At 45.4% G+C, this 125,477-nt stretch overlaps 2 protein-coding genes across 9 annotated transcripts; both read left to right on the top strand.

Moving 5' to 3' along the window:
- The first annotated feature begins 7,389 nt into the window (after positions 1–7,389).
- Positions 7,390–80,972, top strand: ABCC5 (ATP binding cassette subfamily C member 5). 8 transcript variants are annotated; one of them, XM_054983854.1, is made up of 30 exons: positions 7,390–7,476; positions 10,774–10,956; positions 27,243–27,400; positions 27,614–27,769; positions 28,692–28,839; positions 33,170–33,403; positions 37,486–37,659; positions 44,862–45,009; positions 45,615–45,763; positions 48,016–48,123; positions 49,904–50,254; positions 50,947–51,018; positions 51,375–51,499; positions 53,187–53,259; positions 54,834–55,037; positions 57,038–57,181; positions 58,921–59,023; positions 59,395–59,579; positions 62,372–62,518; positions 62,910–63,039; positions 64,397–64,550; positions 64,666–64,794; positions 64,936–65,122; positions 66,129–66,218; positions 70,270–70,459; positions 72,619–72,778; positions 73,392–73,470; positions 75,207–75,320; positions 77,839–78,003; positions 79,447–80,972. In XM_054983854.1, exons 2-30 carry the CDS (start codon positions 10,828–10,830, stop codon positions 79,546–79,548), a joined length of 4,308 nt encoding a protein of 1,435 aa, XP_054839829.1. In that variant the 5' UTR covers positions 7,390–7,476; positions 10,774–10,827; the 3' UTR covers positions 79,549–80,972. The 8 variants fall into 8 exon arrangements, with proteins under 8 accessions (XP_054839829.1, XP_054839827.1, XP_054839830.1 ...); XM_054983852.1 differs by having other exon boundaries at positions 27,240–27,400; XM_054983853.1 differs by lacking the exon at positions 7,390–7,476 and adding an exon at positions 8,704–8,736 and having other exon boundaries at positions 27,240–27,400.
- Positions 80,973–87,285: 6,313 nt separating this feature from the next.
- Positions 87,286–118,809, top strand: RNPEPL1 (arginyl aminopeptidase like 1). Its single transcript, XM_054982770.1, has 12 exons — positions 87,286–87,772; positions 88,308–88,487; positions 98,426–98,566; positions 100,536–100,687; positions 101,533–101,649; positions 102,815–103,050; positions 103,243–103,356; positions 106,967–107,079; positions 107,823–107,931; positions 112,149–112,376; positions 113,331–113,473; positions 116,000–118,809. Exons 1-12 carry the CDS (start codon positions 87,455–87,457, stop codon positions 116,270–116,272), a joined length of 2,124 nt encoding a protein of 707 aa, XP_054838745.1. The 5' UTR covers positions 87,286–87,454; the 3' UTR covers positions 116,273–118,809.
- The last annotated feature ends 6,668 nt before the right edge of the window (positions 118,810–125,477 follow it).

Below are 125,477 nucleotides of genomic sequence, written 5' to 3'. Positions count from 1 at the left end.
TGAAGGCAGGATTTCATTTTGCCCTGACCTGGATAGCCCAGGTGAGCCTGATTTTGTCAGATCTCAGAAGCTAAGCAGGGTCGGCCTGGGTTAGTAATTGGATGGGAGACCTCCAACGAAGACTAGTGTGGCAAAGGCAAGCAAGGGCAAACCACCTCTGTTAGTCTCTTGCCATGAAAACCCCATGGGGGGGAGTGTCACTATAAATCAGCTATGACTTGAAGGCAGGATTTCATTTTGCCCTGACCTGGATAGCCCAGGTGAGCCTGATTTTGTCAGATCTCAGAAGCTAAGCAGGGTCGGCCTTGCTTAGTAATTGGATGGGAGACCTCCAACGAAGACCAGGGTTGCAGAGGCCGGCAATGGCAAACCGCCTGGCAGTCCCTGGCAGTTAGGTCCCTCAAGCCCTCCACAGTCAACATGCAGGTGTTCCAGCTGAAGTAGCTTTATTGAGATCCATACACTACAGGTGTTCACCCGAAGGTGCAGAAATTGGCAGAAGTGACAATTCAAACAAAGGTCTGGCTATTATAGGAAAACTCCCCGCCCTCCCAGGTCCGTTGACATTCTGGCGCGAAACGCCAAAGAGGTTGCCTGGGATCAAAGCAGTTTAGACTACATGAAGTACAAAGGAAGTCTGTCTCTGGGAAAGTGACAATGTTTGCTGCTAGCAGCTCTCTCCAAGGACGCTTGCTAGAAAAGTGAAAGTACATATTTTCAGCAGATAATGGAGGGGCCCACCGGCTCTCCTGCAATTAATACCAGAAGTTAAGACACTCTCAGACGATCGCCCAGAGTAATAGCATATAATTCTGGCAAACAGCACAAAACAGCATTGACTATTATAAAATGCAAAATACGATCATGGCATACATGGACACCACCTCTGTTAGTTTCTTGCCATGATAACTGATCTCCAGGTGAGAGATCAGTTCCCCTGGAGAAAATGGCTGCCTTGGAAGGTGGACTCTATGGCATTACGGCCAGCTGACGTCCCACCCCTCCCCAAACACCACCCTCTCCAGGCACACACACCCCAAATCTCCAGGAATTTCCCAACCAGGAGCTGGCAACCCTAGTTGCAATTCTGGGAGGTCTCCAGGCCCCATTTGGAGGTTGGCAAAAATAGACTATAAGGAACTGGGATGGGTCCTGCCAGCTACGCTTTCTACGCTTTCACTAGAATTGCAGCATTTTATGTATGTATGTGTGTTGTTTATAGTCCGCCTTTCTCACTGAGACTCAAGGCAGATTACACACTGTGAGGCTAGTACAGTCAATATTAAAAACATTTCCATAAACAATGCCATAGGGTAAATAGATACAAGTTCACAAAGACATAGCATTAGCAGGAATCCAGTACAACATAGTGGTGAAGTCTACGGTTCTTAACTCATCAGCAGAGCATCTGAGACCCCCTCCTTACAATAAAGCCCTCCTATCTGAGTAAAAAGCCTTTTTGAATAATTCTGTTTTGCATCATTTGCAGAAAGCTAGGAGGGTGGGGGCTCTCCTGACCTCCTCAGGCAGGCCGTTCCACAGGGTAGGGGCCACCACAGAGAAAGCCCATGTACGGGCTGCTGTTGATTTTTCCCATGTGCAGTCTGGCACCTGGAAGAGACCCTGTTTAGATGAGCGAAGCTGCCGTGGAGGGACATAGGGAGAGAGGCGGTCCTGTAGGTATACCGGATCAAGGCCATAGAGAGCTTTGTAAGTGATAACCAATGCCTTTAATTGAGCATAACTAATAGGTAGACAATGGAGTGACTGCAGGATGGGAGTGATGTTCATGCTCCTGATAACAGACGAGCCGCAGTATTTTGCACCAATTGGAGCTTCCTAGTTAACTTAGGTGGGAGACCCATGTATCTCACAGTAGTCAAGCCTTGATGTTACCATAGCATGGATCCAGGTGGCCAGGTTGGCCATGTTGAGGTAAGAAGCCATTTTCCAGGCTAGAGAAAGGTTGTGGAAAGCATTTTTTTTGCAGCTGCCTAATTTTTTTTTAAGTGAAAAGAATACTGTAAGTGAAAGAACGGGTGAGGGTACGGATCAGGGCCTAATGAGTGTACGACGAACGTGTGTCTATCTAGGCCTAGGGCTGGGCACGCTGGGTTAGGGAGATAGGAATATAGCTGCCTGTCTGAGCATACTGTTTGGCGTACTGGGGATGGGGGGAAAGCATTTTTATTGCTGCATCCGTGACTGTGTGCACTTAGTTAAAAATGGCTGAATATTTCATTTCTTCTGTCGCATTTGCAAATGGAAAAGCCTTGGTTTCTTGAGTTGCCCACCTTTGCCCTCTTGAGTTCTTTCCAGGTTTCCTCCCTTGCTTACAAAAAGACAAAGAACATTTGGTTCAGAATAAAATCATTCTAAACCACAATAAAATCCCTGCCAAACTGGTTTATATTTATACATTCAAAACTCTGAGTGGAATGTCCAATAACCATTGCCTGACTGTAGAGTGAGTCATAGGAGATAGCATTGTTTCCCCCAACAATTTAGTGTTTGGCATACTTATTCTTAATTTTTGCAAGGAAAAAATCCCAGGGCCCTTGCCTGTGATTCAAGCATAGGGTTGCCAACCACTAGATGAGACCTGGAAATCTTCAGGAATTATACCTCATCTAGCGTTGCCGGGTCTCTGTACCCTCCCGGTGGGCGCGCAGGGGGAGCTGGCACTTACCTTAGGTCAAAATCCGTGCACACGCTCCCAGTGCCGAAGTGATGACATCACTTCCTCAAATGACATCATCGCACTGGCAGTGACTTTGCTCCTGCACTTTGCGTGAGGCCAATTCAAAAATTGCCCCCTGTGAAGTGCAAGAGCATGCCCGCCTCTGGGTGCGATAACATCACTTGAAGAAGTGGCATCGTCGCACCTGCTGAGCAGCGTGCCCGCTGTGCACTTGCCTGATAGGTTCCTAGTCTCCCTGGCCCATTTCCTGCGCCTTTCCCCCATGCAGGCCAGGTAAGCGGTAGTGGGGGGCAGAGGCTGGGAGCAGGGGATCCTCTGCCCCCACCTGGGGACTGGCAGCCCTAACCTCATCTCCGGACAACAGATCCGGAGGAGTTAGCCACGTTCGTCTGTGGTTGCAAAATAGGAAAGAGTCCAGTAGCACCTTTAAGACTAACCAACTTTATTGTAGCATAAGCTTTCGAGAACCACAGCTCTCTTCATCAGATGCATCTCGATAGCTTATGCCACAATAAAGTTGGTTAGTCCTAAAGGTGCTACGAGAGTCTTTACTATTTTCCAGACAACAGCTATCTGTTCTTCTGGAGAAAATGGCAAGCTTTGGAGGGTGGGCTCTGTGGCAATATACCTTGTTGAGGTCCCTTCCCTCCCCAAACCCTGCCCTCCCCAGGTTCTACCGCCAAATCTCCAGGAATTTGCCAGCCTGGAGTTGGCAACCCTATCAAGAGCAGTAGGTTGTGGACAAGGGTCAGGTTCAGTACCTAGGCCAAGCTACCTAACAACTGCTTGTCAAGGCACAATCAGAAGGGTGCTGATGGCGTTCAGGGGCACTGCTCCCTTCCAACCCTCAGCCACGCAGGAAGGCACTAACGTCCACTTTTGGCACGGCCCAGTGACGCAGAGGCTTGACTTAGATCCAGCCACACAGAACAAGAAGGTGAAGGGTGTTCCATGCTTCACGCAACAAATTACCGCGGACTGGCCCTGGCAAGGATAGCTCCTGCTTTGTATCAAGAAACCCCAGACTGAATAAGTCCAGATTCTGCACAATATTTTGCTTGTGTTGTTGCTTCGGCATCTTGTTTTTGCAAAGATCAGCACAGTGACAGGAAGAGAAGCATAGAGGAACAGGGGAAAAAAAGTTGCTAGAGATTGTGAAGAAAGGTAGTAAAAGCATCTCTGTTTCTTGAATAGGGGTATGAGCATTTTCAGAAACATCTCTGTCCCATGAGGACCAGAAATATGGTCAAACCGCACGCTCAAACCACAAGGCAGGCCTCTGCTTAAAGCTCTCACTGGCATCTTGTTCGAGGACGGATTCTTTGTGGTTTTGATCCAAGGCTATGTTTTGCAACCCTTTCTCCTAACCTGTTTTTAGACCCTTGCAGAGGATTAGGTAAAGCATCTCTAAGGCGTGGGAATCTGGAATTGAAGCGTGGGAATGGTACCTGATAAATCAGTTATTTGGGAGGCAGCGCAGCCGAAATCAATGGGACTCTTAAAAACAAGCTTAGTATCCAATTCCTCAAGCACAGCAATTAAAAAAGAAAAGGGGTGAACCAGTTATGTTTCGTCTCCTGCTACGTCTGTTTGTTATACGTGCCTGTCGACCGAGGATATATTTCGTGCAACTGATGAAGTGGGCTCTGGTCTGGGAAAGCTGGTACTCTTAATACATGCTAGTTATGAAGGCACTTTGGGACTCCTTTTTGTTTATGCTTGGCTTCAGCAGGCCACACACATCTTAAAATGAGTCTTGCAGTAGCTCCTCCTTGGGCTGTCTGTGGTGCACCCGAAGCAATATATAACACGGAGATAAGGCGAGGGATGGATTTGCATACATTTGTATTGGAATGCCTCACCAGAAGACCTCTGGATTGTATGCACTGATGTGGACGTGGTTATCCTAGGACAGGCACCCTTGGGCTTGCATCCAATGTTGTAGAAGGTTTGGAAAGCGGAGCTGAAAGATAATCGGCTGCCCACGATAAAATCGAAGGCTCTGCTTGTTTTTCCCTGATGGGAGAATAACAGTTTCCACAATGGCAAGGCTGTTCCTTAGGAAAATATACGTGCCCTGTGAGCAACCACAGGACATACATGGAGCAGAGCTAATGGCAGAAATGTCCTGGCACTGCTCGTTTGAGTAGAGACTGTTCTAGAAAACTGCCTCCTGAGACGTGATTGTGCCCATTCCTGGCAGATGTAATGGAAACAAGCAAATCTACTTCCTCTTAGGGACGTCCTCGATAGCTTTCTTGGGGGATTTTTCTTAATTGTTTCCAGTGTACCCACAATACTTAATGTATTAACATGTCACATGGTAATACTCCTGTGATTTAGAATCATAGAATCATAGGGTTGGAAGGGACCTCTAGGGTCATCTAGTCCAACCCCCTGCACAATGCAGAAAATTCACAACTCCCCCGCCCTGACTGCCCCTGTGACCCCCGCTCCATGCCCAGAAGATGGCAAAACACCTCCAGGATTGCTACCTAACACCCAAGGTGGCGATCGGCATTCTATAGATCCAGAGGAGTTAGCTATGTTAGTCTGTAGTCGCAAAATAGTAAAGAGTCCAGTAGCACCTTTAAGACTAACCAACTTTATTGTAGCATAAGCTTTCGAGAACCGCAGCACTCTTTGTCAGATGCATGGAGGGTATGAAGAAAGTGGCCAGAGATGTATAGGTGGTGAGGGGGGAGTAAATCAGTTGCAAAAGTCATGAAAGAGGTGGAGTGCACAATTTTGTCAGCTACACAATCTCTGGCTCTTACAGCTGCTCATCCTCCAACGTGATATATGCCCTCATGTGCCTCCCAGCACCCTGGAGGCTGTCCCCTGCTTGTCCAACCACTAGCTCCAGCGCAAAGAGCTTTTATTTGGGTTGGCTCCAAGAACCTTTCATTTGGAAGGAGATTTGAATGGCTGTGCGCTCCCTACACTGGAAAATAACATTTTGACCACCACATGCCATACCCTCCAAGGGATCTGTAAGAGGCCCCTTCACTCACAATTGAAATAAACAAAGTAGAGCTCTACACATGAAGGACAATCAGGGAATGTACATCACCACCAAAACTATGTGGAAATACACTTTGCCACAACTATGCAATCACAATTTCCCCTTCATCAAACACATTCCAAAAATGAGTCACAGCTCAAGAAAATCATCAAAATATACCATCTATTGCAGATAATTTAACATAACTAGACAAATACCCTCCATAGTGGTCATAAATATATACAATACATATGTCTTATTGAAATAAGCTGTGCCCTCCAAGGGGACTGATGCTAGTTCTTGTGCTAGCCAACTCCAAAGTGCAGTCCCCCCCTCCCCCTAGGAAAAAAGCACATGCAGGAACTTGGGGGGAGCTGCACCCCAAAACAATCTTAGGACCACTCCAAATCATACATCTCCACTTTTGGAAGACTGTCCCCTACAAAAAGACATGCACTGGGATCCGAGGAACCCAGCTACATATCCTCACTTTGCAGTGATGCTTTCCGAGTAACCTTGGTCCATCACTCTCTCCCCCTCTTTGCCTGAGAGAGGGCTGTTAGCTCCCTGAGGACTCTAACATCCTTTAGGCACCAGGCCCAAACGTTTATTTTTCTCGCCTTAGGATTGTGTTCTTCAGTATTACTTGAGGCTGTTCGGTGTATGTTTTATGATATTTTTATGGCTTGTTTTGATAGTGATTTGATTGTTGCCATTTTTATGACTGTACCGTATCTTTAAAAAAAAAAAAACTTTCTGAGCCTCCAGGTCGCTGGATGGAAGAAGATAATCTGTTTTCCAAATGATTTTTTTTTAAAAAAAAACATGTTTCTGTTGTGTCAATATTAATTAGTCAGTCCTCAGCTGAACTGTTTTGAACTCTGGAAAAGCTGCTGCAAAAATTCAAATAGATAAATAAAATATATTTGTTTCAAGTTTTCTATTTATAAAACATATTTATGTCCCAGTTTTCTACTTCTGGCCTGCTTTCTGGAAAGCAGCAGAGCGGTTAGAAATTAGGAAAATGAAGTGTATAAATAAATTTATTGTTTAATAAACAATTTATTAAATGAGGGTGCTTATTAGTAAATAATGTTTTACGAATTATTTTATATTATATTATAGATTATATGTGTTATAAATTATATTTATATTATAATACAAAATAAACATTTGTTAAATTGTTATCAATAAATGATTTATTAATAACTATTTAGTTAATAAATCATTTATTAATGAATGAATAATTTATTAATCAATACATGATTTATTAAATAAACCAATTTACCTGAGGATAAATAATACTTTATGCCCCTTCCAAAGGGCTTTGATACCCCGAGCTCGCTTGCTTTCTCCTGCCACAGACTTTTTGGGGGGCTTTGTGGCGCTTCGGCGAAAGCACGTGCCCAGGAATGGGGATTCACGTGTACGCCCTTCCCACGTGCGCCTCCCCGTGCAGCGCCCCTCAAGAACGTTCCAGACCCGGCGGGCGCTGCGGCACAGAGAAGGGAGGGAGGGGCGTGCGGAACGGAGCCGGCTGGCTCGCGGTGCCTTGTGGGATGCGTAGTCCGGCCCCTAAGTAGGGCCGCCGCACCTGAGAGGGCGAGAGGACTACGTTTCCCGTCGCACCCCGCGAGGGGCGGTGCTGAGGGAAGCCGCGCAGGCGCGTTGGCGTTGGGGCGACTGAGGAGCCGACTTAAGGTCCTCGGGCGCTTTTCGTTTTTCTTTGGCTCCGGGGCCGCTGAGGGCTGGAGGGGCGTCGCTGCGCCAGGTAGGCGCGGGGGGCGCCTTGGGGGCCTGTGGAGGGCCAGGAGGGCAAGCCCACCTCCCTTTGGGTGACAATGACAGTCCGGGGGGGGGGGCTGGGGGGCTTCTTATGCCCCCCCGAATGGAGGGGCCATGGGGGGGGACCTCTTTGGGGGGTTTGGTACTGAGGGGTCAGGAGGACTGATACTAATGATACTAATGTTAATAATAATGTTAATGTATTCTTAACATTAACATAATGATGTTAATAATAATAGATTAATATTATTAACAACAACAATAATAAGGTAGTCTGGGGAGAAGGACAGTCTGTGTGTGCGGGGGGGTCAGAGCTGTTAATATGGGGGGTGAATATCTTGTATATTCATTGTTGATCTTTTATTCTTTATCCATTTAATGTTTATTGTGTATTTATTCATGTATTTATTGTTTGTTTATAGTCGTGGAGACTCAAGGTGGATTATGCAGCACAAGTGAATGGTTGCCTGCATTTTACTTACTTGCGGTTGACTGTATTTTATACCTACACGGTCACCTTAGAGACCAGCTGGATTTTCAGGGCATGAGCTTAAAGCTCCCTTCTGCAGATACTGGCCTCAAATCTTGCTGTTCTGCTGCAGATCAACACGGCTATCGACCTGAAATTACTTTCTGTGTAATCCACCTTGAGTCTTAGTGAGAAAGGGGGACTATAGATAATTAAGCCCCCTCCCCAGAAAAAAAATTAGGGAGGGGAAATAGGTAGGATCTTGGATAGGCTTTCCTGGACAGTAAATGGCTTTCTTTCAAACTATTTGTTTTATTTTTGTATTGATTTCATTTAAAGCATCAACATCAATACACATTTTGAGTCATTTGTTATTAGTTTTCGGTAGGTAGCCGTGTTGGTCTGCAGCAGAACAGATTTGAGTTCAGTGGCACCTCAGAGATTTTTTTCAAGGGTTTTAAGCTTTCAGGAGTCAAAAGTCCCTTCTTCCGATAAAGGGAGAAGAAGGGATCTGGCTCTCGAAAGCGTCTGCCCTAAAAATCTTGTTCCTCTCTGACTGAAATGGTGGCTTAAAAGGAAGCTTCTCACTGTTAAAACATTTCTGTGCTGTTTACAAATTGGCCCTGCAGAGGGTGCTGCAAAAGAAGGAATAGCTAGGATTGCAACATGATCTGGCAGTAGAGGGAGGATGCAGAACCCTCCTTTGGCCAACACAAAACGTTCCCGGGTCCGGTAAGGGAAGAGGTGTTGGTGTGAATAGGGCAGAAAATACCCTGGGTGAGTTGCAGTGAAAAGAGCCGATAAGCGAGGAGTTGGCATTTTAAGAAAATGGGTCTGCCGACTCCCTTTTTCAACAGTTAATTTGAAGGGTTGTGTTTTGCCCAAGGTTTGTGGCTCTTTGCAGTGGACGCAGGTTGCTGGCTTGTGCAGGCTGAGATAATTCCATTCGATCGTTATCTCGTGGTGTAATAATGTCACCATGCCCTAAAAACTGTTCAGTTGCCTTAGAGGTGTTAAATGTAATGACTTTGGGCCAAGGTGACATTGTGACCTTTTGAAAAGAGAGGGAGAATACAAACAACCAAAAGAGCTTGAGAACATGGTAATACAAAAGAGTGGTTACGGCAGGTGTGTATGCGTCTTAGCAGAGTCACTGTATTAGTTACACCATGTTCTTGACACGGCATGAGGTGTGTTTAATGCAGTGAACCTGCTGTTACTAGTGAACAGTGCAAGTTAAAATCTCAGGTGAACTGTTAGGGCAAAGTGGTCACAGACAAAATCAATGTGTGCTGCTCATTTTTCCTGTATGTGCCTTGATTTGTTGGTCCTTGTGACTGAAACCATTATTAGTTGATTTACTTCATTTATGTCCTTCCCTTCTGCCCTGTGGGGAACCAAAGCAGCTTACATCATTCTCGTTTCCTACATTTTTATCTTCACAACAACCCTGTGTGGTAGGTTAGACTGTGAGTGTGTGACAGGCCTAAGGTCACCCAGCAAGTTTTCATGGCAGAGTGGGGATTTGAACTCAGGTTTCCTAGATCCTAGTCTGACACGCTAACCACTATACCACGCTGACGTTCTGTGGCTTGTCCATTTCCATTTAGTTCTTTCTACAACATTGTAAAGTAGTAACTTCACAGGGACAGCCGTGTTAGTATGTTGCAGCAAAAATAAACATGGCTTGTGGCACCTGAAAGACAGGGAAAGCTTTATTCTAGCATAAGTTTGTGTGGATTGTAGTCCACTTTTTAAAATACTATGGTTGAACTGTTTTTCATATTCCATCTCAAGTTTAGATAAGAAAGGCAGGCTACAAATGAAGGTAATAAATGAAGATAATAAAAAGGAAGATGCGGTAAAGCTCCTTTGAGAGGTCTGCCTGGGAAGTAGGTTCATCTTCTAGGAAAGGGTAAGAAGTTGGTAGGTCATTGTCGTACTGTGGTTGGGGCATGTTGGACAAGAGCAACAGTAGAGATAGATCAGCAAGTACTCAAAAAAGGTACTTCCTAATGTAGCGGCTCTATGTGGAGGGAGCCCAGTGCACCCTGAAGCACCCTTAATTTTTCCAGATCGTTATGTCTCTAATATGAGGCTGAAGGATTCTGAAGGGACTGAAAACAGAGGCATTGGTGACCCATCTTTGTTCACTGTGATTGCTGAGAACAGTTAGCTTGTGCCTCTTGCTTAATGAAGAGTTTTGAATAAATTCGTTGATGGGTGACCTTGAGCCGTCACATACTCTCAGCCTAACCTACCTCATTGGGCTGTTAAGGTAAAATGGAAGAGAGGGGAATGTTGTAAGCTGTTTTAGATTCCCACTGGGGTGAAATAGGGGGTCTAAACGAAATCGACTCAATATAGATTTTGATGGACAAATTCCTAAGATTTGCAGTGTTCTTGCTGCCTATGATGGATTTCGAAATTGTTTGGGGATGTTGGTATGATGAAAACCAAGTACATGGATTCCAGACACTGCTTGAAGAATGTATGCAAGACTTTATTACAGGTGTTTCTGTATTCATCTTTCTTTCTTTTTTTTACTGTGGTGAAAATGAGAAGTCAGAATACTGTTCTGAGCGCTTGAGTCCTGTTTTGGTCGCTTTATCTATATCAGAATCATTTGGGGCCACCTCCATGGGAGCTCCTATGAAATAGCATCTTTTTTTGTAGTAAGAATACAGTAAACCAGCCAGCCGTATGACGCAATTGGATTTTGAAACAGTAGCCCAAGCCTGTTGAAGGCTTTCCTCTAAGAAGACCCATAGGATTGTTGGCCTCATAAAATCTTGCCTTGTCTCTCTTTTCCAGAGTTTTCCAAGTGGCAAATACATTCATCAACCCTGGCGTTTACAGAAGGAGAAGATGAAAGATATCGATCTAGGAAAAGAGTATGTCATACCCAGTCCTGGGTATAGAAACGTGAGGGACAGAAGCAGCCTGGAACAACCCCAAGAACAAGATGGGCTGAAGTGCTGGCAAGTTAAACACAAGGTAGAGCGTTGCGCTCCCCGACCCGGTCTCGCTTCAGGCCGCTGTGACAGCTTATTAAATTACATAATATAGTCGCTTTCATTTTGCTGCATCAACTTCATGATCAAGCTTTGCTGTAATAATGCTGTGTAATCTGCTTAATGCTTGCAAGTGGCTTGGGTGAAGGAGAGCTTTCTGGGCGAGGGCATGTTCCCATAAACGTTGTAGTTTTTCCGTGCTGCCTGCCAGAAGTAAATTAATGGCCACGCCGTATATTTCTGTACTCCGTGTTGTGGGGATTTAGTGCGTAGCTTCTGGGGAAGGACTTAACAAACTGTCTTATACAGTGGTCCATTTTTGCTCAGGAATGACAGCTCCTACCCTGGTACCCCTGTACCCCTGTGTTTGAGAGCCTTTAGTGAAGATACTGTGTATTGCACGGGGGGCTGTTGATGCATGGGCTGTGTCACTGCGTGATTGGTGGGTCTGACCAAAACTACGCTTGACCCTTGCATGCGTTTCTGGTATGAGTTAACCTGATGGAACTCTGGCCCTCAAAAGCTTATGCTACAATACATTTATTAATCTCTTAAAGTGTAATATGATAGGACAGGAACACACACATGAAGACCTTTGGGCGATCAAAGTCAGTATTGTCTACTCAGACCGGTAGTGGCTCTCCATGGTCTCATGTATGGGTGTTGAATATGAATCAGGGATTCCAGAAAAAAGGCCAAATTTTTGCTGAACTGACTAAAGCTGGCTTTCCTGAATCAAATCAGAGAATCTGGGATTTGATTTGGGAACCCAGCTCCAGACCGCTGGATAAATCTGGGTAAATCTGGGAAATGTGGTTTCAGCCTCTGGCTGGCTCCTTCCTGGGTTTCTCCTGCTTTGTTCCCCAAAAAAAGGAGGGAGGGGAGTGAGGCAAAGGTGAGGTGAGGGGGTGAGATTGGGGAGGGAGTGAGGTAGGGAGAGGGGAGTGAGCTCTTCTTGTCCGCCTGGCTTCTGTGAGTAACACTGGTTCTGTTGGGCCAAGGTGCGACAGTGTCCCTTGCTTCAGTTTGGTTTAGGTGGAATTCTCTGTTTTGACATGGTTCTGTGGTTTGATGTTGGTCCCCTTGATTCACTTTGGTTCTTCTTGTCTCACTTTGTTTTGGGTGGAATTCTCTGTTTTGACATATTTCTCTGGTTTGATGTTGGTCCCCTTGCTTCACTTCAGTTCTACTGGGTTTCCTCTTGCATTTGGGAATGCCCTTGGCCCCTGGCAGCCTGGTCCCTTTGTGTTTCTGCCCGAGAACCTGTTTGGAAATGTTAGCCCCAGAGGAAACAATGGAGTATGGCTGGAGGCACCTTTTCAGAGAATTGGATCTTGGGGCCCAATTTTCCTGAAACTGGGGTGGAGGGGGAGACATTCAAGAATAGGTTCCCTGAAAATGTGGTGGAGTTTGCTTGAAAAATGACCTCCCCTGAATAGCCCCTGGATAGTTTTCCTCATAGGGAATAATGGCTGAATAAATCTGAGATTCTCTGATCTGTCTTAAGCAGATCAGAGAATCTTTTCCAGATTTCAGGAATCCCAGATTTGCTTTTCTTTCCCTGAAACCCAGATTTCCAGGAATGTCTTTCTTTGGTGCACACCCCTCATCTCAGGTAGCGGCCTTTCACATCACCTACCACCTGATCCTTTTAATGGAGATACCAGGGATTGAACCTGAGGCCTCCTCCTCTTCCTCCTCAACTGTACATGGTGGAGCAGCCTTGCTGAAGATAAGCTGGCTTGGATCTGGTGTGTGCCTAGATGGCAGATCTCTTAGGAATTCTCCCGCTTTCAAAAAAGAATGTGCTGCTTTGAAGGTTTTGATAGAAGGTGGAGTTGGGGATAAAGGTGCTGCAAGACTTGGGCTTGTGTGTTTTTTTCCTGAACAAAGCAGCAAGTTAAAACGAATCAACAGGAAGTTTCTTGGGGTTTTTTCCCCCCAGTTGGTTTTTAGCTGGTGTCCCATTACAGCAAGTGGCCTACAAAAGAGAAGCCTGCACAGCAGGGCGTCCTTCCAAGTGCCTGGTCTGCTTGCAGTGCTTGCCGCTGTTTGTCTTGCGTTTCCTGCAGCAGTCAGTGACTCAGCAGAATGTGACTGTCATTGTTCCGGGAAGTCGAGATGCCTGCCTTCTGCATTCACACGCAGGTAGTGATACTGAGCTGCTTGGTAGCTTTTAGAGAAGGCTGCTGCCATTGGCCCACAGGGCAAAATCCATGACCCAATAGCAGCACTCCATTGTCACATTACTGGAAACAGCAGCCGTGTTGCTGGCAGGCAGCTCTATTTTTGCAAGTTCCAAGGATTTGAGCCGCCACTGTAGCCCTGGTCTGCCGTCGTTTCTGATTGCCTTATGCCCTAGTTTGTGTTTACACAATGATGTGTTAACTTGCTCAGTAAAACTGGCTGAAGCTGCTGGAAGAGATTGTTTGTTATCAGTGCAAGTGTGCTGAATGTCATCTGCTGTTCTGAGGGCTGTGTTACACGCCCAGCCCCTGGTTCCTGTTGGATATCAGTGGGCCATGGGGGGGTGCAGTTGTAAGTACAAAAGAGGAGTATTAAAAGTTTTGGAGGTAGTAGGACTGAGGCTGGATGGTGGAAAATAACAGAATAGGCGTACATTTCTTTTAAGAGCGTTCTTGCTTGCTTTTTTCTCTTAACAGTTGTCCCCAGCCTTGTGCTACGGCGACCCAGAAATCCAAAGCTATTTAATAAGGTGACCCACTTAAAAAAAAAAAGCCAGACCATGCAAAAATCACTAAAAGTTCAAAAGCCTGGGATTTCTGATCACAGGCCTCCCAACCCACAGGTTGGGAAATGCTGCGCCCATGGACAGTTGAGGAGGCTCAATTAATGGTTAAAAAGTATCACAGCACTTTAAAGTAAAATGGATGAGGGTGAACAATGAAATCCTGCCCTCAAGTTATAGTTGACTTAGGGTGACCCCTGGTGGGGGTTGTCATGGCAAGAGACTGAGAGAGGTGGTTTGCCATTGCCTGCCTCTGCAACTCTGGTCTTCGTTGGAGGTCTCCCATCCAATTACTAACCAAGGCCAATCCTGCTTAGCTTCTGAGATCTTATGAGATCAGGCTCACCTGGACGTGGATAAGGGTAAACATAACATAAAAAGAAACCAGCGAAGCTATAGCAGAGCTAAGAGACCCAAAGAGAGAAATTCAGCCCCCAGACATTAACAACCAGGACAGACTTTGGCCTGCCACATCGCAGAAAGCATCTAGCTATTCAGTTGTAGGGTGAATCTAATGAAGAGGCCTTTCTGCAGTCGACGCCGCCTTTCCTTCTAAAGGGAACCTGGAGATGGGTCTGTTGGGACATTCCACTCCTCAGCAGGCTCACGTGAAAGAAGGCGGTCCTTCTGGAATTGTGGTCCCAGACCGTTAAGGATCTTAATGGTCAACGCCAGACATTTCATTGTGCCTGGGAGCGGCAAATTGGAAAACGATACAGATTCTGAAGCACTGGAGAAGAGTACCTACTATATCGTGTTGTGGTTGGCATCTTGCCCGCTGTATTCTGGAGCACTTTCTGAAGACTACTTAGTAAGTCAGCCTCACATGCTGCACAGCACGGTAATCTTATCTGGACATTGAGGCATGTCGTGAGTGGCAGGCGACATTTTCATTTCCGTTATTAAAAAAAAAAGGTAACTTTAAAGCATGCTTTTGGAAAATAGGTTGGAAAGTTGTACTTTCTTCTGTATAGTGATAATAAATAATAGATAGTGTCGTGGTGACTTCACAACTTTACACATGAAATTGCCTCATACCAAGTTTGACCAGTCGTTTACTGTGATAGTGGCGCCACAGGGTCTCTGGTAAGAGGGCTTTCACTCACTTACTTAATTGGAGGTGTTAATGATTGAAGCTGGAACCTTCTGCTGGTGCAGAGGAAATACAAAGCAGGTGCTCTCTTGCTTAGCCACTGCTCTAACCCAAAGGCCAAGGCTGATGCGAAACACAAAACATCCAACAACCCGTGTGGACCGAGTGGTTTTTCCAGCAGTTAACAATGATTGCTCCTCGATAAATGCAGTTGCCTTAAAGGTGTGTGGAGGAGTGTCTGGGTGGGCAGAAATGCTTGTTACTTATCACCTATGAGTGCGCTTTTCTCCCAAAATTACAGTGTCCTTTGTTTTTCAGTATTATGAAATGTGAAGAATAGCTCTTTGAAGTATAGGCCTGGGGATTACTTCTTAGTACAAATTTCTAACCGATTTTTGCAGCTCTTGAAACCAGATCTCCTTGTTGATTTCTGTAATAATGTACGTGTTTGAAATGCTCCGTTATTCCACTGGTTCTCTCTTCTACCTGAAGTCATTACAATATTTACCGGGGCTTTTTTTCAGGGGGAACGCGGGGGAACGGAGTTCCGGAACCTCTTGAAAATGATCACATGGCTGGTGGCCCCGCCCCCTGATCGCCAGACAGAGGGGAGTTGAGATTGCCCTCCGCGCCACTGAGGGGAGGGTTATCTAAACTCCCCTCTGTCTGGAGATCAGGGGGCGGGGCCACCAGCCATGTGACCATTTTCTCTGAGGGCAACCCACTGAGTTCCACCACCTCTTTTTCCAGAAAAAAAGCCCTGATAATTTACATTGGTGTGCAAAACGAGAACATGGTTCCTTTCAGTCCCACCTGTGGGTCTTAAAAGTGCATTTCCCCCCCATCAACTGGAGTCAGTTCAGGAAAAGATTGTACGCCTTCTGCCATATATACATAGAGCTATTTAAAGATGGACAGTTTGATGTAGCGGCAAGAATGTGATCCCAGCTCAGCTGTGGATTCCTTAAACAACTTCGTGCAAGGCAGTTCTCTTCCATCTCTGTATAATTGGAACTGTAGTTAGGGCTTGGGAGTTGATGGATGGGGGCAGTCGGATCGTCGTTACCTGTGATAAGTTAGGCATGTCTTTGTTGTCTCAGTTTCTGTGACGTCGTATTCTGAAACCTGGATTAAAATGGGCAGTAGTGGACTGAGCTAGAATGTTAGCCCAAACTTGTGACTTGAGGAGCTTATGGGGAAAAAATGGTTGAGAAATCCTCACAGTTCATCTGTTCACTCGCTCTGTATTTTTGCTGTCGCCCACTTTCACTGTTGGTGTGGCCAGTTCGTGCATGGCATCCCTGTAAGAAGAACTGAATGGCAGAAGTCCTGCAAGACTAAGCATTGTGCCATCTTTATATTCTGCCTGGCATGACAGAAGGTGTCATGGCTAATGTGGAAATGTTGGCAGGGAAAGCCGTGCCTTTCAATAATCATGAGAGCAAGCTCCTTGCAGTACAACTAAACCCCAGTTATCTGGATAAATGTACACACAGTAAGTGTGAAGGGCTGGCTTGGATGTTGTTTTCCTCTGTGGAATTAATAAGCCTGGGAATGATTGCGTTAGAATTAAAATTCCTCTATGTGGGTTTTACAGGAAGCATAAATGAGCAAGAACTAGCAGGGTTCTGGCAGCTTGTTGGCAGATGTTTCCTGCAAAATCCACATGGATTTTTCATCGGCCATGTGTTTTTTGTATGCATGCTTCAGTGGTGAAAAGAAATTGACTCCCACACTTCAGAATCTTAAAGTGTGAAGAGTATTGCTTAGTATGCTTGTGTTTTTCTCTCAACAAGACAGGTAAACCTGACTTCTTAGCCCTCAGCAACAATACTGGTATCTTGCTTTGTGTCACCTGGGAATTATATGTAAAACTAAGGCTCAGTTCTTCTTTGTGCTTCCAATTCAGTGTTTCTAAGGGCAACGCTTGAGCTGTCTTGAAAACAAATGTCAGATATTTTTAGGAACTTGAATTCAAAAGATCATAATTTCTATTGTGTTTAAGGTGGATAAACGTACACCACAATTAACTAGACAGGTGTTCTTGTTGGTTGTAGGAGCTTATTCTGCAATGATCCTTCAAACATTTTTTATAGTCTTTCATAAGTGTGGAAAGATATAATGGCTTTTTCATGTACTGACATTGAGCAGATACTGGACGGTGACTGTCTCCCTGTGTCCATGGAATCAGTTATGAAAGGGGGGAAATAGTACAAGGTGGGAAAATAGGTCATTTTCAGAAAAAAACTGTGAGATGCCCTGTTTTTAAAATGATAGATTAGAGGTGCAAAATTTCCAGAAGTTTTGAAACTGGAGGAAAAACTGAGGGTTTTTTGGGTGGAAGGGAAAGGAAATTTGGGGGGAAATTTAAATGTAGGCACACAATAGGTAGGACTGCTGGCATGTTTGGGTATTAACTTTATGAAAACACTGAACTGTTTAACAGTGTATTATGGACAGTGTATTATTATTAAACATGTTACAGCTTATTAATTGTTGACAAAATTATTTTTAAACAAAAATCTTAAATATTGTATGTCTACAATATGAGAGTTTTTTTCAATGCTTCTCTCATTTCCCAATTTTTCTATTGGAAAAATGGAAAAAGTCCTCAAACTTATCCGTGTTTCACATTTGGAACGAGTGAAATGCTTTGTTAGGTGAAGTTTTTCTTACTCGACAAGAGAAAATATTTCATAAGTGATTTTTAGTACTCCTCAATTTTCCCTATTTTTCTATTAGAAAAATGGAAAAAGCTCTTAAACTTTTTCATATTATACATCTTGTGTGAAAAATCTTAAGAAGCGTTCGACTCATTCTAAAACAGTATTATAGGATAGTTTCAGGTGAGTAGTTGTGTTGGTCTGTAGTAGAAGAGAAAAATTTGGGTCCAGTCGCACTTTTAAAGACCAACTAGATTTCCAAAGTATGAGCTTCTGAAGCTCAGTACCTTCCATCAGATACAAGAAGTAGAAAAAGGAAGGACTCCTTATAATCCAGGCAGAGGGTGGGAGGGGTACAGTACCACAGAAAACCACTGGTAGTCACATACAGTTCCCAGCTCAAACCAGTTCAGTGCATCATTAATGACCTGCAATAATGATACTGTTGTCTCACAGGCATTGCCTTTTCCTGCCCACAGACAACTCCCTGTCCCCTCACCGCAAGCAACTCCTTACTCACAACAATGCACTTCCCAATATGGATACAGACTCTGGAACCAGGGCCTGCAATAAACCAAAATGCCAACTCCATCCCTGTATTCATTCCAACAACACAATCACTGGACCTAACAGCACCGGGGGTACCATCTTAGTTTCAATCACTTGTTCGTCACCCAGTGTTATATATTCCATCAAATGCTATCAAGCAATGCCCTTCAACTCTCTGTATTAGACAAAAAGGTCAGCTGCTTTGCAAAAGAATAAATGGACATAAATCTGATATCAAAATTCGCAACATTCAAAAAACAGTGGGAGAACTTTTTAATCTGCCGGGCCATTTCATCACTGACCTAAGCGTAGCAGTTCTCAAGCAGAGACACTTCAAAGGAAAATTACAACATGAAATGGCTAAAATTGAGTTTATTTGGAACAATGGATCCCCCAGGGTTGTATCAGGACATAGGATTTTTCTTGTATTACAGATGCTAATTTTCTGCACGTTGCACCCATGTTCTGTCAAGCTAATGGCATTGGCAACATGTAGTCTAGCAAGCTTCCTGACACTCTTAATTAACAGTATCCCTCCAAGTCTCTGGGAAAAGGCCCTTAATGGCAACAGAGATGAAGTTGTGGAGCTGGGGGCGGGAGGGAAGAATTCATTTTCCAAAGAGCAACTAGCTGAAACCCCCTCCTGAAGAATCTGCGCACTCTCCACCAGCAGCCAGGATTCCCTCCACACACAATGAGTAATGGTCCTGTTAATCTCAAGCACCTTGAGCTGTCTGGTCAGACTCTGATGTAACTTTACCGTCCCGACCTGACCCCCACCAGTGTCAGCGTCCCAAAATAGCTCCTCGCTGTCTGGCCCCAGAAGAACACGGGATTCAGCAAAGTCACAGGGGGTAATCAGAGCAGGAGGCCACAGGCCTGATGCACAAAGGGAAGGGGCCGTTCCTCGCTGCTTTCTTGCCTGTGTCTTAACTAAGCTTCCACTACTCCAAATGAAAGATTTATCTTTTCTTTTGGATAGTGTTCAGCAATTAGTTCAAGACCTATCAAGCAAAATTGTTCTTCGAACCGTTTACATTTATTTGTAAAAGGTTCTTTATTGCTTTGCCGCTTCTAATCAGAGTAGACACCTGTTAGAGTTTATTTCTTTTATTGAAAATACACTCTGTTTTTTTAATGAAGCAAGTAGTTAAAAATATGATTATTAATATAAGTCCTACAAAAATAGCACACAGAAAGGCAATCAGAATTAAATTTGCTAACATTTCCTAACTAACTCTTAAGTTTAAAAATAATCAAGAGTTTTTATAAAATGCATTAAGGATTTCATAGCCTACATTGCCAAGATAAGAATCTCACCTAATCTTCATGAGATCTCTTCCAGTCAGAACTCTAACTCATTATCTAGATTAGCATGTTTTATAGGTTATCATATGCAAATACCTAAGATCTTTTCACGTTATAGCATAAGCAAACTATGATTGGTTTAATGCTTCATTGAATATTCATAATTTCTATTGTATAACCTTCTAATTAGCCAAAAAATGACGTTATATCGTACTTGCAAAACAAAGCCATAAATCTAAGAAATGACAGGAAGAGTTAAGATACTAGATCGCTATTGATCCAGTCGCTGATAAAAAAAAAACATTAATCTAGATGGAGTCCACTATTTTTAATTAGGAGTCAAAAGATTAAAACGCACCTGTTTTAGTTACCCAACACTCTAAAAAAATGTATAGACAGTTCATGACAATTTTAAAAGTTCACCCACAATGCCAGCCATTACTATGTATTAGCTTAGTATTGATTAGTATCATGCGCTTTAATCTATATTATTGCAACACAGGAATCCAGCTGTCCTGCTAGGAAGCAGAAGGTCTTAGGCAGGGCCTTCAAGGTTTCTGTACTTAACAAAACAAAAAACCTCGGTGTTCTCCATCTGGAAGAAACTAGGTCAGTTAAGAATTCTGAATATATCTGAAACCTTCATTCTGGCTGGAAAATGTGTGGATGGGAGGGGCTTGCACAGTAAGGAATCTTTAAGGGTGGAACGAAGAGATGGGTGGGAAGGGAAAGCTGGAAGGGACACAGGACCAAGCTGGCAAAAGCACCAGGAGCCAGAAAGATTTTCTGACCCAAGCGGAGAGCAGTGCAGCTATATTTTTAAGCGGGTTGGATCCCGCGGATCCGCTCCAGTCATGCTAGGCTCAAGGAGCCTTCTGTCAGAGGTAACTGCTGTCATTAGATCAATGGATTGCGCTACAGAATCCATCACGTTCTGTTTTGTTTTTTAATTTGCACCGCAAGGGCTGGGTAGATAGCAAGCTCTCAGAGTTCCTTATGCTACCTATGTGTTATAATTAGCTTCCTGATGGTGTAATTTGCAATACCCCTCCCACACTCTGCCTGGATTATAAGGACCATTTTCCCACTCCTCATATCTGACTGTAATCTGAAAAGCTGCTACCCTGGAAATCTAGTTGGTTTGGGGTTTTTTGGTGCTATTGGACCCGAATCAGTCTCATACAAACTTCTTTTCAGTGTTCCCCCAAATGTTCTAATTTTCCATTGGGAAAACTGGTGGAAGAAAAGACCTTGGGGCAGGCATAGTTTTTCCAAAAATTTCCATTCCCCTCCCCCAGGCTCTCGCATTTCTATGAGAAATCATGTAGGCTTTTATATGAACGTGAAATGGCAGCTTGATTCTTGTGACCGTAAAGGGAGCAGTTAATGGGGGTGGAGATAAGGAGTCCTGAGGGAAGCCATTTATTTGCTGACTTAACAGTCTAATCATTTCTTGTATTCTGAACTACTTCGAGCCTATATTCAGAGGGGCACAAGAATGACTGTCATGTTACAAACTGATGCTGAGCCATACCAGTTGATTCTCCTATTCTTGATATTTTCTTGCTCTCTGAGTGATTCAGTGTCAACATTTATGTGCCTCAAGTGACAGAAAAACGGTTTGGGATGAGTTGGGGTCATGATGAATAGCTCAGTGGAAACATCAGTACAATGTACAATTGCAGTGAAGAAAGCAAATTCCATGTCTGGGGATTACCAGGGAAGAGATTATGGCACTGGCCATTTTTTAAAAATGCATTTGTATGATTCAGTGGAGTAGCTGTATTTGGAAATTATCTAAAGTTTGGTTTTCCCAAAAAGATAGATTGTTGGAAAAGGTGCTGGGGTGGGGGGGACTTACCAGTGGGCTGGAGTTGGTTTCCTATGAAGAAAGTCAAAAACGTTTAGGGCTTTTTAGTTCAGAAATTCAACTAAGGTGGACAATAAAGGGTATAGATAAAGTGGCTAGGGAAATTACTTCCTCCTGTCTCATAATATTGGCGTTTGAGGTCACATGGTGCAGTCAGTTGCCGGTAGATTCAAGATGCAAAAAACTTACGTACTACTACTTATGTACAATTAACTTACCAAAATTTGCTTTCAGAAGGCAAGGTGGCGGTCACTGCTTTGCATGTCTTAAAGAGGAATTGAACAAATTAATGGAGCACCTTGCCTATGGAGAAAACCTAAATACCTAGGCACCTAAATTCCGCAGTGTGAAGAAAGCTTCTGCAAAAAGAAATATATGCAAAGGTGTTTAACTCTCTATATAAAAGTAGAAGTCGTGTTCTTTCACACAGCTACAAAGGGGTACACTATTAATGAGTACAGAGTGAGGACAGAAACACAGAGAAAGACATAAGCTAGAAGTTGCCTGTCAATTTGGAATGCTTGATATTGTGGTAATAATACTTGTTGGGCTATTTGAACTGTGCATTCCTCCATAATCCTATGAGCTTCAGTTATTACTCCAGCAAAAGTTTTAAGCAGGTTGATATAATGATACTTTGCTTTGGGATACAGCTGCCTCTTTAAAGCATCCATTGCTTTCCCATTTTTTAAATAATTAAAAAGCAATCGGATGGATCTTCTTGGTGCCCTGGCATTTTGCCTCCTACAAAGCCCCACCTCTGGTCCATCAAGAGATGCCCTGTACAATGCTTATGATTCTTCAATTCTCCAGTGTTTCTGGCTCACTTGCTGTTGTTAGTTGCATTCCTTTTAAGTGCAGCCATGGTCAATAAGGACTGCAGGCAACTTGCCACCAAATCCTGTCTGTTGAAACCTCCTCATAGCAAATAAGAGAAAAATCAGACCAGATTCCAAACTTTGGCTAATAGACCCTAAATATCCAAGTTAAGCTGTCCTAGATAGAGGTGGAGAAGGAATCAGACACTAAATTAAGGAGTTTGCTTATTAGATGTGAAGTTTGCAACTGAGCAAGGAGAGGCATATTCACGTTTATGGAAATTTCACCCTAAAACACTTACAATTCCTTACGTTTTTAATAAAAGCTAGTTATACTATTTCACAATGCTAGTTTGTTTTTCAACTTTAGAAGCATCAATCCTGTTGTTTACAGTATCTTTTTCTTGTTTTTCCAGGAAAATAAATACCATAAAAATACTTGTCAAATGTTGATGAGTGCTTGACAATGACCAGCTTTAGTGCTGTGCTCATAGAGAGGCTGGCTGGATAGAAACAGAGAGCTGGAAGTAACTCCAAAGGTCATCTAGTCCAGCCCCCTGCACAGTACAGGAAGTTCACAGCTATCTCCCCCTCTCTCCTCCGTTAGTGACCCCTGCTCTGTGCCCAGAGGAAGGCAAATAACCTCCAGGATCCCTGGTAAAACTGGCCTGGGAGGAAATTCCTTCCTGACCTCAGTGCGGATCTTGCATGTTTTTCTTTCCAGATTCAGGCATTTTTTCTTTGTATGCATGTAACTCCTTTGTACCTTTTTTTTTTTTTTGAAGCTTCATAAGAAACATCCTAAATTTTCTACTGGAAACCATTGAGACACGTGGCAGGCTTCTTTCTCTCCCTTGAGGTGTTTTTGTAGTCTTTAGAGAATCCTTTTTTTATTCTGAAGAAGTACTGATGAGAGTCAGGGTTCACCTTCTGCACTTCTGCTTTGTTCAAATGCTGAGGTGTCTGTGTGTGTCTCTCTGTCACCTCGTCTAAAGCTGAAAATGAACTGCTGCCTTGTGATTTCCAAATCACATGCAACAGCAGTGTGTGTGGGATTACAGAGGATAAGATTTTCAATTACTGTGCCTTAAAGGAAGTTTGAGGTAAACTGGAGCGTGCTTTTGAAAAGTTAATCAGGCCTTGGGTCATTCACTTGAGGTTCTGATGCGGAAAGTCACACTGATGTATACATTGGGACAGAAGAAAATAATGCAGGGAAGCATCTTCCTTCTGAAGCAGAGATCTGTCATACTATGAGGATGAGGACGCGGAAGTTTTAAATGCCTTTTATTTTACTGAGTGAAGAAGTAACAATGACTCCTGAGATGGAAGGAGCTGCATGTTCTGACAACTCCAGCAAAAGTGGTGCCTTTTATCATGTAGACTCTTACAGCTATGGCTTGGGCTAAAAACTACCAGTGGGTTTTAAGGGCTGTATTGTGTATTGAATTCCCCAAGCCCTATAATGGCAATAAGTCAACTGCATTGTGATTAAATGGCCAGCATGATTGAAATAAAAAAAACCCTGCAGTACATGTTCCAAGTACTAGGTAAAAAAGGTTCTGTCGTGTGTAGCTAATTGGGGAATGACACTAAGGTACAGGCAAGGACATCAGTAATTTATCTCTGAACAGCATGATTTGAGCCCAGTTGTACATTAGAGACCATCAAGATTTTCAGGGTGTAAGCTTTCGTGAGTCAGTTATCTTCAGGGTTTTTTTTATCTGAAGAAGGGAGCTCTGACTCTGGTTTCTCTTCAGATCGCATAAATCTTTTGCCTTTTACTCAGGATAAACTTTGACTCTTGAAAGCTTAAACCCTGAAAATTTTGTTGTTCTGTAAGGGTCTACTGGAATCAAATTATGCTGTTCTACTGCGGACCAACATGGCTACTCATCTAAAATGATCTCTGAATATGCATATGTTCCCCGGAGGTCACTTTGATCAGCTAATAAGCAGTTGCTGATGGTCCCTGGCCCCAGGGAGGTCCGTCTGGCCTCTACCAGAGCCAGCAGGCCCACAACACAGATATTTGTTGTTCTTATTATCCAAAGTGTGTGGTTTGTTCTTAAATATGCACACCCACAGTTTGACTACAGTTTTTTCCTGGGGCATAAGCCCCCCCAAATGTTTGTACAAGTGAGCAACTTGCCTTCCTTTTTGCTTTACCTCTGTTTTGAGCAACACCCCCCCCCCCTTCATGGAAGGCAGAAAGGGATAGATAACCGAGTCGGTCATATCTATTAATGCTTTTCAGAACAATTGGAGCAAATAACGGAAACTTTGGTTGTTCATTTTTCAGCAAACATCCCTCCATAAAGTCACATTGTTAAGACAGAAATCTTCTGACAGCTGCCTCAGACGGAAGAGTTTGTGTTGCATGTATTTGGGGAAGGAAGCAAAAGATAACTGCTTCTGTGTTTCTCTCTTCATGGGAGGGGATTGCATCGCACCAATTAACAGAGTAGCTTGCATGTCCAACAATATCTTCTGTGAATTAGCCTAAGCACCCAAATGGTATGCAGGCTAGAAACTAATTTCAAAAGGCACCTTGGGGGTGCAGAAAGCATTAATTTGAAAGTTTATCTAACTAATTGATGTCCCATCTGTCTCGTCCAAGTTGTTAATCTTAGATTCGGCTTTGGTGGTTAACAGCATTTGACTGCCAAGGGCAATATGCTGGTTTCCATTTCTGGTAGGAAACTGCATTCAAAGTGGGTTACAATCTGGCTTCCCCTTGTGCTGCCTGTACTGTACTGATCCACAAGCATATTACCAGTGGGACGTGGCTGTCCTGTTACCGTTGTCCAAAATGCCTCTCTCAAGCCCAGCCTTAGTTGGCAAACTGACTCCCCTCAGGAATTGTTAACCCGTGTTCTGTCTATAAATATCGGCGTCTTCCCTGACACATACGCAATTTTGGGAAGGCATGAGAGCTTTTGATGACCCCGGCTGACTTCAGTTTAGGAAAAGCATGACTGAGGGGGACGTGATAAGAGGTTTCTAAAACCATGCACGGAACATCGAGAGTAGATGGAGAACCTTTTCTTCCTCTTCCAAAATACTAGGGCACTCGGTTAAGTTGATGGGCAGTGGACTCAGGATGGGCAAAAGCAAGTGCTGCTTTACTCATTGAGTGATGAACCTGTGAGATTCTCTGCCAGAGGATGTAGTGATGGCCGCAGGCATAGATTGCTTTAAGGGAGTTTTAGATACATCCAGGGAGGATAGATCCATCAGTAGCTGCCAGCCATGGTGAGTAAAGGGAACTTCTGTGTTCTGAGACCGCTGAATACCAGGGCTAGGGAGCAACATTGATGGAAGGCCCCACTCTCCATGCCCTGTTGGGCCATCCAGAATAATTAGTTGGCCACTACGTAAGACACGCTGCTGGACTAGATGGACTGCTGCTCTGATCCAGTGGGGCTTTTTTATGTTCTTATGATGGGCTTTAGTCGAGGCTCTTGTTAGGATAACTATTCCTGGACAGTTGGCAGCTATGGTATATATAAGTCAAGAGGTTTTTTGATTAGCGGAGAGTAATTAGCCTCTGCAGTGGCAGAGACAAATAAATCTGTTGTACCAAGGTATTCAGTACAGTTGGTATGTATTCTGCAGTCTAGTTCTGCTAAACCTGAAAGCCGTTGTCTTAGCAGAAGTATTTTTTTGAAAGCTGCGGTAAGCTTTTGCAAGGAAACACACCAGCAATTTGTTCGCGCAAGGCATAATGCTTAGCAATAACCTGGGCAACAGGAAAGTGTAAAGTATGATGGGGTATGTGTAAGAATTGTACAATATCTAGTGCTGTTGCTTGCACAGTTATGGTGGCATGAATAGAACGTTGCTTAGTTAAAAAGGAAGTCTACTGACATTTCATTGGATTCATGCCTTTTTCAGCCATGGGGACATGCTTTAAATACCACATACTAACACATCTTAATGTCTTTGGGGGCTCTTACAGAAACGTCCCTTTTTGTAGTCAGAATACTTTTGAACATCTTATGACTGCAGTACTCCAAGGTATGGTGGTGGTAGAGTCCCATCTCGCTTCATGGTGGACTGTCTAACCATTGGCCACGATAGCTGAGTTGAACCCGCTAATCCCAAATGTTGTACAGCAGCATGATTGCTAATGTGAAGGTATTTTGGAAAGGGATACAGTTAAGGAGGTATAAATGATGGTTAGGAAAGATATGAGTGTCTCTGAGATCTAGATCCAGAGGAGTTAGCCATGTTAGTCTGTAGTAGCAAAACAGAAAATAATCCAGTAGCACCTTTAAGACTAACCAACTTCACTGTAGCATAAGCTTTCGAGAATCACAGCTCTCTTCTTCAGATGCAAGCTCTGAGATCTAGCTGCTTGTGTTTCTGCCCCCAAAGCTCCTTTCTCCTGTCATGTGTTTTTCTTGGTAGTCCCATGTTACTTTAGGTTTTGTAGCGGAATCAGACTTGTGATTTTTGAATAGCTTTCAGGAAAGGCTGATTGTGCCGTAAATTAGCACGTGTGCAAAACGTCGGAGCGCGCGTCGACGGAAAATGAGGATGTGGGCTAGGGTGCCTAATATGTGGCTGGATAAAGTGAGCAGGGCGGGGGAAGAATTGGAGACAAAGCAGCAGTGGTGCGGTGTACAGAAGCCTCAAGAAAATATTTCATCCACTCCGTTGCTTTGTGTTCGGGCTTGCTGAATTCTCAGAAGGCGGCTTGAGTTTGATTGATTGGCTTTAGAAAGCCTGGTCTTCTGCACGTGCCCCCGGGTCAGGAGGTGTGCATCATAGCGTTGCAGATGCCCAATCACCCAGCTATGTAGTAGTGATGATGTTCACACACAATGGCCTGAGCCCCTGGAAGAATTTCAGTGAAACTAAGCTGGCAAAGTAGAATGAATGGAAACCAATTGTCAGCTTTTGCTGGCTTTTAGAGCGCTTGTCCGAGAGGAAATCCTGCTTCAGGGAATTGTCTGCAGGTTATAAGATATCTTGTGGTGGGGGGGGTGGGAGGTGGATTAGAGGTCTTCTGCTACTGTTCCCTTCATTGAAGAGTGAGCTTGCAGTTTTCTGGGGGAGGTGGGGGAGGGAATTAGTCTTTTTTAACTTCATAAAGAGCAGTTTCCAGGGACCTGTAAGGGATGGCATGGTCTGAGACAGAAATAACAGTTTTAAAGCTTGACAGTGTGACAAAGTCAATGTTTTTTTCCCTTTCCACTTTGTCTCTAAAGCAGATGGAATGCCAGAATGCATTGGAAGCAGCTGCTCGAGCAGAAGGCCTTCCGTTAGACTTCTCAATGGATTCTCACTTGGGAATGCTGGACGAGGGCCGTCACAAAGGGAAATACCACTTTGGCTTGAACTTGCTGAAACCCATCCGGACTACTTCCAAGTAAGTCTTTGCTGTTAATGAACTTACAGGAATAGCTGGCTAGAAAACAGGGAGAGATGCCTGGTTATTAGAAAAAGTTAGATGTTAACCTTGGAAATTGTTTTGCGCTTGAGCAGTTCTGCTCGCCGAGGGAAACTGACACTCAGTAGTATCTAAATGTACCCTTTCCTTCGATGTTCTTTGGTTATTCTGTCTTCCTTCCTCTGCTTATAGACATCCACACCCAATAGACAATGCTGGGCTTTTCTCCTATATGACTTTCTCATGGCTCACGCCTATGGCACGTGTAGCCTACAAGAAGGGGGAGCTGCTGACTGATGACGTGTGGCCTTTGTCAACGCACGAGTCTTCCGATGTCACCTGCCGAAGGTATATGAGTTGGCTTGTTTGTTGCCCGTGTACACAGTGTCTCTGTGCTCTTCACGGAGGGCCTTCTTCCTAAATGCTGCCCAGTTGTTTTTATGTCCTTAATTCTGGTGGGTGATTGGAAGTCATTCTGATACGAAGACCCCGCACACACACACACACACACTCCATGCAAAAGTTTCTTGCATCATTTGTTGGATTCGGGCTACGTCTTTTGCTCACTCAAGGCACTTCTGTCAGTGGAGCGTAATGCCCCTGCCTCCCCTTTCCCACAGCAGCCTATTGATCTCCCCAGAGTGACCTTCAGAAACCACACGAAAGACAAATTGGGGCTCTGCTGCAGAAAGAGGGAGTTGGTGGAAATTAGCCCAACCCTTCCTTGATCAGAAAAATTAGTCTATTTCATTCCATTTTGTTTCTGCTTTTTCCTCCTTTCCCTCAGAAAGGAACCGGAGATCTCTCCCCCCCCCCCCCCCGCTTCCATCTCTTTTGTCTTTTTAAGGCACCACTGTTGGTTCCTCTTCTAGGAATCTTTCCCGATTTTAAAGGGCTTGTCTTGTATCATTTGTATTCTGTGGTGTAGAAGGGAATGCCGTTATTCATCTTCGTTCTTCTGTGCCTCCACACATGGCTGCCTCCGCCCTATCGGGGAGACGAGTCGGTCATCGGTTCCGATGAGGAGGAGGCTGAGAGCGCCGGGGGCTACCGATCGGAGTCGTGGTCGGAACCGTCCCCAGACGACAACGTGGCGCCCAGTACCAGCTCCCCTTACCGGATGACCGACTCGTCTCCCCGATAGGGCAGAGGCAGCCATGTGTGTCAGCACAGAAGAACTCGATGAACATAAGTTACAGGTATGTTAACCCTGTTTTATTTGTTTTGGAAGAAAGACCCCTTAGATTTGCATATCTATATGCTGCTTCAGGTTGGAAAGGCTGTGGCAAGGAGAGCTGCAGGAGTGTGGACCGGAAGACGCCTCTCTCCGGAGGGTCGTGTGGGTCTTCTGCCGCACCAGGCTCATCATTTCCATAGTGTGCCTGATGGTCACCCAACTCGCCGGCTTCTGTGGACCAGTAAGTACTATCCATCCTTTGTCTAACCTCCACAGCGGGCTCCACTCCATGGCCGGTGCTGATGCGTTCCGGTTGCCTTTCAGAGTAACTTCTAACCGCTTTGATTAGAGATAAACATGCTTTTGCGGAGAGGAAACAGGCCTTTCCAGAATGCTTCAGGAGTCTGAATGCTTCCATGCTCTGAAGTTTTGTGCGCGTGCTTGTGTGTGCGTGTGCGTGTGCGTGCATTTTTTTAATTGCTCGTACCAGTGGATAAGGGCGGGTGCTGAGATTTTTCTGAAGGAAAAATAGTCCTTTGTAAGCTGCTTACTCTTCTGTGCTCTCTGCAAGACTGCAATGGAGTGCCGGTGTTAAGGTTGCTTTTTAAAGTTCCTTAAGAAATCAGGCCCAGGGGATTCTGCAGAACTAGCTCTGTCTCTCTGACTTGTATGAAAAGACTAGTCGGGCAGGTTACCTTTCTGGCGGCATTGCTAGGTGGCGACATCTTAGTTGGTAATGAAGATGCAGCATGTAGGACTTGGTCTTCACACCATTTTCTTGTCACCTGTTTGTTGCACACACTGTGCAAAGATTTGCTTTTTGACGTCTTGACTAAATCTATTCTCTACAAATTTCCCTTGAGGAGTAGGCGCAGTGTTATTGCTTGTAGTACACATTTCAGTGTGCTGTTAAGCGGGGATGGTTCAATGCTTGGGTAAGTACCGCTGAGGTGCACTGTTAATGTTAAAAACGGTCTTTGTCATCTTTTTTCCCCCCTCTTCTTAATTCCTAAACCCCACCTGTTTGCTTAAATCTCGAAACTGCCTTGTTATGTTCCTTATGAAGAGGGGGTCAATAGTTCTTTTTTTGTTTTGTTTTTGCTTGGTATTGTTGTAATCACTGATGATGGGAATTAAACCACGGGTTTTATTGGCTGTGCTATTAATTGCCAGAACGAATTAGGTTTTAACAGAACCAGGCTTCCCCCAAGAAGAGCTTCTGTCATTGTTTCACTACAGGGACCTGTAGATACTCTTAACCTCTAGCAGAGAGTTGGAAGTCAGTGTCTGCCTGCTGCTGGATTCCAAACCACCAGGTGTGAATCGACAAAGTGGGTAGGAGCTAAGAGAATGCAGCCCGTGCCAAATTTGGTTGCTTGCAACCTCCCCTGCACACGTGTCACTGTTCAGTCAACGTACGTTAGGCCAAGACATTTTTTTCTTAACAGTTCCATCATTTGGAGTGAGAGATGAACCTGTACTCCATATTCCTCACTATTTTAAAACTGGATTTTTATCCCTGCAAATCTAGAAGTGTTTTTTTTTTAAAAAAAAACTGAAGCATGCACTTTCAGGTGAAAATGAAACCTTGGGGGATCGGGGGAGAATATTTATAGACACAAACGGGCAAATTAAATGAAGTTGAAACATCTTTGCAAACTGACTGGGGACATGGAATGCTACTGGGAAGCAGAATGATGGATTGGTTAAAATGCATTTTGGTACTTATGCCTAAAATGAGGGTGTTGCTATTTTTAAATTCCTTGTAGATCCAAGCCTCTTTCACAAAATACACATTTTGTGAAATTTCATGTCTGGCACTGTTTCCAAACACTCATATTTGCCTTTCATCCAGTTGAGGCCACTTAACTTTTTTTTCCCGAATAGTCTTCAGAAATCAGCAGGGCAGAATGAAATGCATCTTTTAAAGAAGATAAAACGACAGTTGTGTTGAACTCGAATGAATGATAAACCTGTCCTGTTGAGGTCTGGGGCAAAGATGAATTCTTGCTTGGTCCAGCAGAGATCCTGAAATCTAGGAACAAGTGATCCTAATTATCCAGCATAGCAGCTCAGACGTAGCCCCCCCCCCCCCCCGGTGCAGGGAACAGGTGAATTTCCTGTTGCTATAAAGTGCAATTTGAGGTTTTCATTGGGGATTTGAAGTGATGAGTGGGAGGGGGGCACGGTAAGGGCGGCTGGATGGGGGAGTCATTTGAGGTAAGCCTCTACTCTTCCAGGTCCACTCCAGTCACGCAGCTTGCTTTGTGCTGTCAAATACTGGATGTGGTTTGGGGGAATCTTTCTCTGTAGTGAAACCAATGACAGAAGCTGTTCTTTAGAATTTCTAGGATGGCTGTATTCTGCGATCAGAATGAGACAGTCAAGCTGGGCAGAATCCAACGGCAAGATGAAAGGTAAGGTGATGTTTATTCACTGGGAATGCTTAAGACCAGCCAGGCCGATAAAGACCGATCCTACCATGACAGGGAGTAATTTCCCTTCCCTCTGCTAGTTTTGATAGCTATGTATGTTTAGTTTTATATGTTGGGGTTGTTGGCTGTCTTTAACCTAAAACCGTATTTTAATATTGCAAATGCTATGTTCCCCGCCTTTAATGTTTTCTTTAAAAAAAATTACTTCAGCTTTTTAATTTAAAAAAGGCATAAGCAATGTTTCTTATTCTTCATCGGATTCAGTAACCCTGTGTGTGCCAAAAAGTTACACCTTCAGTTACTAGGGGAGAACAGGAATGCATGCTGTTTCCCGCATTTCTCTGGAGACTTTTGTGTTCCATACCGAGATGTATGAGAAAAAGTCGACCACTCTTGCCCGGGGCTTGCGAACCGACAGCAAGGAAGGGTTCTTGGCTCTTCCAGTGACTTGGTTGTTGTTGGATTTAACATTGGAAGATCTTCTTGCTCAAGTAACAGCAAACCAGCCGCATAGTCCGTCGTGCCTTAATGTAGAGAACGTAAAGCAAATCCAGTGGAGGATAAAGCTTCCGTACAGTGTGAGCTGTTGCTCTTTGATCAGGGTTGTGAAAGTTTTTGTTTTTGAAACTGGTGGTCATTTTAGGAACTTGAGGGACACCTGGCTCTTTATGTGCGCCTGTAGAAAACTCACGGGAGAAATGCTATCCAGCAGAATCTTCGATTGCGGCTTTGAAAGTTGACCACTTCGGGACTTGTATGTTCTATCTTCATTTTTTTTAAAAAATCTGTCACTTGTCACTGGCTTCTGACCGCTAGGACCCTTTGCTTGAAGCTCGCTGGGCACCTTTCTTTTTCTCTCCTCCAACCTTGTGTTGCCTAGAACTCTTGTCAGTCCTGTTAGTCAAGAGGACTTCATATGGACTCAGAAAGCCCTTCCTGGTCTGTTCCGAGGCTTCAGATTTTTCAAGTCTTGTTGCGGTGTGCCAAGGCACTTCTCAGACCTGTTTAAGGAACCTAAAATACCAGCCTCAGTAAGCATTGGAAAAGCATCACTGGAAAGCCAAGCTATATTAAACCAGATGTGTGCATCCACTAGGTGTCAGAAGTTTTCCTTCCTATCCATACATCGGACATTGCAAACAAAACATGGATCCTGTATCCGCTCTTGTGGGGTGTGCGTGTGTAGGTGTCGTTCAACTTCATTTTGTGTTGGCAGCTAGACTATTTTGGATTCAGGTCCTGTATAATTTTTTCCCCGTGCATGCAGATGATGTATGTTTCCACCGTACTTTGCTTTTTGTACTTTTTGAGAGTTACCCTTTTTAGTATGGTTCTATTAAAAATAAACATTTACTGTTTCCCATTTATTAGTACTTACTATTGCTGACAAGCCTGACTTGTGATTCTCTGCACTGTACCTTTGGACAGCTCACGCCACAGGGGATTTATGGCTTGGGGGCTGTTTTTCTCTTCCTGCAGGTGGTGTTTGAAATGTGATTCCTGAGGTAAAATTGTTTTTGTCTTTGGAGGGGGAGGACAGGGAGGGGAGGGCGAAAGGGCGTTTTTGGCTTTTTAAATCTGTGATTTTTACCTTAATGTGCTTTTTTTTCTTTTTTGCTGCCTGTCTTTTGCTTTACTATTAAACTGCTGATGTTTATTTTCAGGAATGTTTTGCAAAATGTCCTTCTCACACTCTTCCCCAGTTCAACTGTAGGTACATTGTTCCTTTTTATCAAATAAGCACGTTTGAAACAAAGAAATAAAGAGGTTTTAATGTCTTGTAAAGGAATATATCTTTTTAATATGCTCCGTTTTTTGCCTAAGTACAGATTATTTTAAACATGATGGTGATGAATTGCTTTCAGCTAACTGAGAGATTTATGTTAAGTTAGAAAGCACAAAGGAGCAGGATTGGAGAAGTTCCAAATTACTCTCCCCACTTACTCAATTTGCCTCTTGGTGTCATCAGGCGGTTGTGTAGCTTCTGCAGTGCATTGCTAAAGGCTTATTTTTTAAAAATACAAATTTTCATTTGGAAATGGAAGTCGCTCATTTATTTCTAACTTAACATAAAAGAATCAGATGGTTCCTCTGACATGTTGGGGTGTTCATGCCAGTTTGCATTTCTTCCTGTAGGCATTCGTTGTGAAACATCTCCTTGAGTACACCCAGCAGGAGGCGTCCAACCTTCAGTACAGCCTGATGTTGGTGGTTGGCCTCCTTATGACGGAAATAGTGCGTTCCTGGTCCCTGGCCTTAACCTGGGCTTTAAACTACCGCACTGGGGTCAGACTGCGCGGCGCTATCCTGACTATGGCTTTTAAGAAAATACTCAGGCTGAAAAATATCAAGGAAAAGTCTCTGGGGGAGGTAAGTTTCCCTGAGTTCATTGTCGATTGCCGTTCAAAAGTAGCTTGGAGCAGAGCTTCCCTGAGTGTGCAGCTCCTCATGTCAAGCAAATGCTTCCTGCAGTACACGCAGTGAACACCGGCAAGGCCCAGGAGAATTGTCAGTCTAAAAGCTTTTCCGGTGGTTGTTGTGGGTTTTCCGGGCTGTATAGCCGTGGTCTTGGCATTGTAGTTCCTGACGTTTCGCCAGCAGCTGTGGCTGGCATCTTCAGAGGTGTAGCACCAAAAGACAGAGATCTCTCAGTGTCACCAATGCCAAGACCACGGCAATACAGCCCGGAAAACCCACAACAACCATCGTTCTCCGGCCGTGAAAGCCTTCAACAATACATAAAAGCTTCTCCGTTAGGATGTGCTTCCGATAACTCTGTGAAACAGACAGAAATACAGAGAGCATCACTGCGCACACTGTGACAAGATTGAACAATTTGATGTATAACAACGACAAAAAAAGTCAAACACCGTTACCAACATATAGTAGCAACATAAATGAGGAATCTCCATAGCATGTTTAATTACTACAGGAATTCAGTATCTATCCTGTTTCCAAATAGATTTCTTCTTCAGATAAATTCAGTGATAAATTCAGAGATGAAGGAAAATCCATTTTCTGTGTAGTGACAGTGAGAGGCATTTAACACTCATTACAAAAATGCGTTGAAAACATTTCTATCGAGCAAAGCCTCAGCTTGGAGCAGCTGCACATTATGCAGCTGTTGTCACTATCTACTCCCGTTATATCATCAATATCTTCCTGCAGATGACTGTACTTGAAAGATCCTGCAAAGCCTAGGATATGGTTCTTATACCAGTTTGGTATAGTGGTTAAATGTAGTGGTTAAGAGCGACGGGACTCTAATCTGGGGAAATGGGTTTGATTCCCCATTCCTCCACTTGAAGCCAGCTGGGTGACCTTGGGTCAGTCACTTAAGAGTGGCAGGACTCTAATCTGGAGAGGCAGGTTTGATTCCCCACTCCTCCGCTTGAAGCCAGCTGGGTGACCTTGGGTCAGTCACAGCTTCTAGGAGCTCTCTCAGCCCCACCCACCTCACAAGGTGTTTGTTGTTGTGGGGATAACGATGACATACTTTGTAAACCTCTCTGAGTGTCCTGAAGGGCGGTATATAAATCAAATGTTGTTATTATACCATGAAGAATAGTAAAATCTTACCTGTCCATGTTCCTGTTTGAGTTTTTGTAATTGCCAGTGTGTACGTACAATGAAGAAATTGAAATTGTTCAAGATTTTGAATTCCTTGGCTCGGTCATCAACCAAAAAGGAGACTGCAGTGAAGAAACCAGAAGAAGATTGAGACTTGGAAGAGGAGCTGTGAGGGAACTAGAAAAGACTCTTAAAGATAAGGATTTCTCTGTGGGGACCAAGATCAAGATAATCCACACTATGGTATTCCCCATTACTATGTATGGATGTGAAAGCTGGACAGTGAAGAAAGCTGACAGGAAGAACATTTATTCATTTGAAATGCTGTGCTGGAGGAGAGTTTTGTGGATCCCATGGACAGCCAAAAAGACAAATAAGTGGGTATCAAATCAAGTCAAGCCTGAATTCTCCCCAGAAGCTAAAACGACAAAACTGAGGCTATCGTACTTTGGTCACATTGTGAGAAGTCAAGATTCTCTGGAAAAGTCAATAATGCTAGGAAAAGTGGAAGGCAGTAGGAAAAGAGGAAGACCTCAAACGAGATGTCTTGACTCAATAAAAGAAGCCACGTCCTCCTGGCGAACCTCCAGAAGCCCAGATACTGGTTCTGAAGCGAGGAGAAAAGGAGGAGCCAACATGGCTACTTAACTGTGAACCCGAGAGTCCATCAGGTCGAAAAAACTACAGCAAATCAAGTAGATTCTTAACAAGACAGATTAAAAAAAAAACAATTCTAAGAGAGCTTAACTGACCCCACAGCCTTCCATCAAGTAAGTGGACAGATTTATGGTTTTACGGGGCAATTCAGCTTAACTATGAGCCGAGCAAGCTGGGAGGGGCAGAGATGGGGGTGGGGGAGGAATGACACAGCAATTGCTGGAATGCTATAAATCTTTGAATATAACTAACCAAAACAAAGCTTTTTACCACTTGCTGAAATGGCTTCTTGGCAAGAAGAGGTACTTGTTTGTTTGCAAGAAATGTCTAAAATAATGACGGAGTTACTAATTAAAGCTGATGCGATACTTGGAGTGGAAAAGGATAACAAGAAATCACAACCCAGAAAATATTTCTGCAGGGACAAACTTAACTGAAAGAAAAATCGAGCCAAATGAGGGGAAAATCAGTCTGCGACGCACTTTACAAAATGGACGATCTTATCAGGACGTCCCCTCCAAGACACAAAACTTTAGTAAAGAAAAGGAGGGGCCACGAATCAGACCTGCACGGAGAGAAACAGGCATCCCAACACAGAAAGGGGAGAAAAGAATGCAGCGGATCTTAAAACAGGAAAACAAGCAGAGGAGTAACTCCATCCATACTGATCTACTTCAGAAATGGCTGGAAGACAAGGGAATCTACCTTTGGTGGCCCAGATCGATTAGGGATTGGATGTACTACGTCTCACAAAGAAAGAAGAAGAAAAAAGCAGATCTGCATGGAAAGAACCAAGCATGCCAATACTGAAAGGGGAAAGAGGGATTAAGGACTGGATGTACCACTTTTCATGAAGAGAGAAGAAAAAACAACGATCAGAATCTTGGGGCACATCAGGACTCATTAACGCAGACTCAACCTCTTACTTAAATAGCTTTTCCCTTCTTTCCTTCTTTTCTCTTTTTTATATAACATCATATAGTTTATGTAAATGAGTCTTTGGAGTTTATTAAATGTACGTAGACTGTCTTCCTTCTCAAAATATAAAATACTGGCTAAGCTAAATGACCACCTGCTCTTCTTAAACTTATGAGTATGAAAACCCAAGTAAATAAGTCCAGATGATCAAAATAAAATAGATGAAGGAGTTAACTATCTCTAAAAGGTAAAATTGTGTTTTAACTATATAGTTATGTGACCACCCTAGTCCTATCAGTATGAAAACTCAAGCAAATAGTTTTGGCTACAACAAAATCGATGAAAGATTTATTTTATGTATATGTATATGTATATGTGTGTATATATGTATATATATGTATATGTATACACACACACACACTTTTTTAAAAATAGAATATAAAATTGTTTTCAAACTAAATATTGATTTGGCCTCTGTACCCTTACTATTATGAAAATACAAGTAGACAAGTTTGGAAGGCATGGCCAGAACAGATATAAGAAAGAGGAAATTAATATAAAAATTGCTCTTATCTTTATGTTGATGTATATTACTGTCCTGTTGATATTGTATGTTTTGCTACATCCACCTCCCACTCCTAGAACAATTATGGATCTAAGATCCCTGATTAAAAGGTAAAAGAGGTGAAATGTGATCTATATGTAATATACACAAAAGAAAAAATTACTAGAAATATAAGCTACACAGTAAGTGGATTAAAAATATAGAAATTAATAAAAGGAAATCTTGACGGTATATGGGGCACCAATTACATATATAATGGCTTTTTATATCTAGATGGATGATTATGTGTCTTGTATGTGAATCTCATAAATGCTTATGGCCTGTTGTAACCCCTCCCTATATATTATAAAAACCCAATAAAAAAAAAAAGAAGCCACGTCCTCAAGTTTGCAGGATCTGAGCAAGTCTGTTAATGATAAGACGTTTGGGAGGTCTTTCATTCATAGGGTTGCCATAAGTTGGAGGCGACTTGACGGCACATAACACACACACTGATGTACATATAAAATTGTCACAGTGTGCGCTGCAGTAGCGCACTGTGTTTCTTTCGTTATTACATTGTTCATTTGTGCTCATTGTTAACTCTGTGGAACAGGCCTAGGTAGGCTGAAGCCACAGTAGATGGTAATGCTGGGTGTGGCGAGGAGTTGAAATCCTGTGCCTGCTTCTCTGTGCCTGAAAAGCACCTGTCCTTGCTGATGATCTTTAAGTTGCATTGTGTGTGTGTGTGTGTGTGTTTCAGCTCATAAATGTATGTTCCAATGATGGACAGAGAATGTTCGAGGCTGCAGCTGTTGGCAGTTTGCTGGCTGGAGGCCCTATTGTCGCTATCCTAGGGATGATTTATAATGTGATCATTCTGGGGCCAACTGGCTTCTTGGGATCAGCTATCTTCATCCTCTTCTACCCGGCAATGGTGAGTTTAAGTGATCACCAGGATATAGAATTGTGTTGTGTTGTGGATGGGGGTTGAGCAACTTAGGTTGCTGCCCAAGTTTATTTTATGATTTTAATGTTGGTTTGTTGTTGTAATTATTTATTTATGTTGTAATCCACTCTAAGCCTGTTAACGGGGAGAGCCGATAAACAAACAAGCAATCTGGGGAAAGATTATGCTGAAGGGTCTCCAAGCTGGGCACAGTCTGGGATAGTATTTTGCTGTTCCCCAAGGGGGGGTCATGTTTGCCCCTGTGGTTCAGGGATCCCAAATGATTTCAGGTTGAGACTAAAGGATCACATAGGCAAGGGTGTTCCTTCATCAGGAGGAAGATGACTTGTGCCTCCTTTTTTTGCTCCTGCTTGACAGCAGTGTGAGAACTTGAACTCCCTGCAAAATAAGCCCCCAAAATGCTGCTGTTCACTGCAGGAACTCTGAAAGGGGCAAGCATGACATGCTCCCCCCCCCCCCCGCTCTAGATTGGGGACAGTTTAGTAGGAGAGCTGGTGTGTTGTGTAGTGATTGCAGTGTTGGGCTAGGATCTGGGGGACCGAACTGCAAATCCGCAGCCTGTCGTGGAAACTTGCAGAGAGACCTCATGCTGGTCACACACTCTCGCCTTAAGCTACCTTACAGGGTTGTTGTAAAGATAAAAATGGAGAACAGCATACTGTTGTAAGCCACTTTGGGTCCCCAGTAGTGAGAAAAGTGGGGTAAAAATGAAATAAATAGTAAATCAAGGCGGATAAATAAGAACAATCCAGGGGTGTTGTCTGGTTCTATAATCATAGCTTTGCTGTCACAAGCAGTTGCCTTGCCTTTGAGAGCAGAGCTGCTTTGCAGCTCCAGGACGGTAAACTTAAAGTTTTGTGTATTGTCGAAGGCTTTCACGGCCGGAGAACGATGGTTGTTGGGGGTTTTCCGGGCTGTATTGCCGTGGTCTTGGCATTGTAGTTCCTGACGTTTCGCCAGCAGCTGTGGCTGGCATCTTCAGAGGTGTAGCACCAAAAGACAGAGATCTCTCAGTGTCACAGTGTGGAAAAGATGTAGGTCATTTGTATCTACTCAGGAGGGGTGGGGTTGAGCTGAGTCATTCTGTAAGAGTTTCCCAGGGTGTGGAATGCTAATGGCGGGAGGCTTCACTGTCTCCTGAGGAGGTTCTTTTGCATATGGATTGGTGCTTGATGTGCTAATCTTCTCTGCAGGGCTATTGTCGGGTGTGGAGTGTTTTGTTGGCCTGGTGTTTTTCAGAACCGGAGCCCATGCTCTGTTCATTCTTAAGGTTTCTTCTTTCCTGTTGAAGTTTTGCTTATGCTTGTGAATTTCAATGGCTTCCCTGTGCAGTCTGACAAAGTAGTTGGAAGTGTTGTCCAGTATTTTGGTGTCCTGGAATAAGATACTGTGCCCTGTTTGAGTTAGGCTATGTTCAGCCACAGCTGATTTTTCAGGCTGTCCAAGTCTGCAGTGTCTTTCATGTTCTTTTATTCTTGTCTGGATGCTACGCTTTGTGGTCCCGATGTAAACTTGTCCACAGCTGCAGGGTATACGGTATACTCCTGCAGAGGTGAGGGGATCTCTGCTGTCTTTTGCTGATCGTAGCATCTGTTGTATTTTTCGGGTGGGTCTGAATACTGCTTGAAGGTTATGCTTTTCCATAAGCTTTCCCATCTGATCAGTAATTCCTTTGATATATGGCAAAAACACTTTTCCTGTAGGTGACTGTTTTTCCTTGGTTGTTTGATTCATCCTGGGTTTGATTGCTCTTCGGATTTCATTTCTGGAGTAGCCATTTGCCTGAAGTGCGTGGTTTAGATGATTAATTTCCTCATTGAGAAAGCGCGGCTCACATATCCGTCTTGCACGATCCACTAATGTTTTCATTATGCCTCTTTTCTGTCGGGGGTGGTGATTGGAGTTTTTGTGTAAGTACCGATCAGTGTGAGTTGGTTTCCTGTAGACCTTGTGACCTAACTGAAAGTTTGCTTTGCGGATGACCAAGGTATCCAGGAATGAGAGTTTTCCCTCACTTTCTTTCTCCATTGTGAATTGTATGTTCAGGTGGATGTTGTTGAGATGATTCAAAAACTCCCTCAATTCTTCCTCCCCATGGCTCCAAATGATGAATGTATCATCCACAAACCGGAACCATACACTGGGTTTGTGGGGTGCTGATTCTAGAGCTGTTTTTTCAAAATGTTCCATGTAGAAGTTTGCTATAACTGGGCTGAGTGGGCTCCCCATGGCCACCCCATCCATCTGTTCATAGAATTCGTTGTCCCATTGGAAGTAACTGGTTGTCAGACAATGATGGAATAAGGCTGTTACATCCTCTGGGAAAATCTGATTAATCAGTGCAATAGTGTCTTTTACTGGAACCTTGGTAAACAGGGATACAACATCAAAACTGACAAGTATGTCTTGTGGATTGAGTTTCAGAGAACTGACTTTGTTGATGAAATCTGCTGAATCTTTGATGTAAGACGAGGTTTTCCCGATGTGGTCCTGCAGGAGATCTGCCAGATGTCTAGCTAATTCATATGTCGGTGAACCAATGGCACTCACAATGGGTCGGAGTGGGACTGAATCTTTATGTATTTTGGGGAGTCCATATAGTCTAGGTGGCTGTGCTTCAGTCTTGCATAGTTTTCTGTGCGTGTCGGGATGTAGTGAGGAATTCTTGATCAGCGCATTTGTTAGCCTGGTGATTTTGCAAGTGGGATCTCGTTTTAGTTTTTTGTAGGTGGAGGGGTCCAGGAGTTCCTTAATCTTCTTTTTGTATTCCTCCGTTTTCATGATCACTGTAGCATTGCCTTTATCAGCTGGTAGAATGATGATGTCTGGATCTGCATTGAGGGTCTTGATGGCATTTCTCTCCGTGAAAGCCTTCGACAATACATCGAACACCTCTACGGGGAGGAAACATTCCAACAGACCCGAAGATTGGAAACACTTCGGAACAAGAAAGCACATCTACTCTGTTCTTTGACCTTTCTTCTACGCTGCAGGGACACAAGAACCATTCCATCTTTTCTCACAACTAAAAGAATCTTCAAAACCACACAGGCGAACCGCATTTATGACCGTCTAGAACAGGCCCTCTTACGTGAGAGAATCCATACTACCCGCAGAGAACTTGCTGCCACAGACAAGGAGCTATTTTGCTTGCATATCAACACCAGCCATAAAATGAGAAGTCAGGATTGGGACAAGGTCGATAATCTCACCTACAGGAAGATGGAACAAGTGTTTACCAACCACACATCCAGACAGAAGCAGAAGTTTAACAAACTACAGGAAAAAAGAAAGACAAGCCCAATGCTCGACAATGCACGCATTGTCATCAATCTGACAGACCGTCAACTCTCACCAGAAGAAACCTCCATCTTGGCAAAGGGAGGAAACTTTGCAGTCACCCCCACCAGAATTCCTGTGGAAGACATCATTGCAAATGTAGAAGCTGCCATCCGTCATCTACCTGAAGAGGAAGCTGAGGAAATAAGAGGAGAGACAGCCAGGATTCTACGAAAGGCAAAGCTTCCCACCAGCAATATAACACGCAAGGAGAGAAATGCCATCAAGACCCTCAATGCAGATCCAGACATCATCATTCTACCAGCTGATAAAGGCAATGCTACAGTGATCATGAAAACGGAGGAATACAAAAAGAAGATTAAGGAACTCCTGGACCCCTCCACCTACAAAAAACTAAAACGAGATCCCACTTGCAAAATCACCAGGCTAACAAATGCGCTGATCAAGAATTCCTCACTACATCCCGACACGCACAGAAAACTATGCAAGACTGAAGCACAGCCACCTAGACTATATGGACTCCCCAAAATACATAAAGATTCAGTCCCACTCCGACCCATTGTGAGTGCCATTGGTTCACCGACATATGAATTAGCTAGACATCTGGCAGATCTCCTGCAGGACCACATCGGGAAAACCTCGTCTTACATCAAAGATTCAGCAGATTTCATCAACAAAGTCAGTTCTCTGAAACTCAATCCACAAGACATACTTGTCAGTTTTGATGTTGTATCCCTGTTTACCAAGGTTCCAGTAAAAGACACTATTGCACTGATTAATCAGATTTTCCCAGAGGATGTAACAGCCTTATTCCATCATTGTCTGACAACCAGTTACTTCCAATGGGACAACGAATTCTATGAACAGATGGATGGGGTGGCCATGGGGAGCCCACTCAGCCCAGTTATAGCAAACTTCTACATGGAACATTTTGAAAAAACAGCTCTAGAATCAGCACCCCACAAACCCAGTGTATGGTTCCGGTTTGTGGATGATACATTCATCATTTGGAGCCATGGGGAGGAAGAATTGAGGGAGTTTTTGAATCATCTCAACAACATCCACCTGAACATACAATTCACAATGGAGAAAGAAAGTGAGGGAAAACTCTCATTCCTGGATACCTTGGTCATCCGCAAAGCAAACTTTCAGTTAGGTCACAAGGTCTACAGGAAACCAACTCACACTGATCGGTACTTACACAAAAACTCCAATCACCACCCCCGACAGAAAAGAGGCATAATGAAAACATTAGTGGATCGTGCAAGACGGATATGTGAGCCGCGCTTTCTCAATGAGGAAATTAATCATCTAAACCACGCACTTCAGGCAAATGGCTACTCCAGAAATGAAATCCGAAGAGCAATCAAACCCAGGATGAATCAAACAACCAAGGAAAAACAGTCACCTACAGGAAAAGTGTTTTTGCCATATATCAAAGGAATTACTGATCAGATGGGAAAGCTTATGGAAAAGCATAACCTTCAAGCAGTATTCAGACCCACCCGAAAAATACAACAGATGCTACGATCAGCAAAAGACAGCAGAGATCCCCTCACCTCTGCAGGAGTATACCGTATACCCTGCAGCTGTGGACAAGTTTACATCGGGACCACAAAGCGTAGCATCCAGACAAGAATAAAAGAACATGAAAGACACTGCAGACTTGGACAGCCTGAAAAATCAGCTGTGGCTGAACATAGCCTAACTCAAACAGGGCACAGTATCTTATTCCAGGACACCAAAATACTGGACAACACTTCCAACTACTTTGTCAGACTGCACAGGGAAGCCATTGAAATTCACAAGCATAAGCAAAACTTCAACAGGAAAGAAGAAACCTTAAGAATGAACAGAGCATGGGCTCCGGTTCTGAAAAACACCAGGCCAACAAAACACTCCACACCCGACAATAGCCCTGCAGAGAAGATTAGCACATCAAGCACCAATCCATATGCAAAAGAACCTCCTCAGGAGACAGTGAAGCCTCCCGCCATTAGCATTCCACACCCTGGGAAACTCTTACAGAATGACTCAGCTCAACCCCACCCCTCCTGAGTAGATACAAATGACCTACATCTTTTCCACACTGTGACACTGAGAGATCTCTGTCTTTTGGTGCTACACCTCTGAAGATGCCAGCCACAGCTGCTGGCGAAACGTCAGGAACTACAATGCCAAGACCACGGCAATACAGCCCGGAAAACCCCCAACAACCATTAAAGTTTTGTCTTTGTAATCTGTTTGGGATGAATCCTATCCGATGGAAGTTTTCTATTGTAGCCTCAGCCGCCTCCTTGAAATGCTAATCTAGGATTCAGGAGACCCCAGGAACTGTGCTAGGCAGCGCCTAAAAAAAGTGCCCTCGTGCCTGCAAACATTTACCAAGGGATCCATCCAGATCTTCGTGACTACTCTGCTGTTTGCTTTTCACAATTGATAACTTGGCCCGAAAGGCATTATTTTCAGGAAACTGGAAACTGTAAAATGAAGCTAAGTGATTCTGAGAAATAACTTAGTTTTATTGTGTTTATCACTTTTTCTATAGCTACTTTTAATAGGTTTTTAGGACTTTATTTGCGCAGGCCATAAGAGGGTTTTTAACTGCTGCTTTTTTAGTATTTTTGACAATATTTTTTTACTATTGTCTGTTTTACTCAATTTATGATCTCAGTTTTATTTTATTTTTTTTAGTTATGCTATTCTTAATGTATTTGATCTACTACTTGTAAGACTCAAGCGCTTTCTAAGAGCCAAGCTGCAAGTGACGCCTTACACAGGTTGGATACTTGTCAGCTTGCCTCAAGTTTTGATGGGAAATGTAGGCATCCTGGTTTTACAGCTTGGCTCTCCATTACAGCTGCAAGACCGGGATGCCTACATTTCCCATCAAAACTTGAGGGAAGCTGACAAGTGTCCAGCCTGTGTCAGGCGTCACTTGTAGCTTGGCTCTAAGTCGAAAGGCAGGATATAAATCAAATAAATAAATAGTTGGTTGTTGTGGGTTTTCCGGGCTGTATTGCCGTGGTCTTGACATTGTAGTTCCTGTAGTTCCTGCTGGCAAAACGTCAGGAACTACAATGTCAAGACCACGGCAATACAGCCCGGAAAACCCACAACAACCATCGTTCTCCGACCGTGAAAGCCTTCGACAATACAAATAAATAGTTGTTCATGTTAGGAATTGTCACTCTTCTCCTTTTCCCCTCCTTATTTGTACAACCTTCTTAAGGGAGGGAAGAAGTCAGATATGATACTTGCAAGCGTGGCTGATTTCCTATATAGATGGTCCTTTTGTCCAAACTACATTGTTCTTGCTGTTCAGACATGCACCTGGAAGCCCGAGTGGCCTTAAGCAAAAGGAGTGAAAAGGGATTTATTCATCCTAGCCTTCATGAGTTCTTAGCGATGCTTTTTCTTAGTCAGGCAGAAACTCCTGTGATGTAGCACTTTCCCCAAACCTCCCCCTCTCATCATCCTCTGGGGGAGGGGGACTGCAATACACGCAGGTAAATGCATTTTCCAGTCATTGCTAGTTACTACTTCTTCAGTGTGCATGGTGCTTTACTGGGTAGGCTCCTCCGTACAGGTGTTTTTGCAGTCTAATGCTTGCCCTAAAGAAGGAAGGGAAAAGAGAGAGGGTTTGGGTTAAAATGAAAGAATGTACATTCACTCCAGTTAAATATTTGGTTTGAGTAGTGGAGCGGGGGGGTCTAATTTGTTAATGGAAAGTCTCCTTGCATAACTCTTCAGGTTGATTATTCTTTTTGAGAGCTGAGAAAAAAATAGTAGATCAAATAAATTAAGAATAGCACAACTAGAAATGAGCCTGTGGTGCATGCTATTCTTTATGGTGTTGCTTCTTTCAGATGTTCGCATCCCGCTTCACTGCCTATTTCAGAAGGAAATGTGTATCAGCGACAGACGAGCGTGTCCAGAAAATGAATGAAGTTCTTAACTACATTAAGTTTATTAAAATGTATGCCTGGGTCAAAGCCTTTTCCCAGAATGTCCAGAGTGAGTGTCCGTTTTTATTTTATTGCCAGTAACCTTTCCCCCACCCTGGCCACAAAGTAAATGGGGATTATTAGAATATTCAGTGTTCTATGCCTGCTATACTTGAGCATGAAATAAAGAACTCCCTCCCCCCCCTGCCCTTCTGAGGTTGAGTTTGCGGTATAAGGAGATTCATATACCCATTTAGTGCACTTAAGAACATAAGAAACCTTGGATTGCCTGGGAAAGCGAGTCTTAAATAGACTCGCTCAAGCTATACAGATTTTTAAATGCCATTATTTATTTAGCGCACTTCCATGCTGCCTCTCTAGAAAGGAGCAACACGAGTAAAACAGCACAAAATGTCAAGAAAATCATAAGTTTTTCCCCCTTGGTAGAAATAATAATCCGTGCTTCATTTTTTTGCTATATGCTTGGCTTTGAGCATATCCATAATATTATGAATGACTAATTAATTTTCATTTTAAGTTTTTAAAGTTAATTGTATTGCTGTTTGTGTGTGTGTGTGTGTGTGTGTGTGTGTGTGTGTGTGTGTGTGTGACTGCTTTGAATATTGCCTCATCTGTGTACATGTGTGTGGGGGGGATTGTATTCTTTATTAACAGAAATCCGAGAGGAAGAGCGCAAAATCTTGGAACGTGCTGGGTACTTCCAGAGCATCACGGTGGGAGTGGCTCCTATTGTTGTCGTTATTGCCAGCGTGGTGACCTTCTCTGTCCATATGTTCCTTGGCTACGACCTCACAGCTGCTCAGGTAATTTGTCATCTCAGATGGGTGTGATTTTTTTAGAAATCAAAGCAAAACAGCGCACGGTCTGGGAATCCTCTGCATGGTACTTCTTTTGCCGTGAAAAGCAGGGAGGGGATTATCCTACTGCTGAAGGGGTTTCAAGATCTCCCGAGCACAAATTCTAGTGCTGAAATTCATGGAATGGAGACCAGGCGGATGTAGAAAGGGGTCATGGCGATTAGAAGGCAGCATAGCGTACCGAGCATAGTTCGTATCTCCCACATTGTGGCAGGAAGAGGCAGAAAGGGGAAAGTCTTGGGTTTTTGGGGTGGGCTTCCATTCACCCACTGAATTCAGGTTGGTTGTGAGGCCTTGGTTTTAAATAAAAAAGAGTCCAGTAGCACCTTTAAGACTAACCAATTTTATTGTAGCATAAGCTTTCGAGAATCACGTTCTCTTCGTCAGATGCATGGAGGGCCTTCTGCCCTTCATGCATCTGACCAAGAGAACTGTGATTCTCAAAAGCTTATGCTACAATAAAATTGGTTAGTCTTAAAGGTGCTACTGGACTCTTTTTTATTTTGCTACTACAGACTAACACGGCTAACTCCTCTGGATCTTGGTTTTTAAATGTATTTTATTAATTTAATTTATAGTCTGCTCTCCCCGCGAACGGTCTCAGAGTGGATTTACATCAGAAATTTAAAACAATTTAAAACGTTGGTAGCAACCATAAAATACAGCATAAACATAAACAGGCAGCTCATATTTGCACCCTACATAGCACCTCGGGCCCACGGGCAGGGTGGTTAAAAACTCAGCCAGTGTAGAGTTGGCAGGTATCCCCCCCCGCCCCCCCGGGAGGGGCCGGTTGGGTGGCTCTTCTTCCTCAACCCCCATAAGCCTGGTTGTTGTAAAAGACTCCTGCTTCACTTGCAAATAACTCCAACAATTTGTGTATCTTACGATGGTACGTTTAACTCTTTCCCTGTGAAACTGAAGGTAGTATTAGAGGCAGAGGAACCCCGCTCAGTAACTTATTGGTCTTTTCAGTGGCTTCAGTTTTTCTTACAGCTCACTATGTTTTTTTTTTTTTTTGCGTCAAACCACATTGTTTGTTCATTACCTACTTGAGAGCCCCCAGAGAAGTTCAGAACATTGATAAAAATCAACAGTTGCCATTCTGGGCTGAAAGGGAGTTTTCGTGCTGCTGTCCCCACGTGACACGTGGCAGCAGGCACATGTACTTCCACATGAAGCTGCCTTATATTGAATCTGACCTTTGGTCCATCAACGTTGGTACTGGGGGGGGGTGCTTTGAGTTTCCGAATCGGGCCAGATTCAAGTAGATTCAATATTCCCGAATCAGCTTTGCAAAGCTGGAGTGAAGGGCTTCATAACGCTTTGGCAAGCTTTGGGTAGAGCGGCATCAGCTGCAGCACTTTTCTTGCCGTTTGCAAACTGGGAACCCTGAATCTTTTTGGGGTGCACACCCCTGGTCAGTACTGTCAACTCAGACAGGCAGCAGCTCTCCAGGGTCTCAGAGGTGTTTTACATCACCCAAGTACCTAATCCTTTTACCTGAAGATGCTGGGGATTGACCCAAGTCAATGCTGTACTGCTGAGCCACGGCCCCTTCCAGCCATGGGTTGGGTCCAGTGCAGCAAGGACTTCTGCCCACTGAGCCTGGCTTTCTCTGCTCCCACTTGTGCCTGCCTGAACAGCCCCCTGAAATTCTTTTGCTGGGGGTCCCTTCTACCCCCAAAGCAGGATTTCCCTTGGCACTTTGGGCTGCTGTGTGCATGGGGGGAGCTAATAAAAGTCATACTGTATGAACTGAATGCCTGGCACCTGTAGAAACACTGCTGGATCCAACCCGATATCTGGTGCTCCTGAAGAACTTCATATCCTGGCTCCAGTTTATTGCAAGGAGCAGGATAGGTGCATGTGGAACCTCTGTTCTACCGTGTGCTGTTGTGAAGGGGGGAGATCATTGCTTGAGCACTTGTACCTAATTCTCAGTCCTGATGCACTTTGCTGGCGGGGGGGGGGGGGGTCATGCATGTGTGTGACGGAACTACAGTTGTGTTTGGCTCCCTTCAAAATACAGTCAGACGTTCCAGAGAAAAATACAGTGAGTTCCAGCCCTCGCCCTCTGCTTTCCCGATTTTATATTTAAAGGAGTATTTTGCCTACTACTGCCATTTTTTAAAATGTATTTGAGGTCTTCAGTAGATATTGCAGTTGAAAGTAATCACTCGCAACCGTGTTTTCAGGCATTCACAGTGGTCACAGTGTTCAATTCGATGACCTTTGCTCTGAAAGTCACACCTTTTTCTGTGAAGTCTTTGTCTGAAGCGTCTGTGGCTGTTGACCGATTTAAGGTAATTGTGGGGAATTTTTTTTTGCTCTTTTATTCGTAGGCATGATGCCTTTAATGAGTCATGAACATAGTTCTTGCAGGGGGAAAAATCATTTCGTTTTATGATGCACCCTTTTCCTTACTACATCCTTGTATACCAGGGTTGCAGTCTAGACTAATTGGGTTCAAACCTTGCAAACCTTGGCCTTCTGGCTGAGATGGGCAAACTTGTTTCCTGGGGGATACAGGGGGCCCTGAGAAAATGAGAGGGAATTGGTAGAAATTAGCCATTGAGTCTGAGATCCAGCCTATTAGGTGGCTGGCTGGTTAGGCCTGTTGTTATGTCATAGGGATGTACTTTCAAGTTCCTCTGGGGTGGCAGTCAGTACCCTCCAGCAATGTCCACCTGCACAATGTGGCGGGGGGGGGCTAGTAGTGGAGGGTGAACTGTTATGGGAAGTACTGATCTCTTCTTTGAGAATCCCTTGGAAAGCTTCCAAGGAACTCTCAAGATTCCCTGAAACGCAGTTTGAAAAAAGATGCAGATACATTCCCGCCTCCCAATCTGTTTGCAATTTTCTTTTCTTCTGTGATACCAGTGCCTGAGTAGACTCTTCACTGTTTGGCGTGCTTAGTGAGGGATACTTGCTTTTGTAGAGCACGGTGTGAATTAGTATGCCTGAAGGATTGGCTGGGGATGGGAGGCAAGATACTGCATAGTATCCCCCATTCGCTTGGCATTGGTGTTTTGGGCAACTTTTAACCGGAAACGTGTGACCTGTAATTTTATTTAGCATTCAAATAGTGCAAAGAATTTTGAACCACTTCCTTTGTTCCTGGTATTAGCTTTTAAGAGAGGCAACTAAAGTAAGAAGTGCAGGGCACTAAAGAGAGAGCGAGCAAGCATAGTGTGGGAATAATCCTGAATGAGCATGTAATCTTGTCTCATGAGGTATGTGTGTGAAAGTTTGCTTATTTGGGCAGCATTTAAGTACGATTACTTTGGGGTCCGTAGTCAACACTTATGGGAATGGCAACTTTCCTTGAAATCCTGGATGCCTAACTGGTGACTATTTTTTGTCTTCATGTTGTTGTTTTTTTTGTCTGAACTGTTTGCTGTGCTTTGTGGAATCTTCCAAGAGTGTCTTGGAGCAAATGGATGTGGTGGAAAACACGATAAAGCGGCTAAGTTTCATAATGTCTCCAAATTGCCAAACTCTTGGGCGGTTGAATATTGTGCCCCCCCCCCATGTCAATTGAGAAATATTTCCACTCCTTTTTAGGCTTTGTGGTGTTTTTAATGAGCAAGCCACATCTTGCAAACTTTGAAACCCAAGGTATGTGAAATAGTAAAAAGCCCAGTAGCTCCTTTAAGACTAACCAACTTTATTGAGGCATCTGACAAAGAGAGCTGTGGTTCTCGGAAGCTTATGCCTCAATAAAGTTGGTTCGCCTTAAAGGTGCTACTGGACTTTTTTACTATCTTGCAACTACAGACTAACACGGCTAACTCCTCTGAAGACATGTGAAGGCAGACTGTCCAGAATGTAGCTAATCTTTTCTGCGTCCGGAGAACAGCCACTGGGCACGAGTCGCTTTATCCTGAGCCCCACCACATTCATGAATAGCCAGGCCCTTTTTTGGACCTGGAAGTTAGTTTGCACTAATGAGCCACCTTTTGCTCTTCAGCTTCCACCCACTGTATAGCCTGATGTGTTTTGCTGCGTGAGTGTGCCGTAGGCTTGTCCCCCCAGTCTTGACCTGGTGTCTCATCTTTGCACCTCTCTCACAACTCCTATCAGAGTTTGTTTCTAATGGAAGAGGTTCATATGGTAAAGAAAAAACCAGCCAGTCCTCTCACCGCCATAGAGGTGAAAAATGCCACCTTGGCATGGGAGTCCTCCCATGCTAGTGTCCAGAGCTCACCCAAGATGACCCCCAAAATGAAAAAAGACAAGGTGGCCAGGAGCAAGAAAGAGAAGGCCAAGGTCCAGCAACGTGAGGGACAACAGGCAGTGCTGGCTGAGCAGAAAGGCCATCTTCTAGTGGACAGTGACGACCCCCCAAGTCCCGAGGAAGAGAACAAACAGATTCACCTGGCAAATACCCGACTGCAGAGGGTGCTCTACAACGTTGACCTAGAAATAGAGAAGGTGGGTTGGAATCATGTCTCCCTTCAGGCACTCCCTCGACTAAGAATTCCTGAAAATCTTCCACTGTTCCTAGAATGTTGTTATCTCTGTGGAACCAAGTGGATTGATGTTGAGGGCTGCTTGCCACCACAGGCCTCTTTCCAGTACACCTTTGCCCTGTAATAGCACTCTCCTGAGAGAGACTGGTGCATGTCAGAAACACAGTGCATGCATGCTCAGGATCTGTGGCTCTTCGACAAGGTCTGCACAACTACTCCAAAGTTAGCGTCCGCCTGTGGGTACGCTGCAGATGCATTTGTGACATGCTGGTTAACCCTTGGGAGATGCACGTGTTGCGTATTCAGGGTTTTAACCCAGTTCACTCCAATATCCCAGCCCTGTGCTTTAGTGGTTCATTTTAGCCATATAGAGGAGGGTGGCAGAGCCTTCCCTTGATGCTGGTGAATAATGTAGACTTGTAGAGTGTAGACTTTCCACGTGTTCATATGGCACTGGTTGCTTGCCTCCAAAGCAACTGTTTTTTGACCCAGGCAGTGTGAATTTCCCCCGATGATACCTGATACTATATAATGGCTCTCTTTATATTTTGTATTCTTGTTCAGTTACTAAATGCTTAACTGTAGGTAGCGTGGGATCTAGTACGAAGGATTGGTTTTTGTTGCAATAATATTTCCTTTTGTGATCTAATCTAGGGGAAGCTCGTTGGGATTTGTGGCAGCGTGGGGAGTGGGAAAACCTCGCTCATTTCAGCCATTTTGGGACAGGTGAGAGGATCGCTTGGATTTTCCTTTTGCTCAGCCAGTTCCACTGGTTTTGCTTGTGCTTGGTTTGCAAGGGAAGTAGGAAATCTGCTGTTGTTATCTCTGCCAGCTACTGCATTTTGTTCAACGAGCCTTTAGTCCACATAATAAGTGAATCACCTGACCTCATACTCTGATCGTAAGAGGCAGTGAAGCAAGGTACATTTGAGTAGCTAAAAGGCCTTAAATGGCTAAGCGGGTGGAATTCATGGGTACGATCGATCTTGCATAGTAGGGTTTGGTCATATGTTTGAGAATGAGACTTTACTTCCTTAAATGTGGAGTGGCGTCAATCCTAGACCCTCTTCTCTTTGTTCCAGATGACTCTGCTGGAAGGCAGCATTTCTGTAGATGGAACATTTGCCTATGTGGCTCAGCAGGCCTGGATTCTCAATGCAACCCTTAGGGACAACATCCTCTTCGGGAAGGAATTTGATGAAGAAAGGTTTGTAAGCTCCAGCTCTTCTTTGTTAACTTCTGCTAATGCTCAGCTCTTCTGCTGTGAGGAGGAAAAGATTGATCTATTTTAAAACATTTCTGTGCCGCCTTTCCGCCCAAATAGTGCCCCCAAGGCAGTCAGCATCAAAACAACTTTTTAAAAAAGGTATCGATAAAATACTTAATTAAATAAAAACATATACAAACATAACCAGGGAGGATGGCCAGTGTCAGGGGTGTCACACTGCTCAGGATAGTCTTATAAGCCTATCTGGGCCTGTGCCGGTTGCAGAAATAGGGAGAAAGAGTTAAAAATAAAAACCAGCATGGTTGTAAAAAGTTAGTTCTTATCTGGGCTGGTAAGCAGTACTCTCTCCATGCTTTCAGTGTTAGCCGGAAGCAATAGAGGTATGCAAATATGCATCAGTAACAACAGTCCCTTAAACTACTTCCAACTCCCTGGAAAAAACATATCCCCCCATGCCCCCCACACTCTAGCTGCTTCTGTGAACCTGGATACTGAATTAAGATGTAGGGCAACAATAATCTGTTCAGTGGTTGTTGTGGGTTTTCCGGGCTGTATCGCCGTGGTCTTGGCATTGTAGTTCCTGACATTTCGCCAGCAGCTGTGGCTGGCATCTTCAGAGGTGTAGCACCAAAAGACAGAGATCTCTCAGTGTCACCAATGCCAAGACCACGGCAATACAGCCCGGAAAACCCACAACAACCATGGTTCTCCGGCCGTGAAAGCCTTCGACAATAAATCTGTTCAGTAATATATGGTCATTGCAATGCAAAATGTAAATGTAATGAGCTACATAAACCCCCCGCATTTAAACAATAAAGAAATCTTTCCAATTATTAACAAGTTTCAAGTTTTTACACTCTCTCTGTTTCTGAAAGATCAGTTGATTCTGAACTTTCATTTTTATCTCCATGTAGTTTAGAGAACTGAAGGTTGGCATTGGTTGAAACAAACACCATATGAAATAATAGTTTTCCCCCCTCCTCCCCAATTGCTTTGTATTTCAAAATCTAGACCAGTTTCTTTCACGTACTGCAGAACATGAGAGAATCTGAAGCAAGGAAGATTTGCATGTTACACTTGCCCATAGGATACAAGATTTGTCTCATGCGGCTGTTGTGTAGCCTTTAAAACTGTTCTAAAACGTTGTCTGAAAAAGCGTTTTCCCCTCATTCTAAAACAACATCAACAACATTTGATTTATATACCGCCCTTCAGGACAACTTAATGCCACACTCTGAGCGGTTTACGAAGTATGCTGTTATTATCCTCACGACAATCACCCTGTGATTGGGCTGGGGCTGAGAGAGCTCTGAGAGAGCTGTGACTGACCCAAGGTCACCCTGCTGGCTTCAAACGGAGGAGTGGAGAATCAAATTGAGCATGAATAGTCTTTTTCAGTTTTCCTCCAGACGTCCAACTCCCCCCCCCCCCAAACTTTCAACAAAATGTATATCCTGTTTTTCTGCCCTCATCAGGCCACCAAGGCAGATAGCAGTCCCTGGGGGGAAGGGGCTGGGTGGTTCCCCCTCAGTTTTCCTACTTTTTCTCGAGACTGCATATCTCTAGCTCTTCTTGAGTTGCCCTTCCTGTGGACACTGGGGAAATGGTACGCTGCTCCACTGTTGCTGTTCACTTCCTTTCTAAATATATATATATCTGTTTCCAGGTACAATACCGTGCTGAATGACTGCTGCCTCCGACCTGATCTGGCTATCCTGCCGAACGGGGACCTGACAGAGGTGGGATTCCTTTTAGACAATAGTAGTTCACTGTCTTTGAGGGTGCCTGTAATGATTTCAAGAAATGGGCGCATGTGTCTTTAAATGTTTGGTGAGATAGGTGAAGAGTGGGGGGTGAAAGAGAGAGGTGAGTGAGTGATATGATTGGTTGATGACAAAGAGTGGGCGGAGGGAAGGCAGTTTTCAGGTATTGAGGGAGAGAAAAAGATTCAGTTAGGGCCAGAGAGGCGAGCTGTGTGCAGCCTGAGGGTGTTCATGTATTTGTGAGGGAAAGGCAACCTGAGTGGAAGCCTGAACTGAGTGTGTCTGGGAGACTATATATTCACTCTATTTGAAGCAGGCAAACTGTGTGTGCGCCTGAGAGAGAAAGAACTGAGAGTGAAAAGAAAACAGGCTAGCTGTGTGCTGTCTGAGGAGTTCTCTGTGAGGGAAATATAGAGCCTAGAGAAAGAGGCTAACTGGGTGTGAAGCCTGACAAGAGATCTGTGTGAATGAGTTTGGATGAGGCAACTAGAAGAACTAAGAACGACTTTTATGTAACCAATACGCTTTTTAAAAAAAAAAACTTTGTTTGGTTATATCCCAGAGTAGCAGTCATTGTTATCTCCCATTCCTATCCTCAGGGCCACATAGAACCACGAAGGAGCCTGGCGCATAAACACGTTACCAAAGGGAAAACTTAAATAAAATATATTGGAATTTAATATTCCTGGTGGCAGCTAACTACCCAGAGGGTGTGAAGGGAAAGATTAAAGCAGAATCCACCCTAAAGAAAGTGAAGATCATAACAGTGCCGCTTAAGGCGGAGAAGGGTCTGACATGGCGTGAGCCGCTGTTCTTACACATTGCAGACTTGACTGCTTCTTACATTGCCCTGAGTCTGTCCTTAGACACTGAAACGTGGCTTTGTTAAAATAAATTTCATTAAGGATGCTTTGCCAGTGGGCTTATTTATGCAAAAAAAAAATCTAATTAGTATTCTTTTATCCTGCCCTTTCTCCAAGGAACTCAAGACTACGTGCATGGTTCTCCCCTCTGTGTGATAGATTTCGGCTGAGAATCTGGCCCTAAATCACCAAGCAAGTTTCCTGCTAGAATAGGGATTTGAACCTGGATGCTAGTTAAAAATGAGAACCATTGCTTTACATGAGCTGTAAAATAATTACGTGGCCTGTCTGTGGCTGTTTCAGACAATGTGTCATTTAAAAATATGTATTTTCTCAGTGGAGTAAAAGTTGCTGAAGGACTGGATGTGTTTCCATAGGCAAACAGTCTGGAGAGAGCTAACAGCTTCTCTCTCGCCAAAAAATCAGCCCCAGTGACTGCATTTAGAAAGGGGGAGGTATCTTTTCATGGAAGTAAACACAACCTGTAGACTCAACATTGCTGAGTAGTCCTGTGCAAACCCAAATCTCTCCGCTTAAGCCTGTTTTATTGGATCATTGTAAAACTAGAATGTTGTTCCGAGCTCTTTGGAGAAAGGGCAGGATATAACGATAGCAAATAGACAGGGTCTTTCTTCTCGCACTAAGTGATCCCAGAAGGAATACTTTAAGAAAGTATGTTCAACCTAGATTGGTGAGCGCGGTGCAAACCTGAGTGGGGGACAGCGACAGAGGATCAGCCTTGCCCGAGCCCTGTACAGTGAAAGGAGCATTTACATTCTCGACGACCCTCTCAGTGCCTTGGATGCCCACGTTGGAAACCACATCTTCAACAGTGCCATACGGAAGCACCTGAAATCAAAAACGGTTTTGTTTATCACCCATCAGCTGCAGGTATGCCCGTGATCTCTCCTCTCCTTGCCCCTCCCTCCCCAGGTGGGGTAAAAAAAAATAAATGGTACCCCTCCCTATGGGGAAGGAGACAACCCCTTGATGTATCTTTCGACCTTTGAAAAAGCAGCTACACAATGGGGAATTGGGGAGCCTGATTTGTCTTCTCCAGTAAGATAAACAGAGAGTTGGCAGCCATTTCCAGTCACATGCTCTGGGTTGGGTAGAATAAGTCTGGGTGGTAAGCCGCTCTCATAATAGTTTGTGCAGCCTTCTCAAACGACCTGTTTCTCCGGAAATGTGAAAATAAGAGAGGTGCCCTTGCTGAGAAGCCTGAACTAGCCTAGGAGGAATAGTAGTGGGAGCCTGAGGGGGAAACAGTCGCAACTTTCAAGAGTAAATGGCTGCAGCTGGAAGTATGGAAGTTTGGGAACACATCGAGGACTGCAGCTGACATCTCCATTCCACACCAACAGCCGGTCTCGTGTGGTGTACAGAGTCTCTTTTGCTGGATAAGGCTCTGCTGTCAGTGGTATGGAGTCACAGTAGAATAGAAATGGACATAATTGGGAATGGATGTTAGGATTTTTGTCTACAAAGGGAGTCTGCGACACTCGGGGCTCTTCAGCTCAGAAAATACCTAGCGATTTATAAAAACGGGAGGTGTTGGAACCAATTGAATGATCCCTTGGCAAGACACAAGAATGCCATTTGACTAAGTCAACTGGGTGCCGCTTCAGGGCGAGCGCGCTTGTGTGATGAAGCTCTGTGTGTAGTTGCCTCTTGATATTGTGATAGCCACTCAGGTAAGAAACCTGAACCTTAAATTGGTAGATGGTAGATCTGTTTACGGTAGGCATGATACACTCCTTGTAAAGTATTTCTGGGGCATCTTGCTGGCAAAAGAAAGCTGAGTTAATAGAACCCTGTGCCTGATTTAGCACGGTTTATTCCCCTTTATTCAATATGTAGCGTATTCAAAGAAATGACCAAATCATAATGATATACTGGATGGTTTTAAATGTCTATCATACCACCGATATGGTTCTCTTCAGATTATTTCTCTTTATTTCCTGCTTTTCTCCCCAATGGGAGACCCAAAGTGACTTAAAAACATAGAGCTGGAAGGGATCCCCCAGGGTCATCTAGACAAACCCTCTACACAATGCAGGAAATTCACAGCTACCTCCCTCCTCTTCACCCACCCAGTGACTGCTGCTCTGTGCCCAGAGGAAGGCAAATAACCTCCAGGATCCCCAGCCAATCTGGCCTGGTGGAAAATTCCTTCCCGACTCCAAAGTCAGGAAAACCTCCTTCTCTCTATTTCATCCTCACAACAACAATCCTGTGAGGTAGATTAGGCAAAGTGAGCAAGAAAGGCCCCAGGTCACCCAGCAAGCTTCTGTGTCTCGGGCTGCCAGGGTGCCCCCTCCCCCACCACTCACCTGGCCAGCGGCGGGGGGAGAGAGGTGAGCAGAGCCAGGCTGGAGCAGGCTCTGCAAACCCAATGACATCATTTCTGGTTTAAAACGGAAGCTACGGCATCTCAGTAGGGCCAGTTCTGTAAGGTTTGTCCCCAAACATAGCGAAAGCACTGTTCTGGGCCAGTGGCGGAATTGTAGAGTCTGAATCTATTTCATTGGCCACCACAACATTCTTTGTGGCAATTGTCTCAAAGCTTTGGTTGCTGCTGCAGACGAAAAGGTGTCAGAAGCTCCACGCGCCTAACCTAAATATACTTGAAGGCTTCGCTGTCGGCTGCGCAAGTTGCAGGGAAACGGCTTTCATAGTTTTTAAAAGGATCTTGGTTCATGCTGACTTTTCTCACTGATAGCTTGAAGCTACATGGTAGGGAAATGTGGAATTTCAGTATACTCTCTCTATATATATGCTTTTTTATAGCAGTCCATTATCCACAAAGAAGGGTGGGGGGATGATCTGTGCGAGTGTTGTGTGTTTTTCCTCCTGATATTGAACGTTCTTTCCCTGTCATTGATCTCCAGTATCTTGTGGATTGCGATGAAGTGGTCTTCATGAAAGAGGGCTGTATCACTGAGAGGGGAAGCCACGAGGACCTCATGAACCTAAATGGGGACTACGCTGCTATTTTTAACAGCCTGCAGCTGGGAGAGACGCCGCACATCGAGGTATGCTGCCCGACGGCATTAAAACGTTAAAGAGCAGTTTTTTCCTCCCATTTCTGTGCTCTGATACTGTGAGTGACTGAATGGCATGGAAGTGACAAGTCTAAAAACACCAATAACATCAAAACAGAACAGTCACGGATACCAGTTATACAGTGTGGCGAACCAGTGTGGTGTAGTGGTTAAGAGTCTGAGGCTAGGATCTGGGAGACCCGGGTACAAATCCCTGCTCTGCCAAGGAAGCTTGCTGAGTGGCCTTGGACTGGTCACTCTTTCTCAGCTAGGCTTCCTCACAAGGTTATTGTTAATGGAGAAAAAGAGAATGATGTATGCCACTTGGGGTCCCCATTGTGGAGAAAGTTAGGGTATAAATGAAACAAATAAATATATCGGTGAGCTCAGCATGTAAGGAAAAGGCTTGTTAGCAGTTGTAAACTAGTACAACAGCCTTCCATCGCATCTGCCCACCAAAAATACTTTCTGAAGCAGCAGTGTTTTCTCATGCTTTTGAAAAGTCATTGGAGTAGACAGAAGTGGCCCCCTTTTGTCAAGCAAGCCTGTTTTGTAAAGTGGCGTCACAAGAGCGTTGAGGACCCTGTGGGGCATGGGATTCAATGTTTCCTTAGGGTATGGACAAAGCCAGCTGTCTGATTTCCCTCCCATTCTTTCTGGCCTTCAAGAAGCTCCGGTGTGGTGTACATGGCTTCCCCACTTGTCTTCTTCAACAGCTGTGTCAGGGAGGTTAGGTTGAGAGGGGATGCAGATGGCTTAGGGTTACCCAGTGAGGGTAACTGGCCACCAACCAGTCCTAGTCAGATACTCCAGTCACAGGAGAATGCTGACTCTCTGTTTTCCACCCTCCCCCAACCATGTGTCCCTTGCTTCCAGAGAGCAGGGAGTAAGCACTCTTACACCTCTTCTGGCCCCTCTCCTAGTTCGTCCTCAGACTCCAAAACAAGCCATCAGTAGCTTTAGGCCAAGGATCTCCCTGTTCCCTTCTCTCCCCCAAACCACTTCCAGGGCATTGTGTTCTGTCTGCTTGACTTAATTGCTTCCTAGCCTGGAGCACAAGAGCGGCAGAGGTGGTGGCTCTCCTTGGAGCCGGCTCTGCTGCAGTCACTATGCTCAGCCTAGATAGCACTGATTTGGACCAATGAGCTGCAGTAGGTCTCCTGTGGAAAAAAGGAAAAAATCTTCCTCCTTGCCCTGTTCCCCAGCTCTGCCCCATGGAACATTTTTCAGATCTCCACTGGTGTGTGGGTCTCCACTTTCCCCCTCGTATGATAGTGGAGGTAAAGCATAAAGACATGAATCTCTTCCCATCTATTTATTTAGAGTAGTTACACACTTCTTTTCTGTGACGCCCTCAAAGCAGGCCTATCACCATATACGTCGCTGTTCAATAAACTCATGAATTGCCAGAATGGTTTATGATCTCCTTCTAGCTTTTGCGGGTTGAGTGTACTGAGGAACGCAGTCGCTGTAACTTCTGTTGTTTATGAGTCGCATGCAGCATGTATGATGGGAGAAGGAAAGTTTCCACTTGGAACCCTTTCTGTAGAATTGAATTGCAGGCAGCCTTATGGGGCTTTTGGACATTCTATACCTTTGTATATAAATTGGTAAAATAAATCAGGAGCTCTGACCTTCAGAAGACCTAAGCGTGGTCTTCCGAAGGCAGTCTTGTCTTGAGCTTCAGCCTGGTTGTATACAGTTTAGTCCCACAACTCCCTCATTTTCAGATAAATGTAAAGAAAACTACAAACAGTTCATTGAAAAGGCCACAAGATAAAACCACTAAATCAGGATCTGTGAAGAAAGAGAAACTGGTCAAGAAGGAAGAAGGTATTGTCTTGTTTACATTCTCTCACAGGCACCCTATTTTTAAAGTTATCTGTTTTGACCTCTTAATATATTCTGGCTCTTTTTCTGTTTGACTTGTAAGTTGAACCAATCATGTTCCACACTACCTTTTTGCTAATTATTAAAGCAGTGCTTCCATTTTTGTGGCACATGTCCACTTGAAATGAATGCAAAACTTCCCAAGGCAAACTTCTAGGAATCATGTTTTATATACGAAAAATTGCAGTGAAGCACAATTGTAGCCCATTTTTGAAATTTTTGTACAGACACAACAGACTGCAGTTAGTGGCGACTGTTTATCAACCTGCTAGCTGTTCATTCCTCTCCCTTTCTTCTCTGCCACGTGTGTCTAGGCCAGCTGGTACAACTGGAAGAGAAAGGCAAAGGATCGGTTCCCTGGTCGGTTTACGCTGTCTACATCCAGGCAGCTGGAGGCCCCATAGCTTTCTTCATTATCATGGCGCTGTTTGTGTTGAACGTGGGCAGCACTGCATTCAGCAACTGGTGGCTGAGTTACTGGATCAAACAAGGCAGTGGGGTAAGAGCAATGCTTTCTTTGAACCCTTCATGGATTATGCAAGGACTGTCTCTGGATTCATCCAAGGGAGCAAGCCAGGGTATCGTCAGAGCAGTATTCTAAAAGAGAGAATTCTTAATATGAACATTATCGCCTGGCACATGCTTTTGTAGAGAAGGTGAGAAAACTAGAACAAAGATCAAATATTGTGGGATATCTTGGCAAGTGAGGCAGCTGGAATAATAATTGTAGGTTGCTTCTTTTTTTTTTTTAAGTGTTCTGCTCATTTAAGGAAGGAGAGGGCGGGTTTTTTTTTTTAAAAAGTGCATATATGAGTCAGTTCCACACTAAAACAATACATCCCATATTTTATTAGAGTGGCCACAGAGAAAGTTCCAGTTCAGCATCAGGCTGTTTCAAAAGCTGCTGACACGGAACTTGTGAGCAAACTAAGATTTATTGAGTAACTTACGGAGTATGTGCTCTCCTGAAGGCAGAGTATCCTAGCCTTTAATCTTACTCAGACATCCCTGAGCCAGCTCTTTCTTGTGGATTCCAGGAAATGATGGATAACCGTATCTCTCCCCCGCCCCCCCCCCCCCCCAGCTAAACAAGTCTCTGTCCTCAACCTGAAGGAACCCTTCAACAAACTGGTTTACTTGGAACAAAGTTATCTACATTTTAGCAAATCATTCTCTCTTAAGCCAGGAACATCTGACAACGAGAGCGCAAGCAAGCACAATGGCCCTGGCCCCTGCCTCCCCGCAGCCCCCTGGTCATCTGCAGGGGCAGCCATGCGAAGGAAGTGGCCACACAAACTTCCCTCCCTGCCGTCAGTGATCGGGAAGCAGCGTCGCTGATCACGGGGAGGGGGCATGTGCCCAGCTACGTCCTTTATGGTTGCTCCTGCAGATGACCGGGGTCTCATGGAGGCAGGGGGCACCCTTGCGCCTGCTCTCCTTCCCCACATGTTCCGTGAACCCCATGAGGCTGTTTTCTGTACCAGGCTTCGCTAGCAAGCCGTTTACTGTACTTTTAAGTCAGACCTGTGCCAGGCTTTAGAGAAAGAGAAATCCAGAAGACCTCCTCATAGTCTCTCTCACTTCTGCCCCCACCCCCCCGGTCAGGCTATGGATGACAGGATACAGCAGATAGATCCCTGGACCATTGCAGCGAAACACAAATGCTTGGTCAAATGGCTTTTATTCAGAAATCAGATCATTTCCATATGCAGGTCCATAGGACTACTTAGAAGCAAGGTAGACGTCTAAGCAGCATGGGTAGAAGTTGATAAGAATGACATCATATGAGAGAAACTTCTCTTTTAACATTCTAGTTTACTCCTTTCTCCCCCCTCCCAACCGTAAACAATACTTTGGCGCTCTCTTGGTGTAAGAACGTTTCACATATTTGTGATATCACATTGAGTTGCTAGGAAGCAAGACACCGCACTGTCTGGGAATGAGCACAAGGCCATAAGCACTGGAAGCTGTTACAGTCCAACAGATAAGCACCTGTGAAAGCCTGAGAAAAGAATAGTTATGACACTAGCAAAGCAGAAATTGGCATGGATGGGGTTCAGACATGACACCCCTGCCCAAATTTCTTTTGAGTCTCACAACTTCCTCCTGTTTATTGGACTTTTTAGCAGGTCCATTTCTTTTTGTTCTTCTGGGCTGCCATGTCCAGGTGAACCTTGAGAATTAGGCTTGATTGATAGGTGTCATGCGTCCAGTTAGGCTTGATAGGTGTCATGCGTCCAGTTAGGCTTGATAGGTGTCATGCGTCCAGTTAGGCTTGATAGGTGTCATGCGTCCAGTTAGGCTTGATAGGTGTCATGTGTCCAGTTAGGCTTGATAGGTGTCATGCGTCCAGTTAGGCTTGATAGGTGTCATGTGTCTGATAGTTGTCAGAGACCAAATATGAATAGAACTTCACAGAGTGGAGAAAATATTCACAAATTATGTGATGTGTTGATGGCATTCAGCTTCTCTGCTTGTGGATGTATGAACCTGCTGAAGCAGGCACCAGATCCTATGAATTTAAGTAAGATAAATGGGTAATGCCATTTTTTTGTATCTTTAATAGGCTGAATCTTTAATAAATGAATCCTTAATAGGCCGAATAACTCAAGACACTGATGGGAGGCAACTTTACATCTTTTTTGTGATTAATGAACTTTTCACATTAATTTATCTAATTTGAATTATCTGGGAATATTAGTAAACAATTGTTTCTGGCTGGGAGAGAAGGCAACTGAGCAGATAGTGATCACACGCAAAGTGAGTTTAGAGATCTGGTTAATAAGACCTGCTAATAATTATTTCTAGGGAAGCTTTGGTAGTAGAACAGTATCGTATGTGGCTGTTGCTCTGACATCTAGAAAGAGCCGAGGAAAGGATAGAGAATGGCAGGGCTGCAAGTTAATAAACATGAATAAAAGAGAGAGTTTTTCCAACATCATGTTGGTTAAAGAATTAACACCCTGAAGGTTGGTGATCTAAGAAATTGCCCTGAAGGGAATGACTCTATTTATCTGTATTTTATTGTGTTCCTAGAAAGCCTTTCTCAATCCCACCGCTAACACACACAAAAATTAAACAAATTGCTGACCAATTCCTTGGCTATTGCAGACGCATTATGGTGATGTGGAAACTCCATCACAGTTGCTTACAGTACTTGTGTGCTTGAAACCATTAGGTATTCAGACAATGCTAAGAACTATTAGCAGGAGAGAGGTCAGCTGACTGTCCAAAATGGGGCAGACCTAAAACCTGTTCCTTTCGTGGTCATGTGACCTTGCTTTTTAACAGAATACTACTTTGACATTGGGAAATGAAACCATTGTGAGCATCAGTATGAAAGACAACCCCCATATGCGTTACTATGCCAGCATCTATGCACTCTCAATGGGAGTCATGCTGATTCTGAAAGCCGTGCGCGGTGTCGTCTTTGTCAAGGTATGTGTGTCGGGGGGGGGGCAGGTTGGCTTTTTCTTTCTTGGGCTGCCGTTCTATGCAGAGGTAGCCTGTGGTTTAGTTTGCCTCTTAACTAGTTCTTCGAGACAGGCTACCTTCACATTTCAGTACCACCGTCCCCCACTTCATCCCAGCTGTAAAAAATTGGAAGCCTTTCTTAGGGACCCCATTGCACCCTCTTAATGATTCTCTTGGACCTTTCCATTCTCGCTCCTCCAGCAGCCTTTGGGGAGGGGCTGGCAGAGGGGCCCATGGTGTGCTGCAAATTCAGTTTACCTCTGTGGGCTGTAGTGCTTGGCCACATAGCATGTATGCAAAATATCCTTGTCAGGCCCGGGAACCCTCTTTTTTTGTTGTTCCTCATTCACCACAGGGGACGTTGAGAGCCTCCTCCAGGCTCCACGATGAGCTCTTCCGACGAATCCTTCGCAGCCCTATGAAATTTTTTGACACCACTCCAACCGGACGGATTCTCAATAGGTTCTCCAAAGATATGGATGAAGGTAACTAGTTCTGCTCCGTGTCTTTCTGTCAGTCTATGGAGAACAGGATATGTTGGAGCTGACTCCCCCCCTTGCAGCAAGAAATCCAAGCTCTCTTGGGTCAAGGTTTTTTAATGAGGAATCATAACTACAGCGTATATATGTCCATAGGTTACACAGAAGCAATAAAGGCATCTGGCTGTACACAGGGCTCTTGTTGAGAATGACGTATGGAATGTTTGATACAAGGTTTCGGTCCCTCTCTGTAAGCCCCCCACCCTCGGTGCCCAACCAGCTGGGCATAGTCAGTGGGAGAGCAGGAAGGAGCTGTCCCAAGGCCGCTGTGGTGAGCCATCTTAGATAACAGTGCAGTCTTCCCAGGAGCTGGACAGCTTATGTGAAAAACACAGAAGATGAATGCAAAGTTCAGAAAGATGGAGGGACTGTGGGCAACAGGCCAGACACTTCCTTTCACTCTGCACTCCCCACTCAGGTGGAGTCCCTGGTGTTGCCACACCTCCAGTACGGGAAACTAACATCTCATGGCTCAAAGCTTTTTTAAGTGCTAATGGGTGAGCATTCAGTCCTGTGAGCCCCCCTGTTTGTATTTTGAAGTTGTACGGTCCCTAAAGGAAAACACAGCGTGCTCTTTCAGTCTACTGAGTAGACTTTGATTTTTCTGGGCACTTCCGCAGACATCAGCTTACTACTTTTTCTGCTGTCGAACAAATGTGGCTGTGAGAACTGATGGCTAAGGCAAATGAGGGTAATCTAGAGCAGCAAACTTTTCACACATGCAAGCGCATGACATCAGAGTCATGCAGTGGGAAGGGAGGCAACCAGACTTACGACCTCACTGATGCGAAGGCCATCGTAGGCAGTAGCGGGCTTGGCTCCAGGAACACAAGCTGAGCATTTGAAGGTGTACCACAGAGAGGAGAACGGTCCACGAAACATCCCCTCCGCTTTTTCTCAGTGCACTGCTTGCTGTTCCTGAACATGCATGCAAAGGAAGTGTGGTGCTCTTGCTCTCCAGGCACGCATGCTAGTGACTGGTCCTTCAAAGACACGGCAGCTCTGTCAGAACGTGACCGAGAGCCCCCAGCCAGTGGACTGAAGACAATGCACGTAGCAATTCAGTCTGAATAAATTTTGGCTGTCCTAGCGGAGCACAGTTTCTGTTCTTTGGGTTGAAGGGGGATCTTGATTTCTGAAGGAGGGCTGGACGACGAACATTAATGCAGTGGTTCATGTTTTTTATTATTATTTTATTTTTAACATTTATATGCTACTTTCCCACCCAAATAGGATCCCCAAGGCTGGATGATTAGTGCTTGGTCTCTCGTTTGAAGGCTGTCTCTTTCTCTCTCTCTCCTAGTCGACGTCCGCTTGCCCTTCCAAGCTGAAATGTTCATCCAGAATGTCATTCTGGTGTTCTTCTGCGTGGGCGTGATCGCCGGTGTCTTCCCCTGGTTCCTGGTGGCAGTTGGACCCCTCTTCATCCTTTTCGCAGTCTTGCACGTTGTATCCAGGTACGCACAACTGCGGTTTGGGTGGGGTTCTTTAGTTGGTTAGATAAACATTTTTTTGTAGCAGCAGATGCTCTCCTCTCATGGGGTTCTTTCTCCCCCCCTCCCCCCGCTTCAGAGTGTTCATTCGGGAGCTAAAACGCCTGGACAACATCACGCAGTCCCCATTCCTTTCTCACATCACGTCAAGCATTCAAGGCCTCTCTACAATCCATGCCTATAATAAAGGACAGGAATTCCTGCACAGGTGAGTGTGGTTGCTGTTCTCTGAAATGCAGTGCTGGTGTGCTTCTGGACTTCCGGTTCTGACGATTGTATTTGCTAGTTTAAAATTAAGAGACAATAACCTTTGAAGTGTAGTACAGTAATCCCCATACCTATCTTTCAGGTACCAGGAGCTGTTGGATGACAATCAGGCACCTTTCTTCTTGTTCAGCTGTGCCATGCGTTGGCTTGCTGTAAGACTGGACATTGTCAGCATTGCCCTCATTACCACCACGGGGCTAATGATCGTCTTGATGCATGGGCAGATTTCCCCTGCCTATGCTGGGCTGGCCATTTCCTACGCTGTCCAGGTAACTGTTTCCCTTGTTCGAAATACATATATTTCAAATTGCAGCCAATAGGGCGACAGCGGCACAAAATCATTGTCGGAACAGAGAGGCTAAAAACTCGCCCCCCCCCCCCCCGCCCTCGCCATTCTCTGGAGTCATTGGCTGACTTGATATGGAGTCATAGAACATTCACAAGCATTCCAAATGCTCAAGAGTGTGTCATAAATAGCATCAGTAGAAACAATATAGCTTCTTCAGGGGAAAGGAAACAGATACGTTTTTTTTTAAAGAAAACCTCGGTGCCTTTGTGCAGGGAGGCGGTTGTTAACACAAAGGAAACTTTGAGGGCAGGGTGCTGCAGAATTGATTTAATGTATTGATACCCCACTTTTCTGCCTGTTGAGGACCCAAAGTGGCCTACAGCTCCTTCATTTTATCCTCAAAACAACCCTGTGAAGTAGGTTATGCAGAGGATATGTGGATTAAGGAAGCGGTGACACCAGAGAGGCTGTGTATTTTATTTGGTTAATACTTTGCTTTAGCTGCCGGAAAAATTAGAGCAGATGTGGTTCTTTAAAAAGCAGTCTGTTGAAATGAAATGTAATTTCTGTGTCTGGATGTGAATTTTTATAGTAATTTTAGAAATTTTAAAATTTTAGAACTATAAATATGCTTTTAACGTGTAAAGGCCTATGGCCATATACAGTAAAGTTGTTGCACTTCATAAGTCCACAGTGTTTTGCTCTGGTAGCAACTTCATTTATAGGGGTTTAACTTCTGTTATATCTACTGCTACTGGAGCAAAAATATGCCTCATATTCATTGAAGGAACTTTAGGACCAGCAGGAACTGAAAGCTTTGAAAAGTACAATATTGAATTGTGCCTTAGGAAAGCATTTGGATTACTGTATGCATGAGAGGAGTATATAGTGAACATTGCAATGTTCGAGAAGCCCGATAAGTCAATAAATGCATATACCAGAGTCACTGCTGTTAGTGATTCAAATATTATTGATTTATTTTCCAGCTAACAGGCTTGTTCCAGTTCACAGTCAGGCTGGCTTCAGAGACAGAGGCCCGCTTCACTTCTGTGGAGAGGATTGATCACTATATCAAGGTATCCAAAGCCAGTTCCCCGATGTCTTGTGTGTGTTTTTGCTACTGTCAGCCTATTTTTATGTGCCTCTATCCACTTCAGCTTTTTATGTTAATATTGGTAAACCTTGTGCATTTCAAATTAAGCAGGATCATAAATGTCGATTGTGCCTTACTGTGAGAATGCCCCTGACGCGGGCATGAGGGTTCTTGCTGCTGCATCTGTTGCATCCCATTCACTTTAAAATGCAGGACACGGCAGGAACCTCCTTTGGAGGCTGCCACATCGGGGGGACCCATGCAGACATCCTAAACAGTTAAGCATAGAGCTTTAACAAACATAAGAAGAGCACAGAGAAGGAGAAGGTGGAAGATCACTGCTGGGTTCTAATTAGGGGTGTCCGCTTCTAGTATCTGGTCTGGGTAAAATATCCGAATCAGGCCCGATTCAGAAATACCAAATCAAAGCTTGTAATGCTTCTGGAAGCAGGGCCCTTTAAACTTTTCCATTCCCCACCCTTACCTCCCCACTTCCACTTACCTGGCACCGGCTGAAGGAGGAGGCCCTCCCGCCTCCCAGCTGGCATCCGGCAGCAGCGGCAGCCCTCTCTGCTGGCCAGCTGCACTGGCCATGGCTGCGTGGTGCCGGCAGCAGGGAAGGCCCTCTCTGCCAGCCAGCTGGCCAGCGCGGTGTTGGCAGCTGGAGCCTGACCAGGTAAGTGGGGTGGGGGTGGGGGGATGGGGTTAAAGGGTGGGGTGGAAGGGTGGGGGTGGGCCTCCCCCCTCCCCATCACTTCAGTATGCTTTGAATCTTTAAATTTCTAAGCGGGAAACCCGAATATTTTCCAGGTGCACACCCCTAGTTCTAATTATTCTAACTTCTGGTGACAAACCACAAAACACCTGCCGTGCAGAAAGGGCAGGCCCAGGTGCCTTCTTCTGCATGATCAGGGAAAACCCTTACAGAGAAACCCAATATTCCTTTACTGCTTACGTGAAGATAGCCCTTCTCTGAGTGTGTTTTTACCTGCCATTTCCTGCCTTGGACACGTGCAGTTGGCACGCACTCTTTCTCTTCGTGTAGGACCCTTTATTCAAATGCAATTTGGGCTGAGATGGAGATTTCAGTCCCCCAGTGAATGTTGCAGGAGAGATCCCAAGTAAACTTTTGTGAGTAGAGCATTGGTAATTCCACAGCCATTGCTTTTGTCCCCCACCCCTGCAGCGGGCTAGAATCCATTCTAGTAGCATGAGGTCTGGCCTGCCAGTCCTTTCACCTGCTTAGCATCCCCACCCCAAATACCATGCTTGATAGAAATAGGCAGTTGGTCTTTGGAAAGCTCTTGGTGTTTGTCAGATATGTATTTGTGTTATTTATGGTTTTTGTTTCTCACTGGGACTCAAAGTGGATTGTACACAGAACAAGTCAATAAAATCAACTGTACTGGAGTCCAATAGACAATGCAATAGGATTAGACTTGAGAAGTCTGGAACCAACCAGAGATCAAACACAGTGATGAAGCAAAGTATAAACTATTAACATGGCACATTAAGTAATGCAAAAATTACATAATAGAAACCTACGTTCATCTACAGTCGTCAGTACAGTCCCACATTTGGGTACTGCGCTTGCGCAGGCCAACCATTCGGAACAGAAATTCTTCAGCTTTAAAGCTATTGGGCGGGGCGGGGGGAACCTCATCCAAACTGGTCCAGACTGGATTTTCCCACTGGAATGGTCACATGGTAGAGCAAGATGCAGAGGAGTTAGCCGTGTTAGTCTGTGGTAGCAAAATCAAAAAGAGTCCACTAGCACCTTTAAGACTATGGTACCATTTCTGTACCATGCATCTGATGAAGAGAACTTGATTCTCGAAAGCTTATGCTACAATAAAATTGGTTAGTCTTAAAGGTGCTACTGGACTCTTTTTGGTGATGGTAGAGCAAGGTCGCCTCCACTGTCCCTCATTTGAGTTTTTTTTTGCTGCCGCAAGAAAGAGCCATTTTTTCTTTTTAAACCCTTTTTAAGGCTTAAAAAGTTCAAAAGTTTTATTAGTGGTTTAAAGTTTAGTATTTAGAGTTAGAGTTCATAGTTTGCAGCTTGAAAGCAGTAGTTGAGTAGTTTTGTATATAGTTAAGGAGCCAAGAAGCTGGAGCCTGTGTTCTCTGGACACGCTCAGAACTCAGACGACGAGATGGCAGATAAGTCATTATTTAAAAAATGCGAGAAGTGCGGGACGAAAATGGCGAAGTCTGATGGCCGTGCTTTATGCCTAGCATGTCTAGGTGAGGGGCATATTGTTGAGTGTTGCAAGCATTATCAGCTCTTTACTCCTAAAGCCAGAGTGGATCAGGCCTCCCATTTAAAAGCTGTGCTCTGGGAAAAGGCAATATCCAGTGCCAATAGCCCGGCAGTAATGAAATCTGCCCTGGCAGAGCGCTCGATTCAGTCCAAGCCTGCACAAGCCCAAGCGTCCATCTCGGATCTGATGACTGTTGCAGAGTCTTCAGTTCTGATAGTGCCTCCTTGGTGCCGATCGAAGCCACACTCCCATTCCAGGGATACATCAGCTTCGGATCCGATATCTGTCAGACTACCGTCGGATCTGTTGGCTCAGTCTCGAAGCCGAAGCCAGCCACTCTCAAGGTCAAGAGAAACGTCGGCTTTGATCCAATTAATGACCAGTGTTGTTCTGGTGGACTGTCCCCCTCCTGGATCCGGAAAGGATTTTTCCAGAACTTTGGCTCTGACAGGGCACAAGGAGAGTTCCGGCAATCCTCCCTCAAAAAAAAGAAAAGACAAGTCTAAACACTTAGACAAGCCCAGCATAAGTCTCGGTGTCAGACTAGCCCTTCAGCGCAGACCCGAGGCTTGGAAGGGAGAATAGAGGAGCTCTTGGCTTCTGATGATGACGTGGACTTACCTGAGAGATCCTCGGAATCGGGGAAGAATGACAATGTACGGTCAGAGCATCGTAGGGAATGCAGCTCAACTTCTTTGGAACGGCCCCTGCAATCACACCGTGGAGTGCCATAGTTACTCCCATATTCACCTGTTGGGTATCGACAAGGATGGGAATATTATTCCAACTATATGCCAACACTGGCTTCATTGCACTCAGCACCAGGTAAGTGCCAGTGCGGCTGGGATTCGACCTGGCATCAATTGACTTTGAGGTATGAATCCGATACAGAATTGGAGGGTGAAGCGGTCGGTTCTGAGCATAGCCCTAGCTTTACTTCGGAACCATCTCCTGAAGAGACAGTTGGTATTTTGGAGCGGGATTCGACCAACATTAATCTCCCAAGTGTATGCAGAATAGATGCTCCGTATGGCCAAATCACTGGACGTAGATGTTTCAACCACTCAGCAGAAACCAAAAGACAGCATTTTGAAGAACATTTACTCTGACACACCTGATGTGGTCGCCGTCCCTATGATCGAAGGCTTTGTTGAGATTATGGACAATTCATGTCATAAACTGCCTTCAATTCTGTCAACAACTAGGAAAATAGAGGCACTCTACAAAATAAAGCAAGACAAGTGACCGTATTTGTTTACACACCCTCCAGCCTCTTCCATGATTGCTGAAGAGCTGCAGGCAAAACATCGTCAGGGTAGCCTAGCCACCCTGCAGTCCCATACGGGGACTGCTCATGCACAGGCCAATGTGCACCTGCACGGAAGACCACAGAAGAACAACAGTTAGAGGTAAATGCAGCCCTTTTTTATTGGGTGGTTATGATGTTTTTTATTTGATTCTCTAGTTTTGCAAACCAGTTTTGTTGCTTTGTTTGTTGCCTATATTGTATGGCCCTTTTTGCCTTATTTTTCCTAATGCTGTGATCCACTTTGAATCTCAGTGAGAAAGGCAGGCTATGTGAAGTAAAGAAATGAATTGATCTGTTCTTTAAGTGGTTGACGGGTAATTTCTTTGGGTGCAGATTTCAGATGCAATTTTTGTTTCCAGTGCACAATTCTCTGTTCCGCCACAGTCTGAGAGGAAATGGTTCTTGAGGACAATGTTCATAGTGGAGACGCTGACTCTCTTTTGTGTCCCCTCCTTTCCAAGACACTTTCTCTGGAGGCTCCAGCTCGGATTAAGAACAAAGCCCCCCCTCCAGACTGGCCTCAGGAAGGGGAAGTCATCTTTGAAAACGCAGAAATGAGGTATCGGGAGAACCTCCCACTTGTCCTCAAGAAAGTATCCTTCACCATCAAACCTAAGGAGAAGATTGGCATTGTGGGGAGAACAGGGTCAGGTGAGTTGATAGCCGGCAACTTTTCCGGAAGCTGAAATCCCGGCTGTGTTGGCAAAAAAAGGTCCTCTATTTGGTAAGGGCTGACTGAGCCATCTAGTGGTCGTATAGGAGGATGTTACGTTTTCCAAAGAAGGGAGCTGGTACTCCACAGCAGTGTAATTGGTGTGTTTATCCCAGGCTCCTTCTGAGGAGCTCTGGGAATTGGAAGCTTATAAGCATGTCTCTGTTTTCATAAATGAAATGTTGGAGGGTTTTTGCTAGAGAATATCCATATTGGTTACAAGACTTAAAATGCTAATAGTAATCTTTCAACTTGGCAGACACCAATCAAAACTGCAGCCACCCTATAACCCATTGTCTAGCTATTGTCTAGGAGTTTTCTGAGAAACAGAGAGCCAGTTTGGTATAGTGGTTAAGAGCAGCAGGACTCTAATCTAGAGAGCCGGGTTTGATTCCCCACTCCTACGCCTGAAGCCGGCTGGGTGACTTTGGGTCAGTCACAGCTCTCTCAGAGCTCTCTCAGCTCCACCGACCTCACAGGGTGTTTTGTTGTGGGGATAATAATGGCATACTTTGTAAACCGCTCTGAGTGGGCATTAAGTTGTCCTGAAGGGCGGAATATAAATCAAATGATGTTGTTGTTGTTGTTAACATTCCTGGTTCCTTTTTCTTCCCAAAGATTTTCCCTTTAAAACAAAATTTCCTTTTCTTTAATAAGCATACTAACAAATAATCATGAGCTTTAAGAAACCACTATTTTCCTGGTTTTTTGGTTATATAGAATTAAATATATGAACCCAGCTTGTATTCATGGGCACTCTCCCTCCCACGGTTTTATCTTTATAACAATGCTGTTAAGTGGTTGGGCCAGTCACTCTTTCACCCAGAGAGCTTCATTCCAGAGCAGAGATTCTGGGTCTCCCCCAGTTCTGGTCCAGAACTCGCCTCTGCACCGCACTTGGCCCTCTGCTTCTCAGAACACTGTGTTAATGAGACTATTACATAAGTTGCCCAAACTTGACAGGCATGCGCCTCCATTGTTAATGATAACCAAGATTCTCTGAAAGGCATGTTCTGGTGCAGTTGGTATTGTGTGGTATCCTCTGAGAAATAGCAGAATGTATGTGTCTGTCTTCAGCTTAGCAAAAAGACACGAAGGGGGTGACTCAGTAGGCAACCTTCGCCATTGTTGGGGGAGGGTCCTGTTACCAGGACAAAGTACCTCGCTGTCCGGGGGGGTTCACCGCCTCCTGCCTGCTGTTTCAAATGCTGCTTACAGCCACTCGAACCCCTAGCAGGCCTCCTGGAAGGATCGCTTACCCCGTTTGTTCGAGACTCACCAGTCTCCACTTTCTTCCAACCTGGGGGATTCTGCACACAGTTGGTCAGACACTCAGAGACACAAGGCATATATATATAAAGGATGTTTATTAGTTTAGAAGAGGGTATGCAGGTAGCAGGGACCACTCTGTTGAGACACAAGCAATGGCATTAAAACAACCAATAACTTGCCTATTTACTATGGCTAACTGACTAAAAACATAAGCTGGCTAACTTGCCTTTCTCTGAAGAAAGCTTGAGGCTCATACTCACAAACATAGTCCGTAAACCATGCCAGGCAGGTCTGGTCATGAGGCCTGGCATGGAGCAAAGTCTCTCACATGCTGATGGAAACGGATAGCATGGAATAATCCAACGAAGTCTCAGTGCGAGTGTGTAGCGTGGTTGTGAGAGCTGAGGGGAGCCATCTTTTCTGTGATTGGTAGCCAATCAGAGGTACACTTGCAATCAGCGTTGCTGGCCTGAGAACTGAGAAGAAGTACTTGCAGAGGTAAGATTCCCTTGCCTCTCAAGGCCGCCTTCCCTAGGCAACAGCTCACAGGTGCAGTTAATTAACTGAGCTGCACATTCCACTCCCAGGGTGTCAGGCCAGAACTGGGCCTGTGGAAACTTAGAAGCCTGAACCAATGTAGGCAATTGGGCTTAACGTGGCTCTGCTAGACACTCGCCAGGTCTGTGGATGAGAGCTTTCTTCCAGATCCATCAGCTTCTCTTTAGAACTCTGGGCATACAGTGTTGTAGAATTACTTAATGTGCGTGTCTCATTGGTGGGTGTTTCTCAAGCACTGGCTAATTCATGTTCCCTGTTGCTTTCTCAGGAAAGTCCTCTCTAGGAATGGCGCTCTTCCGCTTGGTTGAACTCTCAGGAGGCTGCATTAAAATTGATGGAGTGAAAATCAACGACATCGGCTTAGCAGATCTCCGGAGCAAGCTCTCCATAATTCCCCAGGAACCTGTGCTGTTTAGTGGAACTGTGAGGTGAGCAACTAGCCAAAGCAGAAACTGCCTGCAAGAGAGGTAGATTTTCACTGCACTGGGAAGTCTTAAGTGGAAGTGGCTTTAGAATGTAAGTTGATAGGCTGGTTCTGTGATGCTGCTCCCTTTCCTGTCCTATGCAAGGGAGAAAAATATCAGAATTAAGGCCGTGACAGCTGCTTAAACTTCTAGTTTTTCAGTGACAAGTGGCTGTCATTCAGGTGCACGTTACAGTGGAAGGTTGTGTATTGTTTTGTTTTCTGCATGTGAGCTCATCTAGTTTTCTTGTCTTTGTTGCATCAAATCAGATGTTTGGTTTAGAGGGCTCAGACTTCTCTGGCAGCCTTCAGAAAGTCACCAGAACGTGTGTCCTTTTAAATCTTGGTTTGAGATTTGAGAGATATTTTCTGGTTTTGAACCTCTTGCCTGTAATGTTCTTCCCAACTCTGTTAAATTCTGAACATCTTATGAGTTTAGCTTCTCTGAGCCTCATGCTTGGGGGTTGGGTGGGAGCGGTAATGTTTGTCGTCCTTAGTATGCATTTTGGTGGATCCATAGGTGTCTGTGTAGCAGGGACTTGGTGGCCATTTCCTGTCATGCTTTTTCTTTCCTCCAGATCTAACTTGGATCCTTTCACTCAGTACAGTGAAGAACAAATCTGGGATGCTTTGGAAAGGACTCACATGAAGGAATGTGTAAGTATGGCAAGGAAGAGAAGAGAGCAGGTGCTTTTCCGCATCCCAAGGGCAACACTGTACCTCTCTAAGATGCCCGCCAGTAACTTCAGTGCATCTTTTTAGCGGGGGCCAAAAAAGTAGCTTGCAAGCAATAAGGAACTTTGCATCTTGATTATTCTGCAAGGTATAAATCTAAATGAGAGTGACAAAGAAGTAAGAATCTTGACGATCTTTTTTAGAAACCGTAACAATTGCGGGGTGACCTGGCTTGAAATTCAGGCAGTTTGTGAAGCTTTCCCACACTCCATTTTCATACTGAGGCCAAGAGCATCCTGTAAACAAGTGGATGCTTAGAAGCTGGGTGAAAGGGGGTCTCACTGACGTGGGGTTACACAGAGCGAGGGTGATACAGGTGAGGAGGTGAGTTTGTGTGACAGGTCTGGGTGACAGATCCTGAGAAAGGGGGAGATTTCCGAGATCACTGCCGTAGCTGCTTCATCCTGCACTGCTGCCCAGTTGGAGCCAGTGGCCGTTGTTGGCCTCACTGAACTGCGTGACCATAAAGAGCTGCCTTGTAATGTTACTGGGGCCACACAGCTTGGCTTGCTCCAGTGTCATTTTCACTTCCCAGTCCACCCCTGGAAACTGTAGCAGTAATTTAAAAAAAAACATAATAAGATCTTATTGTCCATTGCTTTGAACACACTTGAAAAGCAGGAAATAGGACTCAGGAATTCTGTAAATAAAAGCGTGTGCCAGGGGAGTTCTTGGGCACAATGAGGGCTGGGGCAGAAGCTTTCTGAAGCAATGCTAAGGCTGCTGAAAATGCAGGCGCGTGAGGACGCCGGATTTGACTGTTTGACTGTATTCTTGATGGTGCTATGAATTGTATATGGTTACTGGTGTGTACGGTGGTAGCATTTCGCCCCTGAAGAGGCTGTGGAGACGAAACAGCGGACACAAGCCCGGTGCTGCATGTATGGGCGGAGCGGGCACGCCTTGTGCAACCCACCTGAAATAGATTTTACAATTCAGTATATTGGACATTCATGCAGTTGACTATTTCCTTTATCAACTTAACTGAATACTTACCTGTGGATTGATTTCTTGCTTTGCTGCACCATATGTATATTTATTGGACGTTACTGATTCTAGTTGAGTTTTCTTCTGATATATTCTAGATGATTTCATTAATTTATTACACATTGTTGATTTGTGTTCTACCCAACTCGTGTGATTTCACCCTTGTATCCGAAAATGCAGTGCTGGCAAGGCAGCCAACGCACTTACAGTGGGATTTTATTCAGTCTGTGTTGCTACCCATGCAAAGCCTCCCTGGTTTCCTTCATTAACCAGAGAGCTCCAACCCAGGCAGGTAAACGGTGTTACTTGAACCTGCCCAGGCTGCTTTGCATTTACATAGCAACTCTCTGAAACTGGGCTGCAACCTTTGCCAAGTCTTTTGCCTTGCTGGCATTGTCTTTAAATTAGGCCTGGGCTGCTCTGACCTCATCCATGCGGGAAGTTTCTAAAACTTGGAAGTAGAAAACATTCGGGTAATTTTAGGTGGGTTGGTCTGCAGTAGAACAGCAAGATTGGAGCCCAGTGGCTCCTTAGAGACCAACCCAATTTCCAGGCTGTTCGTTTTTGAGTGTCGGAGCTCCCTTCTTCAGGCGCTTGAGCGTGCGCCAGATGAATGAGCAAGGGAGGGCGCAAGCACTGAACCCCTTCTCTTCCTTTTTTTCCTCATCCAGATTTCTCAGCTGCCCATGAAACTTGAATCTGAAGTAATGGAAAATGGAGAAAACTTCTCTGTTGGGGAGAGGCAGTTGCTTTGCATTGCCAGAGCCTTGTTACGTCGGTGTAAGGTGAGCGGGCCAGCGAAGGAAAACTGTCATGTCCGTAGTGTGAAGGCTTGCTTTGAATACAAGAGGCTGGTTCCACCCTCCATTCCAGGGGAAAGTCCCAGTTTCTTTCAGTCTTACCTTTCCTCACTTCTGCCCGCCTAAGCCCAACTTTCCTCCCAGCAGTTTTTCTTAATTTTCAGTTTTAGGTGGGTAGCCAGGTTGGTCTGCAATCGAAGAGCAAGACCCGGATCCAATAACTCTTTAAAGCCCAACTCGATTTCCAAGGTGTGAGCTTTTGAGAGTCATTGAACGCTCGTACCGTGGCAATCTAGTCTTTAAGATGCTGTTGGACATGGATCTTGCTCTTATTTTTCAGGCTAAATCGAATAGAGAGGCACCCCCCAGACAATACGAAAGCCCAACGTATCTGCAGCATATCCTCAACAAAAAAGAAAAATTAAGTAGCTATCCATATACGTTCTTTGCGGCCATCTACCCATCATATTAATTGTATTCAAGTATTTATTGGACACATGTAATGTATGTATTTATTGTGAGGAGTATCTGATGAATATCTTGTCAATTATTTGTTGGAAGCCCGTATGCAGTTTATTATTCTTTATTGCACTGGTTACGTCATACAATATATCAATTTGACAATTTAAGTTTAATGTATATTATTGTGGATGAGTCTTTCGTGATCATTTGCCCTGGTTAGGGGGTTCCCTTTTGCTGTTGGGCTTTCCTTATTTTTCAGGCCGCTGTAGATGGTAGAGATTTTCTAGCTTTTTAAAAAATTGTAATTAAAAAAAAGTATTAGTGCAAAACAGAAAAGAAAGCAAACAGAAAAGGGGGATGGGACAGTGCTGGCTACAAAAACACTATTAGCAAAACTATACTATAAAGGATTTCCAAATATCTAAAAATAAGTCCATTTGCAACTGCCTTCTATATGAGATATGTTCAAATATTAATAAGTTTATAAGCTCTTCAATCCAGTGAATTACAGGAACTGGGCTTTTGTCTTTCCAGTGGTGAAGCAGAAGTCTTTTAGCAACTGTAAGGGCACGGAGGGTCCATCTCTATTGTGCATCAGTTAGATTCCAAGAGAGAGAACAGTATATTAATGTCCTCAAAAAATACGAGTTTTCTAATACAAAATTAATATCATTAATAACATCCTCCCAACAGGAGGAAAGCAAAATATGTCCAAAGCATATTCTTAAGAGAAGCATCTTGTGAAATGCACTGCCAACAGTTAGACGCCGTGCTTACCTTTAGTGAAAAGACGCTGTGGTGTCCAGTATACCCTAAACATAATTTTTTTGCTGAATAAGTTGGAACTTAAGTTCCATAATAGCAACAGGTATGTGGCTTAAAGCATTATCCCATTGCTTTAGCAAAATTGGATGCTCCAGTTCATTTTTAAGCAAAGAATTGGGGGGGGGGGGGAGACACCATGTCCTGAATTGTGGAGCCCCTTTGGTTTGGTTGTAAAAAGGAAATGGTGGCCCTAGCATTTCCAAAAAGCATGAGCAGTTTCATCCATACCCTCCTCTGGTCCAATTATTTAAACTTAAGAGGCTACAATTTCTTTCACCCTATCAGCCCAATAGCCTCTCTGTACTTGGAAAAAATATCAAGGTAATCTCCGCTGCGTGACTTGTATGAATTATGCAAATACGCTGAATTTGCACAATGCCCTCTCCTGTTGCTGCTTGAGGAGAGTGTGGAAGGACATTCTGCTTCTGTAATCTAGCTGAGTTCCTCCTTAGGTATACGCCGTAAAGCTTGTCGTCACAGCCATAAGGTCTAGGAACATGTGTTTCCCCTTTTTAAAATGAAAGCCGAACTTTTCAGAAAGCAGAGTTCTGTGGCCAGTTCCAACTTCTGTAGGTCTGTTGCGCCTTCTTGGAATCAGAATACCACACAGCTGTGACCGTGATCCTATCTTGCCTCTGCTGCTGCAGGTTGCCAGTTTGGTGTAGCAGTTAAGAGCGCAGGACTCTAATCTGGAGAGCCGGGTTTGATTCCCCACTCCTCCGCTTGAAGCCAGCTGGGTGACCTTGGGCGAGTCACAGCTCTCTGGAGCTCTCTCGGCCCCACCCCACCTCATAGGGTGTTTGTTGTGGGGATAATAATGACATACTTTGTAAATCACTCTGAGTGGGTGTTAAGTCATCCTGAAGGGCGGTATATAAATCAAATATTATTATTGCCAGATCACTAGCATGAAAATCCTGCAGGGGCTATCATTTGTAAACTATACATCCGGGGTTCATATTTTCCTGATGCTTAAATCTCAGGCCACAGTGGTTTCAGTTTCATCTGAAACAGTAACGCAAACCAAAGCCTAGAGGGGAACTGTCAAAGCTCAGTGAGGCAAGCTGGGCCCACCCATTCCCCACACACAGTCCAACTTGGGCATTCCCCGAATCTCTTCAGTTACCATTTTATAGCCATTGACTGCAGAAAGCAATGTGTCTTGTGTAGAGAGAGGAAGCATCTGTGTTTTTAACCCTGTCCATGCCATGCTCAGGTCCTGATCCTGGATGAAGCAACAGCTGCTATGGATTCAGAGACCGACTTGCTGATCCAGGAGACCATCAGAGAGGCGTTTGCTGACTGCACGATGCTGACGATCGCTCACCGCCTGCATACGGTTCTGGGCTCCGATCGGATTATGGTGCTGATGCAAGGACAGGTCAGTAAGATGTGTGAACGCTTGGCTTTTGAGGGTGAAAAGAGTTGAGGAATGCAGTGAAAAGTGGCTTGAGAGAAGGGGGGAAGGTGGTTGGCAATGGGCTTTGGTTTCACAGCCAGCCAGTATGAGTGAGCAGGTGGCATATACCGAGGTACTTTGCCACAAGGATAGCGTCAGAAGATTCTGCTCAGAAGCAGTAGAGAAGGTCATCAGCTGACCATCTGACCAAGCGATGGAAAAACTGGTCTGTCAGGTACATTTGGTAGAGCATCAGGGTTTGTGTAACCCTGTAATTTTTAAACAAACTGTGGCTTACGCTGCTTGAATATGTCCCATCAAGCTAAGACAGAATCTGGCAGCTTTCACCCAGTGGAAAAGGAACGCCAATAATAATAATAATAATAATAATAATAATAATAATAATAATAATAATAATAATAATAGATTTATATGTCGCCCTTCAGGATGACTTAACACCCACTCAGAGTGGTTTACAAAGTATGTTATCATCCCTACAACAACAGTCATCCTGTGAGGTGGGTGGGGTTGAGAGAGCTCCTAGAAGCTGTGACTGACCCAAGGTCACCCAGCTGGCTTCAAGTGGAGGAGTGGGGAATCAAACCCAGTTCTCCAGATTAGAGTCCTGCACTCTTAACCACTACACCAAACTGGGTCTCAAGGGGAGAACCAAGGGGAAATGGGTTTAAGCATGGCAAAACTTTCTGAGATATAAAAGCAGTTCAATCGTCCTTGCAGAGGCAGTCTGACAAAATCTCTGGGTAGCTAGTTAGAACTTGGGGCAGGAATTTGATGAGGATGCTTTTTAGATACTGGGATATGACAAGAGAAAAAGGGTGTACTAGATCATAAATCCTCAACCTTGTTGCAACTGAGGGCACTGCTGGAATTTTGAAAAAGGGTCCTGGGGCTGACACAATATGGCTGTTAGAGTCAGGGGCAACAGGGTGGGCCAGTCACAAAATGGTAGCCAATGGGGCAGAGTTGGCTCATCGCTTTGGGGAAGAAATTTTGGTTTGTTCCAGTTTCCAAATAACAGGGAGGATTTGCTCTCTGCACATCCCCAGGGAAGTATTGTCAAGTCTAAGGAGAGTCTTTGTGGCCAAATGGTGGTGATAACGCCTGCTCGGGAAGAGTTCAGTGCTTTGCTAGTCAACTGGCTGGTAATAAGCAATCTGAAGCTCCCTGTTTCATTAAAAAACCCTTTTGATGTTATGCTCCAGGCTCGATAAGCCACCAGGCACTAGAAAACTCATCAGCTGGTGACATGACATCCCTGGAAGCCGTGACAGCTAGACTAGATGATCTATCTGGCCGTTTGCAGTTCTGGTTTGGTGCTTCTGTGTGCCTAAATGTTACTTCAGGCAGATTTAACGGTGCTTATTTCTTGCATCATTAATGGTCTCCCCAATTAATTTGTTTTAGGTGATGGAATTTGACACTCCGTCTGCTCTCCTGTCGAATGAGAACTCCCGCTTCTATGCCATGTTTGCTGCTTCAGAAAATAAGATAACTGTCAAGGGCTAAAATTCAGGGCAATGTCACTTTAACCAGGAGGGCTAACACTCCCTGCCTGTGGCAGGCAGGTCCTCCTCTTCCTCCTCCATCTCCATGTATTTCCCAGATCATTGCCTTTTCTCCTTTAATTTTTAGCATTGTGGGTCAAGATCGAGGGTTGTTTTTTTTTTAAAGTACTGTAAGGAGGATTCTTTATGGCTTTTATTATGGTATTTATTCCATATTCCTGTTACTAATTTTTGTTATTAAATGCACTCTACAAAATGGCTCAGGGAGCCATAACTATAAAAGTATCAAGAGGCCTATATTGAAGCTTTATACATGTAGTTATATCTATACAGAATTCTGTACATAGCCTATATTTACAGTGGAAATGTAAGCTGTTTATTTTATATTAAAATGAGCGCTGTGTTAATACCAGGGCATATTCTTTTCTATCATTTTTGTACAGTTTTATGGTATGGGGCTCCTGGCTTTTGCCAGGCTGCAGCGGACTCTGTTCCCGCTCTCGCAGTCGTCTTTCTCTTGTGTTGGATTCTCCCAGGTCTCCGGATGGAAGTGAAGCTTTGCATTAATGTCCTCTTTGTGTCCTGTTGTCTTTGTCCTGCACAGAGAAGGGGAGGGGTGGGTGGGACACTCTCTGGTGATGTGACTTGGTCGCGTCATTAACTGTCACGGCGTCAGGCCCATTGTTAGGGCACGTGGAAGAAGCAGCGGCTAATTCCCAGGGTGGTTTTTTTGTGTGTTTTTGTGTAGTGGAAAAGGAACGTTTGTACCCTTATGCAATAAAGGGAACAAAAGAACATGCTCTGTCAGTAGAACTTTGCATACATTAGAAAAGAAATAACCAACTCCTCCCGTTTCACCAGTCCAGCCTCTCTTGCCCAGAACCGTAAATAATTATGAATTAGCTGTAGCCATGAACTTTTTAAATATTGGGTCCTTGCTGCTGGCTCTGATGGTTTCCAAGCTGCCTCTGCTGAATTCTTGATCTAGAGATGCTAATAGCTCATTCGGACAGCTCCTCAAGATTGGTTTTGATTGACGTTTGTAACAATCGACAGTTTCTGCTCCCCCCCCCCGAAATGATGTCATTACCCCTTCCCAGCAAGCTGCCATTTTTTAGCAGATCTCCTGCCGATCAGGGTTTGACACTGGTGTAGGGAAGTTTTATTTTCTTACTGTAAAGAGACCTACCTCAGGTGGCTGAGTCCTGTGTGGTATGTTACCATAGTTACTGTATGCCATCCCTGTTGTATGGGACCAGTAGCACGGTCAATCCCGTAATAGCTGTGACTTTGAATCGATCAGCGTTGCATGTGTCTTTTTTTCTTCTCCCTGTCCAGCTGGACGTTTTATAGCCTTAGCATGTTTGCAAACTCTTGAGACAAAAATCCGAAAAAGTGAATAAAAACTATTTTGGGTTTTGTAAACGCCTGTGTGAAGTTTTCTTTTCTTGGGACGCAGTAAATCTCATAAGTAGGGGGGGGGGGCTGACTGCTGCTACCTTGCAAACTTTCCTGAAAAAAGGGGAAAAGAAAAACATGCTGTCAGCAAATCGGGTTGCCTCCAACCTGCGTTGTTCAGCAGGGGCAACGGATTTCTGCATACAGATACAAAATATCACAGCATACAATTTTACATATCACAGTCAGTCAAGCAGACCGTAAGCAAACTATCATAATACTACATTTCTCACAAGTGCTGGATCAGAGCTTAGCAGTATGTTGCTCTTCTTGTTCAGCAAACAGATAAGCCTTTGGGGGCTTGCCACTCTCCTACAATGGAGTCTGGAAAAGCAAAACTTCTTTGGATGAAGAAGTGCACCATGGAGAATGAGCCAAGCCCTTCTTGTTTCCCTTCTTCGCATCTGGAGGAGGGAACTCAGGGCCAAGCTACACATGACGAATGACACTTGAACGGCAAGTGTATTTCTCCCTGTTCACTTGCCCTCCACTCAGTCCACTTGCTGTTCAAGTGTCATTCGTCATGTGTAGCTTGGCCCTCAGACTTTCAAAAGACTTGGTAAGGTCTGTAAGATGCGACCGAACTCAAATCAAGCCCTGCTTGCTTGTTAGGCGACCCCCTTTCCAAATCTAATTTCCATCTCCATGTGTATTCCCCATCACCAACAACTAAGAGGAGGAAAGATATTCTCCAATTCTCCCAGGATCTAATTGATGGAAAGGATTCTCCCTCAATTCCTTTGCTACTATGAGGTTTTTACTGATGAGATCTCAGATCAGCCTGTTCTAAATTTGGGCCTCATTTTTTTAATCTGCCAGTAGATATCTGTGGGAGACAGATACAGACTTCCATTCCTCCACTTTCAGAAAGGTAAGAAACTTGCTAACCTCCTCAGTTTAATGCCTTTCCCACCGAAACTCAAGGCAGATTACGTAGTGTGAGGTTACTACAGTCTATAACAAGGTCATTTTCAATAAACAATGTAACAGGGTATATAAATGTGAATTTGCAGAGACATAACATCAGCAAAAGTCCAATACAGAAATGCTAAAACAGAGCATAAGCAATTCTAAGACTGACGTATTAAACATAAAACTTCCTAGAAGGATTGTACTTAAAGCAGTTGATAGTACATAGTAGTACGTACTTAAAGCAACTGATAGTACATAAGACAACAGAGTACATAGTGAAGTCTATGGTCCCTCTCTCTTTAGAGAAGAATATCTTAGACAGCACATTCTTACAGCACAGGCTTCCTATCTGATTAAAAAGCCTTGAATAATTCAGTTTTGCATTAGTTGTGGAAAGCCAGGAGGGTGGGAGCTTGCTGACCTCTTCAGGTAGGCTGTTCCATGGGAGGGGGGGGGATCACAGAGAATACACGTGTATTGGCAGCTGTTAACTTTGCTCACGTGTAAGATGGCACCTGCAGGAGACCCTGTTGAGATGAGCAAAGCTGCCAGGGAGGCACATAGGTACCAAGGCTGTGAAGAGCTTTGTAGGGACCACCACAGAGAAAGCTTATGCACAGGCTGCTGTTGATTTTGCTCACGTGCAGAGTGGCACCTGCAGGAGACCTTGACATATGCTTGCAGGTGCTCAGTTTATGTTTAGCATAAGATTGAGGGCCAGCACGATTTTGTCAGCTTTCTCTAGCCATTGTTTCAGTAACCGTTCTAGTGTATAGGCTGCCTGAGCATAGGTGGTCTCATTTTTTTCTTAAACATCTTTCTGCTAGGGGTTGGACTAGATGACCCTAGAGGTCCCTTCCAACCCTTTGATTCTATGATTCTGCATTCACTCCGAACCTTTGTTTGGCTTTCTTTTGAAAGATGTCATGATCGTTTATCTCACTATCCCTCTTTCACTGTACATTTCACTCAGACCACCAAGAGATTTGAGATGTAAGTTATTCTCTGGTCAGGGTGTCCCCCGGGTGAAGCAAGAGTGCATCTGCTTAGAGCTAAACTACAAGAGAGGAATTACGTGAGGATGCTCACCTGAAGGGAGTTGCAATGTGATGGGAAGCCAAGTTTTAAAAGTCAGATGGGAAGGCTCTGTCAATTTCCCCTCTCTACAAAGCAAGCAAAGATCACTCCTCAAGGGATTTATTTCCTCTCCACCTCTGCAAGGCTCTGTCAGTTTCACTCTGAAACAGTTTCACCTCCCCTTCTTCAGCTCCGTATTGGATTTCTGCTGGTTTTAAATCTTTGCGAATTTGCTTTATAATACCACATTACATGGTTCATTGAAATGTCTTTGAAACTAACTGTACCGACTCACACTTTGCAATCCCACTCGAGTCTCATCAAGGAAGGTGGACTATAAATAAGTTAAATAAAGAGTCCAGTAGCACCTTTAAGACTAACCAACTTTATTGTAGCATAATCTTTCAAGAACCACAGTTCATTTCATCAGATGCATGCAACCAGGGCTCATTTCCAGGGGGAACGTGCAGGAACGCAGTTCTGGCAGTTCCCCAAAGAGGTCACATGTCAGGTGGCCCCACCCACCTGACTCTCAGCCATTTTGGCCTATTTCAGCCAGAATTGGGGCTGAAATGGCCCGGATTGGGCCTCTTAATGGGTGGTGGATCACTCTCACACTCAGCAGTGGCCCAATCCTGACCATTTTGGGCCCTTTTCTGGCCATTTTCACCTCCTTTTTGCCATTTTGGGCCCAATTTTGGCCCTGAATGGCCAGGATTGGGCCCAAAACAACCAGGATAGGTGATGTCAGGGGGTGTGCCATATGCAACTCAGTTATGCTAATGGCACACTTCTGGTGATGTCAAGGGGCGTGGCATATGCAAACGAGTTGTGCTGAGTTATGCTAATGAGTTCCTCCAGCTCTTTTTCTAGGAAATGACCCCTGCATGCAACTGACGAAGAGAGCTGTGGTTCTCGAAAGCTTATGCTACAATAAAGTTGGTTAGTCTTAAAGATGCTACTGGTACTGGACTCTCCACTATTTTGCGACTACAGACTAACACGGCAAACTCCTCTGGATCTAAGTTAAATAATTCTTTCCCAGATGAGAGCATTCACACCTGCTGCTTCAAACACCACTTTTTCACACAAACCCTCACAACTAGAGTTGCCAACAACCTAGAGGGGGAAAATGTCCCATCTCTTTAACAGAGGCTTAATGCGTGGAAATGGGCAGGTGAAGCTTTTCATGGCCAAGGGGGGGGGGGTGCATAAATAACTTCAGCTGGTACATAACAACCCATGGGAGTCTCTGTTAAAGGGGGCAAAACATTTTTTCCCAGGTTGCTGGTATAACCTCTATTGCATGGGTTCTATGGAGCTAATTGAGCAAGCAAACTTTCACACAAACGTAAGTTAAGGCATTTTTTTTTAACTAACCCTTTTAACACTTAGAATACAACTCCCCTCCCCCTTTTCTTTAACCAAATTCACAAGTGCAAGAAAACCAGAAACTTTCAGCCAACTATGTCTGAAACCAGGCAAAGTAACCAAGCTCAACTTACTGGATCCCATCAAGTATTAAGTGACAGAGTCCTTTGCCACGATTCTTCCAGTCTGAAGCAACTGGAACCCTGGCTCCTCTTCTTGGGGAATTACAGCCCTACAAGAATAATATAATTCCAATAACGATGCCGACTAATTATAACACACATACACCACTTTTAGTTACTACTCTTCACATACAGCATGTTTCTGATTACCTTATTCAAGGTGATAAGAGCATGTAAGGTGTTATCAAGCTCCCAGCAGCCAGCCTCTTCTTTAGCTGCCTGGCTCCAGATATGAACTTCACCCTACTGGGCTAAACAAAATTAGTTTATGGGGGTTACACTGGCAAGACTGTCACCACCACATGCATGGAAAGTAAACTAACCCAGGTGATCTGTGAGTTGCTGGCTGAGCCCACAGTGCCAGTGCCAAATTGGGAAATTCCTGGAGATTTGGGAAGTAGAGGCTGGGGCGGGACCTCAGCAGGGAATAATGCCATAGAATTCGCCCTCCAAAGCAGCTACGTGCTCCAGGGGAACTGATCTCTGTTGCCTCGAGAACAGTAGTAATTCCAGATCTCCAGTCACCACCTGGAGGTTGGCAACCTTGGAGGCTGGATGCGCATCCTCTGCCAGGCCAGCCTTTCTGAAGAGGTCAGGAAAGCTTTCACTCTCCCGGCTTTATGCAAAACCGAATTATTCAAAGAGGGCTTTTTACTCAGATAGGAGCAGGGCTTTTTTTCAGCAGGAACGCGGACTGGAACGGAGTTCCGGAACCGCTTGAAAAGGGTCACATGGCTGGTGGCCCCGCCCCCTGCTCTCCAGACAGAGGGGAGTTGAGATTGCCCTCTGCGCTGGCACTGGCGGGGAGGGCAATCTAAACTCCCCCCTGTCTGGAGATCAGGGGGCGGGGCCACCAGCCATGTGACCATTTTCGCAGCGGGCAACCCACTGAGTTCCACCACCTCTTTTCCCAGAAAAAAGCCCTGGATAGGAGGGCTGTACTGTAAGGAAGTGCTCTCAAAAGAGATGCATAAGTAAAGAGAGAGGGACTATAGACTTTACTTCTATGTACTGTCTGTTGCTGTAAATATCCCCCTCCTGGATAGTTTCTATATTGTTTAATATGTCAGCCTCAGAATCGTTAATGCTCCAGCATTTCTTCAACTCTGTATTAGATTTCTGTCTCTGCAAATTTGCATTTATCAACCCGATTACATTGTTCTTTGAAATGTGTATGAACTGCATTGACTCACAATGTGTAATCCGCCTTGAGCCTCAGTGAAAGGTGGACCATAAATAACATAACTAAAATAAAATAGAAATAAAGGTGCTCGTCTTGATTGTTTTAATGATTGCTGGCTCGCACACGCAAAAAAGGCTGTCATGCGGCTGCATTTTCAGTTTTTACATGTTACAATGCAAAGCTCAAATCTGTTGCTTTAAATCTAATCCTATTGGGTAGTTCTATGTTGTTTAATATGCCAGTCTTAGAATTGCCAACGCTCTGTTCCGGTATTTCTTCAACTCTTTGGATTTCTGCTGGTTCTAAAACTCTGCAAATTTGCATTATATACCTTATTGCATTGTGTATGGAAATTTCCGGGAAACTGGCTGCACTGATTCACCAAGTATAGATTAAGATGTTAGTCTGGCTGTAGCAGTTGAAAAGAGCAAAGAGTCCAGTTGCACCTATAAGACTAACAAAATTAGTTGTAGGGTATGAGCTTCTGTGAGTCACAGCTCACTTCTTCAGATACAGTTAGAATATGAGTGGAGTGATTTCAAGGAATTAATGGACATAAGTCTAACATCAGAAACCAGAACATTCAAAAACCGCTGGGGGGACATTTTAACATTCAGTTGCTGACCTAAAAATAGCAGTTATCCTGCAGAGGAATTTCAAACGGAGCTTAGAAAGCAAGACTACGGAATTGCAACTGATAATGAAGCTCAAAACAATGCACCCACCTGGACTGAATCCAGACTTAGACTTCCTGTTTCATTATGAAGGCTGATTTCTTCACACCCACCACCCCTCTGAATACCTCACCCAATCCAATTACGCCTGCTGTTGTCTTTCACCAGCTATTGTCATTTGGCATCTGAAATCACTCCACTCTCCAAGCTATAAGGACAGATGGACTCACATTCTAGCTGTATCTGAAGAAGTGAGCTGTGGCTCACCAAAGCTCATACCCAATCGAAACAGGAAACAGAGCTGTGGCTCTCGAAAGCTTATGCTACAATAAAGTTGGTTAGTTGGCAGAGGGAACCCAACTCCTTAAAATAGTGAAGAGTCCAGTAGCACCTTGAAGACTAACCAACTTTATTGTAGCATAAGCTTTCGAAAGCCACAGCTCTCTCGTCTGACGCTGCATCTGACGAAGAGAGCTGTGGCTTCCGAAAGCTTGTGCTACAATAAAATTGGTTAGTCTTCAAGGTGCTACTGGACTCTTTACAATTTTGCTACTACAGACTAACTCCTCTGGATGAGAAATTGTTAAGTCTTATAGGTGCTACTGGACTCTCGTGCAATCCGCCTTGCGCCTGGAAGAGAAACAGGGACGAGGACTAAGGCGAAGAAACCAAGAGTGAAATCCTAAGCAGAGTCACGCCGGTGGAAGCCCATTGAAATCGACAGGCTCAGACCCGGCGCGAGCCTGCTTAGGAGGACTGAGCTGAGAGTCTCCCTGCGGGGCGAGCGCCCCCTGGCGGCGGCGGCGCGCGCCCTCCGTCCCCGCGCCGCCGCCTGCTTCTCTCTGGCGCCCCCAGCGGCCGACGGGGCCCCTCGGCGCTCGCCGGCAGGCGCGGCGGCCCCGGCGACTGGGCCGGGCCGGGGCGAGCGCGGCTGGCTGGCTGGCTGGCTGCGGGCTGGGGCGGGGCGGGCCTCTCCCTGGCGCGGCCGCGCGGCCTTTTCCGGCGGGCGGCGGGAGGGCCGGGCTCGCCCTCGCCCTGCTCGGCCCATGGATGTCACCTAGCGCCTGCCCGCCCGGCCTCCCGCCCGCCCGCATGGCGGCGCCCCCGGACGTGGCTTCGGCCTCCAGCGCGGCGCTCTTCCGCCTCCGCCACCTCCGCCTGGGCCTGGAGCTGCGCCCCGAGGCCCGCGCCCTGGCCGGCTGCGTCGCGCTGGAGCTCTGCGCCCGCCGGGCCGCCCGCCGCGGGCCCCGCGCCCTGGTGCTGGACGCCCACCCGGCCCTCCGCGTGGCCTCGGTCCACCTCCGCGCCGGCCCCGAGCGCTGCGGCTTCGCCTTCCCGCGGCGGGCCGGGCCGGGCCGGGAGGGCCCCGCCGAAAGCCCGGCCCCGGCCGCCTGCCCCCGGCCGGACCCGCACCCGCACCGCCCCCTCAGCGCACGCCCGGCCTCGGGGCCCGCCAGCGCCCTCCTCAGCCCGCCCTGGGGCGCCCCCGCGGCCGGCTGCGACCCCCTCGGTGGCCTTGACTGCGCCCTCGCGTGCCCTCTCAGCCCACCTTTAGGCGCCCCCCAAGACAGCTGCCCACTGGCTGCCCCCTGCGACCCCCTCACCGCCCTCGACTCTGCCCCCGCGTGCCCCCTCAGCCCAGCCTTGGACGACCCCACTGCCTCCCCTGCCCCCCCTGCTGGCTGCCCCCTCGGGGCCCCCTGCGCCCCCCTCGACTCTGCTCCCCCTTGCCCCCTCAGCCCACGCCTGGGCACCCCCTCCGGCTCCCATGCCCCCCTGGACAGCTGTCCTCACCCCCAGGGCTGCCCCCGCCCCCCTACCCCCTCCGGGTCCCCCGAGCCCCCTCCCTCTCCTCGCCCTGCCACCCCCCTCGCCCTGCCCCTCGGTGGACTTCCCCCCAGAGGTGCCCTCTCCGCCCCTGCCCACCTTCTCCGACTCAACCGCCGCTTCGTGCCCGCTGGTCTTCAGGGTGGACCCCTTCACGGACTACGGCTCAGCCCTCACCATCTCTTTGCCGTCATCCTTGGAGCCCCACCAGCCCTTCCAGGTCATCGTCCGCTACACCACTGTTGACGCTCCAGCTGTGAGTATTCTAACCCCCCAAAGAGTGGATTTGGGGGAAGATATTCTCATGCAAAGGTATGAGAAGAGGAACTCTGCCATGGGCTGCTGGGTGCCTCTGGGATGTGAAGGGCAGAGCCCGCTGCCCGCAATTAGTATTCAGAGGTACACTACCATGGGCAAGAACCAGAAGGTAGAGACTGATCCTGATAAAAATAGGGACAGTTGGAGCATTCATAGTTTCAAGTCGGTAGCCATGTTGGTCTGCTGTAGAAAAGCTAGATTTTGGTCCAGCAGCGCCTTAAAGACCCACTAAATTTACAGGATATGAGCCTTCGGGTGTCAAAGCTGAAGAAGGGACTCTCGAAAGCTCACACCCTGGAAATCTAGTTGGTCTTTAAGGTGCTACTAGACCTAAGTATACCCCAAAGATGGTTTCATTTAGCCCTCATGGGTAAGCACCAATGACAAACCTGTCATCCGTGTATTGGTTTACTTATAAATGTGTCTTTTAAACCCGTCTAAGCCAGTGGCACTTGCTGCAGCTTGTGGCGGTGAGTTCCGTAAGGTAATTAGATGTCGTGTGAAATGCATCCTTTTATCTTCCCTCTACTGCCTTGTCATCTTAATTGTCAAAAGTTAAACTGAGGCTGTGCGAAGACCAGGCCTCTCATTTTTGTTCTACAGAGTTGGTTCCAACGGACCGTGGATGTCTAGGTTGTTTCTTTCAGTCTTGAGCTTGCATTGGTAGAAGAGGTGACTCTTTGAAAATTTATTTACTTCATTCACACCCTGCTTTACTTCCTCCATGGGGGACCCAAAGCTGCATATATCATTTTCCTAGCCTCCATTTTATTGTCACAGGGTAGATGAGCCTGAGTGCACATGTTTGGCCAAAGGTCACCTAGTAAACTTCCATGGCAGAGTGGGAATTCGAACCTGAGTCTCCCAGAACTTAGTCCAACTCTCTAGCTGCTACACCACACAGGCACAACTCTGGATCAAAAGCAGGCTGAAAGGTTAACTAGCCATTCGAACTGAGGCCTCCCAATGTTCTATCCCAGTCCTTTGTAAAATGCGGTTCATGATGATTGTGGGGAGACTCATATAAAGTGTGTTGATGAGAAAATCAGTATTGGCAGATAGTCTTCCTTGATCATAGATGCAGAGAAGTTAGCCGTGTTAGTCTGTGGTAGCAAAATCAAAAAGAGTCCAGTAGCACCTTTAAGACTAACCAATTTTATTTTAGCATAAGCTTTCGAGAATCAAGTTCTCTTCGTCAGATGAGTCTTCCTTGAGAGATTGCTTGCATGCTGTCGGTAATCTTCTCCCACCACAGGAAGACACTGGCTGTAGTTAGAGGGCATGCACTCTAGTCACATGGGGCAGTACCTTGCATAAAATGGAAATGTATTCCCCAGATCTTCTGCAGTATGCATACAGACTGATTTATGTGGATAAGATTCCCTGAGACCTTAACTTAATAATAATAATAGTAACAACAACATTTGATTTATATAGTGCCCTTCAGGATGACTTAACACCCGCTCAGAGCGGTTTACAAAGTATGTCAGTATTATCCCCACACAGGGGTCATTTCATAGAAAAAGAGCTGGAAGGACTCATTAGCATAACTCATTAGCATATGCCACGCCCCTTGCCATCACCAGAAGTGTGTCATTAGCATAACTGATTTGCATATGCCACACCCCCTGACATCACCCATCCTGGCTGTTTTGGACCCAATCCTGGCCATTCAGGGCCGAAATTGGGCCCAAAATGGCAAAAAGGGGCCCAAAATGGTCAGGATCGGGCCGCTGCTGAGTGGGAGAGTGATCCATCACCTGTCAGAGGCCCAATCCAGGCCGTTTCAGCCCCAACCCAGGCTGAAACGGGCCCAAAATGGCTGAGAGTCAGGTGGGTGGGGCCACCTGATATGAGACCTCTTTGGGAAACTGCTGGAACTGCATTCCTGTGTGTTCCCCCTTGAAATGAGCCCTGTCCCCACAACAAAACACCCTGTGAGGTGGGTGGGGCTGAGAGAGCTCTGAGAGAGCTGTGACTGACCCCAGGTCATCCAGCTGGCTTCAAGTGGAGGAGTGGGGAACCTGGCTCTCCAGATTAGAGTCCTGTGCTCTTAACCACTACACCAAACTGGCTCTCAAACTACACCAAACTTAACACCTTGGCCATTATGCCACACCAGCTCTTGTTCTGGCCCAGATGCATCTGACGAAGAGAGCTGTGGCTCTCGAAAGCTTATGTCACAATAAAGTTGGTTAGTCTTAAAGGTGCTACTGGGTTCTTTACTATTTTGCTCCCCAAATGTTGTAACCTACTAAACTTTTCTTTTATAATTTAGCAACCTGCTACATTTTGCTTGGCTTTCTGCTCCATGAGTTGAAACACAACACGTCTCAATATTATTGTGCCCTGAGAACACTGTACCTGCCTTTCCCCTGCATTTTCTGGTTCCAGCTGGTGTTGGGACAAACAGAAGCATTTTTGTTCCTTAGATTCAGTGTCGGTTCAAATCGGTGTCTGGAACAGTCTGCTTCCAAGAGAATAATAGATGAAAGTCATCCCTGTTCTTAAAGCTCCGGAAGGAGTTACGAGACCGCAGTTGTACATGTTTCCCGGAGCTGTGGGCTAGTAGCAATGGTGGTGGTTTCCCTTCTCTTTTATTAGTTACCAGTGGAACAGACCCCGAGCCGAAGACCAAAAATTATGTTGCAAGTATATTAAATTGCACGTAAAAACAAAGCAAGCAATGCTAATAATACATAGCATTTCCTGGTGTTTGTAGGGCATGATTTTGCAAGCCATAAAACACCATTGTCGGTTAGGATTGTATCATAGTCCCCATATTGGTGGAGAGCAGACAGATGAATCATAGAAACAAAGGGTTGGAAGGGATCTCCAGGGCCAGCTAGTCCAACCCCCTTGCTCCATACCCAGAAGATGGAAAAACACTGCCATGATCCCTAGACAAACTGGCCTGGAGAAAATTGCTACCTGACCCCAAGGTGGAGACCGGCATTACCCTGGGGATGTAAGAAGGGGCCATGAGAACTAAGCACTAATATAACCCTGACCTCCCTCTCATGATCTGCCCAGGTTCACAGAATCAGCATTGCTGTCAGATGGCCGTTTAGCCTCTGCTTAAAAACCTCCAAGGAAGGACTAACTGATGTGGGTTACCAGCTCAACATCATGGGATGGGGGGTGAATCCTGTTGACCCATTTTGCTGTCCTTGGGCAATTGACACCTTCTGTTGACAAGAAGAACCTCTGGCATTGGCAGAGGAAAGTGCCGCAGTTAGCACAGCTGATCTGCCGTGTCCCATACCCACAGGGCAGTTCTCTTATTCTTGTATTTTTCCGTGTCTGCCCATACAATTGGAACAGCCACGAGCTCCTCCAGCCCAGATGTGATTGAAGTCAGAACTAAAGAAGCTAAGCCCAGAGGAGGCGGTGGGAGATCAGGAACTGGGTTTCTTGCATTTTTTTTTAAAGTTAAAGCAGTTTTAACGATTTATTTATTTATTTGGTATGATTTATACCCCACCCTCCCCACAGATGGGCTCAGGGTGGATAACAACATTCAAAAAATACATTAAAAGTCACAAAAACAAAAAATCAATAATAATTTTTTAAAAAATCATTAAAATAGTCCAGCAGCAGGCTATTTAAACAAATATTGGGCGTCCGTATACGGGCATAGCAGATGGCCTAGGGCAGCCCCAGAAGAAGTGGTGGTCTTAGATGGAAGAAGGAGGACACCCGCTGGTGCCCGGTGGAACATCTCCGTTTTACAGGCCCTGAGAAACTGTAACAGGTCCCGCAGGGCCCAGATCTCCAGCGGGAGAGCGTTCCACCAGGCCAGGGCCAGGGCAGAAAAAGCCCTGGCCCTGGTTGAGGCCAGACGGATGTCCCTCAGGCCGGGGACCACCAGAAGTTGCTTGTCTGCAGAGCGCAACACCCTGCAGGGGACGTAATGGAAGAGGCGGTCCCACAGGTATGCAGGTCCCAGTCCATGAAGGGCTTTAAACACCAAGGTTAACACCTTGAACCAGATCTGGAACTCCACTGGGAGCCAGTGCAGCTGGCACAGCACAGGATGAGTGTGCGCTCGATGGAGGAGTTGGACCTCAGAACCAGAGTAGAAGGATGGCTAGGAAGCCCTTTTGTGCTGTGCCCTTTTCTCCCTCCCCAAATGTATCGTTGCCATACAGGGGCACATAGCAGCTTGAAGGTTTGATGCTTGTTTTCGCTTGTGAAAATTATATATGGAGTGGATTTAATACCACCCCAGCTACACTGCTGTAACCCTCATCCCCTCCCAGATGTTTTAATTAAAAAGAAAAAGAAAACTTTTGATCTGGGAATATTCATTCCTCCTCCTCTAATTTACATTTGAAGTACCCCAATTTGTTGAACAGTGAAGTGGTTACTAAATGTGGTATCTAAGCTTGCTAAATGACTATCAGACTTTGGAAAGCTGGTATCACCAGATCAAGTTCATCAGTTTTTTGCGTTAATGAAACAAAAGTTTTAATTGGTTTTTGCGTATATGGGCAATGAATTGTTACTGTTTTGAATTTTATTGTTCTTATCTTCCTTAGTGGGTCGTGAAAATGCTTTTCTGAATAATGCTTTTTATAGGGTAGGGTATAGGGCACTAGAGATGAGTTTATGGAACTGAGGGGGTGGTGGTCCCCAAAAGACTACTGCCTTAGATGGTATTTTGCTTGTTTTGTTTATTAGATATCATTTTTTTTTGCATTTTGTAATCTGCTTTCAAAGGCAGGCTATAAATGAAGTTGTTAAGAACAACAGCAACAGAAACAGCAACAGGGCTTATATACCACTCTTCTAGACAGATTAGTGCTTCACCCAGAGCAGTGAACATGGCCAGTGTTTTTTTCCCCCCCCACAATACAGCTGAGGAGCTGGGGCTGAGAGGAATGGCTTACCCAAGGCCACCTGCTGAGCTCAAGGCAGTAGTGGGACTTGAACCAGTGGAGTGCTGGTTCACAGCCAAACCACTTAACCACTGTGCTACAGCAGCTAAATTGGCCTTCAAAAGTAGGTGGAAACCCAAAAGTCACTTTCAGGCCCAAAAGCGTGCCTGACCTTGCCCCAGAAACTTTTTAGAGGGCCTTTTCCCTTTTGACTGGCCAAGTGCCTGTCTAGATCCATCTGTGTGTGTGTTGTGTGCCGTCAAGTTGCCTCCAACCTATGGCGACCCTATGAATGCGAGACCTCTGAAATGTCCTCTCGTTAACAGACTTGTTCAGGTCCCGCAAACTGCTGTTAACCTTCATGTTGTTCACGCTCATCCTTCTTGGCTGCTTTCCAATGTTGTGAAGCCAACCTGTAGTTGAGATATGACAGAACTTGCATAGATTCCTTTTTTTTAATCCCTTGAGTTTTCCAGCTTGTGTGACTTGGTACCTAACCTCTTCTCGTCGCTGCTATGTTCTTTTCTTGACAATGGAACAAACCATGCTCGGCCATCCGGTTATCAAAATAGGCCCTGGAATGTCCTGCTGCAACTTGGACGGCTGCCCATGGGTCAGACATGCCATCGTAGCTCTCGTTTTGTCTTTCCCTGTTCCCGCACATTGCTCTTTCTCGCTGTTCTGCCAAAGAAGTGAGATGTGCATGAAGATCGGATTACTGCTTGTGCTGTTTGGAAGAGGCCTGAAGCCAAAGTATATGACAGTTTGGCTTTTCACTCCAAACTGAAAGCTGGGAAGTATTTCAAACTAGCAGGATGCCTTGTGTCCTGTGCTGGTGGTATTATCCTCCAGTGTTGAGGCTAGAAGATAACCACTTGCCCAAAACACAGCAGCCCGTACACGGGCTTTCTCTGTGGTGGCTCCTACCCTGTGGAACGGCCTTCCTGAGGAGGTCAGGGGAGCCCCCACCCTCCTGGCTTTCCACAAATGAAGCAAAACCAAATTATTCAAAAAGGCTTTTTACTCAGATAGGAGGGCTGTATGGTAGGGATGAAGTCTTAGGTGCTTCACTAATGAGTTAGGGACCAGAGACTTCCCCATGTTGCCTTACATAATGTCTGCTGCTTTAAATATGTACACTTATGCACTACCACGCTTCATGTTGTCAAATGTTAGTCCTAGAATTATGTTCTGTTTCAGCTTCATGTTGTCTGTTATCAGTCCTAGAATTGCTTATGTTTTGTTTCAGCATTTCTTCTACTCTGTATTGGATCCTTGCTTATGGTATGTCTTTGTAAACTTGTTTGTATTTACCCTACGGCATTGTTTATGGAAATGTCCTTGATATTGTACGGAAATGTCCTTGGTATTGTATGGAAATGTCCTTGCTGCTGATTGTATTAAGCTCATACTGTGTAATCCGCCTTGCGTCTCAGTGAGAAAGGCGAACTATAAATGACATACATACATACATACATACATACATACATACATACATACATACATACATACAGCGGGTGCCCTCCTTCTTCCATCTAAGACCACCACTTCTTCTGGGGCTGCCCTCGGCCATCTGCTATGCCCATATACGGACTCCCAATATTTGTTTAAATAGCCTGCTCCTGGACTATTTTAATGATTTCTAAAACATTATTATGAATTTTATGTTTTTGTGATTTGAATGCATTTTTTGAATGTTGTTAGCCGCCCTGAGCCCATCTGTGGGGAGGGCGGAGTATAAATCGAATAAAATAAAATACATACATACATACATACATACAGGCCACCTAGTGAATAGGTGGTAAAGATGAGATTTGAACTGGCAACCTAGAACTCAGCCCATTCTCTTAGCTAGTATGTTGTATCAGCTCTCAGTCTGTTTCCCAACTGGCTATATGCACAGCAGAGTAAATTTAACTTAACGTAAATAGCGCTGACTGCTTATGTATGTACCAGCTTACTGCATAAACCTTGTATTTGCTGCCCTTGCTATTTTGGCCTCTGCTTCTGCATCAAGCCTTGGAGGGCATTATCATTCCTTTTAATAGCAAAATGCTCAATGAGGAGTCTCTCTCCAGGTCAGCAAAACAGGGCCACCCACAGACAAAGTGCAGATTTCCTGACTCCTGTGGTATGCAGGAACGTAATAGCTGGTACATTTAAAAAAAGAGAATCCCCTTTCCTAAATCTACACTGAGAACAAATTCATGGCCCTCCAGGAGCCAAAGAATGTGAAGGGCGCAGTTGGTTACAGAAAAAGGAGATAGATCCAGAGGAGTTAGCCGTGTTAGTCTGTAGTTGCAAAATAGTATAAAGTCCAGTAGCACCTTTAAGACTAACCAGCTTTATGGAGGCATAAGCGTTCGAGAACCACAGCTCTTTTCGTCAGATGCATCTGACGAAGAGAGCTGTGGTTCTCGCAAGCTTATGCCAGAAGAAGGAGAGCGAAGGAAAACAGCCTGCTTGAGATGCGAAAGTCTTGCATTGTGCTGCTCGTATCTGGGGCCAGATGAGCCCATCCTGCTCTGCAGCCAGCATTATAGACTCTAGGGCAATAGTGCTGCAGTGCCAGACCAGCAAGCAGGGCCTCCAATGCCCTCGTCTCACGTTGCCGCCTCTGAGCCCAGTAGCTCTGCAGCTCACCTTGGACTTGGGTCGAAGCGACATGGTCCTGGGAGACACAGGCGAGGGCAAGAGACGCCCGTCAGCCCCTCTGAAATTGCTGCCCTCCACTCTTTTGACCCTTCGGACGCATGTTTGAGGTGCTTGAGTGACAGCCTGAAACTGCCATTGAGAGCTAGTGCTAGGCGAGCAGGAAGTGACTCACTGGTGGAGCCTTGAAGCTCAGGAGTCCAGTCCTGTTGTGCTACAGCGAGGGCCACTCTTTTGCAAATGATGCAGAACGGAATTATTCTAAAGGGCCTTTTACACAGATAGGAGGGCTGTATTGTAGGGAGGGGGTCTCCAAGAGATGCTTCAGTAACGAGATAGGGACCGTAGACTTCACCACTGTGTTGCCTTGTGCGCTTATCTGTTGCTTTAAGTATGACCCCGCTAAGTAGTTTTGTGATGTCTAATGTCTCAGAATTGCTTATGCTCTGATTTAGCATTTCTTCAACTTTGTATTGGATTTTTTGCTAATATTATGTCTTCGTAAACTTGCATTTATTTACCCTGTGGCATTGTTTATTGAAATGTCCTTGATGTTGACTGCGCTAATCTCACTTTATGTAATCCGCCTTGAGTCTCAGTGAGAAAGGTGGGCTATAAATGACATAAATAAATAAATAGAAATTTGAAAGTCTTTCCACCGCTCCTCCTCAGCAATTCCTCATGGGCTCCAACTTGGTTTTGCATATCATGACTGAATCTGTTCTTGGACCAATCCAGGGCTCCAGATCCAAATTGCATAATGATTGGGGTGGGTGGGTGTGTGCATAATTTCTTCTCTAGAGTCAGCATTATAGAGCCCCCCCACCCCCAGGAAGGGCACCTGGAAGAACAGCAGTTTCAGGGCACCTGGAAGAAGATGGAAAACCTCAGTGTCAGGAGCATGAAGTGTGTGTGAATGAGCCAGCAGGAGGCAGAATGAAAAATGAGAAAGAAGCAGGGTTTTTTTTCAGCAGGAACACGCTGGAACGGAGTTCCGGCACTGCTTGAAAATGGTCACATGACCGGTGGCCCCGCCCCCTGGTCTCTAGACAGTGGCGAGTTTAGATTACCCTCTGCGCACAGCGATCTATACTCCCCTCTGTCTGGAGATCAGGGGGCGGGGCCACCAGCCATGTGACCATTTTTGCTGAGGGCGATTTAAATTTTAAAAAACTCCTCCCCTTGTTCCAGCTGACCCAAAGTGATGCCATTGCGCCATCCTGGAAGCATGTGCGCACTTTGCACATGTGCATGTGGTACCAGGGGCGCCACCTCCCGCCAGGAGTTACACGCTGTGCTGGCAACCCACTGAGTTCCACCTCCTCTTTTCCCAGAAAAAAAGCCCTGGAAAGAAGGCTGTTCTGAACACAGCCTTTGGTTTCTAAACTGTCCAGGCAGGGACAGGAACCTGTTCATATCGTAATTAAGCATGTTGTTGGCCCGCAATTCATGTTTGTGTTCAAAGCTCAGTTGTTACTTTTTTATAAAATGCCCGAAGTGATGTACAATAAAGAATTAAAATCATGTATCCATAACAAAGCGAGCCATTTTACACCCACAGCAATTCAAGACTCATTGAAAATCAAGCTCCACTCTAGATCCAGAGGAGTTAGCCGTGTTCGTCTGTAGTTGCAAAATAGCTTTACTACTGAGCTCAGCTCTGTCATCCAATCAGTACTATTTTATAAGGCTTTTCTGGCCTTTAAAAAAACCCCAGAAAACTGTAGCTTGCCAGCAGTAAGTGTACAAGAATGGAGCCGGGCATGCCTTTTCGGGGTAGCAAGTGCCATGGGTGGGTGGGTGGGTGCCATAGCAACTCTTCCTGATTGCAGTATACAGAGGTATATGCAGCAAGGCCTCTGCTGCTGATGTAAGGAGGTGGAGAGGCGTAAAGGAGAAGAAATACTTGGGGAGCTGTTCAGAAACAGCTGTGGCACTGACAGCTCGCTCAAACACTATAATAATTAGTAATTCCATTCTCAGAGGAAGATTCTCTTAACTCCATCCCGCAACTTTTTGGTGCTGCCTGCAATATATTCCAATGGAGCCAATGCATTCGTGGCTCCCATTGTATCGAATGGAACTTTCCAGGGGGCACCCGCTTTGGGGGGGGTCTATAACTCGGACATTCGAAAAGCAGTCTTTGCCAAACTTGGAGGGTGGCTGAAGGAGAGCCTGTTGAAGACTCCCTGCAAGTTTGGCATCTCTGACTATGAAGGGGACCGTTTTAGGGCCTCAGGAAATGACGAACCATGACCTGAACAAACCGGTTATCGTGCCTCGATGACCTTTGTTTTTATTTCGGTCTGTTTTTCTCACATGTTCTTTCTTACTCTTCCCTCAGATCTGGTGGCTGGATCCAGAGCTGACCTACGGGATCTCCAAGCCGTTTGTCTTCACCCAGGGCCATTCAGTGTGTAACCGATCTTTCTTCCCCTGCTTCGATACCCCGGCTGTAAAATGTTCCTATTCTGCCATTGTGAAGGTAGGGAGCTGGGAACAGAGGCTGTTTCTTGGGGGGAGTGATTGGAATATTGTCCTGCCTGAAATCAGTCGGGATTTGATTTGAGCATCGTTATTTGGCTTGTATTTGAGAAATGAGACTTTTAAAAAAAACATGCTAATTTTTCATACTAGGCTAATATCTCAAGAATTTTTCCAGTAGACAAAAAGTTGAACTATTTGATCAGGGGAAATTCGGTATATTGCATCTAATGCGGTTTAAGAGTCTGTTTGTGTTGTTTTGTTGTGTGAAATTTTATTTATTTATTAAAACATGCATATCCCACCTTTCCCTTTGGTCAAGGCTACCTATAAAAAACAGTAAAAATGTTACAAATTAAAAACAAATATACTCCCACCCCCTTAATGCCTCCCCCCCAACCCAAAGATGCCAGCTGTTTATTTTGTGGCCTCTTTAAATAGAGCCCCTTGGAAGGCAGGTGGTCCTTTAGGCATTCCTGGTAACTTTGATCTTCTGGGGTGGTTATACCGAACGGAGAATTCTCAAGCAGATGCTGGCCAAGGAGGAATATGAAAAACAGTTTTTCCTGTGCCTGTTGAACCTGGAGTTGTAGCCATTGACACCTGAATCATGCACAGTCTCCTAAAACTTCCACTGAAATATGTTCGTAGCGAGCATTCGGAAGTTCTTACCTTCTGCAATTTGTGCCTTATCGTTGACCAGTCAGAGGAGAAGCCTTGTTCCTTTCTTCTCTTAGGTGTGATTTGCTGTGCCAGAGTTCAGCTGATTTATGATTTAGTCTTTTCATGCGTTGTTTACACCCTTGACGCTCACTGAATTCTCATGGTCCATCAGTTCATTACAAACCAAAGAATTTGCACTCAGGATTTCTTAACAAGTAAAGGCACGAATAATCTACTTTTCATGTTCCTGAGTATTCACTCCTTTTTATGTTGTCGCATCGGATTTTGTTCTGCCTAGTCCAGCACTACTTGCAGAAATCCTAGAAACCAGCAGGCACAAGTTGACCAGAAATTGGTTAGTGGTTTCCCAGTGAACTGCCCTGACCTGGATAGGACAGGTGAGCCTGATCTCGTCAGATCGCAGAAGCTAAGCAGGGTCAGCCTTGGTTAGTAATGGGATGGGAGACCTCCAATGAAGACCAGAGTTGAAGTCTCTTGCCATGAGCCATGAGGGTTCAACAAAAGTCAGCTATGACTTGGGGGCAGAATTTCATTTCCCCCAGCGAATGAGGTTGCACTTTTTGCCCACCTCTGTTCTAAGGCATGGGTAAGATTTTCTTTGTGGTGGTGTTTGGACTGCCCTCCTCATGGAGAATCGCCTGGATATCTCTCTCTCTCTCTCTCTCTCTCTCTCTCTCTCTCTCTCTCTCTCTCTCTCTCTCTCACACACACACACACACACACACACACACATTTTTCAATTGCCACTGTCCTGGGTTTGGGTACTGCCTGAAGAAATCCTAGATGCCAGAGAAATGGCTAGATAGATGTCTCAGTGGCTGAAGCTGGCTCTTCAGTGTCTTCAGGTGCTTTGCCTCTCTAAGAGCCAAGCTACAAGTGATGCCTTACACAGGTTGGACACTTGTCAGCTTCCCTCAAGTTTTGATGGGAAATGTAGGCGTCCTTGTTTTACAGCTTGGCTCTCCATTACAGCTGCAAGACCAGGACGCCTACATTTCCCATCAAAATTTGAGGGAAGCTGACAAGTGTCCAACCTGTGTCAGGCGTCACTTGTAGCTTGGCTCTTAGTGACTAGCAAAGCACAGAATATAGACAAAAATGTGTAAATCTCCAAGATTTGCGTAGTTCAGACAGGTTGTGGAATCTAGTTTTCCTTATTGCAGAATTTGCATTGCACGGGCACAGAATGTCATTGTAAAGAAAAACAAACAGAGCCACCTACATTTTGTGAATCCAGTGCTTCCTCTCCTCAGCTGTCTTGATGCCTTGTATGTGCTGTGTTTTAGGCTCCTGCGGGTATGCAGGTGTTGATGAGTGCTACCCAAAGCAGCTACAAGGAACAAGAGGGTGTATACGAGTTCTTTATGGAATACCCAGTCCCTGCCTATCTGGTGGCTCTGGTAGCAGGGGACCTGGCACCTGCAGATATTGGTCCCAGGTAAGACTTGACGGGCAGATACTTTGCTGGCTTGGGGTGAGGAGCAGTTTAGAGTCTGATAAGCAGCGTGGATCATGCAGACTCTTCTGTGCTGGCCCTAGAGCGGTTTATGCATTCTCTTAGACCTATGTTTTCCTGGGAGGGGGATAGTGATAGTGATAGTAATAGTAATAGTAATAGTAATAGTAATAGTAATAGTAATAGTAATAGTAATAATAAACCAACTGACTATGGAAGAAGAATGCAGCAGTAGTCTCCATTGTCATTGGGGTCCTGGGAACTATTTCAAAAATTTTTGCAACTTATATGGAAAAACTGCAGCTCTCTAACATAACACCTACAGAATCGCAAAAGACAGTGTTACTTAGAACAGCGTACATATTGCACCGATACCTAGCTGCTAATAATCATAATCATAATAATGCAATAACATGCCATCTTTATTCGTTATTGATTGTGTTGCGTGTAATTTGAATAATAACAACAGCATTCGATTTATATACCGCCCTTCAGGACAAATTAACACCCACTCAGAGCAGTTTGCAAAGTATGTTGTTATTATCTGCACAACAATCTCCCTGTGAGGTGGGTGGGGCTGAGAGGGCTCCAAGAGAGCTGTGACTGACCCAAGATCACCCAGCTGGCTTCGAGCGGAGCAGCGGGGAATCAAACCTGGTCTCCCGTTGCTCTTAACCACTACATCAAACGTGTCTCTTAGAGCTTGAAATGTTGCGTGGATTTGTATTTGGAGACTGAGAAACAAACGTTTTTGTTGATTACTGACATACCTTCTGTGATGTCCCTTGTGTGAATTTAGGCGGCTTGCTTTTGCCTCCTCTTAACAGGAGCAGAGTGTGGGCAGAACCGTGCCTGCTGTCAACAGCTATCAGCAAACTCTCGGGCAGGGTCGAGCACTGGCTGAGTGCCGCAGAAAGCCTTTACGGCCCCTACATATGGGGACGGTAAGCTTGTGCGCTTGTGCGTGTCTTGCAGCTCCATGCTGGGGGGGAGGGCGGATCTAAGCCCATGAGTTTCAAGGCGTTGCCTCTCTACTCCCTCCCCCAAGTCTGAGCGCCAAGAGTTTTTTACTAGCTTAGGGCTGCATAAAAGTACGGGCATCACTATTGCATCCTTGCTTAGTGGGTTTATTAGCCTGAATTTAAGGAATGTGTAGTTTAGATGCTTCTCTCCGTCATGGGAAAGCCTGGAACATTTTGATTCGAAGTGCAGAGGGGTTTGAGCTTTGGCCATCTGGCTTCTTGAGCAGTGCAATTTACTCCAACCTTCTCTAGATCCGGGCAGGGGGAAAACACTGTCTTCATCGCATGGGGAAGGGAAGGATAAGGGAGCAGGAGGGGTCTGAGCTCTGGAGGCTCACATTGCTCTTTATTTCTTCCAGTATGACAGAACAATTATGGCAAATGAGGGCTAGGTCCCTTGGCCCTCGCTCTTCTGCGTTAATTCCAGAACCAGTGCTAGATAGTGGCACCAGTTTTTAGCACCTTGCTTCTCCTTCTCCTCCATAAAAATAACAACAGCAATAATAATAGCAACAGCAGCAGTGTGCTTATATAGCACCCTTCTGGACAGATTAGTGCCACATGCAGAGTGGTGAACGAAGTCAGTGTCGTTATTATTCCCATTATACAGCTGAGGAGCTGGGGCTGAGAGGAGCAGCTGACTCCAGGCCCACCTGCGGCGTTCATGGCAGTAGTGGGATTTGAACCAGCAGAGTGCTGATTAGAAGCCCAGCCACTTAACCACTATGCTACAGCTCTCCCAGCAGCTTAGTTCTGAAGATCACTGGACAGCCTTGGGCCTGTCCTCACCACCACTCAGCTTATTCTCCCCTACAGAGTGGGTAAATTGGGAATGTAACTGTCTGTGATGGAAAGGCAGGACACAAATGTGAAAATGCATTAATATAACGGGTGCCTGCCAAACGGTCAGCCCTTCTTATATAGCACTGCCCACTTACTCTCTTGATTAGCATAGTGTTCAAGAACACACTGGGCTGTCTGGGAGGGGTTGTGAAGGAGACCTCTCCTCTTCCCAGTGCATAGGTAGAAGCTTGGAGGATTTGGCTGCTAAGTCCTGGAGCTGATCTGGGTTTTCTGGTCCTTCCAGGTACGACATAGTTTTCCTCCCTCCCTCTTTCCCCATCGTTGCCATGGAGAATCCGTGCCTGACCTTCATCATCTCTTCCATCCTGGAGAGTGACGAGTTCCTCATCATTGACGTCATCCACGAGGTGGCCCACAGCTGGTTCGGCAATGCCGTCACCAATGCCACGTGGGAAGAGATGTGGCTGAGCGAGGGGCTGGCCACTTACGCTCAGCGCCGGATCACCACTGAGACCTATGGTGAGCCACAGGGGTTGGGGCTGGGAGTGGCCTAGAGAAATGAGGGCTGGGGGCAGGGAGGAATGGGAACCTTAAGAGGAGAGGTTAAAGGAAAGGAAAATGGAAGCAAGAGAAGATGGCTGAAGTTCTCTTTGAAATAACCAGCTCAGTGTTTACCCGCTTCTTGCTAAAGAAATATCACTTTTGGGATAGGTGCTGCCTTCACGTGCCTGGAAACTGCATTCCGCCTTGATGCCCTTCACAGACAAATGAAGCTCCTTGGGGAGGATAACCCTGTTAGCAAGCTTCAGGTTAAGCTGGAACCAGGTATGCCGGGATAGGTAGCCTGGGGTGTGGCTTTTACTTGGATGGGTCAGCTAGACCTCAAGGTGCTTGAGCATCTTTAGGCACCCCAGTTTGAAAACTTCAGCATATTTTTGTGGTTGCGTCGCTTGTGATCTTGTGTATCTGAGCCTGGAATGGCTGTCTGAATATTGGGTCAGTTCTGTCAAATAAATGTAGCGTCACGCCCTCTTTTTGCAGCCACCCTTGAGTTACATCATGGTGGTGCCGGGGCTTATGATGATCTTGCAGTAGCCGACCTGTCTGATGGCACCTGAATTTGAATGCGTTAATGTGTTAATAAGATTTTTATTGTATTTTAACGGTATATTTGTTGGAAGCCGCCCTGAGCCCGCTTGCAGGAAGGGCGGAGTATAAGTTGAATAAAATAAATATGTAATAAATAAATGCGGGAATGATCAAGCATGAAAAATTGCTATAGCGTTACAGAAAACGTTTGTCTTCAAAATCACTATTTCTCATAGTATATTAGCTGGTCTCTATGGTTACAGAAAGCAGTGCAGCCAGGCTGCCTGCAGAGAGGGGGCGGGGCTCCCAGGTATGCAGAAACATGTGATTGTTTTATTTTACCAAGAGAGAAACCCCTTAAAAATCATCCCGGTGAGACCGAAAATAATCTAGAACAGACAGCATGTTAACCTGCTCAAGCCACCGAATACTTCGGGGAATAATGTTCCCCTGCCCGTGGTTCCCTGTGGGTCCTCCAGTTGTGTTACTCTAAAGTAAGGAAAGGCGCAGTGTCTTTGTTGCAAGGTGTTTAACTGGTTGTTCTAATTTTAGCACTCATTTCTATTTCCTTGGCCACCTTTCTTTTGCCTCCATCCTGATCATAGCTCCCCCCCCCCCTTCCCTTGGCAAACTGAATGTCCGCTTCCCTTAGAGCAGCCGCTCTGGAGCCATCTGCAGAAGTGCAAACTCGTACCTAGCATAAATTAAATAAAGTAACTACTGTCCCTGTTGTACTTTGGTCACGTCATGAGAAGACAGGATTCTCTGGAAAAGTCAGTAATGCTACGAAAAGTAGAAGGCAGTAGGAAAAGAGGGAGTCCCAGACGAGACGGCTTGACTCAATAAAGGAAGCCACGTCCTCCAGTTTGCAAGATCTGAGCAAAGCTGTTAATGATAGGACGTTCTGGAGGTCTTTCCTTCGTAGGGTCGCCATAGGTCAGAGGCAGCTTGACGGCACATAACACGTAACACAACCGCCCCTTAAATTCTGCACACAAGCCTGCCTTTAACTCTGACCTGATGATGAGGATCGTGTAGCATTCAAAAGATATTAAGCGATATAATAAGATGGCTGTATTCAATGAATGAGTGTGAACCCTAATCGTCAACATTTTCTGACCCTTCCTGCTCAGCTATTAGGACTTTTGTGAGCCATTTATATATATTGCAACATCTTGGCCAATGACTAATGGAGGCTTGTAACTGACAGGAATCCAGTGTTTCTACCTATTTGCTGTCAATAAAGATCATGCTCCAAAATAACTCCAGGGGCCTAGGTAAAGCCTGACTCCTAGATTACTTAGAGTAAGAAAGCAGACATAGATCCAGCTCTCTGGCTCCGTTGTATAGAGAACAGCACCCTCAAGACTGCCTTACGCACTCTAGTCTCTCAGGCTGGCTACACAGGAGCTTGCTCTTTGGGTCTGTGCCAGGCCTAAACCAAAGGGCACAGTACGTCTTCTTCCCTTCCATGTGCATAAACTCCCTTCCCTCCTCATGACTGTGATTGGTATTGAGCATCTCCTGAGTGGAAGCTACTGTTGAGAATTTAAGCAGGGAGCTCGGATGGGGACAGGAGCATCAAGATGCTTTCTCAGTGGATAGCTCTCTGGCTTCGGTGATAGCTCAAGATGGGTAGTCGTGTTAGTCTGTCTGTAGCAATAGAACAGAGCAAGAGTCCAGTAGTGCCTATAAGACTAACAACATTTGCGGTAGGGTGTGAGCTTTTGTGAGTCACAGCTCACTTGTATCTGAAGAAGCGAGCTGTGGCTCACGCATACCCTACCACACATTTTGTTAGTTTTATAGGTGCTACTGGACTCTTGCTCTTTTCTCTGGCTTTGTTTATGTCAGAGTTCTTGCTCTCTCTATCCCTCCTGGGCAGGGCTCTGTAGCACACAAAGGCAGTGTGGAGGGAACAGTTGCGGAGATGGAAAGACTCACCCTGGAAGGCTGAGATTTCCCACACCCGTTTTCCTTTCTTTTCTATTACTGTTCATTCGACTCAGTGGTCTCAAACAGCCGCTGATAAGAGTTTGTTTAGGCGGTTAATGGGAAGCTACGCACTTAATGATAGGGTTTATGCAGTTGCTTTAGAACGTTTCCGTATTTCTACCACGGCAGCCCAAAATCTAGCGACCCCCGTATGTAACCCGTCCGTCTTCATTGCTCAGCAGCCTGGAAGCCTCGGCAGTTAGAGAGGCAAAATCCTTACTAATTAGTGGGGAAATTAGCTCCTGTCTGAGTTTTCAAAATTCAGGGCGGCTTAAAAGTATGTGGTCAATGGATTCAATACGATTAAGGTCGCAATTGCATGTTCTCTCTTGAGTATGGAAAACCAGCGTAACTACCTGCAGATGGTAAAGCAGTAAAACGCGCCAACGTAAAGGCTCGTCTATATTTAAGACACGTTAAATCATAAAAATACATTGGGATGCGAACTGGCAGGGGAATGCCAAGGTTGAGCAAACTCTTCTTGACCTTATCGATGTGCTTTGGTAGTCCAGATGTTTCAAATGAATTCAGTCAGATGTTTTAGGTCATCAACATTTACTCTCCCCATCAATTCTGTTGAATTGCATTAGCTTGCAATTCACCAGTTTATCCCAGTTGCTCTTACAATTGTCTCATTTGATAAGACCGAGCAAACTTAACTCTGGATCTGACTCTGAGATCTTCTATCTTTCCCAAGTCTGTGTTGACAACTGGGTTATTGCTCTCCTCAAAAGCCCCGCTTTCAGTGAGGCCTCTGGCTTACCCCATTAATTTTGATTCCCATGTTTAAGACCATGTGACTGCATTTGTTTGTTTCCATCCCTTGCTGCCCCTCTCTCCCCTTCAGGTTGTACTTGGTCTTCCTCATTGTAAGCTCCTTGGGGGCAGGGACGCAGCTGATTCTTACTACTGCTTTCTAGACTTTTAAAAAGTTACGGCCTCGCTCACCATCTGAGAGGGAGGGAAATAATGCTGATCCTGTGAACCTGGGCAGGTCATGAGAGGGAGGGCAGGAAGGGTTACATCAGTGCTTAGTTCTTGTGGCCCTTTCTTACATGCCCAGGGTAATGCCAGTCACCACCTTGGGGGTAAGGAAGCAATTTTCTCCAAGCCAGTTCAGCTAGGGATCCTGGAGGTGTTTTGCCATCTTTTAGGTTTGGAGCAGGGGTCACTGGGTGTGTGTGGGGGGGTGGGTGGGTGGAGGAAGTTGTGAATTTTCTGCATTGCACAGGGGGTTGGACTAGATGATCCTGGAGGTACCTTCTGACCTTTTGATTCTATGAGAAGGTATTGCATAGAAGCTTTTGCTAGCTTTTTTGTCTCTGGCTTTACCAAAATACTCTCTTTACAGGTGTGAATCCCAGCAACCTGATGAACCTCTTTACATACGAGAAAGGTTACTGCTTTGTTTATTACCTGTCCGAGCTCTGTGGAGATCCAGCACGTTTTGATGCCTTCCTCCGAGTTAGTAACTTGGGTTTCAGGTGTTTGGGTGGGTGGTCCATGTACCTGCATGTAAGACCCTTGCCTGTGTGCCCTGTTTCAGTTCCTGTATCTAGATGCTGCTGCGTGAAGACTTTAGGACTTGGTAAATTCGCCTTGGGGTGGGAGAGGAGGTAGAGCGGGAAGAAGCAAAGGCTATCAGGGCAGGCAGCCAACACTGCGACGTCTGATGGAAGTTCCAGTGGTTTTCTCAGAAGCAGCTTTTAGCTGCAGCGCTCGTCACTTTGAACCTTAATAGCGTTCCATTTTTTTTATAACGATCCCGATGCCCAGAAACAAATCTGTAAGGCACGTGAGCTGTACGCCCCACCCCTGCGCCCCAGCTCACTTGTGACAACCTTATTTCAGTTTCTAGCCCATCACTGCTCTGCGAGTGTAGCGATAATGCTTGAGGCTCTTGGTGAATTCACAGGGGAAGAGAATGCTTTGATTTGGGGAGGTAGTCGTAACAAATGTCAATACATTTGGTTTATATGCTTGTTGCATTCTGCATTGCTCTCCTGTCCGGCTCTTTATCTGGAATGTTACTTTCTCCTTGTCCATGCTCCCCCCCCCCTTCCCTTCTCAGTTGCCTTTATATATTTGCCACTTCCTGATTATTTCACATGACAGCCCTCTCTTCCCCATCTCACCATCTGACTTCCTGCCCTTTCCTGTTGACATTTACCTTCTTCTTAACCGACCTGCGCTGATCTCTCTTCCAGGCCTACATTGAGAAGTACAAATTCACCAGCGTCGTGGCTCAAGATCTCTTGGACTCCTTCCTGGCTTTCTTCCCAGAATTGAAAGAACAGTGCATCGACAGCAAGACAGGTGGGGGAGGAAAGCGTGTGAACAGCATGATTCTGTGAACCATTGCACTGATACGGGAGTAATAGCGTAGGTGCTGTGCGTGTGTGATGCACAGGCCGTTCCGTCTAGCAGAGAGGGAATAGAGTCCCTTTCTGTCCAATTCGGCTGTGCCCTGGAGATCTCTGTGACTGTCAGACTGTGTAGGGACTTGCTACGACTCAAGGGAGTGGATGGAGGTTTCTCTGGAGATAGGGGACGGGCAACTCCTTCGGTCTCGCTTTGTGGGATAGTGATTTGATTGCTTCTTGTGTTGCTGCAGCTCAGATCCGTGCACTTGCTGGAAATGGCGAAGGAAATCTCAAAGGAGCACATTATGGGTTGGGTTGGGGGGAGGTTATGTAGGAAAATGTTAGCTCTAAGGAAATTGAAACCAGGGCTATTTTTCAGCTGGAACGCGGTGGAACAGAGTTCTGGAACCTCTTGAAAATGGTCACATGGCTGGTGGCTCCGCCCCCTGATCTCCAGACAGAGGGGAGTTTAAATTGCAGCGCGGAGGGCAATCTCAACTCCCCTCTGTCTGGAGATCAGGGGGCGGGGCCACCAGCCACGTGACCATTTTCTCCGAGGGCAACCCACTGAGTTCCACCACCTCTTTTCCCAGAAAAAAAGCCCTGACTGAAACCATTGATTGCGTTTGTGGTCTGACACACTGTTGACCCTGGCATGTACTGGAGCTCTGCTTGTGCCGCTCTTCGGCGTTTGTGCTGGTTAACGTTCAAAAGGTGGAAGAAAATAAAGTAGCACATTTGTCATGGCTTGTCTACACAGCTCGTCTTCCTGCAGCAGAGATGTCTGTAGTGTTGCATCGCTGGCCACGCACCCCTTCTGTATCTGGCCTAATTGCTTCTCGGAGTAACAGTGAACTCCTAAGCAGAGTTACTCCAGTCTAAGCCCATTGATTTCAGTGGTCCTAGACTGGAGTAACTCTGCTTAGGATTTCACTGCAAGTAAACCTGGCGTAGGCCACCTGCAGGATGTTCTCTCACTCTCCCAGATCGCGCCCTTTCCCCCCTGCTTGGCTTTGAGTTCCTACTTGCTGCCCTGAAACTGAGTAACACTAACAGGGAAAAGACCCCACCAACCGGAGAAATATCCCATGTACAACAATATGCGATCAGAGTAACCCAGTCTTGCATATGTTTTTAAAGTGACAAGTGCATATAGTGAACAAATATCTCTACATATACATTTCAATAAATACAGTACACATATATCACATTCCAATGAATCCAATAAATACCATGAATATAATATATATGAGTTAAGTGGGCTGGCTGCTTATTGGGCGCGGGGATCTTGTACCCCCAGTCTGTATTATCTGATCTGGGAATAGAACATAAGAACATTTATTTATTTATTTTATTCAATTTATATTCCTTTCTCCCCGCACCAGCAGGCTCAGGGCGGATTACAACCATATACAATTAAAACACATTAAATAATACCAATTAAAATCATAAAACAATTCAGATTTACACAGTTTAAAATACATATATCTACATTAATTACATATTGAAGAGTTGCTTTATTGCACTTACCTGTCCGTCTTCCACCGATGGTGTCTATCACCTTAAGACTTTATCTCGGCATCTCAGTAAGAGAAAGAATTTATTTATGGACTGTTGAATGTGATTAATTGCCTTATATTTGTATCTATGAGAGTGCATTTATATTATATTATATTATATTATATTATATTATATTATATTATATTATATTATATTATATTATATTATATTATATTATATTATATTATATTCATGGTATTTATTACATTTATTGGATTCATGGGAATGTGATATATGTGTACTGTATTTATTCGTAAGAGATATTTGTTGGCTATATACACTTGTCACTTTATAAACATAGGTATGATTGATTTACTCCTATTGCATGTTGTTGTACATGTGATATTTCTCCGGTTGGTGGGGTCTTTTCCTTTTTGGTGTCTCGCTTTTCCCCAGAGGAGCCTCTTTTTTTGCTTGTGCACTCTGGCAGGAGAATCTGTAGAAGGGTGTGGAGAAGAAATGATTCCTCCATAACCAGAACTTGGTACATTTTGGACCACAGTTTGTCTCTCGTCTGTGGAATCAGTTTTGCAACCTCATGGGATTAGTGGACATGAGGAGTAATAAAGCCCCACCTTCCCTTCTCACCTGGCTTCTCATCTGAGCTACTTCTTGCTCAGTGCAGATTAAGGTGCTAAAGACTGCCTGGGTAGTGAAGCTGTCAGGGCTGGATTTAGGGGCAGAAGACCAGGGCCTGGGCTCATGTGCTCAGCAAGGGGCTCCCAAACACCAGCTGTATTGAAGACATTGGGATTTAACTCCTCTGAGTAAATATTTGACGTTGGCACGAACCAAAAAAAACCCTGAACCACACGGTTCATGGTTTGTTGTCTTTCATGAACCAAGAACCGCCACAAACTTTGCCTGGTTCGCGGACTGGTTCATTTGGTTTGTGAAAACGTCACTTCCGGGGGTGTTCTGAGGGTGTTCCCAAAGTCAGCGGAAGTCCCTCCTCCCCCTCTCTTGCCTAGGAAACAGATTGATCGGTGCTAGGCTGTTTGCAGTGATGAACCGAAAAATGAACCAAACAAACTGGCTTAAAGTTCATTGCGGTTCGTGGGAAATGTCCTCTGATGAACCACTGGGTCGTGAACCACAAACCGGCCCGGTTTGTGATGAATTTTGGTTTGTGTTTCAGTTCATGCCTGGCTCTAGTAAATACACTTAGAATCAGGTTCCACCATGCTCCACTTGTTCGGAGGGTGGGAGGAGATAAGGTTGCTGAACGTTCTTTCTGTGTTTTGCATTTCCATTTTGATCTCTAGCCCCCCCTCCCCATTACCCAGCTACTGCTGTGTCCGGGCCCTGCCTGCCTGTCCAAAAACCTTACATACATTAGCATCATGTCCTTTGCTTATTTATGCACAGAAGAATTCAGATTTTTGCAAAGTCACCAGACTGTTTCAGAGGGAAACGGAAACTGATTTTTTTCCTTACTGTTTTGACAAATCCCTTCCACAAAGCCGGAAAGTCAGCTCACCTTTTTGTGCCAGCTAGCGTAGAGAAAAGAGGGTGGTGAGGGAGAGCAGACGAACAAGATAGAACAACTCCATTAATGCCCAGCTACCATCACGACAGCCAAGTACGTGACTCACTTGGCTGTCTGCCTCCACACACTTCCAGTCTTTGTTAAGTTTTTGGCAGGAACACTTCTTCATTTTCAAAGCCATTCACTCTACAAATTCACTATCTATCCCCAGATGGTTTTTGTAGGTCATCCTGCTGATGGATTTTGGCTTTGGCCCAGCAGTGACTCATGAGAGAGGAGCACTCGCAGCTTGAATCCACCTCCGATTCTGGGTCGTTGGGCTTTGCTGTGAAGCGATGGTTTTCTGGCTTCCATTGTGGTCCTTCCAATGGAATGCCTTTTCTGCAGTGTGCCCCTGAGCCTTAGGGAAAGTGTTTCATCCCCCTGAGCATAGAATCATAGGGTTGGAAGGGATCTCCAGGGTCATCTAGTCCAACCCCCTGCACAATGCAGGAAATTCACAACTATCTCCCCCCAACACACACACACACACACACCTTGGTTGCCTTCTTCCAGCTCTGCAATAGAGAGCCAGTTTGGTGTAGTGGTTAAGAGCGGCAGGACTCTAATCTGGAGAGCCGGGTTTGATTCCCCACTCCTCCACTGGAAGCCAGCTGGGTGACCTTGGGTGAGTCACAGCTCTCTCAGAGCTCTCTCAGCCCCACCCACCTCACAGGGTGTTTGTTGTTGTGGGGATAATAACGGCATACTTTGTAAACCACTCTGAGTGGGCATTAAGTTGTCCTGAAGGGCGGTATATAAATTGAATGTTGTTGCTGATGTTATTTGAGATATGGCAACCAGTACTGCACACAGTATTCCAAATGAGGCTGCACCATAGCTTTGTATAAGGGCATCACAGTATTGTGCATTACCTTGTGTGTTTTGCACGCCTGAGGTGTCAGATTCAGACACGGGCCTCTCCAGTGAAAACGATCTCAGCTGGGATGGGAGAGACCTGGGAAAATCCACCCGTCACAGATGACTGTCCCTTAGTTATCCTGGAGTATCGCCATGCTAAAAACAGTCATGGCTGCAGCACACCCATCTCTGTTTCATCTTTTTGGGACCTCTCGTTGCAGGGCTCGAGTTCGAGCGTTGGCTCAGTGCAACTGGCCCTCCTTTAGCGGAGCCGGACTTATCTCAGGGATCCAGTCTGACCTTCCCAGTGGAGACGCTCTTCAACCTCTGGACTACAGAGCCCCTGGATGCCGCTGCTGCATCCGGCAGCGTTGACATCACAAAGTGGCAAACGTTCCAAACGGTGCTTTTCCTGGACAAGTTATTGGATGGGTCACCACTGCCTCATGGTGAGTTTGGCTGAACTGATTGGGCGTGAAGGTCATCCTTACTTACAAGAAGGATACAGCTAGAAAGAGAACAAAAATTCAAATGAGAGGTTGGGGTATTAGTGGGCAGGACAGGTTGCTAAATTCTTCATCAGGTCTTAAGAATAATAGGCCCAGGCAGCCACTTTGTAACCAGTAATGCAGCACTGCACACAGACTTACTGCGACTCATATTCTGCAAGAGAGACTGACATGGTAGCATGCTCAACGCCCATGGGCGGAACTAGGTGGATGGATTTTAGAGCAATTTGCTGTGCGAGTGTCCCTGCCTGCAGTCTGTGTCAATAGCATTTGTAGGTGGGGTCAAGGAACTTCTGCACGTGATGTCCTTTAAATGATATGGCCGGAGGAGGGCAGCTCAGAGGCACGTCCCTGTCCCATGAGCATCTTGAGAAGTTAATTTCGTGATGTGTTTTCTGCCCTTCTAGCTTACCCTTGCAAACGTTAAGTTTTACTTGCCGTTTGGGTGTTTTACTTATAGTTTACAGTTTTTACTTAGTTTTTTTTACTTATAATCTCACCTTTCTCAAGGCAGGTTACAAAATCTAGTAATGCAATAAGGAACAGTGTAAGACAAACATTCCTATCTAGGGACCGCTTTATTGTTCCGAGATCGCCAAAGGCAGCATTTTATGTCTTGAAATGTGGAGAATGCTTAAGAGTTCCATGAGCAGTGAAGTTTAGCTGGATGAAAGCGACGCCCCTCTGAATTTTAGGCTTTGACTTCTCAGAATACTTTTGAGATTTTTATTCTGGCTGGGCACCTTTATTGCCGGACTTGTCTTGGGCCAGGCACGCCAAGGTGCTGAATTGCATCCCGTCGGACCAAACGGTTCCCTTTTGAGTACTTTTCTTCTGACTCTAGCAGCCAGTTTCCCAGTTCCCGTTCTTAACTTTTTAATGTGTGCTCTTCAGAGGTGATATCGAAGCTCTCCGAATGCTACTCAGCCCAGCTGGATGGCATGAACGCAGAGATACGTATCCGCTGGCTCCAGATCATTGTCCGCAATGACTACTACCCTGACCTTCACAAAGTACGGCTCTTCTTGGAAAACCAGGTACTTACTTCTGGATTAAAAAGCCCCGCACCTCTTGGGGCATGAGATTTGGGCATGAAACATGCGATGTGCAACAGCCCCAGGAACTTGTGCTGCTTGGCCAAGTGTGTAGCTCAGGAGTGTGGTGAAGTTTCTGTGCTGGGGCTGAGGGAAGTGGAGATGGGAGCACGGACAATATATTTTTGGAACATGCTTTTGTTCAGCTGTGCCTTGCCATCTGGGCTATTTCAGCAGCCCTGGTTACCTTGTGGCTGGTTGCTGCTTGCCTAGTTCTACCCAGTTTGTTGTTGTTCCTTGGCCTTGGAATTAGCTGAGCAGAGACCAGCCAACATACTGTTCGTGCTCGATTCGCACATCCTTCCTAGTTACGTCTTTTTCCATAGCCCTCCTGACCGAGCTGTTGCCTTACGTTAGCATCAGCGCTTCTTCTAACGCGTTCTTGAATGATTGTGATTAGAAAGGGCCTTGTGCACCAAATCTAATCTCTTGCACTGCCGCCTCTTGAAAACATGATTTCCCCTGTAGAACTTCCTACCGTTATATACGCCAAACTTTGACCAAAAAAATTAAAACGGCTCTAGAAGCCGGCCAAAAAACTTTGGAGCCAGGCTAATTTTTCAACCTGTTTTAATGGCCAGATTTTCTAACTATTGCTACCAAAAAAAACCTAGTGCTGAAATAGAAGATACTACAGTCAAACGTCTCGGCACCTGGCACCCTGATACATACTGCCGTTGAACAGAACAAGTTGATTGACGAGAAAGGGCCAGCATAGAAATGTTAAACAGCTTTGCTTCCTCAGAGCCAGGCTACAAGTGACGCCTGACACAGGTTGGACCCTTGTCGGCTTCCCTCAAGTTTTGGTGGGAAATGTAGGCGTCCTGGTCTTGCAGCTGTAATGGAGAGCCAAGCTGTAAAACCAGGACGCCTACATTTCCCATCAAAACTTGAGGCAAACTGACAAGGGTCCAACCTGTGCCAGGCGTCACTTGTAGCCTGGCTCTCAGGGATGTTTTGCTTTGGCTAGGCTTTCTTACAGCAATAGTGTTGGAAAGAACTTCCACATGACATTCTCTCTTCATCCTGCTTTGCTGTAATCTTTCCTGTTCCTGACTTAGTAAAATCATTTGGGAATGATGGCACTCAAGTCACTCTCGGATGCCGGGGAGATTGGAAGGTGTGCATTTTTGCACTCACTGGCACCTATTTCCTTGCCGTAGCCCCCGCAGCTGCCATCCCCCTCCCACCAAGGGCTTTCAAAAAATCAGAAATCATTAGATTGCTACAGTGATACCAAGTCTATTGCTGTGATCTACCCATTCCCAGCTTTCATACGGAGCTAGCAGAGGAAACGTGCAGTTTGCACCTTTCACCTTATAGCTGCACCAAAAAGGTCCGTTGATGCCTGAAGTCCGTAAACTTTTTTCGAGTTGGGACTTCAAAACTAGAGAAACACAAATTCCAGCCTCATTTCTATAATGGGCCGGCTAGTAAGGCTACTCAGCTTAACTTCCTCAGTAAAACGGGAAGAGAAGGATCCTGTAGGTTTTCTGAGCGTTCTTAAGGCAAGTCAAATATGCTCAGGTGCTGTGCTGCTGCAGTGCCTAAGAGGCTTGAATCCGCAAGCCCTCGCTTGAAATTATTTGCGTCAGGAGCTCACAAGGGGGCTACGGGCAGGCTACCGTCATCGCTAATTGTTAGCCCTCCCTGTCCATACAGTCCTGTGCGGCAGTCAGCATTGGCACGGCTGAAATGAGACACGCGTGAAACGTAGCAAACATTAATGCACGGATATAATAATCATCACCGTTCATTTAATGCTGTTGAGCATGCAGATCACTTAATGCGCGCTTGGTCATAGTCTGTTCCGTCCTCTTCACCTAAGTCAGAGTGCTGAGAGAGAAGCTGGCTGGAAGGTCTCCTCGTGAACTTATGACAAAAGTAAGATTAGAACCAGGGAACTTCCCAAGTTAAAAACCTAACTGCATAGTCATAGAATCATAGGGACCCCCAGGATCATCTAGTCTAACCCCCTGTACAGTGCAGGAAATTCGCAACTACCTCCCCCCCACACACACACACACACAGTGACCCCTGCTTCATGTCCAGAAGATGGGGAAAAACCTCCAGGATCCTTGGCCAAACAGGCCTGGAGAAAATTGCTTCCTGACCCCAAAGTGGTGATTGGCATGACCGTGGGTGTCTTAACAAGATCTAAGCACTGATGTAACCCTTCCTGCCCTCCCTCTCATGATCTGCCTAGGTTCCCAGAATCAACATTGCACAGTCATTAACATTACACCACAGTATTTTTATTACCATGCGAGTGTGTGTTATGTGCCATCAAGTCGCCTCCGACCTATGACGACCTATGAATGAAAGACCTCCAAGACATCCTATCATTAATGGCAAATTAAAATCAATACTTTTTAGTTTTGCTTTACTGTTAATGCTGTAGAGACCGAGGTGGGGGGCAGAGGAACTTTTTATACGCACCAAGCTCATCTACTTCTGTTTGCATCGCAGATGTCTCGGATGTACACGATCCCGCTGTACGAGGACCTCTGCACTGGCACCCTGAAGTCCTTCGCCTTAGAAGTTTTCTACCAAACCCAGAACCAGCTGCATCCCAACTTGCGGAAAACGATCCAGCAGATCTTGACGCAGGGCTTGAATCCCCTCCTTGCCATAGACACTACAGCCACTGCTGCAGACACCTCAGCTTCCGGGCTGGAGGACAAAGCCCCCGAAGCTGCAAATGGTGCCATTTCTCTCAGGGACGTAAATGTGTCTGCTTAGCTCGCCAGTTCACTCTGGGTTTGGAAGCTGGAAGAGCAAGCGGGGAGAGGGACGTTTTGACAAAGTGCTGTCGCCTTGCCCTCTGCAAAGCAGCTGCCACTGCTAGGGGGCTGGATTCCATTAAGCTCACCCCCCTCAAAAACAAAAACAAAACCCCTAGCTTATGTGCCTTCAAGTGTCTAACATAATGGCACAGCCATATATCAGGGATGTATCTCCTAGCTGCAAGTGAGAACTGTTTGGGGACAGATCATGAATGTGAATTCCGGGGTGACTTTTGTTCTCCCGCTGCAAATAGAAAACGTTCTTTCCAGCGGTGGGGTGGAATGTTTGTGCTCTTCAGGAGAAACAGAACTGCTGCTGGGGGGGGGGGGGGCACGTGCTGTCAAGGAGGAGAAAGAGATGGTGAAGATCATGGAGATGTCGAGGTGGGGCAGTGCTCTGCAGAGAACGGACTGTTGATGAAACTTGAAAGGAAGCGGTGGGGGGGGTCCCTTTTGCTTTGTGCTCTTTACTGTATGATTCAGAAGGATGGAGATGGTGAACTGCGGAGAGTCTCTTCAAAGACAACTCCCAGGTTCAGCCTTAAAGGCCCAGGGAGAGTCTGCCATTCATCCGTGCTTCAGCCCTGCCTTGTCTTTCACGGGGAGTATGACACCCAGACCCCACTTACCCACTATGGGGGTCAGGGTCCAGTTTTCTTACAGTTCTAAATCCCAGCTTTGGCCTTCACTGGTGCCTGGGATGCGGCTCTGAAATGCTCAAGTCAACCTGCATCCCGTCTCTCTCCTCTTTTTTGCAAATTAGTAAGTTGGATTTATTGGCAAAGGTGAGCATGATCCGCTGGCGACTTTTCACATGTGGTGTGCAAGCTTTGGTTCCTTTTTAGAGGCTGTTGCAAGAAAAGATCTCGGTGGAGCATTTTGCTGTTCTCTTGGTGCTGTCCCAGAACAACAGGAACGGACTAACTATGACTTAAAAAACGTCCTCGCAGATCGCTTTTTGTCTTGCTGTAGGCGGTGTCTGTGGGTGAGAACGTGACAGATTTGAAAGTCTGCTCCATCCAAGTCCAAACCTTAGTTTCAGCATGAGGGTACCACATACAGCACTGTTCAAAGAAGTCTTTCTGTGTGGCCCAGTGGTTCTGAGAGGCAGAAAGGAGGCAACTGCACCACAGCTTTCTGATGCAGACATGCCTGTAGAGGTCATACACGTTGGAAGTGCACGGCGGATTCGCCTTCCACGAGGCTGGGGGTACACTTGTTGGAAGTAGGTAGAAGAGTTCAGGCTCTCCTATCCTCAGAATGGCTACGCTTTTGGTGCTTTTCCAAGAGGAGGTTGCAAGAACGACAGAGCTGGTCGTTCCCCAGTCCCGTAAGACCTAAAGAGCCTGAAGCGAAGGCAGTTAATACCCTGACTCTGAGCGTGCCTTTTGTGGGAGCAGAAAGGAGGCTTGTATATGAAATAATTCTGCTTGCCTTTTTGAGAGAAGGGTGTCTTGCAGGCACTGCTTCGTGCAGTAGGCTGCGTACCTCCGTGTTTGCCTTAGTAAGCAAGTAAAGGGTAAAGCGGAGACCTGTCTCTTCCCCCGTCTTCAGGGCGATGCAGTTGATGTCGGCTTCTTGGCATCATGTTGCCCCATTTTTTTTCCACTCTTGTTTTCCTGCCTGCTAAATAAAACAGTGCAAGGCAGTGACCAGAGTTGCTTTCACTTGTGGTCTCCACATTCAAGTATGATGTTTACTCATTCTGGGGGAAGCGGCCGGTAGCTGCATCACGTCCTGAAGATATTACCCAGGGAAGAGTGGGGGACGCGCTGAGGCTACAGTCTGCCACGTGGAAGCCAGTTACCTCTGCTCGCAGGTAGACATGTAAGTGCTTGCTATTACCGGATGCGGGGGTCATTGTGGTGGGAAGTGCATGGCTGTTTTCACACGGCTTACCGGCCACGGAACATCGTGCCAAGCTCCCGGAAAGACAACGTCTTCCTGGCTAAGTTTCGCACGAGAACTGCGACATCGCGCCAGGAAGACGCTGACGCTTGGCGTGATGTTCCGTGACCGATAAGCAGTGTGAAAACGGCCCGTATGCTTTTCATTCTTTGACTTAAACCAGTTTTCATTTCCTGGTAGCCCTAGCCTGAGATAACAATGGGGCAAAGCAATAATAAAGTCCGAAAAATTCTCCCGCTCGTGTCGCGGTCCTTGAAGCTCTTGCAAGCTCCGATTCTCCTTCGCAGCATGGATTGTTCTTGTTTGGCGAGGCTAATGGAGGCTCCTCCTTTTCCAGTGGGAATGGATTTCCTTTCAGTGGTTGTAACCCTGAAAGTGCAGATCCGTCTGGCGCCGGTTCCAGCCAGGCAGAGACCAGCATCTGTGGCCTTCGCCCTCAGCCGACGGGCCTCTTTTTAAAACTGCATGTTCATTTTGCGGGAGAACGTTTGTAACCCTGGTGGAAATTTCTTTTTTGAATGCACGTTGATGCCTTATGATGAGAACGTCGCTGATGAATTTTGAATTAAACTAAACTTTGTGACATTCTAGCCTCCTGGCTTGTCTGTTTTGCGCTCTGGCGTCCAGGCCTAGCATAGGCATCCCTGTGATGATAGAATCCAAAATTTGGGATCAGGAAAAGGGAAAGGGGGTCTGATAATGACAAGCAGAAACCGGAGCTCAGAAAAAGAGCCCCTTCCCAGACCAATATTCATTCTGGATAAAGAAAAGGGGGAGGGGGTCCATGAGAGGAGCCGTAACATGGGGGTCCCAAATGACCTGACCATAAATCACGTGGCCGCCTACCCTTCCTGCCAAATATTAAGTTCACACAGCCACCCTTGCTTCCCTCCTCTTCTGTCCCATTTCTGTATGCGGCCTTTTCATGTTTGGGTTGCATTGAGGCTTGTCCTACAATTAACTTGACCACCCCACGCAGTGACTTTCGGGCGGTGACGTAGCACTCTTCGGCAAGGCAGTGTTGAGATCACTTCGCTGTGAAATGCTGCAGTGCCAAGAAAAACAGCCGCTCCGGGCTAGGCAGGGCTGCCTCAGCCTTACTTAGGCCACTCTCTCAACACTGGCAGAATTCCTAGAGCTCTGAAAGCCCTTGGCAGAGCAAAGCGGGGAACGTTTGTGTCCACTTCCTGATTGCAGGCCCTTTTCCCCTCCCGTTCAAGGGAATGAAGCAAAGGGAAGGCACTCCCGTAAAACAGACTACAGGCTGCAGTCAGGAAAATGTTGAGGGAGATACGCAAAATGTTAATTTCATATAGAGCAGCAAAATAGCTTGCATACCAGAGTATTCTTTTAACTTCACAGAATATCGGGGGAGGGCTACCTACTTCATATGACCCGTCGGAGAAGTGGGACGTATCCCCAATTTCCTCTTTCTTGGAAGAGTCCGTACCGAGATCACCTGAATTATTGGCCGTTCCCACCACCCTGTACGAAGGGCTGCTGTTAGCCTCTGTACTGGGCATTGCTACGACTGGCCCCAAGTCACACCCAGGCTTTCTATACAAAGCTACTCCAATGTCCATTTTTATGGTGTTATTAAACTGGGCAATGGGCCAATACCTTCAAAATCTCACTTTCAAAGAATAATGGTAAACAACACCAAAGGATTATGGTCTCTCCCTTTTTGTTTTAAAGAATGGGGAACCTGTGTTGAGCACACTATTGTGATGTTACATGTTAAGAATATATCGCCTGGCCACGTTTTTATCATGAACTTCCTTTTTTAAAGCAACGGAAGGGGGTTCTTCAGAAGATTTTCTGTGTGAATTTTGGCTTTCTGGGAGCTATAACAGCAGCCAAAATAGGCTCTGTAAGCACTTAGTGAGTTGCATTTGGCTGTGCAGACGAGCTCTAACTGTGATGGTTTCACCCAGAGCTTTCCTCTTTTTGGTTTTTAGGGTCACCATGGTGGTAACCACTATGAGGCCAAGCTAGAAATGGAATCTCTGAATCCGGGGAACCAAGAATGAGCAAAACGGCGTAGGCCAGAGAAAGCCCTCTTGGCCTGGATGCCACAGATAATAACAACCACTTATATACCGCTCTTCTAGACAGATTAGTGCCTCACCCAGAGCAGTGAACAAGTTAGTGTTGTTATTATCCCCACAATACAGCTGGGGAGCTGGGGCTGAGAGGAGTGGCTTACCCAAGGCCACCTACAGAGCTCATGGCAGTAGTGGGATTTGAACCAGTGGAGTGCTGGTTCGCAGACAAACCACTTAACCCCTGGTCCTCTTGTGTGCCTGTGAATGAATCTCTCTTAGCTGTTCCTTTCCCTGAGGTGCACAAATTCTATTTCATGCCGTTCTTAAGAAAAAAAGATGGTGGGGGACCCAACCCCAAAGGTCGGGTTGAGGACGAGTACTTGATGTCCACTACAAGCTTTGGTGTTGACCCACAATCGGTTTTGCTGGGAGTCGGAAGGTTTCTCACCACCACCGCATGATGCAGACAGGGAAGATTCTAGGAAAGTTCGTTAGCTGTGTGTATCCGTGCAGATGGAAAGGCGGTAGAACAGATGGCACCATTACAGACTGGGCATGTCTTTCTGAAAATATTAAATTGGGAAAGACGATGAAAGGTAATACTAGGACTGGGTCACTCATTCGGGAGAAGCAGGAAGTAGAATAGGTTGCATTGCTGATTTCAGCTTTGAACGTGTCTTCTCATCAACTGTAGGGAGAAAACTCAGAGAAAGGTTTGTCCCGTCTTTGCTTGCTGGGCTGGTATATTTGCAAGGATCCTTGAATGTGGGCGCATTCCAAAACGTGGCCCTCCGTGACCCTCTACTTGGAATTGGAAGCAGTCCAGTCTAGAGTTCCACTTCTGGTCCTACAGCCCTTACATCTGTGAAGTGGCCTTTAGCCTTTATTTATTATTTATTTATGTCATTTATAGTCTGCCTTTCTCACTGAGACTCAAGGTGGGTTACACAGCGTGAGATTAGTACAGTCGAGATCATAAACAATTTCCGTAGACAGTGCCATAGGGTAAATAAATACAGATTTACAAGCCATAGCATTAGCAAGAATCCAACACAAGAGCTGAAAAAATGCTGAAACAGAACGTAAACAATTCTAGGACTGACATTAGACAACATTAGACATTAGAACTGGGTTTGATTCCCCACTCCTCCACTTGAAGCCAGCTGGGGGACCTTGGGTCAGTCACAGCTCTTCCAGAGTTCTCTCAGCCCCACCCACCTCACAGGGTGATTATTGTTGTGGGGATAATAATGGCATACTTTGTAAATCACTCTGAGTGGGCATTAAGTTGTCCTGAAGGGCGGTATATAAATCACATATTATTATTAACATATAGGTCAAAGGAGCACATATTTAAAGCAACAGATAGTATGTAAGGCTTAAGCTCCCTAACTCAGTGACGCATCTGAGATCCCCCTCCCCGCAATACACTCTTCCTATCTGAGTAAATAAGCCTTTTTGAATAATTCAGTTTTGCATCGTTTGCAGAAAGCAAAGAGAGTGGGGGCTCTCTCGACCTCCTCAGGCAGGCAGTTCCACCGGGCAGGGGCCACCACAAAGAAAACCCTTTAAAGCATGGCAGGAGTTTCTTGTTTCTGTGACAGCCGACTAACGGAGCCGTTGCTCTTGAAATTATCCACTGAACCTTAGGCATCTTGCAATCTTGCGGACAAGGCAAAGCCAGGCCCGAAAACCCACTGAAACGGCAGAAGAGAGACCTCCCATGACACTTACGTAGAGCAAGCTTTTGTTAAATTTATAGCACTGCTAAAATGCAATGTGTGTGAAGTTTTTCAGTCTTTTTGCACTATAATTCCGCCGCCCCCAACACACCTGGCTTTGCAAAAAGAACTTTAACGGCTATCTGCTTAACTTTACTAAAAGGAATATTCTTGTGCTGTGGTTACAGGCCGTTTCATGGGCTGGAAGGGTCAGGCACCTGTGCTCAGGCAGGGACTATGGTGGGGGGAGCTCTGTTTCCGAACAAAAAAGGTTCTTGGCAACAGCCGAGCAACCGGAGCGTGAGAGAATTATGCCCTGCTCTGAGCGCCCCTCCCACTGGGAAATTGGAGATCAGTGGACAATCTACCCATTCTTACTAGGAGAGGTGCCAAGCCAACTATCATGTTTTTTGACCCAATTGGGTTTGAGCTAGCGGATCCAGAAGCAGCAAGATTCTTACTCTACTATTTCTGTGTACCTCTCCCATTGGGAGATGGGAGACTGTTGCCTTTGGTAGGGGCGCCTTATCGTTGCCCCCATGAAAGGAAATAGTGGTGGAAACAGCAGCCCCTGCAATGGAGAGGTAGAGAACTGTCCTTGCACTGGAAAACTTTGGAAAGCCAGCCACCAGTTAGAGCTACTAATACCAGGGCTTTTTTCCAGCTGGAACGTGGTGGAACGGAGTTCCGGAACCTCTTGAAAATGGTCACATAGTTGGTGACCCCGGCCCCTGATCTCCAGACAGAGGAGAGTTTAGATTGCCATCTGCGGAGCGGCGCGGAGGGCAATCTAAACTCCCCTCTGTCTGGAGATCGGGGTGGGGCCACCAGCCATGTGACCATTTTCTCCAAGGGAGATTTAAACTTTTTTAAAAAAACTCCTTGTTCCAGCCGACCCAAAGTGATGTCATTGTCCTTGGGAGCATGCGTGCACTTTGCACGTGCTCATGTGGTACCAGGGGCACCACCTCCCGCCAAGAGTTGCCCCCTGTGCTGGCAACCCACTGAGTTCCACAACCTCTTTTCCCAGAAAAAAAGCCCTGACTAATACTACCACTGAATCTACAGAAGGAAGGCACACAATGCTAGTCTATTCTCACTGTGTCAGTAAGGCAGCGAAGGTTCCCGGCTATATTAAAGCTCATTTTAAAAGCAGTTGTTGTGGTTACCTTTGTCTCTCACAACAATGTAACATGAATAGCTTGCTTGTTTTATTTATAGCGTGCCCTTCTTCGTGAGACTTGAAAGGGATTACAGAGTGTTAAACAATGCAACGTCAGGAACTACAATGCCAAGACCACGGCAATACAGCCCGGAAAACCCACAACAACCAATGCAATAAATAGTAAACACTGTAGCAGGGGTAGGATTTTAAAAATTAGTAACAACGCAAAAACAAACCCTCAGACATTACATATCAAACAATGGAACCAAAAATTGAATCAGAAAAGTAGAAAACAATGCCGCAAAAGCAAGATTATACGTATAATTAACAATGGCACGATAATGATCCTTTTCTCTTTAAATATGCCTCCCTGAACTATTCCGTTCACTGCAGAATAGCTGTAATGTGCTACTCTGTGGAGCTCCCGATAACAATAACAGCCAAGCTGCAACATTTTGCATCAACTGGAATTTGTGAGTGGGCTCGAGGGCCAGACCCATGTGAAGTACATTACCCAAATCATATCAAACCCCCTCAAACGTGGGTAGCACAGTGCCCTTCAAGACGTCACCTCTCCCAACTAGCATGACCTTCATCTTGTCAGAATTCAGTTTTCAGCTTGTTCACCTTTAGCGGTTTAGCCACAGCTGCCAGGCAGTGGCTCAAGACTTCTATCATGGCATCACCAAGCGATTGGCATAGCTGGCCTTTTGACATGCGGCATGTTACTCATTTACTCATGTCTGTAAGAGCCATTGGACTATGGTTAGAGTTGCCAACTGCACGTTGGGAAATTCTTGGAGATTTGGGGGTGGAGCTTGGGGAGAGGAAGAAGGTCAACAGGCATGTGATGCCATTTGAGTCCACCCAAAGGTGCTCTGGAAATCAGGTGGGTAGCTGCATTGGTCTGCAGTAGAACAGCAGTCTTTTTGTCCAGTAGCACTTAGTATGTGTCTTTGTGCCATCAAGTCACCTCCAACCTATGGCGACCCGATGACCTCCAAAGACCTCCCAAACATCCTGTCATTAACAGATTTGTTCAGATCCTGCAAACTGGAGGACGTGGCATCCTTTAAGTAGTCAAGCCATCTCATTTTAGCTCTTCCTCTTTTCCTGCTGCCTTCCACTTTTCCTAGCATTATTGACTTTTCCAGAGAATCTTGTCTTCTCATGATATGACCAAAGTACGATAGCCTCAGTTTTGTCATTTTAACTTCTAGGGAGAATTCAGGGTTGGTTTGATCTAGTACCCACTTATTTGTCTTTTTGGCTGTCCAAGGTATCCTTAAAACTGTCCTGCCCCACTACATTTCAAATGAAACAATTTTCTTCCTCTCAGCTTTCTTCACTGTCCAACTTTCTCATCCATACATAGCAACAGGGAATATCAGAGTTTGGATTATCTTGATCTTGGTCCCCAGAGAGACATCTTTATCTTTAAGGAACTTCTCTAGTTTCCTCACAGCTGCTCTTCCAAGTCTCAATCTCCTTCTGATTTCCTCGTTGCAGTCTCCCTGTTGGTTGATGGTTGATGATTGAGCCAAGGAATAGAAAATCTTGGACTTAAAGAGACCAACAAGATTTTCAGAGAGTGAGCTTTCAAACTGAAGAAGGGAGCTTTGATTCTGGAAAGCTCTCACATTGAAAATTTTGTTGTTTGTTGTTCTTTAAGGTGCCACTGGACAAAAATCTTGAAAATTTGTTGTAATATTTGGAGAACTGCAGACCCCACCTGGAGGTTGGCAACTCTATGTATGAAAGGCCCTGGAGCTGACTGGAAATACTCCTGAGGAATAATCCTGTGGTCTGACATAAAGAGGGGGGTGGCCTTCCACTGTTGTATAATATTCATTTTTATTTTTTATTTATACCCTGCCTTTCTCTCATTATTCTCCTCTCCTCTATTTCATCCTCAAACCAACCCTGTGAGGTAGGTTAGGTGGAGAGTGTGTCACCTGCCCGAGGTCACTCAACAAACTTCCATGGCAGAGCAGGATTTGAACCTTGGTCTCGCAGTTCCTACTCCAACACTAACCACAACACTATGCTGGCTGTAGCACTCAGTCATGTGCAATCATTACCAGTGTTCAAGAAGAGAAGCAAACTAGGGGCGGAGTATAAGGAACAGCAACTTAAATCTTATGTTTTATCCTACGAGAGTGTAAGTTTGACTTGTTTTGCTAAGGGTGGTGGGTGTCATAGGGTTGCCAACTCTGGGCTGGGAAGTTCCTGGAGATTTGGGGAGTAAAGCCTGGAGAGGCCAGGGTTTGGGGAGGGGCGGGGCTGCCGCATGGTACAAAGCCATTGAGCCTGCCCTCTGAA

This window comes from Eublepharis macularius, chromosome 6 (genome assembly GCF_028583425.1).
Source record: "Eublepharis macularius isolate TG4126 chromosome 6, MPM_Emac_v1.0, whole genome shotgun sequence".
NCBI lineage: Eukaryota > Metazoa > Chordata > Lepidosauria > Squamata > Eublepharidae > Eublepharis > Eublepharis macularius.
The sequence above is the reverse complement of the archived record's forward strand: the minus strand, read 5'-3'. Positions and strand labels throughout refer to the sequence as shown.

Bases quoted from the DNA above. Each gene is read 5' to 3' on its own strand.
- ABCC5 (XM_054983852.1), top strand. From the start codon at position 10,828: ATGAAAGATATCGATCTAGGAAAAGAGTATGTCATACCCAGTCCTGGG. The intron at 65,123-66,128 runs GTAACTGTTTCC...TTTATTTTCCAG, and splicing joins CCATTTCCTACGCTGTCCAG to CTAACAGGCTTGTTCCAGTT. The intron at 78,004-79,446 runs GTCAGTAAGATG...AATTTGTTTTAG, and splicing joins TGGTGCTGATGCAAGGACAG to GTGATGGAATTTGACACTCC.
- RNPEPL1 (XM_054982770.1), top strand. From the start codon at position 87,455: ATGTCACCTAGCGCCTGCCCGCCCGGCCTCCCGCCCGCCCGCATGGCG. The intron at 87,773-88,307 runs GCCGAAAGCCCG...TTCCCCCCAGAG, and splicing joins GGCCGGGCCGGGAGGGCCCC to GTGCCCTCTCCGCCCCTGCC. The intron at 107,080-107,822 runs GTTAGTAACTTG...TCTCTCTTCCAG, and splicing joins GTTTTGATGCCTTCCTCCGA to GCCTACATTGAGAAGTACAA.